The sequence below is a fragment of the Muscardinus avellanarius genome, assembly GCF_963383645.1.
Source record: "Muscardinus avellanarius genome assembly, chromosome: 15".
Lineage (NCBI taxonomy): Eukaryota > Metazoa > Chordata > Mammalia > Rodentia > Gliridae > Muscardinus > Muscardinus avellanarius.
In genome coordinates, this window is record NC_137801.1 from 6,979,874 (window position 1) to 7,121,636 (window position 141,763).

At 52.7% G+C, this 141,763-nt stretch overlaps 2 protein-coding genes across 2 annotated transcripts; one reads left to right on the top strand and one right to left on the bottom strand.

The window, feature by feature from the left end:
* Positions 1 to 19,974: 19,974 nt before the first annotated feature.
* HPCAL1 (hippocalcin like 1) lies at positions 19,975 to 120,836 on the top strand (the record flags this gene model as incomplete). The annotated part of the gene is made up of 5 exons (XM_080711171.1): positions 19,975 to 20,096; positions 96,578 to 96,666; positions 115,223 to 115,621; positions 116,810 to 116,915; positions 120,739 to 120,836. The coding sequence occupies exons 3-5, from the start codon at positions 115,244 to 115,246 to the stop codon at positions 120,834 to 120,836; spliced, it is 582 nt and encodes a 193-aa protein (XP_080567297.1). The 5' UTR covers positions 19,975 to 20,096; positions 96,578 to 96,666; positions 115,223 to 115,243.
* Positions 120,837 to 131,008: 10,172 nt separating this feature from the next.
* ODC1 (ornithine decarboxylase 1) lies at positions 131,009 to 136,553 on the bottom strand (the record flags this gene model as incomplete). Its single annotated transcript, XM_080711743.1, has 10 exons — positions 131,009 to 131,253; positions 132,590 to 132,804; positions 132,878 to 132,990; positions 133,075 to 133,237; positions 134,463 to 134,546; positions 134,700 to 134,781; positions 135,120 to 135,254; positions 135,516 to 135,688; positions 136,012 to 136,185; positions 136,452 to 136,553. 10 exons carry the CDS (start codon positions 136,551 to 136,553, stop codon positions 131,109 to 131,111), a joined length of 1,386 nt encoding a protein of 461 aa, XP_080567869.1. The 3' UTR covers positions 131,009 to 131,108.
* Between the last annotated feature and the right edge of the window lie 5,210 nt (positions 136,554 to 141,763).

Sequence of the window (141,763 nt, forward strand, 5' to 3'; positions counted from 1 at the left end):
AGGTACCATTGCAAGCCGGGCGTGGTGGCGCACGCTTGTAAACCCCCCGCCCCTTCGTGCTTGGGAGGCAGAGACAGGAGGATGGCGCAGGTTCGAAGCCAGCCTCAGCTGGTTTAAGAGACCCTGTTTCCAAATAAAAATATAAAATAGGTCTGGGAGTGTAGCCCGGAGGTAGAAGGGCTTTCGGGAACCCCAGTACCATAAAAAAAAAAAAGGTACAATCGCAGCCTTGTAGACCAGAGCATGAGGTTCCCTGCCGAGACGTGTTTCCCATCGATGTGGTCCCTGGCTTTGCGCCTGGGGAGCACCTGTGCTTCTTTACATTTTCATGAACCATCAGAGGCCGAGGAAGGACTGAGGCCCCACCAGCTGCTGCCATCGGGCATGGCCTTAAGACTCAGTCTTCGTTCTTCCTGTCCACCCTTGGACACGATCCTCTTCCTCTCAACCCTCCAGTGACGCTGCCCAGCCCCCGGGCCAGGACTTTGGTTCCTCCTCCCCCAAACCCTTGCTCTCCTCACCTCTACTCAGGGACAGCGCCCTTCAGACCCCCTGGATCATGCTTCTCTCCCTCTCTGCTCCTGAGGGCTCAGTCCAGGCCCTCTGGTCCCGAGAGGCAGCTGTGTCTGTCCCACCAACACTGATGAGACACCTGCTGTGCTGGGCATGGCCTCTGACTCCCTCCCCACCAGAGGATGCTCACACCTGCTACAGGTGTGAACACTAACCAGACCATCACACACCTGGTTCATCGATCACGATCGCATGAGGCGCTATTGGCACCTAAAAGACAGGGTCTTTCCCAATGGACTGAAGTACCAGGCAAGCCACGTGACCAGGGGACGTTTAAGGAGGGATCTGAAGAAGAGGCAGATGAGGAGTGGGAGGGAAGTGAAGCCCAGAGAGTTTCCCGCTGAGGCTGTGGTACGTGTGGAGCCCCTGAACCTGAGCGGGGGCACTGGAGGGGAGGGGCAGGCCACGGGCTCCAGACAGAGCCTTGAAGGCCGAGGCCCTGGGAGCAGGGAGGCTCTGGGGGCTTTAGGCAGGAGCAGCGTGGTGATCAGGGGAGGCTCTGCCCCTAGGCCAAGTGCAAGAGGCCAGCAGGGGCCACTGACTCCCAACTCCAGGCATGAGGCCTCCGGGAGACCAGTTGCCAAGACAGGAAGCTCCGGGGAGAGGCTTTGGAAAGAAGAGCTTGGGGCATAGTCAGCTCTCAAGCTGGGGGGCACCGAGTCTAGAGGGAGATGAGAAGTTGAGGCCAGAGATACAGTGAGGAGTGTGCTGCCCTCGAGAGGCCGCCGGAGCCAAGGGTGGTGGGCAGTGCCGCTGCAGACCTGGGCGAGAAGACATTCGCAGCTGCTGAACTCAAACCTCTGGAAGTAAAGCCAGAAACTCTGTTTTAGTAAGCGGGCCTCTCAACCCTGCTGATGGTTCTGATAACTGCCCAAGCTTGGGAAGAGCGGCCCCTGGAGATGGCGTCTGATGAGCAGACGCTGGACCACACCTGTGGGCTCCAGTCTTGGACGTAGTTGGAGGAGGAGCCAGCAGAGGGTGTGAGCAAAGCTCTGGGCATGGAGGGGCAGGAAAAGGTTCTGTCTGTGCCGCAAATGCCAAAGGAAGAGGGTGCTTCAGGGCAGAGGCAGGGTGGGACCAGGGGAGGAGAGAAGGGACCCGATGGCTTGGCAACACGGAGCTCGGCGATGGTTTGGGGAAAGCAGTTTTTCTGCAGTGCAGCTGGATGCCAGATTGCACCAGAAGCTCACGGAAGGTGCACATGCAAAAACTGAGCTTTTCTCATTTTAAAGGTGTGCACAAAAGAAAAAGATAGGCAGTAAATGAAAAGAAGCCAGAATTCTGGGAGGATTGGACCTCATTGTTTTTCCAGGTGGGAGGGAAAATGAAACATGCATGTCTATTTTAATCCACTTTTCCCATTGCCGTGACCAAAATAACAGACACAAATAGCATACAGGAGGAAAGGTCGATTTTGGCTCACCATTTCAGAGGTATGGTGCACAGTTGGCTGACTCCAAGGCAGACATTGTGGTGGCGTGGGGTGAGGCAGGGGACAGCACATCATCTCATGGCAGGGAGCCAGCAGGGATGTATATAATTCCCATGGCAACACCCCCCGGGATCTCCCTCCTCCAGCTGTACCCCACCTGCCTAAGTTACCATCTAGTAAAAACACTCAAATTACTCATTCTTCAGTGGATTTGTCCACTGATGAGATCAGAGCCTGGTTTAACTATTTCACCTCTGAATAGTTTTGCATTGCCAACACTTGAGCCTTTGGGGGACGCCCATACCTAAACCCTAACGGTGTTCCTTATGATTGGGCTTAGCTGTGAGACACCTTGGCAGAGGGTGTGCAGGCAAGAGAGCGGTTCAGAGGGCTGTGGCCACAGTGGAAATGGCGGTAACTATGTCACCAAGCACCCAAGCTCCTCTCTTCCTCCCCGCCATCCTAGCAACCGCTACCTCTACCTCATTGGTTAGATCTTCTCCCAGCCTCTCCTGCTGTCCAGGTTTCTGTCACTGAGAAGGAATAGACACTGCTGGGCTCCTCATAGCCTCTGACATGTTCTGCCTAAATATGAGAGAGAAATGACGATATTACGGAGAAAGGAAGATGGTTTTGGTCTCAGATTCCTGAGACCATGGAGTGGGAGCCGAGGTACCCTCAGGTACAGGTGGAGCCCAACCTTCGGCAGGACTGAAGGGCCTCCGGGCTCCTCCTGAGGGTGGCAAGGATGGGCTTGGGTTAGGAAACGAGGCAGCAGGAAATGAAGGTGCCTTTTGTCTGATGGCTCCTATGTCCCCAAGAGAGTTCATCTGCGGAGGAATGAGGTCAGGGGTTTCAGAGTCAAGAGTTAAGGGAACTGGAAAAGTGGGTCAAAGAGAGAAGGGTGTGGGGGTGGTAGGTCAGTCAAGAGGGAGTATCGACACTTAGATGTGGAGTCTGGGTGCTCTGGGAGGTGGGGATGGAAGGTCACACAGGTAGTACAGAAGGACAACCCACAGCCCAGGGTCCCAGCCAGGGGTCCTCAAAGGGGACACTTGGGAGGGGAGACTCGGGCAAGGTATTCTTGAGCTGGGATACAGGAATGGGACACTCAGAGGAGATGCCCAGGCCCGTACTGACCTCAGGGGGAGCCAGAGGCTGGTGGACAGAGGTGGCATGGCCAAGAAGAGGCGGTGGGAGACTGGAGATGCCTGGGCCCAGAACGGGCTGTCCTTGCAGATGTGACCCATACAGGAAGAGACAGAACATGGGTTCGGGCAGGAATCTAATAAGGTCTCCGCAGCTTTGTCCACCCCACAGGTGGTTGCAAAGCAGAAACGAAAGCCGCAAATTTGCTGTTCAGCTCCCAAGGCCCTCCCCTCTATGGGGTCCCAGAGGGTCTCCTTGCCTCATCTCCCCAGGGCCACCTGCCTCCATCACCGCCCCTGCTCAGATCTCCTGCCCTCAGCTAGATCAACACCCAGCTCCCAGCCTGGCATCCAGGAGACCCTTGGATCTGAGTCCCTGGTTCCATTCTCGGCGCTGACATTTACTAGGTGCGTGGCCTTGCCGTGCCTCAGTTTCCCGATCTCCACACAAAGATGACAGGAAGTCTCTCTCAGGGCTGTAAGGGCGGCATGGGTTAGCCTGGGCAAAGGTCTCACATCAGCTGCTGTTGCTACAGCTGCTGCTCAGGACCTCCCACACTCCCTGCGCTCTTGACCTTACATCCATGCCTGCACCCTGCCCTTCTCCCGTCTGGAAAGCTCCGGGCACCTTGGCTCCTCTCCCCTCGGTGCCAGGCACCAAACCCCATGAGCTCCGCTAGGCTGGCCTTGCGAGGTCTGTCCCCACCCTCTACTCCCAGGTCACCTTGCCTCATTCTTGGACTCTCATGGGACCGGTCCGGCAGATCCATGTCCCTCAGCCTTGCCCATTCCGTTCACGTCCTCCAAAGAGCCGCGGTGGCCCCTCGCCCTCATGGAGGAGGGGCCTGTGAGCACCAGGACCCTTACGAGCATTGTATTTGGCTGTGCAATGACATGGCCGTCATCCGGTGTCCGTCCACACCTCTTCTCCCTCACCTTCTAGAACCCTCCCTCTAAAACCTCTTCCACACTTCTGGGTCTGGTCTGTTCAATGAAGGCAGCCTCTAAGCTCCCATCTCTGAGGGACTTCTGGCTCTGGTTTTCGTACCTTGTCTCCAAACTCCATACAAATCCCGTCTTCCCAACCTTCAGGCCCCGCGCCAGCCACCCAGGCTCCCCACAGCGAAGCCAGCTGGCATTCCCATGCCCATGCAAGTCCCCAGGGCCCCTGACTCGTGTCCCACGCGCACACAGCACCTGCCGCCCCCTCCTGCTTGATTGCAACAGCAGGTGCTCTGGCCACCGCAGCCATTTGGAAATCAGGCAAGGACGATGCAGCCCAGCCTTGATTTGGGGAGTGAAAGCCCCGGGGGGGTGTGGGGACGAGGAAAAGCCAGGCAATGCCTCCCGATTGTGTGTGACCTCGCTGGCCACTGCTTCCCCAAGGGGACCCAGCCAGCCACACCTGGGCACCCTGAAAGGTGGGGGAGGAGGGAGCCATTGCCACATTTCTCGTCCAGTGCACCCCACAGGGAGCCCCACCTCCTGGCACATCCTTAGGCAGCTCAGGTACCAATGGCCTATCCTGGGGGGGTCAGCCTGGGAGCAGATGCAGACCATGGGAGCCTGGGAGGCGCCCAGGTTTGTGGTGAGGAATAGCACCTCTGATTCCTGCACTGCGTCCATGAGGCCCGGCCACCACGGCTCAGGTTCCTCGGTGCGCAATGGGTGACTGGCCCTGGCTGCCTCCCACGGGGACCCGCAGCGGCAAGGAGGAGGCTGGCCCCTGGGCACAGCCTCAGCTCCCAGGCCTGGCTCCCGGCTCTCTCCTGCCACCCTGGAAGACCTCTTCTCTTCTGTTTCCTCCACAGCCGCTGGATGGAAGAGGAAGCATTTGCATTTTCCCTCCAGGGGGTGAGTTCACCTTACAACTGGTTGCTTCTTTCTTAAGCTGCAAAGAAAATCTTGAAGAGGAAAAAAAAGTAGTTTCTGTATCAAACCAGCCTGTACATTCATTCCCTGTCTCCCTCACCAGCACTTGCTGTCTGAATACTGAGGTGAGATGGCTTCCTGATCTTGGCTCTACTTGGACGGAGTCTCAGCAAACACAGGGATCACGGAGCAGAGGTGAGTGCAGGCTGGGAGGTTGCTCAGGGTCTGAAGTGGCTCCTGCTGGCCCTGGTATAGAGGACTCGGCGGTCCAGTTCCATGACCTGGCTCCAGGCCCCTGGGCCTCTGGGTGGGGGGTGAGGAGAGAGACACAAGATGCCACCTGTGCCTCATTTCGGGGCTCCCACACCCCAGGCTGGGCTCGGGGGGCCTCCCCGTGCTCAGGCCTCTCTGCCCCTGAGTGAGGACAGCTGAGGCCTGTGACAGGTCTTCTTTTCCAGACCTGGTGAGGATGCCAGGTGAGTACAAAGCCACATTGTGCTTCTTGGCAGGCGATGATGTGCCCGCGCAGCCAGCTGCAAACCTGCTCTGCTCCATATGGACCTGCACCCTCGGATGCCTCTGAGGCTCTCGGGGCTGTGCAGCCCTGGCTATCTGAGCTTCCTGCGTGGCCGACACACCTGGGGTCACTCGCTCTCCAGGAGGAGCCCAGGGTCAGAATCTGCTTCCCCAGCTCAGACCTAGTGTCCTGATTTGGGGTGTGAGAAATAAGGTCACGAAATGCTAGAAATAAGGACAAAATGCTAGTTTCCCCAAACATCACAAGAAACAGGTTCCTTCACTTTTGTGACCTTTGCTCCCTGGCTTTACTAAGCTTCCATCTTTGGGGCACCCAGGGGTGGGGCTCATGAACTCCCAGTAGGTGTGTGATTTAAGCCTACATAACTAAACCTGCTGGGGGAGGCTACGGGAACGAGGCCCATCCTGCAGACAGAAGCTTCCGGGCTGGGGCATTCTCCAGGGCCGTTGGACATGGACATAGCAGGTGCAGCTCTGCAGAGGTGTGAGAGAGCCTGAGATTTGCAGACCCGGGGCCAGAAGTCCAGAGAGGGGCTCACTTTTTAATTCTCCAGTCAGCTTTGGGAGGAAGGCTGAGTGCCAATCACCACATCTCAGAGAAGGAAACCCCATATCCAAGGCTACACAGCTGGGAATGATTGCTGGGAGTCAAGTTCCATGCCCTAGTCTTGACCAGCTTCCAGGGCTGGCATCTCAGGACTGCCGATCCCACACCCTGGCCAGGCATGGCCGGAGGTGAAGATGACAGCCACTTTCAGCGGGCAGCCTGTCTCCAGTGCTGAGTCACCCCGGCCCCCGCGGGACAGGGGGAAGGCGGCTGCTCGTCCTTTGCTCCCAAGGGTCCTGCCCAGCTGTGTGTGACCAGTGCAGTGGCCACTGTGAGCCCCCCTCCTGCTGTGTGTTCTGGGTCAGGGGCTCCTTGGTGGCCATGGCTGAGCCCCCATCATGCTTGGCACCTGTTCTCAGGATGGGAGCTGGTGGTGGGCAGTGCAGCCGATCATCTCAAAGCCCAGTGATGAGTGCTGGGGTGAAGGATCTGTGACCGGAAGTCACAGGATTTGTGGGGAGCTGGGGCTGGTGAGAAGTGGGGTTCAGAGGACAGATGAGAGGTGTGTGGTAAGCAGGGAGGGTCGAAGGGCTTGTGCCAGGAGGAAGGGTAGGCAGGGGCAGGGATCGGGCTGCAGAAGAATGTGGGGTTGTGGGGTGGGTGGCAGCGTAGCCTGCGGGGGAGGGGGCCGGAGGCCCAGAGCTTCTCCGGCTTCTGCCCCGGCTCTTTAGCCAGCTGGCACCGCAGCCCTGCCTGATTGCCACTAGCCGCCTCTGACTTGTAGCCCAGTCTGCTTGTCAGGTCCCCGGGTCCCCACAGGAGCCAAAAGCCAGGGATCTCAGAAGCCACCCCCGTGGAGGTCTCCACCTCCACCATCCTCACCCCAGGGTGCAGTCTTAAGGAATTCCCTGAGGGAAGGGGAGAGCCTGCTCCGGGCAGAGGCGGAGAAGACCCTTACCGAGTGGGAACAGGGCCACCCTGCCTGGCACCCGGGCTGGGCCCGGCTTCCTTGGGCCCTCGCGGCCTCCGCCTCGGCCCTGGCTGCCAAGCCCCGCTCTCCTCCAGCAACCTGGTCTCCACACACTCTCCTCTCCCGCTGTCCAGCTGAGGCCTTGGCCCCAGGTGGCAGGATGGGACAGGATGGGGCTGCTCCTGTGGCTTATTCTTTATTTTGAAACAGGGTCTCACTGAGTTGTGAAGGGCCTCACTGAGTAGCTGAGGCTGTCGTTGAACCCTGATCCTCCTGTCTCAGCCTCCCAAATGCTGGGATCACAAGCGTGCGCCACCACGCCCGGCCGTGACCCTGTGTTTTGTGCCGTGGGAACAAGTGTTTGCAGTCAGCGCGTGGTTGCTGGCCCTGTGGCCGTGGAGTCCCCCGGACAGTCCAGTGCTCACACAGAGGGTTGACAGTGACTTGCGCAGACGGGGCAACTCAGAGGTGTGGCTTTTGAACATACAATTTCTGCTCATTTTTTCCACTTGACTCAAATGTGGGAGGCGTTTTGTAAGTGTCTCAAGGGTGCGCAATCCTCCTGCAGGCCGAGGCTCCGTCCAGCGTGGCTCTGCATGGTACCGGCTGCGGAAGAGGAACTAAACGGATTTCGGGTGCAGGAAGGGAGGGAGAGCGAGTCTTGCAGAGGTTACAGTGTGCGTGCGAGGCCTGCAGGCAGGAAGGCCGCCCAGCTGGCCCGCCCAGAGGATACGGGACAAGATGGGAAAACAAGCCTAGAAACAGCTTTATGGAGATATAATTCATGTGCTGCACAATTCACCCATTAAGAGTGGACGGTTCGGTCGTCTTCAGAGTTATATAACCGTCACTTTAATACATTTCAGAGCATTTTTATCACCCCAAAGGAAGCCCTGTGCTTTTTAGAGTCACTCCTCATTTCTCTCCAAGCCTAGCCTCACCCTAAGAAGGTCAAACGACGTTAACCTCAGATGTGGATTTGCAGATCTTGGACCTAACTCCGTAGTGTTGGGGCCGACGATGCTGAAGTCTTGACCCTCCGCCCCTCTGGACAAGACCTCCTCTGGGGAATTCTTGGCACTTTTCCTTTTAAGTACACACACTATATAAGTCCAGTTTCCTTTATCCAACATGCTTGGGGCCAGAAGTATTTCAGATTTTAGATATTTTCAGATTTTGGAATATTTGCATATGCATAAGGAGCTATCTCAGTCTGGCCCTGAGTCGAAACAAGAAATTCATCTATGTTGCCTATCTTACACGTGGAGCCTGAGGGTAATTTCACACAGTATTTTTAGTGTGTCTCTGTTCTGACTGCCACCTGTCACATAAGTTCAGGCGTGGAATTTTCCATTTGTATTATCACACCAGTGGCTCAAAAAGTTTGGATTTGGAGGTATTTTGGATTTTTGGATTAAGGATGTGCCATATACATTTTGTTTCAACCACCTTTTTTCATAGAAATCTTTCTAAGGTATTCTGCAAGTTGCCCCAGAAGTCATTCACCTCCTCTTCCTTAACAACAGGATCCTAAATTTATCTGGAACTGCAAAGTTCCAGGTAAAAGACTACACATTTTACAGCCTTTTTTTTTTTTAAATGCTGCTGGGGATTGAACCCAGGGGCATTCTACCTCTGAGGTATACCCCCAGCCTTATTTTATTTTTGTTTGGAAACAGGGTCTTGCTAGGTTGCTGAGAATCTCACTGTATTTCTGAGGCTGACCTCCAACCTGTGATCCTCCTGTCTCAGTCTCCCAAGTCCTGGGATTCCAGGTGTGCGCCACTATGCCTGACTTCCAACCTTCTTTATAGGAAGGCAAAGCATGTGACTAAGTTCTGGCTACTGAGATGTAAGCAGGTGTTGTACGGCCTTTCCCATCTCTTTAGAAGGGAGAGAAGAGCCGGGCGTGGTGGCGCACGCTTGTCATCCCCACGCTTGGGAGGCTGAGACAGGAGGATCGCACAGGTTCAAAGCCAGCCTCAGCTACTTAGTGAGGCTCTCAGCAACTTAGTGACACCCTGTTTCCAAATAAAATATAAATAAGGTCTGGGAGTATAGCCCAGAGGTAGAAAGCCTCTGGGTTCCACCCCCAGTACCACCAAAAAAAAAAAAAAAAAAAGGGAGAAAAGGGTGCTTTTCCTTCTCTCTAGGATAAGGTTGTAAATGTCAGTACTTTTGCAGCCTTTCTGGGCCACAGAGTGACTTTGGAAATAAAGATCATACTAGTGAGAGAAACAAGAGACAAGAAGACTGGGTCCCTGTCAGCTGGAGCTGGCATTTTAACCTCAGACTTCCTGCCTCTGGATTACTTTTTTTTAAGATTTAAATCAACTTTATTAGAGTCATAGGTTATAGAAACTAAAATGCAATCTTTCTTTTTTGTACTGGGGATTGAATTCAGAGGCATTCTACCCCCAAGCTATATCCCTAGCCCGATTTTATTATTTGGAAACAGGGTCTCACTAGGTTACTGAGAGCCTTGCTAAATTGCTGAGCCTGGCTTTGAACCTGTGATCCCCCAAGTACTGGGATTCCAAGTGAGCGCCTCCATGCCCGGTTTGCACCACTCTTAAAACTCCCTTGTACCCCTTTGCCCTTAGTCTTCACCGCCCAGTCTCATGCATACATCTTCCCAGGCAACCACCCGTCTGCTTTCTCTCTTCCAGATTCCTTTACCCTGAGCTACTTTGACATGAGAAAATGCCAACTGTCTATCTCACTGAAGCCAATATTTTCAGTCCTCTCTACTTGTAGCTGACTCTTACACGGAACTGAACACAGTTGCATTCCACACAGCTCAGCTCCTGAGCATGGTCTAATATTTTCTTGAAAACCCCAGACCATTGTTTGATAGCCATGCTTTAGATCCATTTCCCTGGACACATATTCAGAGATGAGGTATAGTAGGGACACCCACCCCTGCGCATCAAGTTAGTGCATGGGAAGGGACAGCTGGGACAGAGCCTCACCTGGTCCCTCAGGGCGCTCTGAGGCTGGGGCGACCTTCGGAGGTGTCCTGGGCAAGGGGCCTGCGCCTTTGTTCCCCACACTGACCAGGTGTCGGATGTGGGCTGCTCTGGGGTGCAGGTGAGCCTTAGGCAAGGCGGCTTTTCCCACTGGACAGCAGTTCCCAGGGAGGGACTCCACTGTGGCCCTCAACAGTCAACACGCCCAGCAGCTCTGACGGGAATCCAAGAGGCGCATCCTAGCAGCTGCGGTACAGGTGGGCTGGGGAGTCTCCAGGCTATATCCCCAGCCCTATGTTTTATTCTTTATTTTGAAACAAGTTCTCACTAAGTAGCTGAGGCTGGCGAGAACCTCCCAAGTACTGGGATTACAGGCATCCCCACCAGCCCTGATGGAAGTTCTTTTTATATCACAGGCTCTCCCACCACACCCTTTCTCAGAAGCAATCCCCGCCTAAATGTGTGGCCTTCTCTGTGTTTGGGTACGGTTACTACATCAGTATCACTGCAGGTATACACTGTATGGTGTTGTATGGACACATACAACATAGCTGTATACTGTTTCCGTTCTTCACCTTTTGCAGTCAGTGATGTCTGAGGAGCCATCCATGTATAGCTGGCTAACCGATCCCTGCATATTTAGCTAATTGACCCATGGATATGTGGCTAATTGATTTCCGACTGCGGTTTCTAGTCATCTAGGCATGGATATCACATGCTTTCTTTCCATGGTCATGCCTCCGATCTCACACAAGGCTTTTCTTAGGGCAAAGAGCCAGAGGGGACAGTAGCTATGGTAAGGGGAAAGAACCACCCTTCAGCTTCACCAGGGACTGCGATGACTCCCCTAGGTGAGCGGCCCAGCTGAGGCTCCTCTCCTGGGCGCTGAGACACACCCCTGCGCCATGCTCGGCCTCACACCTCTACATATGCGCGGGAGTGCCACCTCTCTGCCTTCCTGGCCCCAGATGAGGTTATACATGTGTGCGTATGTGTGTGTTACTGGGAATGGGACCCAGAGGCATTCTACCTCTGAGCTATTATTTTATTCTTTCATTTTGAAACAGGGTCTGACTAGGTTGTGGAGGGCCTCCCTACCTTGCTGAGGCTGGCCTCAAACCTGAGATCTCCTGTCCAAGCCTTCTAAGTACCTGGATCACAAGCGTGCACCACCAGGCCTGGCTAGGTTGAGCGTTTTTTGCGTGTTTGTTGACTATGTGGAGTTCTTTTTCTCCTTCTGAGAAATTCCTTTTTTCATTTTATAAGAGGACTTTGCCCTTCAGGTTTCTTTTAATGTTGTGTTTTTGCTGCACTTAAGAAAGTGTAGCCCCTTGGGCCAAACAAGGAGCAGAGGGAAAAAAATCCATTTAGGCCTCTGCAGTCCAGGGTCCAGCTCCCACTTGACGTCTATTATTTATGATTCGAGGTAAATGCTTTCTGATTTTTTCAATTTATTTATTTATTACATGTACAGTTCCGGGGATTTGGGTATATTTAGTTGCACAAAGCTATGTGCAGCCACCAGCACTAATTCCAAAGAGAAATGCTGTATACCGCAACAGTCAGCCTCTCCTCACCTCTGTGACAGCCCCGGCGAGCACAAATCTCCTGCCTGTCTTTGTGGGGTTGTCTCGTCTAGACACTTCCTATGGATGGGATCATATAACGCGTGGCCTTTGTGTCTGGCTTCTTTCACTTAGCATAATGTTTTCAAGGTTCAACATTGCACAGCCTGTGGAAGCCTTTTGTTTTCTTTTCTGGATGAAAAAATGTCCCATTCTATGGATATGCCTCGTCTTGTTGATTCATTCATCAGTTGATGGACTTTGGGGTTGTTTCCAAGTTGGTAGGTATTATGAGCAGTGCTGCCATCAACATTAATTTTTAAGTTTTGTGTGGAGATATAATTTCAGTTTTCTAGGGCTTATACCTAGGAGCAAATTGCTGAGTCTGTGGGTAACTCTGTTTAGTTTTTTGAAGAACTACCCATATGTTTGCGTGTGTGTGTGTGTGTGTGTGTGTGTGTGTGTGTGTGTGTGTGTGTATGGCTCAAGGAATTGAATCCAGGGCCCAGGAGCATTCTACCACCAAGGTAGACCACCAGCCTTATTTTATTTTTTATTTGGAACCAGGGTCTTGCTAATTTGCTGAGAGCCTTGCTAAATTGCTAAGGTAGGCTTTGAACCTGCGATCCTCATGTCTCAACCTTCCAAGTACCAGGTGTGCACCACCACACCCAGCTCCATTACACCATTTTATGTTCCTACTAGCAATGATTATGGGTTCCAGTTTTCACATCCTTACTAATACCAGTTATTGTCCTTTCTCTCTCTCTCTTTTCTTTTTTTGTTTTGAGAGCTTTTTGTGTGTGTGTGTGTGTGGGTCCTCCCTATGTTACCTGGGCTGGCCTTGGATTTGTGGTCCTCCTGCCTCAGCCTCCTGAGCACCTGGGGTTACAGTGTGTGCTGCTGTGCCTGGTTCTGTCGTTTTGATTCTAGCCATCCTACTAGGCTTGAAGTGGTATCTCTTTCAGGTTCTGATTTCATCTCCAGATGACTATTGAGCTTAAACTTCTTTCATGGGCTTATTGGCCATTTACATATCTTCCTTGGAGAAATGTCTGCTCAGATCCTTTCCTGCTTTTAATTGGGCTCTTTATTTACTTACTGTGGTACTGGGGATGGAACCCAGGGGCATTCTACCTTCAAGTTATACTCACACCCCTAGTTTTTATTCTTTCTTTAGAAATAGGGTCTCCCTAAGTTGCAGAGGGCCTCACTAAGTAGCTGAGACTGGCCATGAACCTGTGATCTTCCTGTTTTAGTCTCCCAAGTACTGAGATTGCAAGTGTGTGCCACCATGCCCAGCTTATTTATTTGGTACCAGAGATAGAACCCAGAGGCATTCTACCTCTGAGATATACCTCCAGCCTTATTTTAGTCTTTTTTGTTTTTGTTTTTTTGTTATTATTATTATTTTGGTGGTACTGGGGTTCCTGGAAACCCTTCTACCTCCAGGCTAGACTCCCAGACCTATTTTATACTTTTTTCTTTAATGTGGAAAGAGGGTCTCTTAAGCCAACGAGGCTGGCTTCGAACCTGTGCGAGCCTCCTGCCTCCACCTCCCAAACACGCTCGGCTGTTTGTTTGTTTGTTAAAACAGGGTTCTCACTAAGTTGTAGAGAGCCTCACCAACTTACTGAGACTGGCCATGAACACGTGATCCCTCTGTCTCAACCTCCCAAGTATGAGAATTATGTGCATGCACCACCATGCCCGGTTTCTTTTGCCTTTTTTTGAGGTATGATATACCTGTATATATTCTAGATACAAGTCCTTTATGAAACATGTGATTTGCAAATAGTTTCTCCCATTTGGTGTGTCCCCCACTCCATTTTCTTGATAGCGTTCTTTGAAACCCATAACTTTCTCATTCTAATAAGGTCTAATTTGCCAATTTTTTTCTTTGGTTGCATGTGTCTTGGTGTCTTAGCTAAAGAGCCACTTCCTAACCCAAGGTCATGAAGACTTGCTGCTGCGGCTTCTTCTCAGAGTCTTGTAGTTCTAGAGCTTCCACTTAGGTGTCTGATTTCATTTTGAGTTAGTTTTTATATATGGTGTGAGGTAGGGGCCCAAATCCATTCTTTTATTTTTGGACACTCAGCCATCCCAGCAGAATTTGTGTGGAAAAAATATTCTTTCTCCCGTTGAAATGTCTTGGCACCCTGGTCAAAAGTCAGCGGACAATGCACGAAGACTTCTTTCTGGATTTTCAATTTCGTTCCACCAATCCGGGTGTTGCTCTTTATGCCGGTGCCACGCTGTCTTGACTCCTGTTGCTTTGTAGGAATGGATAGTCTGCCCATTGTACGGCACATTCCTTGCTTGCCTCAGAGCACTTTCCAGGCCAGTTGTTCTCAAAGTGTGGTCCCCAGACCAGGAGCATCATTACCTGGGAACTTGCCAGAAATGCAAATTCTCAGGCAATATCCCAGACCTGCTCCATCAGAGACTCCCAGAATGGAGCCTTGCCATCAATCCTTTTTTTTTTTTTCAGTACTGCGGTTGAAACCCAGGGGCAAATTCTACCTCTAAGCTACACCTGCAGCCCTATTTCTTATTCTTTACTTTGAGACAGGGTCTCACTAAGTTGTGGAGGGCCTCACTAAGTAGCTGAGGCTGGACAAGAACCTGTGATTCTCCTGTCTCCGTCTCCCAAGTACTGGGATCACAAGTGTGTGCCACCATGCTCAACTTAGCTAATTCCTTCTGAGATTCTAATGGACACAAAAGCTTGGGGTTCATTGTGCTATATCTGCACTGTCCAATATGGTAACCACTAACATGTAAGGTTATTGACTACTTGAATTGCAGTTAGATCAAACTGAGATGCTCTCTGTGAATAGAAGATAACGTTGAATTTTAAAGAGTTAATATGAAAACTATATCTCATATAATTTTATATTGACTATATACTGAATAATAATATTAGATAAATGCATCATTAAAATTATTTTCACTCTGTGTCTTTTGCACGCCTACAAGGATGTTTTGAACCACGTATGTGGGTTGCGTTTTCTTTCTGCTGGGATTTGGGCAGCGCTGAGCTAGAAGATTAGATGCAGGCTGCAGGGTCTCACTTCCATCCCACAGTAGCTGAAGAACTGTTTCTTCTTTCATGAAGAGACTCCTCTAATGCCGTGCAGAGTGTGTGCCAATTTCTCAGGCACCAGGAGCCCAGGGCTGGAAAGGCAGGCCGCCTTTTCTGGTTCAAACTGGTTTGAAACGGGTCGAAGCTGCAGTTTGTGTTTGGCTTTGGGCCTCTGCTCTAGCATGAGCCATCTGCAGCCGAACAGACCCTGGGCTACTTCTCTTATTTTTCACTGACTGGGGAAAACCATCGACAAGCTGTGCAGAGCCTCGGGCTGGGGCTTCTGTCTCGTGTGTGGGGGGCATGCTGGGCTGCTGACTTGGGGCAGTGAGCAGCTATGGACTCATGCCCTCTTCCACCAGCTGTGCAAACTGGCAAGAACCCTGGCATTCATCCCAACTTGGCAACTCTTTATGATGTGACGCTTCAAGATCAACATTGGCAGTAGCTGCTTGCCTTTCTGCAGCGCTCCTGACCTCCCTCCCTGAGGTCAGCTGACGGCAGTGCCCCCAGGACAGGAGTGAGGTGGAGCGTCTTGTTTAGGAGACTTGGCTAAGATGCATGGGGCTGGGGCCAGCACCCCAGGGCTCCTGACTGACTTGCTGGGATGCCTTTATTTATACGTGCTGAGTGGTCAGCTTCTGATCAGGATGAGGCGGAGGAAGACAATCAGATGAAAGAAAAAAACCTAGTGCTTAGAGATGTCTACCAGGTCACAGGTCCTGCGCATATACTGACTCTGGGTGAGTGAGTGAGTGTGTGTGTGTGTGTGTGTGTGTGTGTTTTATAATGGGGATTGAACTCAGAGGCACTCTACCTCAACTATACTTCCAGCCCTATTTTTGATTCTTTATTTTGAAACAACATCTCGCTGAGTTGCAAAGAGCCTCACTAAGTAGCCGAGGCTGTCTGCAGACCTGGATCCTCTTGTCTCAGCCTCCCAAATGCTGGGATTATAAGCGTGCACCACCACTTCCAGCTTTGTATGTGTGTGTTTTAATGGGGATTGAATTCAGAGGCATTCTACCTCTGAGCTACACTCCCAGCCCTATTTTTTATTTGGAAGTGGTCTCACCAAGTTGCAGAGGGCTCACAGGGTGGCTGAGGCTGGCTGCAAACCTGTGATCCTTCTGTCTCGGCTTCCCAAGTATTGGGGTTACAGGCATGCACCTCTGCGCCCGGTTTCACTCTTGGAATCCAAAAGAGACATTCATAGCCACATTTTACACGCTGGGAAGCCAGACCCTGGGCTGAGGCTCAGTTGAGGATACTATAGAGAATGTTCTGAGCTTGTTAAAGGGGAGAGAGGGAAGGAGAAGTGAATGCAGCAGGAGGGTTTTACTGTGTTGCTTTATTTAAAAGTATGCAAGGTTGGTTCGTTTAGGTCTCTCAAGAGCCCTGTGCAGTCGGTCAGGTCGTCTACTTTACAGCAGAGGCCGGGAGTTCAGGTCTGCCCGACTTGGAATCCTGCTCACCTTCCTGGGCACCTCCAATGTCACTCGTATCGAGGTGACGGCCATGAGAGAAGAGCCCAGCTCTGGAGTCCTGGACAGTAAGTCCCGCTGCCTCTCACATCCCTGCTCCTCAGCAACCCAGGCCAGAGAAGCAGGGCCCAGGGTCAAGGAATGAAAGTAAAACCACACGGGGCATGCCTCATATCTTCTGTTCCGGCTGCCGTGGCTTAAGCAACCACGTGTTTCTCACCGTCCAACGCTCAGGTGCTGGCTGGTGGAGTGTTTGGTGAGGGCGGCGTCCCGGCTGACACCTTCCTGCCGTGTCCCCACATGGCTTCTCTTTGATGCGGATGCCTGTGGCAAGGGAGAGACTTCTCTCTCCTCCCCCTCAAAGACTAGCCATTCTTTTGGGTCAGGACCCAACATCGTTATTAACAATTTAACCTCTTGCTGTCATTTGGATCTTGGGTGTCCCCCAAAGGCTCATGGGATAAAGGCTGGGTCCCGAGTGGGGCCACTGGGAGATGGTGAAATCTTTTAAGATGTGGGCCCTCGAAGAGGATTGTGGGACCCCAGGCCCTTCCTATTTCTCTCTTTTGCTTCCCAACCATGAGGTGAGTGGTTTCCCTCTAGCAGGAGCTTCAGCAACCAAGCCAATTGATCACAAATCAGAACTTCCAAAACTGGGAGTCAATATAAGCCTTTCCTCTTTATAAACTGATTGTCTCTGGCATTTGTGATAGTATCACAAAGATGACTAACACATCTCCTAAAAGCCCTGTCTCCAAACACAGTCACATTAGGGTGTCTTAATACATGAAGGCAGTCCAGCTGTGGACACAACTCAGTCCACAGCTGTAGGAGAGGGGACAGTTCAGTCTATCTTGACCCTCTAGGATTCACAAGGATCACGGAGACAGTCTTACTAAGAGAGCCGGGTGCAATGGAGCACGCCCGTAACCCCAGCTACTCAGGAGGCTGAGGCGGAAGAATAAAACATTCAAGCCCAGACCTGGCAATTTAGGAAGACCCTGTCTTGAAATAATAAATAAAAAGGGCTAGAGTAGTGTAGTTCAGTGGTGAGTGCCCCTCGGTTCAATACCCAGTACCACAGAAGGAAGGGGGAGGGGACCAGAGGTTCCCACTAGAACCTGCCTCTGCGTGCCACTGCTTGGTGAGCCTGGGCCACACAGCATGAGACTTGGTGCTTCAGGGGTAAACAAATGGACCCAATGATCCAATTTCCCCAGCCCTGATCCATCTACTGACCCGGGGCAGGACTAGCGATTCTGCCAGCTGCCAGATCATGACAACCCCTAACTTTCCCCTTCCCAGGCACCTCCTTTGCTTTCTTGCTGCCGATCCTGCTGGGAATTTCTCTGGCCATTTCCTCTGCCTAAGAGTTTCTAGGGTCAGGGCAAGGGTAGGCAGTCAGAGCTGGCGCCTCTGGCCAGGGAGAGCCGCACCCACTCCAATTCTGGCAGCCACAACTCTCCACTCTGTAATTACAAACAAAACCCGGTGAGAGAATCCAAAGAGGACCCGGAGACCAGCTGTCCTCCATTTCCTCAAACATTCTGGAGCGGGACTGTGGGAGCTGAGCCGCATTTATTTGAAAAACCCTCCCTAGCAGAATACATACTCAGGTTTATTAAAGTACTACAAGTAACTTTCTAAAAAATAGTATTTCTCAGTCAGTGGGAGGCGTGGCCCTTCACACCTGTAATCCAGTACTTGGGAGGCTGAGATAGGAGGATGGCAAATTCGAAACCAGCCTCAGCAGCAACTTTGTGAGGCTCTCAGTAACTTAGCAAGACCCTGTTTGCAAACAAACAAACAAAAACGCCGGGTGTGGTGGCACATGCTTGTAATCCCAGTACTTGGGAGGCTGAGACAGGAGAATCACAGGTTAGAGGAGCCTAAGTATGTGTCGAGACTCTCATCAACCTAGTGAGACCCTGCTTCAAAATAAAAAATAGAGTTGAGAGTGTAGCTCAGAAGTTCATTCCCCAGTGCTGTAACACACACACACACACACACACACACACACACACACACACACACGGATGTGGCTTGGAGGTAAAATGTCCCTGGCGCGCACAGGGCTGGGGTGTATCATGTTGGTGGTCACAGCACAGGCCGTGAGGACAGTAATTTTCATGCTTCTGTGGACATCTGGTGCCCTGTGCTTGAGAGAAGGGCACGCAGTTTCTCTGGCAGAAGACTCTAACTTCCAGAGCCTCTTGAACCCTGGTGGGGACCACAGACTGATCTGATCAGTAAACGTGACGGGTGCTACCTCCTGGCCTGGCTCCTGAATGACCCCTTGGGACCCCGCTGGTATGCTCTCTTCTGTAAAGGTGTTGACCTCGGAAGCCTTGAGCAAGGGTGCTGGGACTGCTAGGTACTGCTGGGTAGAAGTGGCAGGTTCCTGGAGGCCTGCGCAGAGGGTCTAACGCAATCCCCAGGGGGTCTAACACAATCCCTGAGCACCCTCTGCTGCACCGCCTACCTGGCTGCCTGGGGCACGGCCTCTCACTGTGACTCCACCTACCTTCTGTATGGCCACGAAGGACCCAGGCTCCTTCTCTGCTAAGGAGAGTGAGGCGTCCCTGGGGACCTGGCCCCGACACCACCACAGCATCCAGCAGCCCCACCCTGCTATTCCCACAGACATTATTTCATTCAATCCCCACTGCAGGGCGGCGAGGAGACTGACCTGCACTGCTGGGTTTTGCCATTCTGCCCACAGAGACGAGGCACAAAGAGAGAAGGTTCTGGAAGGCCCAGGGCCTGCCCGGCCGAAGCCGCTCTGCCCCCCTCTCCACTAGCAGCCGTGTAGTAGGCGCTCACTCGGGGTGGACTTTGTGGAGGAGGACTTGGAGGAGGGATTTGAGTATTTCCCTACAGCCTTCAGAGAGACAGTTTTGTCTCAGCCTAACAGGACCGCCCAGATCCACGTTTGTGGCTGTTTCTGTGGTTACCTGTCTTCTGGGATGTTCGGGTGGGTGGGCACGAGCTCGGTCTGCCCCTCCCCGAGACCCCGGAGGCCGCTGCGTCCTGTCAAGATGCCAGCAAGCCCCTTCCTCAGCAGGGAGGACCGAAGACCCCGGGAACGTCGGGGGGGAAGGACCGCGGGCGCCGCCCATGTCAGAGGTGGGGAGAGCGAGGCCTCGGGAGCCCGGGGACTTGCCAAGGCGGCCAGCTGAGTTGGCCGAGGTGCAGGTGCGAGCTGGCACGCAGGTCTCCCGCCTCCCGGCTGGGCACGGCACAGCACCAGAGGGTGGGCAGCAGCTGCACTCGGCCTGGAGGTGGGAGGGGAGGGGGCCCGGCGGGTGCGGGGGCGCCCCGGCCTCTTCTCCCCAGGCCACCCGGGCCGCACTTCCTGCGGAGGACCCCGGGGCGGGGGCCGGCGCGCAGGGCCCGCCCCTCCCGGGAGCCGCCTCTCCGCCTCTCCCACACCCGCAGGCCAGAGGCCAAGGGGCAGGGGCGGGGCCAGCACTAGGCCCCGCCCCGCGCCCCACCCCCAATTCCTCCTGGGGTGGGACAGTCTCGGTCGCGGTAGATGGCCGGGGCCAGAAGGGTTAGGGCTCGGGCCGGGAGCCGCAGGCCCAGCAGGGGGCGTGGCTTCAGACGGGGGCGTGGCCGCACTGCGGCCGAGTGGGCGGGCCCAAGACGGGGGCGTGGCCACCGGTGGGCGGGCCCGCAGGAAACTTGGGCGCCCGCCCCCGCCGCGCCCCGCCCGCGCGTCCCTTCGTTCGCGGGCTGGCGGCGGCGGCGGGCGGCGGAGCGGCGGCGGCGCCCACACCTCGCTCCCGCGGCCGCGGCTTCCTCTTGTGTCCCGGCGGCGATGAGCGCACCGCGGGCGCTCGGAAGCCCGCGCTCCTAGGCGCCGCCGCGGGCGCGGAACTTGGCCGGGGGCCGGCGGCCGTCCTGCGGAGCGGGTAGGCGGCGCGGGGCTCGCGGCTGGGGCGGCGGGCCGGCGTGCGCGGCCCTGGGCTCCGCGTGCGGCGCCGCCGGGTGTGCGCGGCCGCGGCGTGCGTTCTTGGGCAGCACCTTTCCGGGCTGCGTTTGTGGGTCGCGCGGGCGCCGGGCCGGGTTCGCGGGCGAGCCGGTGGCGGGAGGGGGCGTGGGCGGCCGGCCGGAAGCGCGGGCGCCGGGTCCCCGCGGCCGGGACCCCCGGGAGGCTGGGACCCCCCCGGGGCAGCGCCGGCCCCGCCCGGGGCAGGTCCGTGCGCCCCCGTGGGCTCCGCGAGCCCGAGGGCGGGGTCCCGGCCGTGGGGGATGGGAACGGTGGGAGCCTGGACTTCGCCTTGACCGGCGGCGCCGCGACCTGGGCAGGTGCCCCTCCTTCGCGAGGCGCGGGTTGCTCCTCCGTCAGGGGCTGTCGTGGCGGTTAGATGGAAAGGCACCAAAGATAGGTAGCCCTTGGTCCCGTGCCCGGCACGTAGTAGGTGCCCTGTCCATTGGATTGGCCTCTCCCGCTTCTTAATTTTCTCCTTACCGTGGGCGAGGCGCGAACGTTTTTTCTCCCGCCGTGGTTTGTGCCTCCTTCCCGGCCCTAACTTAACAGCGAAGCGTGGAGATTGGAGAAAGTTAGGCTGCTGGCGCACCGCCTCCTCCGGGTGTGCGGGAGCGCGCCCCGCGCCTGCGGTCTCCAGCCCCGAAGGCTCCAGCGCTCTCGCCGGGGTCCCTCTCCTGGCCAGAAGGCAGCGCGTGCGGCGTGGGAGCCTTAATGCTCAACAAGTGCCCAGTTCCTGGGGGAAGCAGCTCATGGATTAAGTGTGAAGGTGCTGCTCCGGGTAGACGCGGATCTGAGGCTCCCGGGGGATCCCGCTTGGCCTGGTCATGGCGAAGGCCACCTTCTTTCCTTCTGGCCAATACCAAGTTCACCCGGAGGAGGTGTTTGCCACAATGCAGCCCTGCCGTGAGCCTCGGCATTGGACAGCCTCCAGCCCCAGCCCGGAGCCCTCCCTTCCCGTTCCCGTGCAGCCAGCCTGATGCGCTTGGCCCAGGTGGCTGCGGGACCCTTTCTTCTGGTCCCACACCTTAATTTTTAAAACATTTAGTTTTAAACTCTAGCACTCGAAATATTGAACGACACTGAATGGGCAGCACGCTGTCCTTACAGCGTCCATTCCGGGGAACGCCCTCCAGACCTCACCTGGGCGCTTGCTCAGAGCCAGCAAGGCACCTGTGGGCTGCCCTCCCTGCCACCCTCGGCTGGAGCCCGGGCCCCTTCCCTGCAGCGCCCTGGCTGCTTCCTCTCAGGACTCTTCCCTGTCTGAAAGCACCAAAGCAGGGGAGCATCAGACCTTGTCCGTGTCTCAAAATGGAGCCGAGGTTGGAATGGGCCGGGAGGGTGCCAGGCCTGGCTGTCTTTGAGGTGTCTCCCAAATCCCAGATGCTCCTGGCTTGCGCTCCCCAAGGAGCTGAAGTGCTTGCAGCCTTCCACACACCGGGAAAGAAACCTCTGGTTTGAGTCTTTTGGTCTGGGGGGTGGGTGGGTGGCTGTCTCCGGGGACCTCACAGCTGATTTTTGGTCCTGACATGTTGTCAGGGGCTCAGTTAGAGTTCTGCCCCTTTTGCATTTCATCAAATGATTTCTATATATCCTAGAGAGGAGCAAAGGGCTTTTGATCTGAATCCTACTCTTTTTCCCATAATCAGATTCTATAATGATTTAAAAAAAATCAATCTGGCTTCCTCAGCTCAGAAGACCAACTAAAAAGCTGTTTTGTTTTGTTTTTCTAGTTAGAGCCAGCCCTTTGTCTCAAGCAAACCAGTGTTTTGGCCCCAGATCTATTTCTGTTTCACTTTTGAAAGCGTCTGTAATTACTGAGCTCTTGAGGTTTTATTGGATAATGTGCCAGAGGGAAGGCCCAGGGGCTCTGCCTCTCCCAGTCGTGCGGGATGTACTGCTTCTCTCTAGCCTCCCTGCTCCCTTCGGGGCCCTGCCGCTGTTTTTCAGGTTGAATGTAACTGATGATGTGCAAGGTCAGTTTGAGAGTCACGGCTTTTGGAATCAGGTGCCCAGAAAGTTCTTGGATCCACGGAGAAACCAGAACAAGTAAAAACGCAAGAAGAACAGAGATTTGCCCAAACTCTGGCCAAGGACCCATTCATTTCCAACGAGCCCTCCTAGAGAGAGAGAGATTCTAAGAGAAATAAAACCACTTGAATAAATTGCCTCAGAGATGATCTCAGTCCCCTCTTCTGCCCACAGAGTTGTGCGGAAGTAGAAATCCCAGCCATCACAGGAGAAGGAGTGGGCTCACCTAGCTCCATCTCTCCGTGGCACTGTCAGGAGTTTTAAGGCTGGGTGGTGGTACCCACGCCTCCTGCCCTCAGTGTTCTGCGGGCACATTTCCCAGGGTTACCACACAGTCAGTACCAGGCATTTCTGTCTCCAGTACCCTATTGAGTGTCTGCGTGGGGAGTCCTCTATCCCGGTTATTTAATATGTCTTTCTGCCAAAATTATTCTAAGACCACATATTTGTTGCTCATCAGTGCAGAGTTCCAAGCTCGCTCATGAACCAGTGATAATCCAGGTACTAACAGGGAGCTCTGCAGAGTTTATTTGGTACTGAAGATTAAGCTACTTGGCAGCTCAATTTTTATCTGGGTTGGAATCTGGTTTGTATTAGGATTTTGCATTCCCCAAAGCCCTAAACCATGCTTGTTTGCTGCGGGAGAATGCTTCCAGTGTACCGGTGGCCAGCCTAGGCTTGAGGGGGATTATGTGTATTTTGCTAGTTTGACAGCATCTGATGTCGTTGAGCTAGGGGAGGGAGGGAAGGTGTGTGTGGAGTCCGGGTGAGCAGACACTTGAAGACGTTTATCCTGCTCCACTTTGGGGCTCCCCGTTTTCTCAGACTCATCGGGTTTCTTCACCGTTTTCTGGTTTCACGGAAGGCTGTGTGTCTGGGAATCTCATGTGGCTCCTGTTCTGTTCTCTTCGGGTAAAGTTTCTAATCGGAAGAAGACAGAGGGTAATTGTATATGGAGATTTACAGAGATTTCAGGATGGGCTTAGGAACTTCCTTAGTGCTGCTTGGCTCTATGAGGGGAAAAATATATATTTCTTTCAAATCACTTTGGGCTCTAGCGGTGTGAGTAGTAATAGAATTTCTGGTAATCAATACAGTTTGACAGGTGGAACATTTCTTAGGTACCAAAGAGCAAGGCACAAGTCTAAAGACAATATGTATGTATATGTATATATTTACATATGTATATTGTCTAAAGACAATATGTATATAGTTACTCTGCAAAGCATAGTAAATCCTGTAGAGAGCCCTATCTTGGCCTTGTTGTTTCAGTAAAATTGGATTTCAGAGGCAAAACTTTACATCTCTGCATTTATGAGCCATGACTAGCTCTAGGCACAGCTTTCTCTGCCCCCCACCTCGATGGCCACCCTCCCCTCCAGCATCAGAGTGGGAGGAGGGGTCTTGGGCCTCTTTTTCTTAATAAGCCTAGCACACCCCCAGCGCCTGCTCATCCGGCGGCGTGTTTTCTGGACACCATATTTGGGTTTTATTGCTAGAGGTACAACCCAGGTCGGCAGGAAGCTGGGAGTCTGGGGAGGTGCCCACTTAGCCCTACCTGCCCTGTGAGCTGAGGCCTCTTCTCCTGGGAGCCTGCGACAGGCTGTTAAATACTCCCTGTTTAGATTGCCCTGAGCCTGAACCGAGGAGGAGGGCTTTGGGGGTACCCTCTAGAGGTCCACCCTTGGCCCTGGTTGAAATCTCTCCTTGTTCTCAGTCTCCTTCATCCCCGTGCATCTCTGGAGCACAGTGTGCTTCACCCGAGCAGGTGCCGCAGCTAGCTCACCTGCGCTCACGTCTGCGCATGGCACCGCAGCCTACCCTCTCCCCATCCTGGAACCCAACGCTGTCTTCCAGGATGGCGTGACAGGTGCCTGCGGAGCTGCGTATCACACGGACCCAAGACCCTCCTCTCCTGTAGAAATGGCATCGCCTTCCTGTTCTGACGGCAGAGTCTCACTGACCCATGTGTTAGGGCTAGAACGCTCAGGATGTCTGGGCTCTTTCCTCTCCCTCATCACACCCACCTGACCCAGTTAGTGCTCCCTGGCCCCCTGCCCCCTCTTCCCCTGCAGCGGAGCCCCAGCAGCACCAACCTGGAGCTTGGCTTCCAGCCCCCTACTGCAGCCAGGCTGGCAGCAGCCCACAGCTGGAAAACACCAATGCCATCATCAAACCTTTTCCCGCCTTCTCCGGACCACTCCCTGCTTTTTTCTTAGCGAGTGGTGTTTTTGACACTGATGTCTGTGGTGACCTGGACTCCAGGCGGGGCTCTGGGAGAGCTGGGCAGGGGCTTGCCTGCTGCTGGTGCCAGGTTTAAGGTCTTGGGCTGCTGGCCGGGGAGCTAGGTCATCAGCAAGCCCTCAGAGCACAGGAGCCACACAGGGGAGACTGGTCCTGGGCTCAGGGTTTCCTCAAGAGACACCTGAGCGGACCCCTGGTAGAGGGGTGGGCAGTGCAGGGGCTGGGCCTTTCTGTTTTTTCTCCCACCTTGATTTCTTTATCTACAAGACACTTGTTTATCCCCCCTTTCTTAAAATTAGCATTAATATCAAGATATACAGTAATTTATATTGTATCAAGCATACTCATTTTAAGTATTCAGCTAGTGCCTTGCAGTACATTTCCAGAGTTATGCCGCTGTCATCATAATCTTGTTTTAGGACGTTCCCATCATCTGGGGAGGATGCCTCTGTTCCTCTTTGCAGCTGCTTTCTGGCCCCAGGCAGCGCTGGCTGATCAGCCCTCTACTCCTTGGACTTGCCTTCCCGGCCTCCTGCCCCTCCCTGGATGGGGCTCCGGCAGCCCCTGTGAGCCCTTCCTAGAGTCTTTAAGGCAGGACTGATTTCTCACTCAGCGCTGACCAAGGAAGGCGAGCGCTTGTCCATCTCCCCACAGGAATCTGAGCATCCTTGCTGGTCGCCTCTGCCTGCACCCAGCGCAGCATTGGCGCCTACGGTATACCCCAGGCATGCTGGCGGGGACAACTGGAGGTGCTTAGTCTCCCCTTTATTTTGTCCAAGTCCCGAGTACACGAAAGAGTGCTGACATTTGGAGTACAGGGTGTGTAAGGTGTCCGGTGGTGTGCGGTCCTGCTGCGTGGATTATCTTGTTGCTCCAAGAATGTGTGCGGCAGATGGCATAAAACTCATCTTTTTTAAAAATAAAAAACTTGAGGCCCAGAGCAAAGGAAACAGCCTGAGGCTGTCCATCAGCGGAAAGTACTAGAACCAAGAATTAAACCAGGTCACTTTCTCTCTGCCCTATTTTGGCTGTAATGAGCTCTTCTATGGCCAGGACTGGGCCAATACTCAGTTTTTCCTATATAAATACTGTCATTCCTTCCTATGGTGTGGGAGCACCTTTCAGGGCATGAGTGGTACACACCACCTCCTTTATGTCTTTATGTGCCTCCATATCTGTTCTATAATCAAAGAGACAGAATGCCTCCATGTCTCCTGGTAAATGGCTGGGGAGGCCTGGTCCAATGCAGGGACGCGGGACAGAACTCAGGGACTTTTCTACGTCTGGGCTACACTCCTAGACCTATTTTATATTTTATTTGGAAACAGGGTCTCACTAAATTGCTGAGAGCCTCACTAAACTGCTGAGGCTGACTTCGAACCTGAGCGATCCTCCTGTCTCAGACTCCCAAGTACTGGGATTATAAGCGTGCGCCACCTTACCTGGCTCTCCTTGCATTTTGGGCTTGGAGCAAACTAGCAGAGGATGAGGCCCAATTTGACAGGTACCCAAGCTGAGGTGCAGAAATGGCATGCCCGCCACATCCCAAGGAGGTCGGAAGCTTCCCAGGCACGCCTGTGAAGGGCTCAGGCACAGAATGCCTTGTGTGCAGAACACCAGGCCACAGGTGGTTTCTCGCTCCCTGACATTGTGAACTTTCATGGTGAATGGGTGAGAGCTTTTTTTTCCCCCTGCAGGATCAGAGTTGTTATGCCCTCATTTGTAAAATATCTCAGGAAATGGTCTGGGTATCAGGACCAGGCAGCCTGGGTTTGAATCGTAGTCTCTGCTCCGTCACTCATCAGCTGGACGACTCTGTGGCTTTGTGCCCCTGTGCAGGAAGGGCCTCTAGGCCCACCTGAGCATCAAGGGCAGTGTGGCTGGCCACCGGTGTGCATTAAGGGCGGTGCCACGCCACTGCGAAACCTTCTCGGATGGCCGTCTCTCCTCTGAGTATTCCTTTTCAAACTCAGGTTCCAAGCCCCTGACAGGTGTGCATGGGAAGCTTCCGGAAGGCAGCCAGCGAGAGCCACGGCTTGGGCTTTGGAGAGCTGCCATTTTGGATCTCTCCAGAATAAAACCTTCTGGGAAGCATCTCCCAGGGGTCCTGACACAGCCATGGTCACCCTGAACTTGAGGGTAACACAGAGACCTGCAGGTTATTATTCCTGAGACATCGCCAGGCCTGGACCTCTTGACCCTGCCTCTGGGGAGTGCTTGGAAAGCGTTTATTGAGCGTGCTAGCTGGAAGAGGCCGCGGGGGACATTCGCAGTCTCCATCCTGAGCCGAGCACGTACGGATGACAGCGCCTTCATTCCCCTCTGGCAACAAAATGTTCAGCTCTCTGCTTTCTCTCTGTACATTTAACAGACGTTTCCTGAAGACAGAAATGACGCCGGTCCCCACCTTTCCCCATTACTTCCTTGTCTTCCATTTGCTGCCCTGGAATCTGTTTTTGGAGCCGAGTAAGAACCTCTTAAAATCAATCACCGGTGTTACACACACACACACACACACACACACACACCCCTCATATTGCCGGTATTATGAAGTGTTTATTGCGTATGGCTGTTTTTAAGGCATATTTACCACATGTTGCTGGAGAGACACTTCCGGTTGAACATGGGATGCCCGCCTCCCAGCCCTCACCAAGGTGTGCTGTGGCAGTAGTAGGGATGTGCTTCCTTAAAAACCCTTCAGCTGTGCTGTGTGGACCCTGGCGGGACCTTGGCCTCAGTGGCGGGTTGTGAAACATGGCAGCTGCTTTGGCTTCTTCGGATAACCTTTTCCTACTCAGCGAAAGTAGAAGCAGACCTTTGGTAGGTGCCAAGGGGCCAAGGTCTGCTGTCCCTCGTGCCAGAGCTCTGGGTTGTCTGGGGGGAATGACTTCACCCTCATTCTGAAAATAGGGATGGAGAGTTGCCACTGTTAGCGTTTGTTCCTGGTGGTACGCTATGGCTGGCTCTAAAGGCAGTGTGCCTGGCTGATGGTCCCTGGAGTTCACTGTCAGGGGACACTTATGCATTAGGGAATTATTTCCACCAGACACAGTTAGTGAGAGCGAGAGGAAGTGTAGGTCAAAAAAGGAATTCCAGGTTCACTCAGCCAGGGTCCCCCAAGTAACGTGAAGGTCTCACTGAGGCCCATAGCTTCTTCCCCTGTGGCTTTTCTTGGGCCAGGTGCTGACTCCCCAGGACAACATCTTCACAATCACTATCATCAGCACCATCCCCATAATCACCACTATCATCAGCATTACCATGAGATCACTATTAGCATCACCAGCATCACCACCATGACCAGCATCACCACCATCGCCATCATCATCACCACCATCACTACCACCGCCCTCATCACCCAGTCTCAGCATTAATTCCCAACCTTTGGGCCATTGTGTCGCATAGCCCATCTCGGCCAAGTTAAATTCTTTTGCAAGCTTCCTGCTACTTAAGGGATGGTAATGATTGAAGTTAGGACAGGATGACGGTAGGTAGAGAACTCAAAATGGATGGATGGTGGCATGTAATTCTGAAAGTGGCACATGGGAAGTACTGATCTGGAAGCTTCTGGGAAAGTCTCGCCCATTCTTTCAGGGCTGGCAGTCAGCCAGGGTCACTCCCTCTGTGTTGCTCTCCTTTGCCCCTCCAGGGAGGACAAATTATTCTGGGTGGAGCCTGACCTTTCTGCTTGGGCATCCTGCTTGTCCGCGTCTTCCAAACAACGGGCCTCTGCAGGTAGGAGCCTGTGGGTTTCTCCTCAGTGACTCTCCGCTCCTGGTCCACAGTATGGGACACAATGAGCGCCCAGCTGTGTGGCTGAACTACCACATCTGTAGGATGGTGGGTGCATCGAAGGATTTAAACTCTTGACGTTTGTCTAAAGGGCTTCGGGCCTGTGCGGCGAGGTCGATGTACTGGTGGAGGTGTCTACGCACGTCACTGAAGGGCGACTGTTCGATGCATTTGTTAAAATTGTAGCACAGCGATCTGGAAGCCATCGGGCTTCCCGTTATTAATGCCTGGTTTTGACTTGGCATAGGGACTGCTTCCTCTCCAGATTTTAGCTTCCTCATTTATCAAATGGGGCTTAGTGCTTAGCTAACTTCTAAATCCTCTGTCAGCTGTACAACGCTGGAACGAGGTTGAGAAACGTAAATTTGCATGGTAGGGTGCTTCCAAAGCACAGATGATCAGGAGGCGGTGTTGGGGGCGCCGTCTAGGCTGGTAAACTCTGTGTGCTCTTTCTTCTGCTCATCTCACCTCTAGGCCTTTCCTTTCAACTTTCTGTGCCGAAGAGATCTGAGATCAAGAAGGCAGGGGCCCATGGCTGACGGAGATGGAGCTGGAGGCAAATGACTTTGGTGGGACAGTTGCAGTGGGAGCACCGAGGCAGGCTGGCTGGGCTCAGTCCTTAGGGTCCAGACCCTACTTAGAAGCGGTGTACGTCTTACTGTTCCTAGGAGGATGCTCTAGCAAGAAAAGCCACCGCGGAGCTCGTCACCTTCCTGGTTATAGCGATCCTCAGGTTCTTATGTTCTCGAGAAGTTCTAGCGCTGATTATCAGAGACACAGCCTGAGCGCCTTGTTTTGGCTAATTGCAAATCAGAGAAAAGTCAGCACCAGGAAGTATTGTAGAGGGCAAGAATCTTCAGACAAAAGTACATTGAATAATACAAACTACTGGCTAGTTTTTGCCACAAATTGGTCTTTTTAGTGAATTCCTCAGAATTCTTTTGAAATTAGTCTATTAGTGGTAGTAGGCTCATAAGAATTAGTTAAAGGGGTTGGAAAACAGCAGTTTAAGCACTTCTGCTAAGTATAGGGTTGGGAGCATAATATAGAATTACATAGACTGTTTTATTTGACTTATGTTTTGGTGACGAAGGGACAAAAAAAGATGGAAATAAACTGAACTGTTAGTCATGGTTAAATCTAATGGGATCTTGGCGATTTGTCTTTCCTGATTTTTTTTTTTCATACGTCTATACAATTTGAGTTTTCCAATGTATTATTTTTGCAATTAGAAAGAAAAATGGTTTCAGAGGGAACCCCAAATACTGCTCCTTGTTTACCCCGGTCCCTTACTTATCTTAATTTGCTGAGCAGACTTCCTCTGTTATCCTCAGACTGCCTGGAACCCACAGCTTCCACACTTGTGATTATTTGAATTAATGGAAATTTATCACAATGCATCATTAGAATTGGTTAATTGAATCTAAATTCAATACCGAGCCAGTGAATTAACTGGAGATAAAGAGAAATGTTCTGAGTCTTCTGAGAAGTTTCTCGTTTCAGTGTGGGAGCGTGCGGAGCTGGCTCACGATCCAGGCTTCCTTTCTGTTTGCCTGAATTTGGGCACTCGTTTGTTTCTGGAGCTGGAAGGAGGCTTCTGGGCTCTTGCTTCGGGGTCTTTTAATGTGGTGGTCTAATGTCCTGGTCCTGCTAGCCCCTGCCGGCACTTAAATTGCTCCTGCTTTTCTGGACATCAGCTCTTCTCTGTTTCTCTGGCTAATGTGATCCAGCTTCCTTTCTGAAAATAACCTCTCCTGTACCCCTCCCTGACCCCCCTCCACGAACCCCAGAGAACTGTCCTGCTGGTCTCCAGCCCCGTGAGTCGGAGCCTCCTGGTGAGGAGCCTTCCTCCTCTCCCTGTGACTCAGCCATCAGTTGGGGCTGGCTCGACCGTGTTTATTTGCTGGCTGGGAAGCAGGGCCATCGCAGCCCTCATTAGGGCCTTGCCTGACTTTCAGAGGCAGCTCTCTAAAGGATGTTACCCCCATCGTATTTCAGAGGCTTCATCTGCCTCAGTCCAGGAGATTGAGTCAGCAATGGAAAGTTATGAAGACGAGGCCAGCCATCAGAGAAATTGGCTAATATAAAAGATTAATTTCAGGGTGAATGAGGGAGAGAGATGCCAAGGGCTGGGCCTCATCCAGGCAAGTAACACTGTGATCAAATGAGGGAAACCCGAGGTTGCTTTTGCTACCAGCTCTGTGACGGCGTATAGCTTCTTGGATTAGATGTTTAACAGATCATGCCTTTATAGTTCACTATCTGTATTTATGATCTGGAAGAAGAAAATTGCAATCGCCAGTGAAATTCCATCACATCTGGCACATAATTCCAGGCTCTTCACCATCAGGGAACCACATTTAAAAAAATTGATGTGGCTTCCGTATTCAGAAATTGTTCTTTCAAACGCTGGGTCCTTGGGTTATCCCAGGATCCAACACTGAGGCAGGATGCATGTTTGTCTATCACTGAAGACAGGTAGGTTGCCATGGAGACCAGGTGTGTCACCGTGGTTTCCTGGGTATGCGAGGAATGTTGTCCTGGAAAAGGAATAAGCTTCATTTTAAGTGTTAATCTGCCAAAAAAAAAAAAAAAAAAAAAAAAAGAAAGAAAGAAAAAAGAAAGAAAGAAAAGAAAAAAAAATGTGCATGAATCAAGTTTTTCTAAACAGAGGTCAGGTGCATTAGTTGTCTTAGATTGTGATTTCTGAAAGAATTTTGCCCTTGCCGGGCGTGGTGGCACACGCTTGTAATCCCCGCGCTTGGGAGGCGGAGACAGAAGGATCGCGCAGGTTCGAAGCCAGCCACGTGCGCTGGCTTAGGAGACCCTGTTTCCAAATAAAAATGTAAAAAAAAATAGGTCTGGGAGTGTAGCCCAGAGGTAGAAGGGCTTCCAGGAACCCCAGTACCACCAAAAAAAAAAAAAAAAAAAAAAGAATTTTGCCCTCAGTTCTGTTTCCCTTAATTATTAATGCAGCTTAGGTCTTCCTTTCCCTGCCAAAAACAGGGAAGTGCAGGGGGACTATCGATCGAAAACAATAAGATCTTTTAATAAAGCCAGGAATGCTTCTTTAGTGGGAATGATGATTATCCTTTAGAATTCAACAGATTAGTTAACAATTATGTGTTGTATGCTAAGCCTTGATCTGGGCCCTGAGGTACCATTGGAGCTTGACTGCTGGGGCTCGTGTGATAGACACGATCCCTGTGTTAGTCAGCTTTCCGTTGCTAGGACAAAATGCCTGAGGTAAAAGTTACAGGGAGAAGAGGTTTATACTGGCTCATAGTTTCGGAGTGTCACTCCACGGTGGCTTGGCCCTGTGTCTTCGGCCCTGGGACAGCACAGTGTGTCATGGCAGGAGTGCTTGTTAGAGAGGCCTGTTTGCCTCATGATGTTGGGGAGCACAAAGAACGGCAGGAAGAGGCCAGGCTCCCAGTGTCCCCTTGACCTGCCTTCTCTCCATGAGGGCCCATCTCCCAAAGGTTTCACCACCTCCTATTAGCGACACAGACTAAGGGCTGAGCCTTTGCTTATGGGCTTGGGGGACATTTTTTTTTTTTTTTTGGTAGTACTGGGGATAGAACCCAGGGGCCCTCTACCTCTGGGCTATACTCTCAGACCTATTTTAGATTTTATTTGGAGACAGGGTCTCTTAAGCCAGCTGAGGCTGGCTTCGAACCTGCGCGATCCTCCCGTCTCAGCCTCCCAAGTGCGGGGATTACAAGCGTGCGCCACCACGCCTGGCTTGGGGGACATTTAAGACCCAAACCCAGCAATTGCAGACCAAGTGAATGAGGGTGGCCCCTCCTGCGGCGGCAGCCTCTCTTGTCCCTGCCGTGGGGCGACCGGGCCTGGGCCTCCTCGGCGGGTGATACAGCTGCCTGGCTTGGTCTGTTGCTGCTCATAGCCCTTTTCTAACTGTAACTAACAGCTCTCCATTATTTTCCTTCTGATGCTGGTGGCCACGAAAGCGATCTCGCTCAGGCCTCTTCCTGGGTGCACTCCATTCCAGGGTTTCTGAAGGCGGCCCTTGGCAGTCGGCTACAGAGAGCTCTGGGCATTATTGGCTCTGTCCATTCTCCTTTCACTGACCTGGCTCCACATCGTCCAGCCCCCCAGAACTGCATCCTGTGACATCAGCAGTGGAGTGTGAGAGATGTCGACCCTGGGGCCCCACTGGGAACCCCTCTTTGCAGCCCCTTCAGCAGCAAAGGCAGCGAGCGGCACTGCACCCCTGTCCTGCAGCTGGCCTGCTCGGTGTCACCTGCTGAGAAGGCTGCAGAGGGATGTGGAGGGAAGTCAGTGGCTGAGTTGGACGTGGGCATCTGGAGAAGTCTGCGGCCATTGGACAGGTGAGCTGGGTCTCCTAGCAGCAGAGGAGGCTGCATCTAAGGGGAAGAAAGAACAAACCGCAGGCCTCAAGTGCCTCGAGGATTAGAGATGCCCTCCCCTTCCCCAAGCCCACCTTGCAGGAGGACCAGGTGTCTTGCTGGGGGCTGACACCCTCGTGGCCTAATGGGTGGCGAATGGACCTTCTAAAAGAAGGGAAAATGCACCTCCCTGTGGACTCTGTTCCTGAGGCCCACACAGCACCCCATCCCTGCCCCGTGATGGTTCTACTCTCGCTTCTAGGGAATGGTGCTGGGGCTGGAACCCAGAGCTGAGCTGTACCCCAACCTCACTTTATCTATTTTTCTGTGTGGTACTGGGGATGGAACCCAGGTGCATTCTACCTCCAGGTACACCTCCAGCCCTATTTTAATTTTTATTTGGAAACAGGGTCTCGCTCAGTTGCTAAGAGCCTCCTCACTATGTTGCTGAGACTGGCTTTGAACCTGCGCTCCTCCTCTCTCAGCCTCGCAAATACTAGGATTATAGGCAGGCGCCACCATTCCCTGCCTCCCTCTCACTTTTGACAGGTGCTGCCTGCTATCTGTGAAGTGGGAACGATGCCGCAGCGTTGCTGTGACACCTGTTCTTAAGCCATGTCTATATCATCAGGTGCCATATAAACGCGGGGCGTCACCATCCAGTCTCTCTGCCCCCGTGTCCCGCATCTGGACATGACTGTCTTGCCACTTGGCTTGTGGCTCTTCTGTGGAACTTTGCATTCTAAGCCTCCAGCCCTTTCCCTTCTTCCACTCAGGCCTGCAAGATATAATTCCCATGTCGCAAAAGCCACTACTTTAAAATGTACAATTTACTCATTTTTAATATAGTCGTAGCCATACTTCATGCCTTTATGCAACAGAATAATATTCCATCGTAGACACATCCATACTTCATGCCTTTTGCCAAATAATATTCCGTTGCACGGGCGTACCACATTTTGGTTCATTTATGTGTTGACAAACATTTGGGTAGTTTTCACTTTTGAGTCACTGTGAATGGTGCTGTTAGGAACATTCGTGTACAAGTTTTTGTATGGTCACATGTTCACACCTCTCTGGGGTAGGTAGAGAAATACAGCTTTACATAGGTGGTCAGAAGATGCGCAGGGAAGGTGACCTTTGAGCAAAGACTTGAAAGAAATGAAGGTGCTGGCTGCCTGGAGGCCTGCAGAAGGGGTGGCAGGCACAGGGGACGGCCAGTGCAAAGGCCTTTCTCCCAAGAACTGAGAAAATGGGTCTTGACCTCCCAGCCAGGGGAGTTTTGTCCAAGAGAGGTTAGCACAAGGCAGACTGAAAGGGCTTCCCTTTCCAAATGAAGAGCCGAAGGCTTTTGACCTATCCGTCTTCTTTCTATTTGAAAAGCTAATGTAATTTCTGGAAGTGAGGCAGCCTTCTTGTGACCATGAGGCTGAAGACATTGCAGCTGCAGACACCATGCCGGCGCCTTCTTGCCTCACAGCACCAGGCTCCAGAGAGGAAAGGTAAACAAGGAGCTGAAGTGAGCAGCTGCGGATCATTCGGGTGTAATTCAGCAGTTCTTTCAGTTCTGAGGCTGAAATCCACATGCTAAGACAGATGAGCAGAAAAACTTGGGGTGCTTGATGGCCTCTGGAACTGCTGCCTGAGCCCTGGCTCACCACCTCTGTTGTTTTATTTTACGACAAAGAAAACTCTTTCTTGTCTAAGCCCCACTTGTTGGATTTTATGTTATTTGCAGCCAGATGCATTCCTCATGGATGGAATGTCTGGCACGGAACCTGTCATGCCCAAGCTCTCCAGACAGACCACCGCCTGCTCAGCACCCACGTGGGCAGGCCCGGGAGGTGTCCCAACCCCTCTCTGCCCTACTTCTCCCCATCCCCCAGGCTGGCCTCTGCGGTGGTCACCGGGCTAAGGCCTCCCAGGCTGACGTGTTGGACTCTGTTCATGGGCGGGTCCTTATTACCTTTGCACCCCTCTGGTCCCTTCCACTGGGAATCCCTGACTCCCTCTGCACCTGGGGAGCATTCAGTCATCCTTCAGGAAGTAAACAGGGCATCTCAAGTGACTGGTCCCTTTCCCAGGTGTCCTCTGAGCGCTTACAAGTGACATCAGTGTTGGAGCACATCTCAGGGGAAGTGGCATTTTCTAAAAAAAAAAAAAAATAGTATCTTTCTTCCCAGTAGACAGAGTCCTCGGGAGAGCAGGGACAGATCATCCCAGTTGCCTCTGTTCCGCTTTTGGTCTCCCTCGGGCTTGGATGTGGCCCTGGGGGCAGATGGAGCGAAGAGAATTGTGGGTGCCCAAGACAGAGGCACCGAGTGAGAACCCTCCCCCTCCCCCCTTACCCTGGAGCTGCCCCCACCCCGTGCCCTGCCTCAGCCAGGTATGATAAGGATACACCGCCTTATAATGAGAACAGTAAAGCCACGGCCCCACCAGCGCCGTGCTGGGTGCTTACGCACACTAACCTGAGTAGTGGGACTTAGCTTGCATCCGCTCACCCCACAAATACTCCTGGAGTGCCCACTACACCCGGAGATCCTTGCCGGCACTCCCGAGACTTCAGTGGAAAAAAATATCCCTGTTTTCTCGTTAATTCCACTGTGGCCACTTCACAGAGACACCTTGGACGCTCTCATCTTTCTTGTCTTTCACTTTTAAACGTGATACACAAGCACACAGTTTAAAGGACGGACGGCAACATCCTTCTCCAGGAAAAAGAGAAAATCGAGCCCACTGAACCTGGAGAAATGCAGGTGAGGATTTTTGCCATCATGAACATTTAAAAGGGTGAGCTGCGTCTTGCCATTTTCCAGGTCTCCCTGTTGAGAGGAGAACTCGCTGGCCCTGTTGTTATTAAGGGTGAAACCCAGACAGGGTTGTTATGTAAAAGCCAATTAAAATAAATTAAATGCAAATATCCGATTCATTGTAATGTTAATTTTGAGCCCTGGATCAATCAGAGGTTGTGGAAATGCCAGAGTTGTTAAGACTCTGGTTACCATGGCAGCCGCCCTATACTGTCAGTGGCCTGTAGTGCAGCAGTCCTCCTGGGCCTCAGATGCTCGCAGGGCAGGGCGATGGGGCTCTCTGTGGGCAGATGGGGGGTCAGGAGGCCCGGTGAACTCCAGCCCAGGCTCCTCGAGAACTACCTGTTGGTGACACACAGAGAGAAACTACCTTCTGTCTGTTTCTTTGCTTCAGGGACGCCCCCTCCCCCGATAGCTTGCGTGTAACTTGGCCATCTAGCGAGTCTGTGAAATCACTGCACTAGTTTGGGGGTTCTTGATTTGCCCCTGGTTTTCAGCCTACATTTTTGGGGACTGTAAATCATAAAGACAAGTACAGTTGCAGAAACTTCCCAGATCCTGCCTCGCCTGCCCTACCAGCTTTTGATGACAGTGGAGGTCTCTTGCCTAGAGACCAGCTAACGCCTGCTGCGATTGGTTGTTCTTTTGGTGTGTGTGTGTGTGTGTGTGTGTGTGTGTGTGTGTGTGTGTTACTGGGGGTTGAACTCAGGGATATTCTATCTCCAATCTATACCCCCAGCCCTTTTTACTTATTTACTTTTATTTTGGAACAGGGTCTCACTAAGTTGACGCAGGGCTCGCTAAATGGCAGAGGCTGGTTTCGACCCTGCGACTCTCCTATCTCAGCCTCCCAGGCACTGGGATTCCAGGTGGCCTCTGCTGGGTTTTGGACTCTGAGTGCCTCTCACCTATCCACCTGCTGGTTTTCCTGTAGCCTCAGCCTCTGAGGCCCTTATGATGTTATGTTACAGATAAGAGTGCTGGGGTCTGGAAGGTAACTCATCCACAGTCTCTGGGCTCCAAGGTGGCATTGCCAGGGTGGGTGTGGGGTCCCACGTTTTGGGTGGAGGTGGCTCTTCTCCCCACGTTTCTCGGCCTTTCCCAGCTCCTGTTTCTGCAGAGGCTGCTTGGAGAGTCTGTGGTGACCTTTGTCCCGCATCCAGCTGACCTGGGCTTGTAGGAAAGGTCACAGGTCCACAGTTGCCTTGATTTTTTTTTTTTTTTTTTTTTGGTGTGGTACAGCGGATGGAATCCAGGGACAGTCTACCTCTGAGCTACACCCCCAGCCCTATTTTTCATTCCTTTTTTTTTTTTTGGTGGTACTGAGGGTGGAACCCAGGGGCTTTCTACCTCTGGGCTATACTCCCAGACCTATTTTTAAAATATTTTATTTGGAAACAGGGTCTCACTAAGTTGCTGAGAGCCTCACTAAGTAGCTGAGGCTGGCTTTGAACCTGCACGATCCTCCTGTCTCAGCCTCCCAAACACAGGGATTACAAGTGTGTGCCACCATGCCCGGCTATTCTTTATTTTTGAAACAGGGTCTCACTGAGTTGCAAAGGGCCTCGTCACTAAGTACAGAAGCGTCCCTGAAGCATCCTGACACAGCCTGTGGTTTTAAGACACCGGGAGCGCAGCTGCAGGTGCAGATTCAGCCTCTGCCCAGGTGCTACCTGCCTTCTCTGTCTCTACCGGCCTGCTTTCCTGGGCTCACTTGGGGCTCATTAGTATCGCTGCCAGTGGGCCGGGCATCTGTTTCCTTGTGTGAAATCTGACTGGCCTTTCCTCACTCTCTGGGGAACTGTTGGGAAATGAGGGGCAGTTGGAGACTTTTAAAACTGCATAGGAAATAGGTTGCTGGACTGACATCTAACCCACCACAGCTCTGTCTGGGGGCGCTGGCCTGGAAGCGTGGCCCTGGGGAAACGAAGGCTAGAAGCTGGGGATTGCCAGGGGGGATGGCCCTCGTCCTCTGTGGCAGTGACTAGGCGCCATCTCAGGCCTCACAGATGCTTTGAGTACATCTGGGACAGAGCAGCCCAGAAGGCAGCAGGCGACACTAAAGACATACGTGCTTTCAGTCTCATTTGGAGGGTGTAAAAGTTACTGACTTGGTCGCACATCCTTGGGGTTTCTCCTCCAGATCAGTGCAGAGGGGTCTCCCTGCTTCATGGGGCTGGCCAGGCCCGGCAGGGGAGGGCGGGAGGAGGTCCAGTGTGCGTGGAGGCACAGAGCCCGTTCGCCCTTGGTACCCGGTTGCTAGAGCAGATGGTGGGAACTGCGGTTGGTCCTGCTTTCAAAACCTTGGCCAGCCCCCTTTAGATGTTGCAATGGGGGCAGGGAGTGTCCACTGGGGCATGCTGCTGGCCTGCATCTCTGTGCCCTGAGCCGCGCCTCCTCCCCTGCAAGGGTAGGTAAGGCTGTCCTGCCCCTGGCTGGAGCAAGGGGCTAGGAGGGGAATCAAGGGAGGAAAGCGCAGAGGCAGGTCTGAGGCCCGCTGAGCCGGCATGGGCGGAAGGGTCTCGGCAGCCTCTCTGGTGCTGGCCGGCTTCCTTCTCAGCAGCATTAATAAGTAATTGACACATGTGTGATTTTTTCCCTTTGGGCAGCCTCCGGGCAGTGTCCCCCTCCCACCTCCCTGGGCATTTAAAGTTGGCCGGCATGTCCTAGCAGATGCTCCAGGCTCCCAGGCTGGGCGGCCGGCCATCGCAGCCTCCCAGCCCTTCTCTACCCCGTATCCCTGTGAGCTGGACCTCGGCCATCACCAAACACGCCGCCCTGCCCTGCCGTCCTCCATCACTTCGCTGTGGCCGTCTGTTGAGCCTAACCCCAGGCCTCAGCTCCCCCCGCCCTGAGCGAGCTTCTGTGGGGGAGGGCGACACATTGCATTGGGGGCCCCTCCTTCACATCGTGGAAGGAGAAGGAGCAAGCGCCTCTTTGCAGCAGCCTCCCCCGAGGCGGGCTCTCCTGCTCCGAGTCCCCACACACTGTCCGTGCCGCGCGTGGGAGGCTGAGCCTCCGGAGTCTCTTCGGAATCCAGCTTCCCCTTGCCCACCGCTCCTGTGATCTGTAGCCCTGGCTGAGTCAGAGAGGTACTTAGCATCGCGCCAGCTCGTGTTGAACGGAATTTCAAAATGCATTTCATGGAGGATCGTTCTTGCTGCCCCAGAACCTCTAGGGGCGACCTGTAGGGAGGGTGTGCCTGTTACTTCTCCCCAGCCCCACACAGTGGCCAGCCTGGCAGGGCGTTGCTTCTTGGCTGTGTAGCCTGCGCACGGCCGCTTAGCTTCTCTGATCTCGTGTGCTGACTTGTAAGCTACACTGACCTGATAAGGCCATCCTGAGGATTCGGTGAGCTGTTGGCTATCACAGCGCTGAATTCACATTAGTGCCTTTATTTCACTCATATCGGGGATCAGTTGACTTTTTTTTCTGATGGATTTTTATTTTGAGTAGAATAGGAGTCACTATACCCTAGTCAGCTGTGGGTGTCGGTACTGGTACCTTCAGCCAGGACTTAGTTCTGGCCAAGCGCCTTGGCTCCTCTCACAGAACGGAGCTATTTAGAGCCTCACTGTAGGGGGCTTAATTCTCTGGGAAGCTTTTCTGCAGATGGCGTTAAACGTTAATGACTTACTATATGTGTATCCATAAGTGGGTGATTTATGGCTCACACCAGACCCATAACTTTTCATTTCCAGAAGCCTTGTTTATAATGGCCTATTCGATTTAGCAAGTGCGAAGGATTAAAGTTGCGGTCATTTCTGCCCACGAGCTGTTGACAGAGTTGGGGATAGGCACTGGCAGGCGGTTGTGGGAAGAGCCGGGAGCCGTGGGAGCCAGAGGGGCAGCCCTGGGGACAGTGCCACAGGACGCAGCACTTGGCTGCGCGGCTCCTTTGTCTCCGCAGGGCTCTCCTTGGAAGGCAGGTGATGGCTAGGATCCCATTTTGCCGAGGAGGACACTGAGGCCCGGAGGTGTTAGGCAACTCTCCAGGGGTTCACAGTTGCTAGGAGACAGGACCACATTGGGAGTTGGTGCGTCTAACCCTCAGCCTGGAACAGGCGGGTGCAGGTGCTTCAGGACCGTCAGTAGCCAATGTGATGGATCATCGGATGTGCCAGCTTGCCTGGGCTAAGGGATGCCCAGGTAGCTGGTTAAGCATCATTTCTGGGTGTTTCTGGAAGAGATTCGATGAATAAAGGTTAACATTTATCCATCTAATCCATAGACTCACCAGTGAGGGTGACTTCGTCCAATTCTTGAGGTCCTGGATAGACACCAAGGTACAGGGAGGGCAACATTGCTCTCTTGTTTGAGCATAGATAGCCGTCTTCTCTCTTGCTTTTGGACACCAGCTCCTGATTCTCAAGCATTTGGAATTGGACTCGAATCTACCATTGCTGTCCCGAGTTTCCAGCTTATATACGTCAGCTCGTGAGACGTTTTACCCCCATAATCATATACACCAACTCCTGGTAATAAATCTCTTGCTGTATATCTGTATATATCTTATTGGCTCTTTCTCTGGAGAATCTTGATGGATACAGCCAAGCTCTCCCTGAGTTACTCCCTGTCCTGAACATTCTCTGCTCCAATGTTTAGGCATGTGGGGGATCATTGGGGAAGCTAATTACCACTCAGATTCCTGTACTCCCCATACCTTAGAGCATTAAAGTCCCCAGGGGGGAGCCTCAGGGTGTCCTGTAGCTGCCCTGGGGGTCTTATGTCCCCAGGGCTTAGAGACCCAGGACTACATTTTGCTGAATCTTTCTCTTGAGCGATCTTGTGATAAGCAGGATAAGGCTCCCCAAAGGTTTCTGTGTCCTATCCCTGGAACCTACATAAATGTCTCCTTAAATGGTAAAGGGCTTTTCAAGGTGATGCATACCAAGGACCTTGAAATGGGAGAGTATCCTGGATTATTGGGGGAGCTGATGTCATTACAGGAGTCCTTAAAAGTAGAAAACCTAGCCAGGCATGTTGGTACAAGCCTGTAATCCCAGCTAGTCGGGAGGCTGAGGCAGAAAGACCACAAGTTAGAGGCCAGCCTGAACAACTGTTAGGGTTTGGGTTTTGGAATGTCCCTCCAAAAAGCTCCTGTGCTAAAATACGTCCCCCAATGCTGGAGGAGGTGGTCACTGGGGGAAGAGTGGCCTTGAGGGCTCCATCTTCCCTGGCCCCCTCCTCTGCTTCCAGCTGCCATGAGCTGAGCATCTTTTCTCCACAATGCCTTGCTGCCATGTTTCTGCCTTGGAGCCAGCCGTCCATGGACGGAACCTCTGAAACTGTGAACCCAGTAACCCTTTCCTCCTTTAAGTTGTTCTTGTGACCTATTTTGGTCATGGTGATGAAAAATCTAAGCAATACTGCAAGACCCTGTCTTAAAGTAAAATAGCACAAAATAAAAATAAAAGGGAAGCAGTTGAAAGTAGTTGAGTGGCAGAGTGCTTGCCCATCGTGTGCAAGGACCTGGGTACACACACACACGCACACGCACACGCACACAGAACCTGTCTCAGCTGTGATCAGCCTAGTGGAGATGTGACCGTGGAAGAAAGTGCGGAGACCTGCTGGCTCTGCAGACAGGACAAGGCTGCCAGCCAAGGACTGCAGACTGGAAAAGGCCGGGAAACAGGTTCTCCCTGAGAGCGTCCAGAGTGACCGTGAAGCCCAGTCTCCTTCCCAGGGAGACTGTCAGAGTCCTTCTGACTGGCAGACTGTATTAAAACTGTGGAGCCGGGCGTGGTGGGTCATGCTTGTGATCCCAGTACTTGGGAGGCCGAGACGGGAGGATCACAGGTCCGCAGCCAGCCTCAGCTACTTAGTGAGGCCCTCCACAGCTTAGCGAGGCCCTGTTTCAAAATAAAGAATAATAAAAAAAAATAAGGCTAGGGGTGTAGCTCCGAGGTAGAATGCTCCTGGGTTCAATCCCCAGTACTGCCAAAAACAAAGAACAAAAAGCAAAACAAACAAACAAAAAACCAACAACAAAAAACCTATGGTGTTTCAGCCACTAAATGGTAGGAATTTGCCACAGCAGTGATAGCAAACTTAATCCTAGTCTCTGCTTCCTGTCCTTGGGCTCCCCCTTTCTCCAGACTGTGGTCTGTGGATCGCAAACCTGCCATGCCTGGATTCCTGGGCTCCAGGTGGGTGCGTGGTTCCCAACCACAGGACGGTGGTGTTCAGAAGCCCACTGGACACGCACTTGCAGGGGTGCTGGTCTCAGCAACTTTGCCTCGGAGTTGCCTTGGCTTTCGTAGTGATGGCAGCAGGCCCTGGCAGGTGCCCAACCTGGAGGCACAGGCCGCAGCCTGCCTAGCAGGGCGGGGGTCCCCAATTCTGCTTAGGCCGTGTCAAGCCAAGCAGCGAGCCCATGCTGCCGGTGCACCAGTTCACCCTTCAAAACACTTCCTGTTGTTTAGATCTTGGTCCTTTTGATTTTTTTTTTTTTTAAGACTTTGTGCAGTGTGTGTGGCAAACCAGAAGGTTCTCTTTCTCAGCGAGGCCGGGTGATCTCTGAGGGACGACTGAGGGGTCATTCACAGCCGCTCTGGGGAGGGTGGTTGAGGCTGCGGGCCTAGCCTGGAAGGTCCCAGCCCTGACCCTTCCGATGAGGAAGGAGGAGGAGGATGGCTCCTGAGCCTCTGCGTGGCTATTTATAATTTGCTAAATGCTCATCCCTGCTCCATCCCTTGAGGGCACTGGTAGGAGCACTGGCTTTGGAGCAGGCTCTGAAGGATTCAGGCCAGTGCGCTCTCTCGACACACCCCTGAGCGCCTGCCGGGAGAGGACCCCACCAGCCTCAGAGTTTCCTAGCAGTGCGCTCGTCTGCTCGACCGCGACGCAAGAACAGGCTGGGTGCTTTAAGCAAGAGAAACGTATTCCTCTTGGGAAGACTTGGAAGTAGAGTTGAAAAGCTAGCGGAGCCCACGATAGCTGGTTGTTCAGATTAGACCCTAGTTCAACTTTAAACTTACTGAAAGAAACCATAATTCCAGTGTGAATCTGAAAAGGGAAAGCTCTTTAGAAAAAGAAGATAACCCTAAGTAGAGAGTAAAAAGTAATTTGTGTGTGTGTGTGTGTGGGGGGGGTACTGGGGATGGAACCCTTCTACCTCCGAGCTACACTCCCAGACCTATTTTATATTTTTATTTGGAAACAGGGTCTCTTAAGCCAGCGAGGCTGGCTTCAAACCTGCGTGATCCTCCTGTCTCCGCCTCCCAAGTGCAGGGATTACAAGCATGCGCCACCAGGCCCGGCTAAAAATAAAACTTTTTATTGTTTGCTTAGAAACAGCCCTTAATGAAGAAGGTGGTCAAGCTCAACATTTAATGTCAAGTATTTAACCCCCCTTCACTATGTTGAATCGAGCTTCTTATTAATAAAAGTAATATTGTTTATATAAGTAACAAGAAATTTTTCTCACATCAGCTTATATCGGCCTTTGTGATCGATGATAGTTAACAATTTAATAGCATAGCCTGATTAATGAAATCTTTGTTAATAATGTTAATCTTGCTGGTCATGGTGGTGGGTGCCTGTAATCCTAGTACTTGGAAACTTGAATCAGGAGGATCACAGGTTCGAGGCCAGCCACAGCAATTTAGCAAGACCCGCTGCAACTTAATGAGACCTTTTTTCAAAATAATAAATAAAATAGTGGGTGTGTAGCTCTGAGGTAGAATGCCCCTGGGTTTGATCCCTAGTAAAACACACGCGCGCGCGCGCATACACACACACACACACACACACACACACGTGTTAATTCAACACTGGAATTAAAAGAAAGACTAAAAAAGTAAAAGGAGAACCCAGCAAACAAAAACCAGACCTATTTACCAAAAACGTCACCTGTGGCAGTACTAGCCGCAGAGGCCTTGCCTGCCCGGTGACTTGTGGTCGGCGGCCATGGTCTCCCACACTGCAGAGGTAGCTTATGTCTTGTGTAGGGACTTTTAGGACTGGTTAAAGGAGGGCTGAAGTGTCTCCTACTTTCAGTCAGTGAAATTGACTTTCCATGAATAAAATGAGACAAGAAGACCCCACAGATTGTAAATTAATCACTCCACATAATAATGTACATAAACCTCTACTAGAGACAACCACCTGTCTATGGAGTAAAAATTTCAATTGAGCCCAGCAGGGTGGTGCACACTTGTAATCCCAGCATTTGGGAGGCTGAGACAGGAGGATCGTGGTTCGAGGACAGCCTCAGCTACTTAGTGAGGCCCTCCACAACTCAGTGAGACCCTGTTTCAAAATAAAGAGGTGGAACGCCCCTGGCTTCCATCCCTAGTACTGCCAAAAAAAAAAAAAAAAAATTCAGTTGCGTGACCTCGAAACATAAAGCTATCCTCCAAAGGTAGAGACAAGTCAAGGTTAACAGATGATTAACTGAACCCACACAGTCGGTCAGTGGAACACGTTACCTGGGGATAACAGCGTGATCCTGTTTCAGAGTCCGTAGCAGCAATAGGGTTTCCGACCTGTGTTGGAGCAGGGCAGCCTAATGGTGTAACTGCTCTGAATGGCTTATTTGTTAAACGATTAAAGTCCTGTGTGATCTGAGTTCAGACTGGAGTAATCCGGGTCGGCTTCTGTCTGTTTAATATTCCTGCCAGTACGAAAGGACAAGAAAGAAGGCCAGTCCCCCTAAGTGCTCCCTGATTAAGTCGATGGCGTGTACTTCATCTAGTCTTGTCCTCCGTTCCCAGGGGTTGGTAGGGCAGCAGAGCCTGGTAATTGCCTAAGACTTAAGGTGTTATCACCAGAGGCTCAACTCCTGTTTTTAACGATACGTTTAGAGCCAAGTTCACTCCTTGCGATTCTTAACTTACTCTGAGGTTCAGGTGTTGGCAGAGCCTTCACTACCTCTTTAAGGAAGCTGCATCCAAATACAGTGACTTTGCGGGCGTGGTGGCGCACGCTTGTAATCCCCGAGCTTGGGAGGCGGAGACAGGAGGATTGCGCAGGTTCGAAGCCAGCCGCGCTGGCTTAAGAGACCCTGTTTCCAAATAAAAATATAAAATAGGTCTGGAAGTGTAGCCCAGAGGTAGAAGGGTTTCCAGGAACCCTAGTACCAAAATAATAATAATAATAAAAAAAATACAGTGACTCTAAGCCGGGCGTGGCGGCGCATGCTTGTAATCCCAGTACTTGGGAGGCTGAGACAGGAGGATCACAGGTTAGTGGCCAGCCTCAACTGCTTAGTGAGGCCCTCTGCAACTTAGTGAGACCCTATTTCAAAAATAAAGAATAAAAAGTAGAGCTGGGGTTGTAGCTTGGAGGTAGAATGCCTCTGGGTTCGCTCTCCAGCAAAACACACACACACACACACACACACACACACACACACACACACATGAAAAAAACCAAATACTTCATGGTACTGGGGCCTTGCCGTGTGGATTGGAGGTCCATAGTTTCTCCCATGATAGGAATGATCCTGTTCACCTAAGAAGGTCGGGAGGAGTGCTAGTGTAGATAGGTGCTTGGTATGTTCAGGAGATGGCGGCCAGCGCTGGCCTTGGTGAAGGAAAAGCGACTTTTCTTGAGCTTCTTTTATATGCCAATCTGCCCCCCAATCAGTGCCCACACCTGTCACCCTTGGAGCCAGTGTTTCTGTAAGTGTGGACCTTGCCGGCTGTGTGGGAACGCCCACAGATTCCCGGGCCCACTCCAGGTTTGGCAGGTCAGCCAGTGACCTTGGGTACTGTGGATCGAACCCAGGGGCTTTCTACTGCCAAGCTGCTCCCCCACTCCTTTCTGTTTTAGAAACAGAGCTGGCTAGGTTGCTGAGAGTCTTAAGTGGCTGAGGCTGACCTCAAACCTTCGATCCTCCTCTCTCAGCCTCCCAAGTTCTGGGATTACAGATATGTGCCACCACGCCGGCCATGTTTGTGGTTCTTTCCTTTCCTTTCTTTTTTTTTTTTTTGCAGTACCAGATATTGAATCCAGGGCCATTCTACCCCCAAGCTACAACACAGCCCTATTTTTTTATTCTTTATTTTGAAACAGGGTCTCACTAAGTTGCACAGTGTCTCACTAAGTAGCTGAGGCTGGCCATGAGCCTGTGGTCCTCCTGTCTCAGCCTCCCAAGCACTGGGATCACAAGTGTGCACCACCACGCCCAGCTCCTGTTTGTATTTTTAACATGTGTTCTGAGCACGCTGACTGCGGTTTGAGAGGCTCTCCCGCCTAGTAGCGACTGTCCGCGGCCCTCCTCTGCCCTCTTGCTGGCCCCCACACTCCTCCTGTCTTTTCTCTCTTGTTGCCTCTCAAGCCTTTTCTCCGAGCGCGCCTGGCACTTGCCCTCCGCTGCCGAGCACAGTCCAGCTCTGGGGCTGCCTGGGCCCCGGTTTTGCCGCAGGGCTCCTGGCTCCCAGATGCTTGAATACCTGCATGTGTGCGTGCTGCGGCCCCTGGAGCCTCACGGGCCTCCTGTGGCCACCCAGGGACACTCCCTCCTCTCTCGCCTGCTGGTCACCTCTCCTCCCTTCACTGTTCCCTGGCCTCCCACAGGAAACCACTGAGCTGAACCCCTTCTTGGGCACAATTCTAAACCAGAAGACGCCAGGAAACCCTTGCTGTGTTATGTGTTAGCAAGGGTAGAAGCCAGTTGCAGGTTCTCCGAGGCAGGACACACACACAGAGACCCTGCGGTGGACCTGCGCCTCCTCTGCGCCTCCCCTGTTCGGGCACTGCTGAGTTCTGCTGCTCCACTCCCCTGCTGTGGGGGCGCTTCTAGACTTCAGCGGACACAGATGTGAATGAGCCACCATCGGTAGCCCTGGTCTGGAGCTTCTCCTCCCTGCAGCTGGTGGACGAGGCCACAATGAGAGGGGATGGCCGGGCGTGGTGGCGCACGCTTGTAATCTCAGTACTTGGGGGACTGAGCCAGGAGGATCGCCATTCGCAGACAGCCTCAGCTCCTTAGCGAGGCCCTTTGCAACTCAGTGAGACCCTGTTTCAAAAAAATAAAGCTAAAAAATAAGGCTGGGGTGTAGCTCAGAGGTATAATGCCCCAGGGTTCCATCCCCAGCACCACACACAAGCACAGACAAACATACACACAGGATATGCAGCTTGGGGTGGGGTGGCACATGGGGATCCACACTTAGCTGGGTGGGTGGTGATGGGCCCTGAGACCCTGTGGGCCATGTGGTCACGGGCAGGGGTTCTTGCAGGAGAAACAAGGCAACACCGGTCCTGATGACTGAACCAAGGAACACTGCCATTGCTGGTGAGCCGCAACCCAGGCTCCAGAAAGTGAGTCTAGGAAAGGCCCCAGGTTGGTTTTGAAGGTTGATTCCTACCCCCATTGGCAGAGCCCAGCCCTTGGCTTGTGGCTTTTCCTTGTGGTGAATTAGCATTCGACAGGAGTGTGTCCCAGTTGGGGACAGGTGCAGGGCCCTGGGCCCGGGGGTGGGAGCGGAACTGCTGCCTTGGGTCCTGCGGGACCACTGTCCCGCAGCCTGGGTGTGCCGGTCTCATCTCCCCTCCCCTTCCTGCTTCCGTGAAGATAAGACTGGTTCAGAGAGGGGAAGTGACTCGGCCTGGTCGGCGAATTGGGGCAGAGCAGGGACCTTGGCACTTGTGGCCCGCCCTCCTCAGCATCAGCTTCCTGTTTCCTCCTCCTGCTCCCGATCGCTGGGCTTTGCCATTTCATTTGGCTTACACTTCTCTAGAGTCCTGTGCTCCAACTTGTGTCCATCTACCCAGTGGGCTTCTATTTTCTCTTCAAATGTGCTTTGATCTGGCACCAGCCTGCACACAGACCCCAGCAGTCCCTGCCGGGGCCCACCCCCTTCCTTGGGCCAGCTTCTACCCAGCATGAGCAAGCGTGGGAGGCGGTGCACGGTGAGGCCAGTGGAGCCGGCTCTTAGGATCCTTAGCCAGGCTTCAGGCTTTAAAGCAAAATAATCGTCCATTGCCTGTTAAAATGGTGAGGGAGATTACTCAAGACTATGGCAAGCCAGGCATGAGGCGCACACTTGTAATCCCAGCATTCGGGAGGCTGAGACAGGAGGATCGCGGTTCTTGGCCAGCCTCAGCTACTTAGTGAGGCCCTTTGCAACTCAGTGAGACCCTGTTTCAAAATAAAGAATAAAAAATAGGACTGGAGGTGTGTCGCTCCGAGATAGACTGCCCCCTGGGTTCCATCCCCATTACTGCAAAAAAAAAAAAAAGACTACGGAAGCTGGGCATCTGGACACACACACCTGTAATCGTGGCACCTGAGACAGGAGGATCACAGGTTCAAGGGCAGCCTGAACAACTTAGTGAGACCTTGTTTCAAAATTAAAATAGGCCCGAGGGGGGGTGTGGTTTAGAGGGAGAACACCCCTGGGTTCAATCCCTGGTACCACACACACAGAAAGACCACTGCAGTGGGGGTGGACCTGTTCCGGCACATGGGGCTTCAGCATGGGGCAGAGTGTGGGAGGGCCAGTGGGTGGAAAATGACAGAGACATCATGGGGCATGGGCTTCTTGCTCAAGGCAGGTCAGGGTTTTTGACCTCGAGGCTAAGAAAGAGGAACTTGATCAGGGTGGTCAGACAGGAAGTGGGGGAAGGTCTGGCTACATCGATTCAGGATTCACTTTTTTAATTGGTGCATTGTAATTCCTCATAGCGAGGTCCAAATTCATCCAAGCAGACGTGCACACAGGTCTTGGTATGATTCCCTTCAGCTCCCACCCTGCTACCTGCGCCACCCATACGGAGCAGCCAGGCTGGGGGCGCTGCCGCCATACAGAGACACAGCACCCTTTGCAGGGATCTTCCTGAGGTCTGCCTCCCCTCCCCCCACCCCCTTCCGCTGTCCTGCGGATCCCTCTCCTCCATTATCCACTGGCCTTTCTGTGTCCTATTTCTCGCTGGCTTCCACACATAAGAGAAAACATTCAACCCTTGGCTTTCTGCAACGGGCTGATCTCACTTAGCATAATAATCTCTAGTTCCATCCATTTTCCTGCAAAGGACACAAATTTGTTGTTCTTTATGGCTGAGTAAAATTTCATTGTGTGTGTGTGTGTGTGTGTGTGTGTGTGTGTGTGTGTATATATATATATACACTTTCATTATCCACTCATCTGTTGATGGACGCCTAGGTTGGGCCCATAATTTGGCTATTGTGAATTGTGTTGCTGTAAACATGGGTATGCGTGCTTTACTATAGTATTCTGACTTGAATTCTTCTGGAAAGATATTGAGGGATGATATAGCTGGGTAAGGTGGGTCTAGCCCTCGTCTTCTGAGGGACCTCCATCTTGAGCTCCACAGTAGTTGTACTAATTTGCAGTCCCAACAACATTGTATAAGAGTTCCTCTTGCCCCACATCCTGGCCAGAATTCATTATTTTTGATGACTTTTATTTGTATTTTGATAATTGTCACTGTAACTGGAGTTAGATGACATCTCAGTGTGGTTTGGACTTGCATTTCCCCCGACTGCTGATTATGTTGAGCATTTTTTTGTGTGTATTTATTGGCCTTTTTTGTACTCTTTTGAGAAGCGTCTGTTCAAACTGAGAATTAATAAATGAGATGGTATCAAGTTGAAAAGCCCACGTGCAACAAAGGGAAGAATCGAGTCTGAAGGGAGCTTACAGGATTATTTTGTTCCAGCTACTCCTCTGATAGAGGACTAATATCTAGAATATATAAAGAACATAAAAAACAAATACTAAACAAACAACAACAAAAAAAAAAACCCAGTCAGAAAATGGGCAGTTGAACTGATTTAGGGTTCTTCTAGCGTCTGGCTAGACAGGCCGCAGACAGGAAGAGCCAGGTGTGGTATAAGCCTCACTGCCAGGAGTCCTGGGGAGCCTGCCCGGAGGGTGGCCCGGGAGGGCGTCCTTGTTGGGGCTCTGTGGGAGGACTGTGAGGTCACTGTCTGTGGGGGACAGGGGCTCCTATCCGGGCCAAGTCACCACTAAGCCCTGCTGCCTGTCCTCACGATCGCTGGGCTTGGGCTTCAGTCAGTCCCTTGATCACTGAATTGTGGACAAGGATATATTTTAAGATTGATCAATTCCCCGATCAACAGGTCTTCGCTCTAGAGACTTGGACCAGAAATCAGGTGGCCACAATTCATGGTCGATGCTTGTGCTGGGAACCTGGCCCAGCGTCTTTTTGACCTCTGCTTTCTGTGCACCCTCCAGGGGAAGATGTGACCTGTGTTGGAGGTCTGGGGGGCTGCACTCTGTTCTCCCAGCCTCCTTCCTTTCGCACAGGCAGCAGAAGGAAGGAAGCCTTTCCTCCAGGGAGGTCCTGGATGCAGCCTCCCGGCTCCTTCCGGCTCCTCCTGGGTCCCCTGGATCTTGACACCGGTGCACCCTCCTCACCCTGGTTGCAGGATGAGGTGGGAGCCGCCCAATGAGGTGGGAGCCGCCCGTGGCTGCGTCCTCCCCACGTCTTCTCTCGCTGCTCTGTTACTGCTGTCAAAGCTGCGGGGTCCTGAGGTTCACCTGTGGCCATTTTGATTTTGAGATTGACTTGAGTTTTGTGGACATTTTAAATTTATTGTTTATACAACAATTCTATGTCACTTTGGTAAGACTGGAAAATTCAGAAAAGCAGAGAGGGAAAAAAAAGCTCTCGCCCCTCCTCACCGCAGTACACCTCTTCTTCACATGCTGACGTGTGTCCCTTCAGGCTCTTTTGTGTCCCTTATGAAGCGTCCTCAAGCCTGAAACAGCAAATAGAGCCAGTGTCATCCAGAGCATCTTCAGCCTGTGAGGGAGTGAGGTGACATTTGTGTCCAGACTTGTGGGACACCTTGTAGATACAATAACAGAAATGTGTATATATATTTAGCAAAAAAAATAAAATGGTGCTTTTGTTTTATTTTGATGAATTATACTATAAATTATACTATAAATTATACCAGTAAAACATTCTAGTCTAGCCAGGGCCCACCTTCCCTCTTCCTTCTCCTTCCCCAGCAAATCCTCCTCTCCAGGGAGTGGGGTTGAGCCATGTATGTGCAAACCCTTGAATGAAATGTTAATGTTTATTTGTTTAATTTATTTACTTATTGTGGTACTGAGGATAGAACTCAAGGGTGTTCTATCTCTAAGCTGTACCTCCAGCCCTATTTTATTTTATTTTTTAATTTTGAAACAGGGCTTTGCTAGGTTGCTAAGAGTCTTGCTGTGTTGCTAAGGCTGTCCTTGAATCCGCGATCTTCCTGTCCCAGCCTCCCAAGTATTGGGATTACAGGCCTGTGCCACCATGCTTGGCAACGTTAGTGTTTATGGGTTAGGAATACGCATAGATGGTGTAGTTAACATTCGTACCATTTGTAACTTGCCCTCGACCATGTGTGCCGCCTGTTTTGAAGTGTTCTTGGTGTTGACACATGTGTGGCTCCTCTCGTTCCACCTTCCCGGGCTCTGCTGTGTAGGGCTCCATGGACGTAGTATCACTTCTTCATCTTCCTGGGTACATGCAGTTGAGCTCAGCTCTGCTTCCCACCAACGTCAGGATTGCGGTGAATGCTTGGTCCTCCCTGGTGTCATGAAGCCACTTCTGCGTCCATATGGGTGCTCACTCCTGTGTGCCCCTCTCCTTCTATGTGGACTGGACTTCTTGGCTTGGCTCTAGAGAATAGAGTACATCACAAAATGGGATATCACGCTGACATTGGAGTTATAGGACTGTGGCTCGCCCATTTGGTGTTATCTTGTTTTCACAGTGCCGAGGATGGAACCCAGGGCCTCACACATGCTAAGCCAACTCTCTACCCCTGATCACATGCCTAGCTGCTCTTCCCTTCTCTTAGATTGCTTGCCCTGGAAGAGGCCAGACACCACACGATGGGGCGGCTCCATGGAGCAACTCATGTGGCAAGGAACCAAGGCCTGCCAGCAAGCATGCCAGTAAGCTTAGAAGCAGATCGCCACCTCCCCTGTCCCCACGTCCCAGCCCAGCCTGCCAATGAGATTAGGGGCCCAGACAGCAGCCTAGCTGGAACCTCATGAGAGTCCTGGAGCTAGTCACACCTCACACCTAGATTCTTGACCCAAAGAAACTGCGAGACAAAATATGTGTGTGGTTTTAAGCTGCTAAGTTTTGGGGGGCAATTTGTTACTCAGTGGTAGATGGCTAATACAAGCACACCTAGAGAACACCTGGACTGTTGAGCAGTAGAATTGCTGATTGTACAGTATCCTCGTGTTCAACCATACCACTTGTCACCAAGTTGACATCCAATGTGTCTGTGGCATTTTTATCCCCTTCTACAAGGTTAAATATGTTCCTTTCCCCCTTCCCCAGTACTTGAATGAGCAGGCTTTTTAATTTGGAAACTGATGGGTGTAAAATAATATCTCATGTGTCTCAGTCAGCATTCTCACTGCTATGACCCAAAAAGCCAGACCACACAGAACTTGGAAAAGGAATATTTATTTGCTCACAGGTTTTGGAGATTTCAGAGGTTCAGTTCATGTCAGGTTGGGTCTGCAGAGCTCAGGGTATGGCATTGGAAAGCAGAGAGGGGGGGGAGGGAGGGGGAGAGAGAGAGAGAGAGGGAGGGGGGAGAGAGAGAGAGAGACAGAGAGAGAGAGAGAGAGAGAGAGAGAGAGAGAGAGAGAGAGAGAGAGAGAGAGAGAGAGAACACGAACGAACTGAGTTCTCCCATTGCAGAGGCTGGAAGCAAGACCAAAAGATCAATAGGAGGAAGGACTATATAATCTCACACTCCAGGGAGCCCCTCCTTAGCAACCAAGCTCTGCTTCCAACATTACTACCTTGTTTCTATGAGGGATGGGGGACATTCTAAATCCAACCCATTACACTCTGTTGCCGACCCCCTAGACCTCATGGCCATCTTCCCCATGCAAAATGCATTTAGTCCATCTCCAAGAGTTCCATGATCTTAACAGTTTTTAGCATTGCTCAAAAGTCCAAAGTGAAAAATACAATTTGCCCATGTCCTGAAGCTTTGTGTGAGGCCACATTTAAAAATGACGGACTGACTAAGCTGGGGAAGGAAATCTCACAACAGCAAAGTATCCAGAGTGCATGATGAATATTGATGTCCACATTCAGCCAACTGTATTTCAGGAGCAGAAAGCAAAGCAGAGAGGTTTTATAGAGTTGCAGTTTAGCCAGAAAGGCACGTGTAAAATCGGGGCCCAGAGAGAGTTGTTGAAGAAAGTAAGCCAACTGAAAGAAAGGAGGAAGCAGCGGCCATGACATAGGTGGGTCCAGCGGCTGTGATTGAAAAAGGCCTAGATAAACAGTGATTTCAGAGGGTGTGACTACCTTTCCTGCTGGCAGGGGATCTCAGTGCTCATGGAATGCTGTCTTTACTGGAAAAAAGGTTCATGGAGTCTTACCTTCTTCCAAGAAAGGCCTGGGAAACCAGGTAATGTGTGGCAGGGTTGGAACCCTTGCAAGAGGCCCAGATGGGGCAATCTGTGAATCTATGAGAGTGAAGCCAAGGTTGCAAGGAAAACTCCTGAGATTTAGAAGTGCCAGAAATGTTGGAATGACCACATTGGCAGCCATGGAGACAGGCTAGAAGAGCCGGTATGCTGCCGACTGCAGTCAACCAGGCCATAGGGGTGGGGCTGCCGAGGCCCCTTGGAGGTCACATCTCACCACCATGTGCGCCAGATGCCAGAAAGGGAACTGCAGGACTAAATTCTTGCCTGCTGTTTTTTGATCCTGTTTTGGTGCCATTCCTTCTTTGTATGGCCCTTTTCCTCCTCTTGGAATGGAAATGTTTACTCTGTGCCATTATTGTGCAGTAGATGTATGTAACTTACATAATGATTGTCTAAATTTGTACTTCCCTGAGTTCCAGGGAGGTCGGACATCTTTCCAACATATTTATTGTTCATTCTAGTTTCCTCTACTATAAATTATGTGTTCATTTCCTTTGCCTAGTTTCCTTTTACATGGATTATCTTTTTCAAATTCTTGATTTGTAGATTATTTTTATTCCAGTAATACTATTTTATACTCAGCTTTGTTCAATTAACAGCGTACTGAGAATATTTTTCCTATGCCGATGCATACATCATTTTAATGGCATTTTCATTCTGGATGCATGCAGTTGTTTGCAGGACGTTTAGATTGTTTGCAGCTTCAGATTGATAAGAACGTGGCCATGCACCGGCCAGCTCAGTTATGCTGTAGTTACAAATCACCTTTCCTATCTCAAAGGTTTACGACGACAGTGGATTCTTTCTTGCTCAGAATCACCTGTTGCCTGTGTCTCTGTGGCTCTGCTCTGTCTACTGTCCCTCTGGGAGCCAGGCTGACAGCAGCCCTTTCAGAGGCTTTGCTGCTCCTGGTGGAACAACATGATGACTCTTAAAACATGGACTCAGGAGTGGAATTTGACAAGTGCCACTTGTCAGTTTCCTCACACGTCACCGGCTGAAGCAAACCATGCGGCGGAGTCTGGTGTCGCTGTCGGGGTAGGAAGCATAATCCTTCCACGGGGAGGGACAGAGAATGTTTTGCGCAAATGCAACTTACTGCATGCTGCGAGGGGCTGCCCTCCATCTCCACTTTGTGGGATCATGCCTCATCACGGGTTTTTACACGTCGAATTTCCAGGTTAGAAACGCACTTATGCACTTTTCTGAAATGTTTGCTATTGATCCCATCAGCTGCTACTGCATGTACTTGTGAATCACAAATAGTCACTAGTCCTGATGACCATTTCCAAAGGAAAATACGTGCTATTATGTGGACATACTGCCTCTCATGAATCATGACCACAGCTTGATAGCTTTTTTAAATTTTGTTTTGTTTGTATTGGTTCGAACCCAGGAGTATTCTACCTCTGAGGTACAACCCCCCCCCTTTATTTCTTTTCTTTTCTTTTCTTTTCTCTTCTTTTCTTTTCTCTTTTCTTTTTTGGTACTAGGGATTGAACCCAGGGGCATTCTATCTCCAAGCTACCCCTAGCTTTATTATTATTATTATTATTATTTATTTTTATTATTATTATTGTTATTATTTGGTGGTACTGGGAGTGGAACCCTTCTACCTCCCGGCTATACTCCCAGACCTATTTTTTATATTTTATTTGGAAACAGGGTCTCTTAAGCCAGCAAGGCTAGCTTCGAACCTGTGCGATCCTCCTGTCTCCACCTCCCAAGCGCGGGGATTACAAGCGTGCGCCACCACGCCCGGCCCCAACGTTATTTTTTAGTCTTTATTTTGAAACAGGATCTCACTAAGTTGTGAAGGGCCTCACAAGTTGCTGAGGCTGGCCACGAACCTGCAGCCCTCCTGTCTCTGCCTCCCAGGTACTGGGATTACAAGCGTGCGCCGCCACATCTGGCTCCTTTTTATTTCTTGTTTTGAAACAAAGCCTCACTAGGTTGCTGAGAGGCTCACTAATTTGCTGAGGCCGGTCTTGAACCCGTGCTTCTCCTTCCTCTCAGCCTCCCAAGTGCTGGGATCATAGGCATGTGCTACTACGCCTAGCTTGAGAGTTTTAAAATTGCTTCCATATTTTATTTACTCCTCACAGCCGCCCTGTCTGTGCCCCCGCAGCACCTTGCAGCCTGCCCTCCGAGGATGAGCCTCTCCCGCCTGCAGTGGCTTAATCTGTATTAAGGTATCGCTGACCATCACTGGGCTTGGGGCGGGGATTTACTATTTTTAGCAGAAGTCAGGGGAGCATCATAAATCCTGTTAGTCATCAGAACGGAAGAGATGAAGCAGTTTATTAAGGGGCGTGACTTTTTTAAGTAGTGGCACTTTTGTGTGTGTGTGGCACTGGGGATTGAACCCAGGGAAGTTCTACCTCTGAGCCACATCCTCAGCCCTGTTTTATTTTTTAGTTTGAAACAGGGTCTCGCTAGGTTGCTGAGAGTCTTGTGATGTTGTCCAGGCTGTCCTTGAACCTGTGATCCTTCTGTCTCAGCCTCCGAAGTTGGGATTACAAGCATGTGCCACCATGCCCGGCATAGTGGCACATTTAGAACCCCCCCCATTGTGACATTTCATTTACATAAAAACTTCACAGTAGACAAGCCAGTTTGGTTTAAGTGGTATTTGTCCAGGTGCTGAGATCTAAGTTAGCCACAAGGCAAAATAGTTGATCGGACTCATTTCTCAGGCCCCTGTAGAGTTTCAAGTGTCCAGTCTAGACCACAGGCAAAACTGAGCTGGAGATGATGGTTCTTTGGGCTTTCATGTCCAAGGTGTTGGTTTGCTTGTTTTCCGTGAGCCTCGTCTTCTTCCCTGCCTGCTACTTGCCTGGTTGCACAAGAACTCGGGAAAGTTCGAGAGGCGCAGTGCAAACTGTAAATGCCCACGGTGTGAGGGGCATGCTCGAGAATGGTGGACAAAGACAGACAGTGACAAGGGTTGGTGAAGATGTGCGGAAATTAGAGCCTTGTGCATTGTGGGTAGGAACCAAAACGGAGGCTGCTGTTTCGGGGAAGCGGCTGGAACGCTCCTCAAGGGATTGGAATAGAACTGCCAGATGACCCAGCAGTTCCACTTCCAGGTACATACCCCGAAGGATAAGAGACGTACTGTGTGCCTGGATGGTGGTACTTACCTCACTTCCAGTACTTGAGGAGCTGAGACAGGAGGGTCACAGATTCAAGGCCAGCCTCAGCAACTCAGTGAGGCCCTCAGCAACTCGATGAGACCTTGTTTCAAAATTAAAAAGTAAGAAGCTGAGAGTGTAGCTTGGATAACAGCCCAGGGTTTAATCCCCAGTACACCCCGCCAAAAAAAAAGAAAAAAAGAAAACATACGATGTTCATCAGTTTTCCATTATTGTGACCAAAAAAAAAAAAAAAAAAGAAAGAAAAAAGAAAATAACTTACAAGAAGAAAGATTCATCTGGGCATGGTGGCGCACACTTGTAATCCCAGTACTTGGGAAGCTGAGACAGGAGGATCGCGGTTCCCAGACATCCTCAGCTACTTAGTGAGGCCCTCTGCAACTCAGTGAGACCCTGTTTCAAAATAAAGAATAAAAAAATAGAGCTGGGGGTGTAGCTTAGAGGTAGAATGCCCCTGGGTTCCATCCCCAGTACCCAAAAAAATAAAAAAAAAAGAAAGAAAAGATTCATTTTGACTCTTGGCTTGCTGTGAGACAATACATCATGGTAAAAGGTGTGGCCAAGCAAAGATTCTCGCCCTTGAAATCCAGGAAGCCGCAGGGGGGGGGGAGGAAGAAGAAGAAGGAGGAGGAGGGAAGAGAGAAAGGGAGGGAGGGAGGGAGGGAGGGAGGGAGATGAGGGATGCATGGGCAAAAACACCTTTCAAGGGAAGGCCTCCAGGGACCCACCTGTTCCCAGGAGGCCCCACCTCACACAAATCTCAGCACCTCCCCACAGCGCCGCCACCTGGGGACCAAGCCTCCAGCACTTTGGGGGACACCCAGAGCCAAGCGATCACACCTGCAGGTTCACACTAAGACGTGGGGGTGCGTGTTTATAGCAGCGTTATTCCTAATAGCCCCAAACTGGAAAAGGCCCATCTGATGGACAGATAAAGTGGAACCGCCAGGCAGCGAGTATGACTCAGCCCTAGAAAGGAGCGGAGCGCTGGTGCGTGCCTCGACACGACCGGCCCCAGAGACATTTTGCTGAGTGAAAAGAGCTGGACACAGGAGAGCACATACGGTGTCCCTTATGGGAAATTCCCAGAAGAGGCACATCTAAAAAATAAAGAGCCGGGTGTGGTGGCCATGCTTGTAAACCCCGTGCTTGGGAGGCGGAGACAGGAGGATCGCGCAGATTCGAAGCCAGCTGCCCTGGCTTAAGAGACCCTGTTTACAAATAAAATATAAAATAGGTCTGGGAGTGTAGCCCGGAGGTAGAAAGGTTCCATCCCCAGTACCATCAAAAAAAAAAAAAAAAAAAAAAAAAAGAAAGGAAGGAAGGAAGGAGGAAGGAAGGAAGGAAGAAAATACGCTAGTGATTGCCAGGGGGAGGGGGAGAGTGAGAGGGAGTGACCGGGAGAAGGACTGGGTGAGATGAGAAGCTCCTGGAGTTAGTGGTGATGGCAGACAACCTTGTGCATCAACTAAACTCCATGCACTTGTGCACTTAGAAACAGACAAAGCAAATAGGAACAGGCGCTATTCTGACAGTGCCGAGAGGCCACCTAAGGGCGTGGACCGTGAACGTTGGGGGCGGGCGGGTGTGGATATGAGCTGTGCAGTGTTTTGAAGCGGCTTGCCTCAGTTTCCCTGTCTGTCAAGCAGAGATCATCCCCACCTAGGGTTGGCGTGAAGACCCAGTGAGGTGATGTTTGCGTCGGCCAGCCTGGCAGGGGCTCATGGGGGGCGGCTGTGCGGCGAGCCGCCCTCTCTGCCCAGCACTGGGTTGGGCACCAGGTTGCGTGGTGGTTAGCGCTGACCTGCGGGGCGAGACCCCTTGAACCTGGTGCTTGGAGGGTCTTCCCACGTTCCGTAGAACTTCAAGCATACCCGCAGTTGGACAGCATGGTCCCCACTTGGTAGAGGAGGAGACAGCGATAATCCATGCAGAGTCGGGCGGGGAGCACGGCGGCAGAGGCGCGGTGATAACGCTGATGGACTTGATGATGGCCAGGAGTGCCCGCCATTGCTGATGGAGGTGTTGCACACCGGCCTCCAAGGGCTCGGTGCGTATCATTTCATTTTATTCTCAGAGAAGCGTTGGGCATACTGACGTAGTTAAATATGGGATGGTGCGATCCCTGGGGTAAGTTCTCCAGAAGCAGGCAGAGGGGAAATTTGTTTACAATAAAACGTTTAAAACCAGCCAGACGTGGTGGTGCATGCTTGTAATCCCAGTACTTGGGAGGCTGAGACCGGAGGATTGCAGGTTCCTGGCTAGCCTCGGCTACTTAGTGAGGCCCTCTGCGACTTAGTGAGACCCTGTTTCAAAATAAAGAATAAAAAATGAGGCTGAAGGGAGCAGCTCAGAGGTAAAACGCCCCTGGGTCCCATCCTTAGTACCGCAAAAAAAAAAAAAAAGTTTAAAACAACTCTCTGAGGGAGGTGTTCTTTATTACAACTGGGGACACCGAGGAACGGTTCAAACAAGGTCACCCTGTGGGATCAGAGACAGCCGGCCTGCTCACGCCATGTGGGGCTCAGCCGCAGGGCTGGCAAGCAGGTTCTGGCTCCCGGGCTTCCTGGGGTAATCTGACTGCTGGTTCTCCTACCGCCAGAACCACAGGGAGCCGGAGGCTTCCCCCATCCTCCTGAGCCCCGCTTCCCCTGTATGTGCATGAAGGGTGTGGGGTTAACGAGAGAGCGCGTCTTCCTCGCCCCTGGATGCGGGCGTCCCTGCTCAGTCTGGGCTTCATGACTGGGATGGAGGTCTAGCCCACCTAATTTTTCCTATTGTGACCTTCAACAACTTGGGAATCAAATGGAGGGGGGGTGCCTGTGCTGCCCTCTTCCCCAACCAGAGATATAAGACGTAGAGCTAAGGGTGTGGTTGAGCCCCTTACCCAGCTGTGTGGCTTTGGAGAATTGGCTTAACCTCTCTGAGCCCAGTCCCCTCACAGGAACAGGAAGGCTCCCTGCTTCCTTCACTGATGCTCCTCTGTGTGGGGGACCAGACCACGTAAGGTGCATTCATGATAATTGGGGGGGGGCGCTGCTGCTAAACGCTGCAGCCCAGTCTTGATAAACACAGTGTTTTCCAGGGACTGCCAGGGGAATGTTCCAGTTATTAATGCATCTTTATTGCTGGATGACTCAGAATATCCTTACTGTCATGGGAGAAGCAGCTTTGGGAGGTCACCTGTAGCAGGCGAGGCCGGCCCCAGGAGGTGAGGCCCAGGGGCTGAGCTGGTGGGACCGGGGTCTGCAAGGGGCTGGCGAGGCCCCCCTTTTACATACACACCTCAGGTGCTGGGGACAGTGTCTTTCGGGTTCTGAGGGCTGAGCTGGGACTCCCAGCCCTGCGGGCCACCTGGAGCGCTGGCGTCCCTTCTCCTAGTCTCCAGGCCCGCACTACTCTGTCCCCTGTGGATGGAAGAGCCCTCCCGCTCAGCTCCACTGCAGTCAGTGAAGCCCCAGACTTCTCTGGGTTAAATCATTGTGGTCTTTCCTCCCTCACAGAACATCTGTTACAAACTCCAGATTCGGCAGTGGATGCGCAATGGAATAAATCACACGCGACGGCCCCCTGAAACAAGCTCTGTGTAATGTGCCTGAGGCAGTTTTCCAGTGGAGCCATGCACTAAATCTTCTTTCCTGGGCAGCATCTCCTGCAGCCCCGCTCAGGTCTAGATTTATACCTGAGCACAAGGCACCGTGGCCCTTCCCGGTGGTCAGGCCCGGCCATGTGGGCCCTTAAGCAGAAACTCTCCCGACACGTGTCAGAGGATTCAGAACCAAGTGGGAGCCGTCGGCTTTTGTAAAGTAGGCGATTCCATCTCTGCCTAGTTATGTTGCAAGTCTGCGAGGAGAGAGAGCGAGCGAGCAGAGAGAGGCGATGTGGGCTAGCCCAGCACTTCCTCAAGAAGTCTCTTCCTGAGACTGTTTTGGTGGCAATACTCTGATTACCTGGGGAAATTCTAAGCAGTTTTGAAGACACACAAGTTGAATGCAGTTGAATGGGACTTTTTTTTTTTTTTAAGTTTCCCTGCCTGTTTAATTTAGATGGGTGACAGATTTTTTGTTACTGAGGAATAATCAATAGCTTGGCATGGGATGCGGGCCAGGCGGGGATGGGCCCGCGTGCTCTGAGAGGGTGCCCTGGAATGCCTCGCCCAGCAGCGGCACAGGCTCCTGGGACTCAGCCATAACAAGATGCAGTTCTTGGCCCACAGCATCCAGCCTGGTCGGGGAGGAGGTGCCAGAATGACACAGCTCCAGGCTGGGGCCACCGGCCTGGGGGAAGCCTCGAGGCGGGTGGGGAGGGCTGGCGCTGACCTCACGAGGATGCTGGGCTTCTGGCTCTGCAGGGAATCGGGCAAGTGCTTTTCAGACCCAAGTAACTACAAGTCAGAGGCGCCTGGGCCGCAGAAGCCAGGGGTGTTGAAGGCTGGGCCGAGCCCTTCTGGCGCTCCCCTTCTCTCTCTGGCCCAGTTTTGACTTGTCACCCAGCCTCACTCCTGGGTAATAGAGGGACAGCGTGTTCCCGGGCAGGGCAGGGCCGGCCACCCTCCAGAGACTGGCCCAGACATTCCTGCTGCCTGGGGAACATTCTCTTTGTCTGTCTTTCCTGTGGCGGGCGTCCAAGGCAGTGGCCTGTAAGTGACCGTCGGCATCTCCCCCAGGGTCCCCCTGTCCTCTTATGGACTGGCCAGGCAGTGGAGTGTAGGCTTTGGAGATGGGCTGCCCAGAGTCTGCACCCTGGTCCGAGGTTCGGCCGCTGCCCGGAGTGCGTGAGGTCAGCACCCCAGGGGCCAATGGGAAGAGGCATTTGAGGTGCCTGTGGACATTGTGTGTGTGAGTCAGCTTCCTCCCATGCCCCGAGGCCTCTGGCCCTTCTCTCTAAGTGGAGACTGACCTCTGTGACCACATGCCCCTGGGAGCAGCAGCCCTGGTGTCTGGCTGGCATGGACCACACCGTCACAGGATCCACATGACTGGTAACTGAAGCAGCGCGTGGCAGGCTGGCTTGTTCAGCGTTGTGCCGCCCGCCTGTGTTAAACTCCCCGCCCTGGAGCGCCAGGCCACCAGGCAGGCACCAAGGGACTTCTGCTTCGTCACCGACCGTTAGAGTGTCACCTGTCTGTTGAGTGGGCAGGCTGCTGAGGTTTACAGCTGCTGGTGGGAGCACCCATTTATAAGTGGGTTCCAGAAGCTGAGGACATGGGCTTCAGCTGAAGGCAGTTTGGAACCCGGAGACCAAGTGTTATTTGGGGACCCTAGACAGTGCTCCGTCGCTGCAAGGATTCTGTGAGGCCTGGCCCCTGGTCAGAGCAGGAATGGAGACCAGGAAGGAGGAGGAGGGAGAGAGCATGGCTGGGCTGTGGCAGCAGGGTTTGAAGAGAAGGAAAACATGTATTCCTTTGTCCTCCCTCCCCCTAGTGTTCATCGTGTTGCTTCCCCAAGCTGCCCACTCTAGCACCCCGCAGAAGCCTGCGCCACCCCTGAAACATACCCTACGCCTCTTCTCCTGCTCCGCCTCTAAGAAAGCCCATTCTTCTTGTAGTAGGTCTCTTCTAGGGCACGCAAATACAATCTGGTGGTAATCCATGCTAGTGTGTGAAGGGCTGATGCCCCCTCCATGTGGGAGCTTAGTGTTTGCATGGTGGCCACCAGGTGGGTGGCTGAGCCAGCTTAGGCATCTGCAGACTTCCATGGAAGCTCTTCCCGCTGTTGCAGGGCCTCCCCCCTCCTCCTCTCCTCCTCCTCCTCCTCCTCCTCCCCCCCTCCTCCCCCCCTCCTCCTCGCTTGGAGCTTTCTCAAAGTCTGTAGCATCTTCAGGTAGCCTGGTTTCAGGTGAGCCTCTAGTGGGTGGCTTTCTGAGCTGTCACTGCCTTTGACTGAAGACACTAGGTTGCCCATGGTCAATGCTGGGTCTCAGTGATTGGATTAAAATCGGACTGAGCTAAACTCGAAGCTGGAGACACCACCTGTCCTTGCGCGGGGGCTTTTTGATGGACAGGCGACGTCCTAAGAAGTCTCTTGCTGTTCTCTTTGGTGGAGGGACCCAGAGGGCAAGGACAGAGGAGGGTTAAGTGTCAGGCAGACCACACACTGGGCCACGCTCTTTCCAGGCAATTCCAGACCAGGGCCTCCTGAAGCCATGTGCTGTTCTGATGGTCTAGAACCCAGCGGAGCAGGTTGTCAGAGGCACAGCTGTGCGGTGTGTCCTGCTCAGCGCCTGGTGCTTTCTAACCAGCTTCTGGGGCTGTCAAATAACCAGGAATAAAGAGCCCCCCCCCTTTTTGGGTGATACTGGGGTTCTTGGAAGCCCTTCTACCTCTGGGCTACAGTCCCAGACCTATTTTTACATTTTTATTTGGAAACAGGGTCTCCTAAGCCAGCGTGCGCGGCTGGCTTCGAACCTGCGCGATCCTCCTGTCTCTGCCTCCCAAGCACGGGTATTACAAGCGTGCGCCACCATGCCCGGCTGAAGAGCCCCTTTTTAAAAGACTAAACCAAACCCGGGGAAGGCAGAACACGCTGCATAGCTGACCCAGTGCGCGGTGAGCCGTCCGCCCTCGGCTTTGATCTCTGGTGCTCAGAGGCTCCTGCTCAGAGGATGAGGGGACCGGGTCTTTGATGCTCACTCTTGCATGGCCTGCCGTCATGGGACAGGCGAGTTTGGTGAGCGTGTGCGGTGGCTCTGAGCCAAGGATTGATTCTGCAGCGGAGCCCAGACATGGGCCTTGCACCAGCCAGGGGAGCCCGAGTGCTGCGGGCTTAGCCCGGGATAAGCGGGTTCTGAGGGTGTGCATTGTCTTTGTGCCACTGCAGAATCGCTTCTTGGGTTTCACTCTCCAAGCCCTGAAATGGAGCCCGCGCAAAGAAATTAGGAAAAGCGATCAGGGCACCTGCAGCTGCTATCATACCATCTGGCGGCTCAGAAATATTTTATAATCAAATGAGTAAGACAGTGAGCTGCACACTGGGCCCCCCCCCTTCTCTCTCCTCCCAGCCTGTGTGCGCCCTCCCCTCCCCGAAACGCCAGGGACACCTTTTTCCCACGAGTGATCATACCAGACTCTCCCTTTGCTAGTCGGCAGACAGGTGACCTTGGTCAGCATCCGTGGCTGAGCCCTACGGGGCGCTGCCTCGTGGCTCCAGAGGAGACTAGTGCCAAGCCCTGTCCTCCTAGGATACTGTTGATGATCTTGGAAAGGCTCACTTTAGCTTCTCTGAATGTGAGTGCAGTCATATGTGTGTGTTCACCACGGACTACTTAGAAAAAAACAAAGAAGCTAGAAAACAACAGTTGATAGCATTCCTTCTCCCTCCCCATCAAAGGGGCAGCCCGAGAAGGACCTCTTCTCATACTTTGGAAAACTTCCTAAGCAGCCCGCACACACAGGCGTCTGTTTATCCAAAACATAAGGAAAAGCTGTGGGAATAAATGGAAGTTTGAGTCTGTGGGCGTGTCTGGATGTGTGCATGAGTGTGTGCACATGTGTGCATGGATGTGTGAGGCTTTGGGGTTCTCAGACATCTCTGGTTGGAGCAGGGCCAGCGGCTTCCTGCCAGGCACCAGGCTGTGGGGGCTCCCAAGTGAGTCTTTTCTGCAGTGCTATGGACGCAGAGGCCAGCTCACAGCAGACGCCAGGCCAGGAGGCTCTGGGGATGTGATGGGAGGTCCTTGTCCCAGGACCGGGAAGAGCTGGAAGAGGACAGACCCAGCCCACCATTAGCCCCCACAGTCCAGTGCCTGCTCAGAAGAGGGGCTCTCTCATACCCGTAGGTTAACCTCATCTGCCTCGCCCCATCCCTGCCTGCCCTTTGTGGAGGTAATGGTGCCTTCTTCAGCCATTTAACTAAAACCTGTGACGTGATGGAATTTTGTTCCTGGAAGGCGTAAGGTTGGAGGTATCAGGAATCCGCAAGAATGTAAATGATCCCAGCCCAGCTGGGATAACTGGTTAACCAGGCTGAGCGCCACGAACCTGGGCCTGGTGTTGATTTCTGTGTGTGGGAGTGTTCAGAGCGCGGGCACCAATGCCATCAGACAGAACCATTCCCAGGGCGCTCGCGCCTCAGACTCCATGCTTTCTTTTTTTTGTGTGTGTGGTACTGGGGTTCCTGGAAGCCCTTCTACCTCCAGGCTACACTCCCAGACCTATTTTTACATTTTTATTTGGAAACAGGGTCTCCTAGGCCAGCGCGCACAGCTGGCTTCGAACCTGCACGATCCTCCTGTCTCTGCCTCCCAAGCGCGGGGATTACAGCGTGCGCCACCACGCCCAGCAGACTCCATGCCCTCCTCACCCTCCCTGGGGAGTCACTGTCTTCCTCCCACCCTCTTTCTCTCATCTCTGCATGGGCTCAGGACCTCCTCGAGGTGTTAGGTTTTAGACCTTTGTTCCCTCCACACTCGCCCACCCTCCTGGGCTGGCTCCTGTGGGGTTTAAACCCCTTTGCAGAGACTGTGTGCTGTTTCACACACAGAGGTGCTCTTAGCTAAGCCTGAAGTTGTGTTACTAGAATTCAGAAACAGCCACAGCTAGCCCCCACGCAGGTCAACACACAGGCTGACCTCAGTGACGGGAGTGTGGCCAGTCCCTGGGCTCTGGGACTGGGAGTGGAGGGCATCGTGTCTCGTGGACTCAGACAGGGTCAGGTTTACCTAACAATGTTTCAAAAATAGAAAAAAACCTGGGCTGGGGAGGGGTGCAGTGGCAAGACCGTCTCAGGGCCCTGTTTACGGTGGGACCAGTGCCCTGAGGAGTCACCTACAAGCGTGCGTTCACTTTGTGAGCCAAGCCTGTGCCCAGGGTGTAGAAGCAAGGCCAGGGATTAAGGGGTGGGCAAGAAGACCTCAGATCCACAGACGTGGCACACTCAGAGCAGTAATGTTGTTTGTTTTCCTCCTTGTCTCCTTTTTGAGTGTTACTAGGGATTGAACCCAGCAACATTCTACCTCCAAGTCACACCCCCAACCCAATTTGATTTTTTATTTGGAAACAGAGTCTTACTAAGTTGCGAGAGCCTTGCCACATTGCTGAGGCTGGCCTCGAACCGTGATCCTCCTGTTTTAGCCTCTCAAGTACTGAGATAATAGGTGTGCACCACCATGCCCAGCTAGTTATAATTATAGGGTGTGTGTGTGTGTGTGTGTGTGTGTGTGTGTGTGTGTGATGTTGTGATGTTGCTAGGGCCTTTTTGGTCCAGCAACCCAGTCTCCTTTTCAAAACATGTCTTAAAGAACCCAGCTGCTGGCCCACAGGGATCTATAAAGGTGCCCATCTAAATTTCCACGCAGTGAAAGACTCTATTTCAACGCTGGTTAACTCTCAGCGAGAGCAGCCGCACGCCTGACTCCTGCCCACGGTGTCGATTTTGTGGCTCCACCTGCATATTTTTCTTCCTATTTAGTTTTGTCACATTGGGCCACTTTCTTGGCTCCAGTCATGCCACTGGCCCCGGCAGTAGAGCATTTTCTGAATTTCTTCCCATCATTACTAGGCAGGAATGGAATGTACAACTTAAAAAAGAAAGAATCTATCATACTTTTTCTCTACTATAAAAACAATTTATATGTATCAGAAAGTCTAGAAAATCGTAAACTGTAAAAAGACACGGTGTGTAGGGGGTATTTTGTTATATCTGCCCAGGTAACTCTGTTACATCCGAGTGTTCAGAGGAATCTGACTTTTCTGGTACCACCAGCCTGGGCAGGAAGTTGAGTAATTGAAACAGATTATTAAGCCGGGTGTGGTGGCCCAGGACTGTACTCCCAGTCCTTGGCAGGCTGAGACAGGGGAATCACAGACAGGTTCGAGGACAGCCGTAGCAATTTAGGGAGACCTTAAGCAATTCAGTAAGACCCTGGCTTAAAATATAAAATAGGGCTGGGGTTGTAGCTCAGAGGTAGAATGCCTCTGGGTTCAATCCCCAGTAACACACACACACACACACACACACACACACACACACACGAAAGAAAGAAAAAGATTACTAAAGAGAGTCTAAAATTCTATAGGCATATTTAGGATTTTTGAAATAAAACATTTCTTTTTCTATGAAACATGCCTTTATTCTCTGTTTATTTAGGGTCAGGACCTTTCTGGGACTACAGGCCCATCCGGCAGGATACCAGCCTGCGTGCTGTTTTTGCGTTATCCACACCTTTATTGCATTTTCTGAGACCCTCAGTTTTGGTTTCTATCAAGTGAAGTGGAAACTACACACCGTAGACTTGGAGATTGTCATACACCTTGGATGTTATACGATGGCGTTATTTGGACCATGCCTAATAGAACAGCCGTCTTCCCCAAACATTCAATTCTGTTTCATTAAACAGCTCCTTTTGACTCATGTTCCAGAGAGGTTGGAGACATACAACTGAGTCGCGGCCTCCTGACTACAGCCTGCCCGTGCTCTCAGCAGGGCCTAGGACAGCGGAGGGCGTGGTGAAGTCGACTTCCCCTGTGGACGCCTGTTCTATGTACAGAGCTTTCTGTGTGATTCCTTCTCCCTCTTAACATTGAGTTCACTCCTCCAGGCTGAAGGGTTTTTTTTTGCTTGTTTTGTTTTTTTTCAGTACTGGGAATGGAACCCAGAGGCATTCTACTTCCTACCTACACCCCCAGCCCTGTTTTTTGTTTTTTTTTTAATTCTTTATTTTGAAACAAGGTCTCACTGCGTTGCAGAGGGCCTCACTCAGTAGCTGAGGCTGTCCTCCAATAGCGATCCTCCTGTCTCAGCCTCCCGAATGCTGGGATTACAAGCGTGAGCCACCACACCGAGCTCAGGCTGAAGTTTTAAAACCTCTATATAAATGGTGCTAGGGACCGAATTCCGGACCTCGAACATGCTAAGCAAGTGCTCTACCGAGTTAGATCCCAGCCCCAAATATTGACTTTCTAGCCCTTCGTGGAAGGTCTGCTGTCCCTGGTCTGGAATATGGAATGATGGATGGATCCCTAGGTGGAGGGACTCTTTGAGAGGGTATTTATACCCAGCACCCACACTTGCATCCTTTTTACTGCAGTCTTGTGGCCCCCCTCTGCTCTCGGCTTGCATTCCTCCAGTGACGGGGTGCTCTCTCCCCAGCGGCAGCTCATTCCAGCACCGCGCAGTTTCTGTTGCCTTAACTGCTCCTGGCTCGGTCTCCTTAGGCATCAGCCCAGGCCCTCCTCCCCAACCTTCAGAGGAAGTTACCTCCCCCCCTTCTTCCTCCCCCAACCGCCTTAGCCTTGCGGTCACCCATTCCCCCTTCATTCCGCAGGTCCTTTCTCTGCCAGGTACTTCTGAGGCCTCCCCTTGACCTAGGGAGACAGTTTGCTTTTCTTTTCCTACCTCTCTGGGCAATCTGGGCAGAAGCAAAGACTGTGTGGCCAAGGTGAGGCCAGGGCCAGGGTCGGCCACCTTCTAGACTTGCTTGCCAGGTGCCCTGGAGGGACCGTCTCTTGTTACAGAGCAGTAAACTGAGGTCCCGGGGCTCGGTGCAGAGCAGAGGGCTCAAAGCTACGAGTCTCACATTCTCTCTGTTGTCCAGACACCAAGGCCGAGACAGGAGTTTCAGCTCCTCGGAAACCGCTTGTTGGAGTAGGGCTGTAGCTCAGTGGCAAAGCGCTTGCCTGGCAGGTGGGTTTAATCCCCAGTTCCAAAAAGACAAAGAGAAAGACCCTCAAAAAAAAAAAAATAAGCTTAGAAAACCACTTGTTGCGTCTCTCTGGTCCTTGCCTGGGCTTCGGGGCTGGAGAACACGATGGGGCTTGGAGTTCAAATGTTGCAGGTTTTCCAAGATCGTCTCATCCTAAATACACAGCCCTGCAGGCTGATCTTGTGTTGGACCTGGCGATGTGGCTTTTGCTTTACACACTGTGGTCCCCGCCTCACCTGCCCCCGTCCTACCGGCCCACTGAAATCCGCCCGGTGCCAGCGTGGCGGTAGGGCTGCGGAGCTGAAGGCAAGGAGGACGGTGCCCGAGGCCCAGCAGCTTCCAGAACCTGTGCCTGAAAAGGCCGCAGGAGACAACTGCGCGATCTTCCTGGGTCAGGAGAGAGGGCATTGGAATTGGCCTTGGAAGGGTGCATAGGAGTTTGCCAGGATGGTCATGTACTTAACTGATCATTAAAAAGCAAGCAGGGAGCAAGCCCTGGGGTTTAAGGATGGCAGCCTTTCAGATCGTAAAGGCATCAGTGCCTGGTCCTGTCCCCTTTCCTTCAGGGTGGGAGCCCTGGCAGAGTCTCAGGCAGGGCGGCATCCTGGGGACGTCTCGTCTCAGAGAGCACGTTCCCTTCCTCAGGGACATGAGTCATGGCTCGGTGCTGCCTGAGAGTTACATAGAGTGGGGCGGTGGTATTGATTTGTGAGCCTCCAGGCAAAACAACTGAGCTTAGCGGGCCAGGGAGCGGCCTGGAGTCAGCCTGCAAGCCGGACTGTGCTGTAGATCAGGGCTTGCTCTGCTGTCCTGGGGTGGCGGGGAGAGGAGCTGGCATGGGGAGGCTGAGAAGCACACACACACACACACACACACACACACACAGAGAGAGAGAGAGAGAGAGAGAGAGAGAGAGAGAGAGAGAGGGAGGGAGGAGGGGGGAGAGAGGAAGAGATGGAGGGGAAAGGAGAGACAGAAGAGGAGAGAGATGGGGAGAGAGAGGGAGAGAGAAGAGAAGAGAGGGGCAAAGAGGAGAGAGGAGGCCTGTCCGGGAAGTTCCCCACGGCGCGGCCTTTCTCGGCCCTTGGGAAGCTGCTGTTTCTGGGGGTCACAGGTGGGATGCTGACTGCCCTGGGTTTCTTTAGTCCGCTGAGCCCTGCTTTCGTGTCTGGGGAGGGCCGAGGTGCGTGCTTCCTGGGCAGCTGTAACTTGCCTCTCCCCATCCTGGTGCACAGTGGGCCCGCCTCCCCCGCTCCAGTGCAGGGAGCCCCCACCCCCACCCCCACCCCCAGGAGCATCCGGAATTGAGAAGTGAGGGTCAGGACTGGAAGCCCTGGGTCCTGTTCAGCCCTGACAGTCTGGTTTCTATTTTGTGGCAGCGCTTGCTAATCCCGTGGGGGATGGTCCCTTCCCTCTGCCCACCTCCCAGGAAGAAGGCACATAGTGGGCGAGCACTTCTTGTGCCCGTGGCCACTGGCCTGCCAACCCACCGGCAGTAGGCTCGGAGCTAATCATTACCGGCACCTGTAAACCCTCACTCGGGGCCAGTTCATGGATTCATTTCATATTCACTCATTCGATTCCTCTTTGGTTCTGGCAACAACCCTGTGACACAGGTATTTTCTCTGTTTTATCCATAATCTGATGCCCAGCAAGGCTCGGGCAAGTTGCCTAAGGACACACAGCTCCTAAACCATTAAGCCTTAGCAGGGCGTGGTGGTGCACGCTTGTAATCCCAGCATTCCTTGTAATCCCAGCATTCCGGAGGCTGAGACAGGAGGATCGAGGTTCAAGGACAGCCTCAGCTACTTAGTGAAGCCCTTTGCAACTCAGTGAGACCCTGTTTCAATAGAAAGAATAAAAAATAGGGCTGGGGGGTGTCGCTCGGAGGTAGAATGTCACTGGGTTCCACCCCCAGACCTGCAATAAATAAATAAATAAATAAATAAATAAATAAATAAATAAAAATAAACCACTAAGCCTTACACCCACCTGGAAGGGAAGAAAGGACCAGTCTAGAGTGACTTGTGATCCTGGTGTGGGAGTATCAAGGGCCTCGAGGAGGCCAGCCTTGTAGTGCCAGAGGAGGCCCTTTGTGCCACCAAAAAACAAAACAAAAACTGGTTCCAGGTTTGAAGGCAGATTTAGACCAGGTCTGTCTGTCTGCATAGCCAACAACCCCACATGCTACATCTTCTTGGAGCAGAGCCCATAGCACCAGCCTCCACCACTGAGGTGGAGTATGGAGAGACGCTGCCCTCCACCTGCCTCCAGACCGCTTCTGTCCGGGCTCCCGAGTGGCCCTTGCATTGTGGCCTTATTACCCTGCAGAAGGGGTTTCTCTTTCTCTCGTTCCACTCTCCCCCCACCCACCTCTCTGCAATACTGGGGATGGAACCCAGGGGTATTCTATCTCCGAGCTACACCCCCAGCCCTATTTTTTATTCTTTAATTTTGAAACAGGGCCTCACTAAGTTGCTAAGGCTGGCTACGAACCTGCGCTTCTCCTGTCCCAGCCTCCCAGGTCCTGGGTGACAAGCGTGCACTAGCATACCCAGCCAGAAGCTTTTCATATCATTCTGCAGCACCTCAATTCTTGCTTATCTGTATGGAAAGCCTTCATGCAAAAATCACAAGTGGGGGTACAGGAGGTTTATTAGAGATGTCATGGCCCTGGACCAGGAGAAATAAGGGTATATGTTCCAGAGAAAAGTGCCTGGAACCTGCTGTTTCCAAGGGTCAAAAAAGACCTGGAGGCCGGGCGTAGAGGCATATGCCTCTGATCCCAGTATTTGGGAGGCTGAGACAGGAGGATCACAGGTTCAAAACCAGCCTCAGCAACTTGGTGAGGCCCTCAGCAACTTAGTGAAACCTTGGGTTTGGTTTTTTGTTTTTGTTTTTGCGGTCCTGGGGATGGAACCCAGGGGCATTCTACCTCCGAGCTACACCCTCAGCCCTATTTTTTATTCTTTACTTTGAAACAGGGTCTCACTGAGTTGCAAAGGACCTCACTAAGTGGCTGAGGCTGTCCACGAACTGTGATCCACCGGTCTCAGCCTCCCAAATGCTGGGATTACAAGCGTGTGCTACCATGTTCGGCTGTGGACCTTGCTTTTCTTTTTTTTTTTTTTTTCTTTTTTTTTTAAAATAAAATAAAGCTGAGGGTGTAACTCAGAGGCAGAATGCCCTGGGTTCAATCCCCAGTATCACACAAAAAAGCGTGCCCTGGATCGGAGCCCTCCACAGGGCAAGCTTACTGGCCTGGAAACCTTCCCTCCTAGTGCGTGTATACTTGGCGATCACGATCTCTGTCCTGCCACACGTTAGTGAGTCCCACAGGGGAGGGTCTTGGTGAGGCTTTGCAGGTGGGCTGAGGCTCGCTTAGCACTGCCTGGTGGGTCCCGGCTGACGCTCTCTGCTGATGTCTAACTAGCTACCTAACGGGATCACATGTCACCAACCGCCCATCCCCAAGTCCGGCCTGCCTGCATCTGTAACACCTTTTCTTTTTGGAGAGGAGGTGCTAAGGATGGAACCCAGGGGCATTCTACCTCTGAGCTCTACCCCTAGCACTTTTTATTTTTTACATTTTGAAACAGGGTCTCACCAAATTGCTGAGGGGCTTGCTAGGTTGATGAGACCGGCCTTGAACCTGAAATCCTTCTGTCTCAGCCTCTCAAGTACTGAGATTACAGACATCACCACGCCTGGCTTTGTAGGGCATTTGAAAGCAGTGACGCGCTCCTACCTGGAGCCTGCCTGCACTGTGTATTAGGGAACAGTCTCCTCTTGTCAGGGTCAGGGGCTGAGATGGAGACGTGTGCAGCCCACCCGAGGCCCTGCCTGCAGCCTAGGGCTCAGCCACATCTCCAAGTTTACCGACTGGTGCCTCCCAGACCGCCACCTCTCCTAGATCTCATTCTCCTCCACGTGCATTTTTTAAATTATTTCGCCACGTCTCCTATCGCACTTCTTCATCTGCAGTGTGAGCTGTGTGATGCCTGGCCCGAGTCCATACCTGGCTGATAAACCGTCCCAGGTAGCGGCTGACAGGGGTGGTGCTGGCAGAACACGCCTCGAGGACCGCGCTGGGGAGAGCGGCGCTGCCTCGCGCATCTCCATGAGAGCCTGTAAATTGAGAACCGCACGAGCCGAGTGTTCCTCTAAGCTCACGACGCTGCCTTCCCACGAGGTGTTTGCCAAACAAGATTATTTACCCTTGTTGTTTTCCCCACCTGCAGCTTAGAGAAGAAAATCAAGAAATCGTGTCTTTCCTCCATTAATCTCATCCTGACTGTAATAACAACAGAACTTTGTCTTCCTGTTATGAAGTAGCAGCAGCTTCTTCAGGCGGAAATGGGTGTGATGTTCCGGGAAGGAGAAACTGTTCTGCACTGCAGGAAGGGCTGGGCGGGCCCGGCCTGAGCCCCCAAGGTCCACTTTCCCCTAAGACAAGCAAAGGGGAGCCCCTCGCTGTCACCCTGGACCTGGTCTTCACTCGGGAGAAGGATGCTGAAGCGTAGCCTGCCTGAAGGTTCACGGTCAAACCCGCCCCCCCTGCTGTGTAGCAGCCCCCCCCACACACACACACAATGGAAGAGGCCTCTCTTCTGCACCCCAGGAATGGCTGGAAGAAGGAAGGATGTGTGCCTCTGGCTTCTGGCTAAAAACACAGCCCCAAAATTGCTCTCTGAGCCTGGCCCCACTTTAATAATCAGGAGCCAGACGCAGGGTGGTGTCAGGTTGCTGAGACGGCTGGATGGAGCCCCGTGTGTTCATACAGAACACGAGGAGGAAAGCAGACGAAATCCATGGCGAACCAGCCTGGATGTTTGGCAGCCGTGATCGGTGCTGCAGGGTGGGCAGGTGTGCAGGGATGGGTGACATGGTGCCCAGCTGCGAGGTTCTGCGTCGTGGCTACATGGCGCATGCGCAGTAATTGGTGGGTCCCCGGACCCTGGCTCCTTTCCCCTTTCCTCCCTTGTGGGCCCTGGAGGTGAGCTATTCCCAAGCAGAGCCTGAGAGGTTAAAACAAGGCGTGCTTGTTCCCCAAAATGCACCCTAGGCCCCCTCCCTCCCTCCCTCTTTTCCTGTATACCTTTGGACCTCATCAGTTGCACTTTGCTGACCCACCAGCAGCATTTGGTCAGTAGACGCCTGCTGGCAGCCTGGGTGCACCGGGCGTTGGCATGTGCCGGCTTACGTGGGGAAGATGTAGGCAGGTGTGGACGCTGCTGTCACCAGAGTGACTCTACGTGCAGCAGTCAGGACTGCAGGGCTGCCTGGGAAAGCCTGGGGTGTGCGGGCACCCGGGGCACGCCTCCGTCACACGGCAGTCGTCCGTGCTCCCCCGGGCTGGCAGTGGGTGGCCGGGCTCGTGGCAGCTCTGTCTGTGGCTCTAGAGGGGTGAGTGGGGAGGGGGTGAGCGGGTCCAAGATGAGAACAAGCTTGATTTTGCTTTGGGCCCCTCATCTAATGAGTAAAATGTAAAAGAAGTCACATTCTGTTCTGTGCCTGCAACTCAGTCATTTCACCTAATTACCTTCAAGTGATCGGAGGGAAGGAATCTCAGCGAGGCATCTTGAGGACCCCTCCCCACTGTCTGGGTGAAGCCAGCCATGTTTGGGGACTCAGATTCGTGCTCTAGTGTTCCGAGGAACCAGCCACCGTTAGGTGGGGACCGCAGCTGCTAGGTCCAAGCTCTGTGGGAGGCTGGGCCCGAGGGCCTTGTGTCCTGCTTCTGTGGACACAGGTTGTCCCAGGGAGCCTGGTGGACCAGGCTTGCTTGCAAGTGGAGGAGAGAACAGGGATGGGGCCCCCTGCCCTGGATGCCTGGGTTTAGGGGAATCTTTTTCATACCATCAGAAAGGATGAGCCTGTTCTATGTGTGTTCTGCCAGTTGGCAGCCCCAGGTGTTTATCAGCAGATAGGGGGTCCCATGGTGCTGCCTGGCTAGGGGAGGCTAGGCCCCGAGGCCTTGCAAGAGGCCGGTGTGTCTGCAGGAGGATATGCCTGGCCCCTTCCCCAGTCTGGACACAGGAGATTGGTTTTTTTGTTTTTGTTTTTGTTTTTGTTTGCAGGTCTAGGGATGGAACCCAGGGGCATTTGACCTCCAAGCTATATCCCCTGCTCTATTTTTTATTCTTTATTTTGAAACAGGGCCTCATGGAGTTGCAAAGGGTCTCACTAAGTAGCTGAGGCTGTCTTCAAACTGCGATCCTCCAGTCTCAGCCTCCCAAATGCTGGGATTACAAGCATGCGCCACCATGCTGGGCTAGGAGGCAGGTTTAAAAGGCCACTTTCACGCACTGTGGCCCATATCATGACAGAGGAGGAGGTCATGCGATTCCTGAGCAGAGAAGGCCCCAAGACAGATGCCTGGGGAATCTCAGGCCCAGAGACGGAACGTGGTCTCCCTGAGTCCCACAGGTTCTAAAACTTTCCTTCCTCCTGACCCAGACGGCGATTTTGTCTTTTCCGAAGCGCGTTTTGAGCTGGGAGTGCTTTTATTTTGACAAACGCAGTAGAGAACAGAGAAGTGGAGTGATTCTCCTGAGCCCTTCTCCTGAGGTCACTGTGACACCAGGGCAAAGAAAGTATTTCTGGCTCCAGAGAGCTCCGCAGAGAGGCGGCAGGGCAGGAGCCCGGGGTGGTGGATGGAGGCTTAACCCCAGGAAACCACCTTGATGCCCCACACCTCTTGGCTGTTTGTAGAGCCATGGACCGCTCAGGATGTGCCTAACATCCCCACCTAGAGCCGGTATCTGAGGCGGTTTGGTCCTGTAGGAGGTGATGGGCAGAGCTGTTTCTGAAAGGTGGGGCCCCCAGAGAGCTGGAGGGCATGGTGCAGCTGCCCGGCTCCTGCAGACCTGGTAAGTTAAATCTCCAGGTGTGGCTGAGAGTGTACATTTGAGACAGGCTCCGCCATGAGCTCCCAGCTCAGTGTTTGGGCTCCTCTGGCAGGCGGGGCTGGAAGGGAGCCAGGGCTCGGTCAGCTCTCCAGTCTGTCTTTCTGGGGCTGTGACTTGGGCAAGTTGTTTCTTGCCACTGAGCCTTGGTCCTCCTGTGTGTTAAGCGGAGCCGTTACCTCTGCTTGCCGACTGTCAGGGTCACCTGGAGTGTCGGGCGTGTTCAGAATCCTTATTGGGCTTGTTAAGCGACAGGCAGGGCAGGATGATTCGGGCTCACCAGGGGTGTGGGCCTCCTGGAGGGGCACCAGTCTTGGCATGAGGCCTGTCCCGTGGCCCATCTGCCTGGCTTCAGGAGAACCCTCTCCACCTGAGCTCAAGTTCACGATGCTACCCTGCCCCCTCCCGGTGCGTCCTGTGTCCCAGCCCTTCCTGCCCCTCAGCAGCTGAAGCTGAGTGGAAACCTCAGGTGCCAGCCTTGGGCACCCTCGGCCCCAGGCGTTCCATAGCCACCCTCTGCTGGCGCCCTCTCCCGCCTGGTCCACCAGGCTAAGCTCGCCGTGACTCTGCTACTTCTGTATCTGAGCCTCTCGCCATAGGAACGGGGACACACCCGCAGCTGGCTGCTGGATCCGGGATGCTGGGCCTTCAGGGCAGCCCTGAGTGGGGCCCTGGGGGTTCCCTGGGGTGGGGGCAGCCAGCCTCGTGAATGCCAGGTCCCTTGGTGTGTGAGGACGAGACATTGGGTGCGGTGAGGGTAGGGGACAGAGAGCTGCACGGCGACTCTGGCATGGATAGGAAGACCCTGGCAAAAAGCCTGGAAGTGGCCCCAGGGACATGCTGTGGAGTCCTAAGGAGGTCTTCTGCGGGACATTCTGATTATGTCACCCGCTTGTCATCTGAGGATGGCTGTCTATGAATAGGCTGATACTGCCGACAGATACATGATACACAGATGGTGAGCAGACGGGGGTGTTTAAAGGGGTTTGTTGACTGTGTGTGTGCGTGCGTGCGTGCGTGTGTGTGCGTGTGTGCTTGTGTGTGTGTGCATGCGTGCGCTTTTGGGGATGGACCTCAGGGCCTTGTGAATTCTACGCAAATGCTCTGCCACTGAGCAACACCCCCAGCCCATTTTATTTTGAGACAGGGTCTCAGTACGTTTCATGGTGGGTTCCCTCCCAGCCCCATCCGGTGATCCTCCCCCTCTTCCCTGTACATGCTAGCGATGTTAGTGACACCTGCGTCTCTGGACATGATACAGTTTGTGGCCTCTTGTGGCCTAGAACTTGCGTTCCTCCTGCCTTAGCTTCCCACATCACTAGAATTACAGGTATGCGCCACCACACCTGGCTTGACAACTTTTTTTTTTAATAGTACTAGAGATTGAACCCAGAAGCATTCTGTCTCTGAACTTTACTTCCCAGCCCTATTTTACTTTTTATTTTGAAACGGGGTCTCACCAAGCTGTGGAGGACCTCATGAGGTTGCTGAGGCTGGCCTCAAGCATGCGATTCTCCTGTCTCAGCCTCCCAAGTACTGGCATTACAGGCTACCACACCCAGGTTGTTAACATTTTTTAAACTAGAATTTAAATATCCTTATGTGGAAACTTCATCAGCATTAGAAAATAACCTGCAAGGCAGAATAATAAGAATCACCACAATCTTGGGGGCTGGCTGGGTGATGTGTGCATTTATGTCTACACAAGTTTTTTTACCCCATTATGATGTATAAATACAGTGCACCAAAAAAAAAAAAAAATCACCGCAATCCCTTACAGCATATGGCATTTAGATGTAAATTTCAGGCTTCCCGGCAAAAATTGGTCCCAAAAATTGTCAGAAAAGCTTTTGTCCCATACCACAGAGCCCTGACTCAGCCTCCACAGAAGCCCCTGGAGCTGCTGTCTCAGTGCGCCCGCGTTGGAGGGGGCTACAGGGGAAAGCTGTCTTCTGCTACCCACCTGCTGCTGGGAGCTCCCCGTGTCCTGGCCCCATGTGCACCGGGTTCTTACTCCTCCTTGATCCTTAACCTCTCTGCCTCGGGGCTGCATCCCTGTGTGTACACATTCCTGCTGCACACTTGTGTATGTGTGTGTCCACACGTGTATTGGTATTCACTAGCCTGGGCTCCCTGGGGCAGGCGGTTCACACCTCGGTGTGTGCCTGGCGCCTCGTGCTAGCTGGGCTTTGAACCGCATAGTAAGCCAAGCTTTGACATCATAGTGAGATTGAAAGCCATACATTCAGACGTGCACAACCCCATCCGCTCTCCTCCTCCTCGTACACACTAGCGATGTTAGCGATACCTGCATCTCTGGACATGGTACAATTTGTGGCCTGTGGGAGCCCCCAGCTTCCCTGAAGTTCTGCGGTTGGTCTGCATTTTCCAGCTTCCTAAGGTGTGGCTGTTTTTACCCAGTCTCTTAGCTGCCTCCCTCCTGCCGCTGGGTTCTGGATCGTGCCTGGCTGGCTTCCAGCACCACCCCAGCCTGGGGTTCAAGGTCAGCGCAGGCTTGTGGGCCCAAACAGGGAATTGTGTTTACTGAGCTTTCTCCAGCCGCACCCGCAGCTCTGAAATGACATTTCAGGAATTGAATTACAGGCATTTCAGTACTTGCAGAATCCAGGAATAGATTATTTGATTATATCTGTTGGAAGTCATCGCTACAACCGGCTTCGTTTTCTTAGCCGACAGCTAAACTGAGTGGAGAGAGACAGCAGGGGAATGCCATAATTACTTGATTTTTCCAAAAGCACATCTCCCAAGCTGGCAGCCGCCGGTCCTGTTCTCTGGATCTGGGAGAGCCGGGGACGCGTGGCTGCCCCCGGCCAGCCCCAGGCGGGTGCTGAACCTGCCAGGCATAGTCATCTCGCCCGTGACCATCACGCGGTCACGCCATCGGCCCCACTGAGACTGCAAATGTCATTTTGGCGGCGGCAGTGGCAGCCTGAGGCTCCTCCCTCTCGCCCTTTGGTGCGGGGGAGAGCAGGCCAAGCGGGCCACTTCGTTCTGTGTAGAGTCACACACTGCCTATGGCCTGATTGACTTCTGTGTCCCATCTTGCCTTTCAGGGGATGTCGTCCTTGGAGGCACACACATCCAGGGCTCTTGTTGTTTTCCCTGTAAGGGAATCTCTGGATTTTCTCTGATCCCATGGTATCTGCAACCATGGAGGTATCAGGATGCTCTTCCAGGCCCTGCAGGGGCTTCGGCCTTGGGGCTGATAGCAGTCACAGGCCAGTAGGCTGGGGTGAGGTGATGGTAGACGTTTGATTTGCTGAGCTGGGGCCCTGGCTCCCTGGTTGCTTTATAGCTCAGGACTATAGGATAAGCATTCAGATATACCTGACCTGTGCCGAGATCAAGTTCCAGAACAGCCAAAAAGCACTGCTGCCTCCCAAGGGCTCTCAGCGCAGAGGGTCGTGAGCACAGGCCTGGGCTCTGTTAGGCCCGGCGCAGCCCAGGCGCAGAGGACGGGGGCATCCCTGAGGACTTCTCCATGCCATCCTGAGCCGGCCGACTTTGTCCTTTGCAAACGGTTACCAATTCCCTATTAATCAGATGATAATGAATAGGCTGTTTTGGGATCCCCTGGGAAAGCAGGAGGCGAGCTTGAAGGGAGGCGTGAATCCAACCAGACCAGAACCAGTTGCACTTCAAGTTCAGCTGATAATTTTGAAGACAGAAAAGGCTCTGGCCTCATTAAGCCCATGTGTCCTTGAAGCCTCCTCCCTCCTTGAAATGTACCTCTTGACATCTTGGAAAAAACAACTTTCCCCGGCTATATATAGCCCTTATCTGAGTGTGCAGGCGCCTACCTGGGCCATTTGTCTTCCTGTGCTGGGTTGCGCCCCCGGGGTGGGGGACTCGGGTATGGGGTTTGGCGTCCTGCCCGCGGGGTGTCCTGGGTGGAGTCCATTGGCGATCCCTGATCCAGGAGGCCCTTCCCGGCTCCCATTCCTAAATTTCCCTTCCCTTCAGCAGTGGGTGGCTGCCCATCCATTCCCAAATCCCTCTGTTCTTATCTTCTGATAGGATTCCTGTCCATCCCGGGGTCAGTGGGCCATCTGTCTGGGGGAAGAGGAGGGTCGAGAAGCAGCCGGTGTTCACCGACCCGTGTCTACAGGTGTCCCACAGGTTAGGCCCCTGTGCAGAAGGTGGCCCGGGGAGGCTTTGGTCTCCAGATCCGACAGCCTGGCTGACCCGGGTCTGCTTTGAATTTGTTTCCATTTGCAAGAGACCAAATCCTCACAAAACTGACGGCTCGCTGAGTAATTCTTAACTGGGTACCGGTGGAAAGACACCCCCAGGACAGAGAAGGTGCTGGGGTTGGGTGAGTTGCACCTAGTGCAGAACCCAACACCTGGGAGCTGAGTGGCACCAGTGAGCCGGCTCTCGTTGGGGAGGGGGCTTCCTGTGATGCCTGGACACCCCCAACAGGCTCAGGACCATGAGCTGACCGTTAGCATGGCCTTTTGCAGGGCACAGGAGCCATCCCAGGGACTGTGATTCAGGGTCCCCTAAAGAGGCACACCTGAAACCCCCACTTGGAAAAGCTGCAGGGATGTTACCTCCTGGCTGGAGGGGGTCCATCTTGAATTATCATAGACCTGGACATGTTGCAGGCTGCTGCCGTAGCTAGCGGGACTCGAAGCAGAGCCAGCACCTTGGGCTGCAGGGCCATGGGAGAGGCCGGTGGGTGGGCAGGGGTGTTCCCAAGGGCCCTGGATGGCAGAGGCAAAGCGGAGGGAAGTGGGAGGGGCCTGGGTGGCACGGGGTTGCTGCAGCCCTGTTGTGTGCCCTGGGGGCTTGTGAGTTCAGCCAGCCCTGGGGCCAGGGGACAGCAGTCTGAATGTGCACCCGCTTCTTTAGAGTGACTGCAGCGTGGTGCCAGGCGGACAGGCCGCTCACATCACATGGGCAGGTCCGCCGCCCCGTGTCCTTGGCCCCCTTTTCAGGCCTCCCGAGAAGAGCTTTTCTTAGCAAATCGTTCGGCTTGTTCGCGTTGTGGATCTTGGTATCCTCTGAGGACGGTCCCATCTAGGCACCGAGGTGCCAGGGAGCTTATCAGCTTCTGGTGTGGGTGAGGGGGTGGCGTCTGGGCTGGGCACCCACCTCCCAGGGTGCGGCCCCACTTGTCACAGTCGCACAGAACTGTGTGCCTTCTTGGAGCGAGGGGCCAGCGTGGTGTGCGTGCAGTTTGGAGAAAACACTCTCTCACGCAGGCTGGGGCCTGGGAGCCCATTTCCATGTCTTTCCAAACCCCATTTCTGTTTCCCACTCGAGGCCTCTTCCTCTCCTGAAGGAGACCACTGGAGCCGACCAAGCGCGGCCTGTTTGGGCACGATGGGTCCTCGGTGGCCCGGCCTCTCCTGCAGTTCCTCTGCTACTAGACTGGCTCTTGTGGCTTTGATTCTGCGACTTTCAGGAGAATGAGGTCGGCAGGTCGGCCGCCTCGCCGTGTAGGCAGGCTGTCTGCACATTTGCCTCATTTTACAACTTTGGTTTTCTGCCCTGATGGTTTTGAACGTGAAGGAACACACGCATGCATGCACACGCGTGCGCGCACACACACACGTACACGCACTGCCTTGCCTTGTTTAGAAGCCTGGGAGCCCACACTTCCCACGGGCTGTACAGTGAGGGCATATCCATCCAATCTCTCAGCTGCTCTGCTTTTAGACTTGCTTTATCTGTGTGTCTCATCATTCTTAACTGGGGGCTAGAGAGCAGAAAAGTAATTTCTGAGGCCTGCGCCACCGCAGTGCAGGGCGCGTTGGGCCATGCAGGCTGAGGTTGGGAGGAGGAAGTTTGGTGAGAGGGGCTTCATCAGGGGACCACGGTGCCCGCCACACATCAGTCCTCCTGCCATTGCTAAGCACCTGTTACGCCCTGGACACTGCGTTCAGTACAGTGGCTCAACGTTGGGTAAAACTTGATCCCCTTGGGGGCTCCCTGGGTGGGAGGTGGGCAGCTGAGCACGTGGTCAGTACCTAGAGGGACAAGTCTGCTTTCAAGGTGGGGCACTGCAGCAGGAACCGCGCTCTGCCCGGGCCCCATGCCAGGAGATGTCCTTCCCACAGCCTTCTGCCGCGACCCAAGCACCCTGGGCTACCCCTCGGACAACTGCCATGTGTGGCCGCAGTGACAGCGGCTCCTGTTGCTCGTCCTCACGACGGAAGCAGGAGCCTGTGGGAGTAGAAGGAGCCAGTTGTCGTCATTCCCAGCCATGGTCACTCTAAGGAAGATGGCCTCTTCTGGTTCCATCAGTGCCCAGCCAAGAGGGTGCCCGTCACACGGCCCGCCTGCCCTCCTCCAAGCTGGTCTAACCCTGGGACAGGGGCAGCCTCATGGCCGACAGGTGCGGGTGGCAGGCCTGGCACTGGGACAGAAGATGGAGAGGAAGAAGAAGGAATGTAGGCAGGACACGCTCCCCTGCCGGGGAGGAGACGTTGATGGGGAAACTGAGGCCCAGAGTGCAGGCAGTGGCAGAACCTGGCTGGCGCCCGGCGGGTTCTTTGTTCAGGCCGCCACGCCATTGCACCATGAATAGGCACGAGGGGAGGGCTGCGCAGTGCATCATTACCGCTGACTCTGTAATAGAAAAATTAAAATTTAAAGTGAGCTAAAGTGATGAGTGACAGAAATATTCCTAGAAACCGGAGATTGGGTGCCGAATGACTCTCGGTATAGATGGTATCAGACGCGACATTGCTGGAAGTGGATTTTTTTAATGTTTTATCCTTCTAAGCCAAGGACAGAAGGAACTTTTGTTCCTGGGGGTACTGGGAGGCGCGGGGCTGGGTCCTCATTCCCAGCCCTGAGATGTGGCCCTCCTCTCTGCTGGCTACAGCCTGGGAGCACACGGGCCCTGGGGACCCTCCTGAGCCCCCAGCACCTCACCACACACCAGGACTTATGCCACCCTCACTCATGAAAAGCAAGGGTTCAGACAAAAGTTCAGATTGCAATGAATTATGGGTGAGGATGTTTTCCTTAATCCTCAGCAAAAACAGAATAAAAAGTTTTATTCATTTATTTATTTGTTTGTTTATTTATTTGTTTATTTATTTATTTATTTTCCAGTACTGGGGATGGAACCCAGGGGCATTCTACCTCCGAGCTATACACCCCCTGCCCTATTTTTTTTCCTTTCGGTACTAGGTAGAACCCAGGGGCATTCTACCTCTGAGCTACATGCCCAGCCTTATTTTTATTCTTTATTTTGAAACAGGGTCTCACTGAGTTTCAAAGGGCCTCACTAAGTAGCTGAGGCTATTCTCAAACTGTGACCCTCCTGTGCTAGGATTACAAGCATGTGCCACCACGCCTGGCTTTCTTTCTTTTTTTAAACGGGGTCTCACTGAGTTGCAAAGGGCCTCACTAAGTAGCTGAGGCTGTCCGCAAACCGCTATCCTCCTGCCTTAGCCTCCCAAATGTTGGGATTACAAGCGTGCGCCACCATGCCCAGCGAATAAAAGGTTTTAGTGGGGAAAAAGTTTTTTTTAAAGCCCAGGCCTCACACTTGGGGCCTCTGCATCTGTCCCCAGGGATCTTACCTACCTGCATTCAATTTTTGAACCCCAGGACCCTTGGGAACTTGTCTCTAGACCCACCCAGTCACCAGGGCTGCTACAGTTACCGTTGTAACACAATGTGACCTTGTGGTCCGTTCCAGCCTGGCCACAGGAGCTCAGAGCTACCTGGCGAGGCTGACCCAGTTCCCAATAGCAGCTCCTGTCTCCTGCTCACCTGCTGGGTTTCAAGTGCTACAGGCCCCTCCTTCCTTTAGAGCATTCTAGATCTGAGTCCTCGAGGTCAGTGGGGCAGAGTGCCAGGGCTCCAGGGACAGACAACAGACCATGCAAAGCACCTACTTTAATTATGTTATGTAACCACACCATGGAACAGCGGCGAGGTGCGGGCCGGAGTCGGCTGCGCCCTTTGGGTCTGTTGGTTTGCGCTGCAGTGCGGCACACGCATCCTGCGGTTGTGCGTCAGCAGTTCCTCTGCTACTGTTTCTAAGGATGGCCGCCCCTGGGGCGCACAGCCCTGCGGGGCTTGGGGGAGAAATGAGTGGCTCGCTCTACTGTCGGGGTGGAGAAGGCTTCTTGCAATGAATTATGGGTGAAGGAAAAAGGCTTCCAGGATGAGGGAGGATTTAGGTTAGGCCTTTTTTTTTTGGTGGCAGTACTGGGGATGGAACCCTTCTACCTCTGGGCTACACTCCCAGATCTATTTTATATTTTATTTGGAAACAGGGTCTCAAGCCAGCGAGTCTGGCTTCGAACCTGCCCGATCCTCCTGTCTCCGCCTCCCAAGCGTGGGGATTACAAGGGAGTGCCACCATGCCCGGCCCCAGCCCTATTTTTTATTCTTTATTTTGAAACAGAGTCTCACTGAGTTGCAGAGGGCCTCACTAAGTAGCTGAGGCTGTCCGCGAACCGCGATCCTCCTGTCTCAGCCTCCCGAATGCTGAGATTACAAGTGTGTGCCACCACGCCTGGCTAACTTTGCAGTTTAAAAACTCCACTGTCAGCCCGTCAGGTCAGCTCATCTGGAGATGCCCATGCCCACACTCTGAGGCGGTTGTGGGGCAGGCAGGCTGGCAGAGATACTATCGAGTGTCTCGTGGCCCACCTGGCCCGAGGGGTCCCTGCTGGGGCAGGGTGGGTGACTGGACGTTTATCGGTTGTGTCTTCTCACCGACAGCCCTAGGCTTTTCCCGGCCAGGCCAGCCCTCCCGGAACTAACTCAGGGGTTGGCTCTGTGATCTGCTCAGGCCTTGGGAGCTGGGTGCTGCCCACAGCTGCCCACTGACTTCTGGGTGTCTGCTGAGTGCCCGCCTGCCCAGAGGCGAGCTGCCAGCTGTCTGGGTGGAGGAGCTGTTTGGAACGTCCCTGGCAGGGCAGCTCCCTGCACTCCAACCCCCATTTTCTCTCCCCCCCCCCTCTCCATGACTTGCCTTCTCCAGGAAGCCCTCCCTGGTCTCACATGGAGCTGGAATCCCTCTGTAGACTCTCCTGGAATCTGTCACACACCTGCCTCTGGCATGGGTCACCTGGGGCCCGGTCATAAGAGAGCGCCTTGAAGCCAGGAATCGTTCTGCGTGCCGTGGCATCCCTGAGTCTTGGGACCTGCCTGGCACTTAGTAGTAGCCCGATTAACTAGTTCTGAATGAGCGAAAGAAGGCTTGCCTGCGCCTACGTCTCCTGATTACATCCAGATGATGGGATATCACTGAGCTTTGAAAAGAAATGAGCCATCAAGCCAGGAAAAGACACTAGGCGTGGGGGCTTAACAAGCGTTTAAAACAGGGTCTCACTAAGTTGCAGAGGGCCTCACTAAGTAGCTGAGGCTGGCTGCGAACTGCGATCCTCCTGTCTCAGCCTCCCAAGTACCAGGATTACAAGCGTGCGCCACCACGCCCAGCTGAACCTATTAATTTTTAAAAAGCGAATAGCCACAGGCAGGGCCCTGTGTTCTAACACATGGGGGCTGACAGGCTGCCGTGTGCGGTTCTGACCGGAAGCCGCCTGTGCCACCTGCTCCCCGCGTCCGTGTGGGACCAGGTGTGTGCCTGGTCTCCTGCCACGCATGTTCCCAGCAAACCCAAGGCTGCACATCTTCCTGTCACTGCCAGGTCACACGGGACACTCAGCACGTCTCCAGAGCACTCAAAGCCTGGTTTCCTAGAGCCATTTCCTGTTTGAGAGAAGTATGGGGCGTGGCGGGCGTTTCCGTGCACACCCCACACAGGCTCTGACCCTTCCTTAGGGACGGAGGCTGTCACTGCAACGGTTACAAGCCCCAGCCCCAGGAGATTTGAAGACTTGAGTTCCCTCCGGGTGTCCCTGTGCACGCACAGTCACACCACCCCGGTCCACAGGCCACCATGCTTGCTGTCCGGGTGTCAGGCAGGTCCTTGAAGCCAGGAATCATTCTTGTGTGCCATTGTGTCTTTGATACTCAGGACCTGCCTGGCAGTTAGTCGTAGCCCAATTAATTATGGTTTGAGTGAGCAAAAGAAGGCTTCTCTGAGACTGCGACTCCGGGGTCCATCCTGACAATGGAATATCACTCGGCTCTAAAATGTAATGCGCCATCAAGCCAGGCAGACGACGGGATTGGGTGGGTTGATGTCGTGCGTACTGCTAAGTGCAGCAGCTGCCCGAAAAGGCTCCCTGCAGCAACACCTCCCCAAGGAGCTACTGATGCAGCCAGGTGCTGGGGGTGGGGTCTGAAGGAGAGCCCTGCGCTGGGGAGTTGTGGGGCTGGCAAGCCTCCGGGCAGAGGAAATCGCCTGGCTGTGGGCCCAGCTTGGCGCTTGTGATGAAACCTCAAGAAGGCTCTGCATCCCGGCCGTGGAGCGCGTTGAGAGGACCAGACTCCAAGATGGGCGCCAGGGGCCCAGGGTGCGCTAAGACACTCACACCCTTCTTAGCATCTTCCCAATACCCACAAGCCCCTGGAGAGGCCTCGGGTGTCCGGGTGGGCGGCTGGCGGCTGCGACTGCCTCCCGGGGTGACCAGGACCCTGGCACTTCCTCAGCTCCGGGGCACTTGTTGGAAATGCAGGGTCCCAGCCTGACCCCCAAGGTGGTGCTGGGCGGGGCCGCGCCATCCGCATCCTAGCAAGTACCCCACCACTGTGTCCCTGGGGATGAGAGACCACGGGACCTGTGGGCGACCCGGGTCCCTGAGCAAATGCTTTCTGCACAAATGTGTCCCTGCGTCTTCCAGGGGCCAAGCTGGGCCCTGACTCCGCCTGGTGCCTGGGGGGACGTCACTGGCCACACACGGTGGACAGATGCCCAGCAGCTGTCTGCGCGGGTGACGGCGGAATCCGGTGTCCGCTCGGCCTGGCCAGTCGCTAATAGGATTCTGGTGCCTCCCGGGTGTTTGTGGTGCTTCGGCTGCAGCGGGAGCCCAGACACTGGTCATTTGTGGGGAATGAATAATTCATTTCTGCCTTCACACGACTCATTCCTTCACGACAGCCCTCGCGGCCCACCTCCTGCAGTTCCGTAGGCTCCGGATCAAGTCGCTTCGGTGGGAGAGTTTGGCTTAATCCCCTGTTCCAGGCTGCTGGGTTGCAGGCTGTGTTTACGGAGCTCGAGAATTTCTCTGCTGTGGCTGGCTGGCTGGCTGGCTGGCTGGCTGCCTGCCTGCCTGCCTGCCTTCCTTCCTTCCTTCTTTCCTTCCTTCCTTTCTTCCTTTTCCTCTGTTTGTGGGGGATTGCTCTTTCTCTCCCTCTCATCTGTTCAGGAAGCATGGCCCTGGGTTTGAGGGGGGCCCGCACATTAGAACCATAAAACCAATAATAGGTGGGCAGGGTGGCGCACACCTGTGATCTCAGTACTTGGGAGACTAAAACAGGAGGATCACCGGTTTGAGGCCAGTGCACAGAAACATAGTGGGACTCTGTTTCAAAATAAAAAAAAATAAAAAGGGCTGGGGGTGCTCAAAGGTAGACATCCCCCCCACCCCGGTTTAATCTCTAGTACCACAAAACAAGCAAAAGAATACCACAGTAACACAGCGAAGGTCTGTCTCTCAGGCAGTCTCCCTTTCTGATTTCTGTATATGACAAGCTAAAAGCCACATCTGATCACAGTCACCCCTGAAACTCAGAGCTGTCACTTGCAGCAGCCTTACCTTCGACTCAGGTTGCTCACCCACCTCCCCCTTGGTGCCCCTAACATGTGCCATCTTTCCTGTCCAGCTGCCAGGCTGGTCCTCTCCCACCACCACAGCTCAAGAGCTTACCATGTCTCCCTATCGCCAAAGGCAGACTGAGATCCAGTATGCAACATCTCTTACTATTTGGCGTGGTCCTTCCTCCCCAGACTAGCTTGCGTGGCTGCTTGGGCTGAGCTGCCCACCCATTGATCCGTTCACTTACTTATGACCCAGCTAGTATGAACATGACCCTACCCTCCAAGTCAGCCCGCGAGGACAGGAGCAGACAGGGTGCAGATAGGTGCTCACTGATGATGCCCAGGGCCCTGGGAATTGGGAGAGCGCCCCAGGATTTGGGGAGTGTGTGTGTGTTACTGGGGATCGAACCCGGAGTCATTCTGCCTCTGAGCTATACCTCCCAGCCCTATTTTATTATTTAATTTTGAAACAGGCTGTAAGTTGCAGAGGGTCTCACTAAATTTCTGAGGCTGGTTGGGCACCGACTGCTACACTTGGTGGGATCCGAGCCTATGCGAGCTCCGTGTAGTTCCTGGTGCAAGGCTGGTGTGTGTGTGTGGCCTCGGGCGAGTGGCTCCACCTCGCCCAGCCTCATATCCCACCCATAAGTAATGGGGATGACCACGGGTACCTTTTGTTACAGGACAAGCACGCCATGACCCCAGCAGTGGGCATCACGTCCCCTCTGAAGTCGGGAATCTCTGTGTCCAGGGCCCCTGTGACCAGGGACCTGGTGCTGAGTGCTGGTCATAGCTATGGCCTGGCTCAGGTTAGGTCACTGGGCTGTGGGTGGTCTTTCCAGCCCTGCCCCTCTTGCGAGCTAGGTGGCCTGGGTGGCATTATCTGGACTTTGTGGCTTTAACCGCGTGCTCTATGGAACCGCCCGCCTGCAGTGGCATCTGTGGGCCACGTCATCTTCTCTAACCCAATTCCTCGAGTTGAGCAATGGAGGCGAATGTCTCTAGGAAGAGAAGTCACGGTGCGAAATGTCGGTGTGACTGTATTCTGCCGTTGCCTGGGGACCGTGATGGAATTAGTCATGATAACACCCCGGTCACCCCAGAAATCGTCATCGTCCAAAACACATGCACCTTTGGCTTCAGACCCCAGAGTGTTTTTTTTTCCCCTCCCTAAGGGACTTTGCTTGCTAATTAAGTTGGATTGGGGAATATATTAAAACAATTTGTCATCTCTTGAGCGCCCGCTGGGCCTGGAGCGGGTGAGGCCATTTCCGGTCTCCTGCAGGCTGGGGCTCGTGGTGAAGCGGGAGGCGGCGGCAGGTGCTGGAGGAGGAAGCTTTTCCAGCTGCCTCCCCCGAGGGCCGGCCAGCCAGGAAGGTGGTCGCTGACCCAGACGCAGCGTGAGGACCACAGCTTCTTAGGTCGCCACCCGGGGTGCCCAGAGGGGCAGCCCAGGCTCCTTCCAGAAATGAGCAAAGACATCGTCCGATGACATCTCCTTGTAGACCCTGTACATCCTGAGGCCCGGGCTCCCCTGGACCCCCGCTCCCAAGAGCTGGTGTCTGGATCCCACCAGATAGCCAGAGAGTGTCTGAGTGACCCCCACACGGCATGTCTCAGAAGTGTAGATGACACACACACACACACACACACACACACACACACACACACACACACACACGTTGAGCTGTCAGCACCCTAGGCAGCTTAATAGCTCAGCCCAGAGCACCTTCCTTGGGCCATGCCCAGGGGTGATGCTGCCAAGTTCTCAGGGAGGGCTAAGTTGGCACCTGCTCTTCCTTCTCATCTGGGAGGGGTGGCAAATGCCGAGACTCCCCCCCCCCCATCCCCCTGGCTGCAGTGCTGGAAAGCCCTGTGGTTTGTCCTGTGACTCTGCTCCTTGTCCTCAGAAGAGAGAGAGAGATGTCTTAGATTCCTTTTTTTTTTTTTTTTTTTTGGTGGTACTGGGGTTCCTGGAAGCCCTTCTACCTCCGGGCTACACTCCCAGACCTATTTTTACATTTTTATTTGGAAACAGGGTCTCCTAAGCCAGCGCACATGGCTGGCTTCGAACCTGCGCGATCCTCCTGTCTCTGCCTCCCAAGCGCGGGGATTACAAGCGTGCGCCACCACGCCCGGCAGATTCCATCTTTTTAACAGCTCTTTGGAGATGTAATTCACATCCCTACAATCTACCCATCTGATACATACAGTATAAAGTATAGAATCCAGTGGTTTCCCCTGTATTTACACGTATGTACAAACATCACTGTAGTTGATTTTAGGATATTTCCTCATAAGGAAAGTTTATACCCTTTAACTAGAGCCCCTCTTTACTGCCCCTTTCCCCCGGCCTGAGAAACTACTGACTTCCTTTCTGTTTCTATGGACTTCCTGTGGGTTTCCTTTTCTATAGATGGAATCCTAAAACATTTATCCTTTAGTGTCTGGTTTCATACCATTATGGTTTTAAGCTCATATTCATTGTAGCATATATCAGCATTATATTCCACAATATGAACACACCAAATTTTGTTTACTCATCCACTGATGGATACTTAGATATTTTGAATATTAATTCCAGTACTTGGGAAGCTGAGACTGAAGGACCGCAGCTTTGAAGTCAGTCCAGGCAACTTAGCGAGACCCTCGGCAACTTAGACCCTATTTCAAACTAAAAAATAAAACCAGCTGGGAGTGTAGCTTGGGGGTAGCGCGTTCCTGGCTTTAAACCCCAGTACTGTTTTGGATTTTATGAGTAATGCTGCTATAAACGCAAGTTTTTGTGTGGACGTGTTTTTATTTCTCTTGAGTATATTTCTACGAAGGAGACTTGGGATTATAGGATAACTATATATTTAACCAGATTATTTTCCAAAGTGTATGCACAATTTTACATTCCTCCCAGTAGTGTATGACAGCTCTGGATTTCCCATGCCTTGGCAGCACGTTTGACTTTTTTTTTTCCCAGCACTGAGGATGGAACCCAGGGGCATTCTACCTCCGAGCTACACCCCCAGCCCTATTTTTTAATTCTTTATTTTGAAACAGGGTCTCACTGGGTCGCAAAGGGCCTCACTAAGTAGTAGCTGTAGCTGAGGCTGTCCGCAAACCGCGATCCTCCTGTCTCAGCCTCCCAAATGCTGGGATTACAAGCCTGCTCCACCATGCCCGGTTTGCACATTGGACTTTTTAATTCAAGAAGTTGTAGTGAACGTAAAGTGAGATTCCTTGTGGTTCTGATTATTGTTTTCTCATAACCCATCAAGTTGAGCATCTTTTAATGGCCCCTTGTACATTTTTGTTTTGTTTTGTTTTTGTACTGGGGCTTGAACCCATGGGCCCTCTACCTCCAAGCTACATTCCCAGTTATTTTATCTTTTATTTTGAAATAGAGTGTCACTAAGTTGCTGAGGCTGGCCTCAAATCTGTGATCCTCCTAGTTTAGTCTCCCAAGAACTGGGATTAGAGGCATGGCCACCAGCCCGGGACTGGTCTTTTTTGTATGTCTTGGGGAATGTCTCTTCAGATCTTTTCCCCTTCTTAATTAGACTACTCATCTATCTACTGAATTGTAAGGTTGTCTGTTTTTGTAGTACCTGGGATGGAGCACAGGGCCCTGCATGTGTGACGACAGCACTCTCCCAGTTCTTTATTTATTCTAGATAAAAGTCTCTAATATGAGCCGGGCGTGGTGGGCACGCTTGTAATCCCCGCACTTGGGAGGTGGAGGCAGGAGGATCGCGCAGGTTCGAAGCCGGACGCGCTGGCTTAAGAGACCCTGTTTCCAAATAAAAATATAAAAAATAGGTGTCTGGGAGTGTAACCTGTAGGTAGAAGGGTTTCCAGGAACCCCAGTACCACCAAAAGAATAAATAAATAAATAAAATAAAAGTCTCTAATATGCCCAAACTAGGGAGTGTTAGGAATACCAGAGGGACTCCAGATAATGGAGGGGAAACCTGAGCAGAGCTAGAATGGAAGGAGAGGAGAGGAAGAAGGCTGAGGTTGACTAGTGGAGGAGCTCCATCTGAATATGTGTGAGAGGATGAGTGCGGCATGGTCAGCCCGGACACTCAGTGTTGGGAGGGGAGGGGAAGAAGGGAGGGCACCAAGCACAGTCTGAATGTGTGCCATTTTCAGTATGGCCCACATAAAAAGAAAACTATAAAAAGTCGCTCATAGTAAATGATTTGGAAATATTTCCTCCCATTCTGTACGTTCTTTTTGCTTTCTAGATGGTGTCCTTCAAAGCACAGGTTTTTATTTTTGGTGGTCCCCCCCCCCCAATACTAGGGATGGAACCCAGGGGCATTCTACCTCTGAGCTACACCTCCAGCACAAGTTTTTTTTGTTTGAAACAGGGTCTCACAAAGTTGCTGAGGGCCTCACTAAGTAGCTACGGCTGGCCATGAACCTGTGATCCTCCTGTCTCGGCCTCTCAGGTACAGGGATTACAAGCATGTGCCATCATGCCCAGTTCCGATTTAATCTACCTTTTCTTTGCTTGTTTGGGCTTTGGTACCATGTTTAAGAATCCTTTATCAAATTCAAAACCATGGTGATTTATTTTGTTTTTTGTTACTGGGGACCGAACCCAGGGGTATTCTACCCCTGAGCTATACCCTCGTCCCTTTTTATTTTTTAAAATACTATTATTAATATTATTATTATTATTATTATTATTATTATTATTATTTGCAGTATTAGGGATTGAACCCAGGGACATTCTACCTTCAAGATACATCCCCAGCCCTAGTTTTTATTCTTTATTTTGAAACAAGTCTCACTAAGTAGTGAAGGGCCTCACTAAGTATCTGAGGCTGGCTGCAACCCACGATCCTCCTATCAGCTTCCCAAGTATTAGGATTACAAGCCTGGGCCTCCACGCCGGCTATTTTTGTTTTGTTTTGAAACAGATTCTCACTAGGTTGCTGAGAGTCTTACTAAATTGCTGAGGCTGGTCTCTGTCTCAGCCTCCCAAGTACCGGGATTACAGGTGTGTACCACCACGCCCAATTCCTATGTTTTTGTTTAAAGTTCTATAGTTTGAGCTGTTACATTTAGACCTCTGTTCACTTGTGTCGAGTTAACTTCTGTGCATGGTGTGGGGCTGGGGTTCCGTTCTGCTCTTTGGTCTGTGACTTTTCATTGGCCCCAAATCATTTATTGAGAGAAACCATTCTTTCCCATTGGGTGGCCTTGCCACCCTTCCCGAAACCCAGCTCCTCGAGGGCATGGGGGTTTGCTCTGGACTCCTGGTTCGGTTCATGCTCTCTGTGTCTGTCCTTGTCCCAGCACCACACTGTCTTGCTTACTTTTGCTTTGTACGTTTTGAAAGTGGGGGGTATGAGTCCTCCTACTCCTTCTATTTTGGAATTATTTTGGCTATACGGAGCCCTTTGGAATGGCATATAAATTTTAAATTCAGCTTTCTACAAAACTGATTAACTTCTTCCAGTGTGAATTTTCCCCCTGCCTCATTGCTCTGGTTAGACGTTCAGTACAGTTGTGAATAGGAATAGCAATCGCAAACATCCCTGTCTGGTTTCTAATCTTAAGAGGAATCGTCATTAAACATGAGGTTAGCTATAAAATTTTTATAGATGCCCTTTGTCGGATTGAGGAAGTTCCCTTCTGAGCTAGTTTTTAGTGTTTTTTTTTTTTTTTATCATGCAAGTGTTGGATATTGCACAAGGCTTTTTTGTTTTTCTACATCTATTGAGATGACCTGTTTTCTTAATTTATGGATGTGATAGTTGCATTAATTGCTTTAGGATGGTAAACCAACCTTGCATTCCTTGGATAAATCCCTCTGGGTCATGGTGTATGGTTCTCTTTATATGTGGATGCATTTGGTATGCTACTATTTTGTGAAGGATTTCTTTTTTTTTTTTTTGCATCGTGTTTGGGTGAATGTGTGTGACTAAGGATTGAACCTAGGAGCATTTTACCTCTGAGCTACATGCCCAGCCCTATTTTTTATTCTTTATTTTGAAACAGGGTCTCACTGAGTTGCAAAAGGCCTCACTAAGTAGCTGAGGCTATCTGTGATCCTCCTGTCCCAGCCTCCCGAATGCTGGGATTACAAGCGTGCTCCACCACGCCTGGCGGCATCTGTATTCTTTTTGTGTGTGTGTGTGTGTGTGTGTGTGTGTGTGTGTGTGTGTGTGTGTGGTACTGGGGGTGGAACCCAGGGGCTTTCTACCTTTTCTACCTCCGGGCTATACTCCCAGACCTATTTTATATTTTATTTGGAAATGGTCTCACTAAGTTGCTGAGATCCTCACTAAGTAGCGAGGCTGGCTTTGAACCTGTGCGATCCTCCTGTCTCAGCCTCCCAAGTGCGGGGATTACAAGCGTGCTCCACCACGCCCGGCTGCATCTGTATTCTTAAGGGTTCTTGGTAAGCAGTTTTGTTCTCTGGTGAAGTCTCTCTGTGGTTCTTGTATCTGGGTAATACTGACCTCTTAGAACGATTTGAGAAATGTATCTTCCGTTTTCTTTCACTGTTTGGAGAATTCAGCACTGAAGCCATTTGCCTTGGACTTTTCTTTGTGGGTAATTTTCTTATTACTTAATTAACCCTTCACTTGCTGCACATCTTTCAGGTTGTCTCTTGAGTTGGTTTTGGCTTGTGTCTTTCAAGTTGGCTTGGATTCTTCCAAGCCTCAGGCCTTTTGCCGTCGACCTTACTGAGTTCTTCCTAGGTACCAAGCATATTTTGTGCCTTAGCTCATTTAATCCTAAAATAAATGATGAACTAGGTAGTATTCTTATCATCTCTACTTTACAAAAACGTTTAAACAAAAGTCAGCATTTTATAGCAGACAGGGAAGGATAGCAAAGTTCCCACACAGGGCAGGGGTCCTGAAATGTCTGAAGGGATGCAGGGACGCAGTGGATCAAGGTGATGGAAGGAAGTTGATGGAAGGAAGTTGATGGAAGGGATTGGACCAGGCAGAGGATGGCACAGCCCCCTCTGCCCGTCCTGCTTCCTCCAGCTGCCCTGCAGCTCCACCCTGGACCAGCCTGCGCTAGGAGCTGAGAGTCCAAGGGCGGGTCAGGCCTGTTTACACGTGATGTTGTTTTCCAGAGAGTCCAAACTTGAGGGTGGGCGAGAAGGAGGGCGGGCTTTAGGCACGACTGAAGCCAGAGGCAGGGGGTCAAGGTGTCAGGAGGCAAGTGTGGAAAGGCCTTGCGGGAGGAGCTGCGCGGGCCGGTGGGCGTTAGCCTGTGTGCTCTCTGGGGCTTTCCCCTTCTCTCTCCTCTCTCCTCAGTGCCAGCCAGAGCCTGCTCCTCACCGGCAGGAGCTTGGAGCAGAACTGCGTTTGGTCCTTCTGGATGAATCACCAGGCCTCTGCATCTTGCTCTCCTGGAGGGGAAGGGGCATGACAGTTTGTAAGACAATCACTAGACAGAAATCAGGAGCAGCCAGACAGAACTCAACATAATTATTTCTGCGTAATGACTTCTGCTCCTTGATTCCATCTCAAGCCATGACTGTCATCTTCATCTGTCACTGGGAGGCTGGTGGCGAGGGAGCCCCTGTGCCTTAGCGATACAGCCAGGAGGAAATTCGCAGTTCAAGTTAATGGAGTGTCCCCAGGCAGCCTGGGTCAGTGTCTTGAAGGTCTCTGGGACCAAGGACTGGCCTACTAGGGGGCCTGGGCTCAGAGCCGGCCAGGCCTCCTCTGGGATCCACCCAGAGAAACTGCAGATGGAAAGTGACGGCAGAGGGCACGGGGCGTGCCAGATCCCGGATCCCGGGAGCACCTCTCTGTGGGACGGGGATGGCCGAGACAAAAGAGCTGTTACAGATTAGAGGTGTCCCCTGCAGTGAGCTGGGCGGCCCTGTGGGGCCTTTGCAGGACCCAAGGACCAAGGATCCTGCGTGGTGCATTGTGATGGAGGGGTGTCCACCGAGAGGGCCGGTGGGCTAGGGGCTCACCCACCTGCTCTAGCTTAGGGGTCCTGCAGCCCTCCACCCAACCTGAAAGGGGGTGCTTGCTCTTTGTAATTTTATTATACTCTGCTTATTATTTATTTGTTATTTATTTATTTGTAGTACTAGGGATTGAACCACCTCCCCCCTGCCCCCAGACATTATACCTCTGAGCTACACCCCTAGCCCAGTTTTACTTTTTATTTTGAAATAGGATCTCACCAAGTTGTTGCAGCTGGTCTCAAACCTATGATCTTCCTGTCTCAGCCTCCCAAGTACTGGGATTATGGGCTTGTGCCACCATATCCAGCTCCCCATAACCTCTTAAAGGGGTCTAGTTAACAAGAGCTGCTGGGGAGAGTGGAGCCTGGACCACGGGATTTGGGTTTGGGGCACCGTACATCCTGGTTAGCAGAGTGGACCAGGAAATCCGGGTGAGAGTAACTCTCCCCCAGGCAGGGGGCGTGCAGTGAGGTGACAGACACATCACCCGTGCCCTCTGCCACCAGCCCAGTGCTGTTTCCTCGGTGACTGTGCCGAGGGTCTCTGGCCCTGTCTGGACCTGGATCTCCCTGCCAGAGCAGGGCTCACAGAGCTCCTTGGCTTGGAAGCACCTTGCAAAATACAGGACAAGATGGCTCACAGGTCGCATGGGGTGGTGGTACTGGTCTCTATGCCTGTCGTGGTGGAGACGTGTCAGCGTGTGCCATGGAACCCCAGAGTGCCCAGCGCTGCAGTGAACGTGCAGTGAAGTGGACTCAGGCAACAGTGATGCCCTTCCGTTGTTACAAATGCCCTGCTCTGTAGTGGACGCTGACAGCGGGGTGGGCTGGGCGTGTGAGGGGACAGGCTCCATGGCATCTCTGTACCTTCCTCACTGTTTCGCTAGAACCTAGAACTGTCCTACAATTAAAGTCTGTTAAAAATATATATTGTAAGCTGGGCGTGGTGGCGCACGCTTGTAACCCCAGCATTTGGGAGGCTGAGACCGGAGGATCGTAGTTTGCATCCAGCCTCAGCTACTTAGTGAGGCTCTTCGCAACTCAGTGAGCCCCTGTTTCAAAATAAAGAATAAAAAATAGGGCAGGGGGTGTAGCTCAGAGGTCAAATGCCCCTGGGCTCCATCCATAGTACTACAAATATATATCTGAAGCATGGTGAGCTCGCAGGGAGACTTCCTGCTGGCAAGATGTGTGGCTTTTCTATTCCAAGTCTTGACTTTTAGCAGTGAGTCTAAATTTCGGGGTGTTCATTTGTTGAACCCTGATTATTTATTGAGTGCCTGCTGCCTACAGGGCCCAGGCCAGACACCAGAGGCACAGAAACGAAGCCACACATTCCTGGCTGTGGAGCACAGTCGTAGGGTGGCCGGTGGGATGAGGGGAGAGTCCCCATTCTGCCGAGCAAGGGCCTGCTGGTACCCCACGCCGTGAAGGGCTGGATGCTCAGGGCAGACGGGTGGCCTGGTCCAGCGAGTGGGCATCAAGCATGATCACTGCTCCGAGGAGAGGGAACCAGGCCTAGGAGAAGGTAACGGGGGTGTGCTGTTGATCAGGGAGAGAGACGGCTCTCAGGGGCAGTGGCTGGCAGGGCTCCATCCCGCTCTCCCTTTAGAGCGCACATGATGCTGAGCAAGTAGCTTCTCTAAGCCTTGTTCCCCGCCTGCAAGATGGGGGTCTTATGCCTACTTCCAAGGGTGGTCATAACCATGAGACTGGATAATTCAGACCAGTGCAGACAGGGCTCTCAGGAAGGAGCGTCCAGGGACCCTGGCGTAGTGCTGGTTTTAGGAAGGGGTCACATTCTGTCTGGGGAGTGGGCAGAGGAGGAGGAGGCCGCAGGCTGTGTGGAGGGCTTTGGCTTTAGGGTGGAGAGCGTTTGGCATCCAGGGTGCCACAGCGCGCTTGCCCTCCCCGTTGCAGTGTGGTTTCCTGAGCCCTGACCGGCCTTTTGGGGTGCTGTTCGACCTTTCATTCATGCCTGATTTTGAGCACCTGGTGAGCCCCCTGCCCTGAGCTGAGGAGGCGTAGCTGGGCATTGTGGACCCCAAGGAGGAGGCAGAGGTGAAGAGGGGGCCCCATGGGGGCCAGAGAGCAGGGGGCTCCTTGTAGCTGGTGGACCTGCTTTGCAGGATTGCACTGAGCCCCTGATGGCCCCGCGGGGTGTAGGGGGCTATGTCTGTGATGGCCGAAGTGTCTCAGAGGGTTACGATGCCGCCAACATTAGGACCTGGGTTTGTGAAGCCCAGGCCATGCTGGGCGCCTATGTGGCTTTGTGAGAACCGCCCGAGTATGACCTTTGTGTTACCACCTGAGGGTGGCCAGCGAGTCGCCGTGGGCTTCTGAGAGCGCCGGGCTGTGGTCCTACCACGGGCCAAGCAGAAGCATCGGGCTCTGGGCCCGGCCACATCCCGGGTGACCTGTCTGTCTTCTCTTCCAGGGGCATGGTCTAGCAGCCCGGCGCAGCCCGTGGAGCCAGTCCCTGGAGCTTCTGACCCCTGCCCCGTCTCCACCTCCCCTTGGGCTCAGGTAAGTCACCCCCGGAGGAGGGGCCGCGGAGGGCCGAGAGTGGAGGTGTCTTCTGCGTGTCTCCAGGGCCAGGAAACTGAGGCTCGGACTGAGATCCCTCCGCGGGCCCGGCGACCCTTGCTGCTTTGGTCTGGGGACTGGTCCGGGGTGGAGAGTTAGGGACTCGGTAGGAAAGGCGGGCTTTGAGGACACGCTCCGGCAAGGGCAGGGCATGTGGGTCTCTATCTGTTTCTGTAGGCTTCTGCCTTCCGGCAGCCTTCCCGCTTTTAGAATATCGCTGTGACTGGAGGGGCTGAGCAAGGAGGGCGTGAGAGGGGGTCAGGCGAGTGGGGGGTGCGGGACAGGACGCTCGGAGTGCTCACCCTTGAGGAAGACCTGAGGCCCCATCCCCGGTGCAGCCCACAGCGCACCACGCGGGGGATGCTCCGGGTCCTTCAGCTGCGGGCCCTGCTCCGGGTTTACAAGGTCGCTGCTGAGCTCCAGATTCGATTAGGCAACAGTTTTTCTGGAGGGCACAGAGTGGCAGGGGCTGGTGACTTGGGCTCGCAGGAGGGCGTGACTTGGCTCCCTCGCTCTGCGGGCAGGTCACGCCCGATGGCACCACCAGGCCACAGGGCCCGGGCGGCATCTCACACGGCTGCGGTGTGGACACTCGTGGTTATGGGACGACGCGCCAGGCAGGAGAGAAGCCTTCCTGCTTAGGGCCGCCCGATTACTTTGCAGTATCGCTTCCTGTGGGCGTCCCCTTCCAGCCTCCACCAGGGCCCCTCCTGCCTGGCAGGCACTGCGGGCAACATGCACACAGGTGCACACACACACACACACGTGTACACGAACATGCACACACAATGCACACACAGATGTGTGCATGCATGTGTGCATGCATACTGCACACAGATATGCATGTGCATGTATTAGTATTCGTGTACTACATGCACACACATTGTACACATGTATGCATGCATGCACACAGTCATGCATAATGCACACAGATGTATGCACACACCTGCACACATGTGCACGCGTACACACCTGTGCACACCCTGCTGCAGACATTCTCGTCCACTGTGGAATCCGTGGAGGCACAGGAGCCCTAGTCCTGACCCGTCTGGCCAGGAAGGGAAGTGCAGCCTGGCCTCCATCTGGGTGGCCCGGCAGGAGGCTGGACTGGGCAAATGCCAGGCCTCTGTGCCCCCAGCCTGCGGCCTGAGCCTGCCTGACTCCTCCCCTCCGCCCCTTGGCCTCCCCAGGAGTCCATCCCTGAGGCACCCAGCATGCCCTGGGCACGTGACCCAGGGTTCCCCAGCCTACTCAGTCCCACGTTTTCTCTCCAGTGGACGAGTCCTGGGCTTGCCAGGCACCGTGTGCAAATTTTTAACCCAGAAATAGTCCCAGAGGATGCAGGCGGCCTTTCACAGACGTTTTCCCGTTGGCTCTTCCTGGGTGCTTGGAGGGGCTCCGGGGGCCTGGCTCTTTCTCTGCTGTTAGACTCTGGGCCAGAAATGCCCTGCTGGCAAAGTCAAAAGATGTGGATGGGGCAAGGACGGTGACCCCCAGAGGGCACCCCGAAGACACCGTGGGCCAAAGGGCCGCCATCGCCATCGCGGGGTTTGGAGGCTGTCCAGAGGGAGCGCCCAGTGGCCGGGCCGCCCCTCCCTGCTGCCCCCACTTCCTTCCTTCCGCTCATCAAACAATTAATGTGCACTTCCTGTGTTTCGGGCGTGTGCTAATCGGCTGTGGGATTATTCCTAGCTGCACCCTGGGTGAAGGGAGCCCAGCTCTTTGTCCTTGGGGGCAAGATCCGGGAGGGACTGGGCTCAGCCTGGCAGCTCGGGGACACGAGCATGTCGATTCCTCTGTTTCCCCCCTTGGCCTCTCAGCACCCAGACACCGCGACTGGCAGAGCAGGAGCTGAATGCGGTAGAAGGAAAGAGTGGCCCGGGGCCTGGCCTCCCAGCACCCACGAGCCCTTGAAGGGCACCTTATACGCCTGCAGAGCCTCAGCACCCAGCATTGGGGCTGCACATAGTAGGTGTTCAGTTAACAGGTGTTGACCAAAGCTTTCTGGGTGTGGGTTTGCGTGTCGTCCTCCGATGCGCTCCAGTTGGGGAAACGATGCCTTCTGGTGTTATGATCTAAAGAAGAAGAAATGGCAGAGCTCAGCTCCTGACTAAATAAGCTCTAAGGAGACTCTAGACTGTGGTCGCCTGGGCCACCGAGGAGCGCGGCCCGGCCCTGCGCCTAGCACGTAACGAGAGCGACTTACTGCTTTTATTTCTGACTAAAGACATTAGACAGGAGTCAGAAAGCACCAGAGATGATTCCCTGGAAGTTTTCCTCCAGGTTTAAAACAGAAATACAGAACTTCTGGACCGGAGTGTGCCCCGGCGCGAGAGCTCTGCGGACAGCAGATCAGCTCAGACTTTGTCCCAAGAGCAGGGCCAAACGTTTGTCACTGCGCTCAGAGCCCCTGGAGGCCGCGCGTGCCTGGAAGACACCTCTCAAATCTAAACATGATGGCAGCATTTCTTTTCGTTGACATCTCAGGATGTTTCCAGGCTCCTTCGTCAGAGCACCTGAATTCACGATTTGGAAATGGTTCCTGGGGCCCTGAGTGGAGAATTTAGTCATCACTCCAGCAAGGATCAGGCAGAAATGTAGTTTCTTCTATGGCCTGGGAAAGGCGCCACGTGCGCTATGGATCTGCCAGACGTGACCCCGGAGAGAGGACGCTCATTCCTCGTGGGGAGAGCGCACGTCTAGGGACTTTACAAGCCTCCGCTGGGACAGACTCCAGGACATTTGAGAGCTGGAATGTGCTCCAGGGATCGCGCTTTCAAGACCCGTGGTTTACCAAGGAGGAAAGCAACTCTTGTCGAGAAGCAAGACTTAGCTCCAGGGCCCAGCCCCGTTCTGGAGTTGAGAGCCACCACCATGCTAACGAGATGTCCAATCTGTTCAGTATAAAGCGCCACTCGCTCCCAATCCTTCCTGCATTGTTTTGGGTTATTTATATATATATTTGAACTGCCCTTCAAGTAATGAGTCTGAATCCCGAGGGTTTGATGGTATCTTTTCTTCCCCTGCCCAGCCACCCCTCCTCCCCTCGACCTACCTCTGTTAATCTATTAATTTGCTCCACATTGTTCTAGACTATTCTAGACTGTTCTATATCATTCCGTACGCTTCGATACCACAATGCTGTCTCTCCATCGCCCGCGAAGGTGCCTGGAGAGGTAACCGGCCCCAGCTGGGTAGCAGGAGCGAGGAACTTGCTGGTGGGAGTCTCCCCAAAAGGTTGTGCCTACAGATCACTGAGGCCTAATGCTGTGAGCTCCTACACCCCACGACAGAGCCCCAAGGCGCCCCGCCTACCTCTCCAGCTGTCCCTGCGCGCCGCCAGCCTTCTAGCCTCAGACCCTCGTGCTGCCGCACATGCCCGCCTCCAAGTGTGCTGTGGGGTCCCCGGGCATGTCCTCCGGCCCCTTCCTCACCTCTTCCCAGCCCATCTGAGCCCCACGGCAGCTCCAGAGGCCCCCACTGTGCCCTGGGCTGGGCTCCATGGTGCCCGTCTTCATGCAGACCAGGTCGGCTTTGTGCATCTTGGGGTCCTTACTTATTTGGGTTCTTAGTGGCCACATCAACAGCAGTAGATCGAATTATGGCTGGACAACACGGCCTGTACTATTTTCTCCAAAGACAGGAGACCTGTGGGCAAGCAATCCCAGGCTCTCTAGACCTGACACTGGGCAGGCCTCACCTGGCTGGAGTTCCCTCCACGGGACTCAGCTGAGGCCTCTGGACAGCCTGTGTTGGGGACACACGAGTGTCTGTGCATGTGGGATATGGGATATGTGTGTATGTATGTGGGGTGCATGCATATGTGATATGTATGTGCTATGGTGTGTGTGTGTGTGTGTGTGTGTGTGTGTGTGTGTGTGCTGCTTGGGGAAAGGGGGGAATGGAAGTTGGGTGTGTTTGTGTGTGTATGAGTGTGCATGGTCACACCTGTTCAGAGTTCACCCCGAGCAGCTCTGTCCTGTTCACATCTGGCTCCCTGGCCCTCCTTAGAACGCTGGGCAAGTAGCCGGGTGTGGTGGCGCACACTTGTAGTATCAGCATTCGGGAGCCTGAGACCAGAGGATCAGCGGTTTGCAGACAGCCTCAGCTACTTAGTGAAGCCCTCAGCAACTCAGTGAGACCCTGTTTCAAAATAAAGACTAAAAAATAGGACTGGGGTGTAGCTCGGAGGTAGAATGCCCCTGTGTTCCATCCCCAGTATCTCAAAAAAACAAAAAAACAAAAATGCTGGGCAGCCATGAGGTAGTCCCGGCCCTTCAGGTGTCATTTGCCCTGGACCAGCCCCCCCCCCCTTCAGGTGTCATTTGCCCTGGACCAGCCCCCCCCCCCCCCCCCCCCCCGTGGCCAGGACGCGGCCTGTCATGAGGGAAGGCCCTTCCCCTCCTGAGGCCCTGCCTCTGCCCTGCGGCTCAGCCTGCTGTTCCTCCCTCTCCCCTCGTTTCCTCTTTGAAGCACAGGAGTTAGAATTTCACTGACCTGCTCCAGCTGGCTGAGTCTGGGCCACTGTGACCCCAGACTCTCTGCCCGGGAAGGCCTTGAGGACCAGGTTTTATTTATTTATTTATTTATTTATTTATTTATTTATTTTTGGTGGTACTGGGGTTCCTGGAAATCCTTTTACCTCCGGGCTATACTCCCAGACCTATTTTTGTACTTTTTTAAAATCTGGAAACAGGGTCTCTTAAGCCAGTGCGGCTGGCTTCGAATCTGCGCGATCCTCCTGTCTCCGCCTCCCAAGCGCAGGAATTATAAGCGTGCGCCACCACGCCCGGTTGGACCAGGTTTTAATGTGGCTGCACCGGGCATGCCCAACAAGATGCGTCTTGGAGAGAGTGTGCAGGGAACTCCCGGGAGCCCTGGCTGCGTGGCAGCTCCCCACCGGGCTCGGCTTGATACTGTGATTAAGCTCATTACGCGTGCCTGGCATTTCTTTTATCATAAAAGCCGAGGTGATGCCTGGATTTGTCTGGTGCTTCTTCTTTGCCACAGCCCTCTAGAGCCTTCTTCCCTTCGTCCATATTGCTGTGCGGAGCATCAACAGGTAGGGCCCATCGTCCCATTTGGCAGTCAAGGAAACTGGAGCCTGGGGAGGTTCTGAGGCCCCGAGGGCGTGTGGCCAGGGGAGGCTGGGGGAGACTGCGGCCAGCAGCAAGTCTGAACAGAACATGTACTGTGGGCCCACTGCACGCAGAGGCTTGGCTGGGCACTCTGGCACTGCCCTGCCTGACTCCAGGCCCCGCTCAGCACCCTGGGGGGAGCTGCCCAGGTCCTCCTGGGCTCACAGGGTGCTGACCAGGGTGGGCTGAGTCCTGGACCAGCAGAGCCAGGCCTGCAGTAGCCATTTCGCTTCTTTGTCCCCTGGGGAAGGGCTGTTGCTTGCTTACACCCTGGCCTGGAGCGGCAGCCTGGAATTGAGACTTAACTCTGCCATCTTTCTACCCAGGCCTGGCTGAGCCGGCGCGTCGTTCCGCAGCGCCCCTGGGGCTGGCGTGCACCTTGGCGTGCCCTGACTGCCCAGGCTGAGTCTCGGTCCACAGTCTCCAGCCTGCGGTGGCCCCTTGCATTTCAACTTCAGAAATGGGGCTCACGGTGGTACACTCTGGGTCTCTGAGGACACAAAGTTGGGTGATTCCGGTGTCTGATTCTACATGGAGCTTTAGCTATACAGAGGGCACAGTGACTCAGCCCTGTAATTCCAGTACTTGGGAAGCAGAGACAGGAGGATCGCAGGTTCAAGGCCAGCCTCAGCAACCTGTGTAACTGAGTAGCAGCAAGGTTCCTGAGCCCGTGACTAGTTAATTCACTCGGAGTGCGTGTGGAGTGGGCTGTTGGGCCGGGAGGCCGGGGAAGCGGGGCCAGGACGGCGAGCCCCTGCATTCTGGAATCTTCCTGGCTCTCCCAGGGCAGCACCTCGCTGTGATCCTGCTGAGCGCCTTCTCTGACCCGCTCCGTGTAAACGGGCCCGGCCTCTGTTCTTGTGGACCTGCCTCCTCTTTGCGGGGCGAGCCCTAAGTGCTGCAAGACCCCTTGCTGTCCCTGCCTGGCACACGCCGTTCCCTGCACCTGCCCCCTTTGAGAACTCCGGGATCGGATCTCGCCTCTAGCACATGCTGGCTGACCCTGCGTGGAGGCCGAGCTGGCTCTGCCGGCACCCGGCTCCTGGGCTCCAGGGGTCTGCGCACATCATCTGCCCAGTGGCCGCGCAGGGGCGAGGGGACACTGCGGGCTCCGGGAAGAGCCAGGGTCGCGGCGCCCAGCAACAGGGATCGGTGGAGACGTGAAGGGACACATTCAGACCCCGCTGTCCCTCCGACATGGGATTCTGGAGCCTGCCACCAAAGGCCCCAGTTTACCTTAAAGCGGAGCACAGTGGGCAGAAGCGGCCCCAGGCTCCCGCAGGGCTCTGTGCCCGGCCTCACCCAGCGCCTCCTGGCACCAGCCCTTCACCTCTGAAAGACCAGGGGACTTGGCGAGATGGGCACACTCAGAGTTTGCCTTAAGAATCCTCCCAGGGTCTCGTTACAGCCTGGCCTTTGTGTTTTCCTTCCTGGCGTTAGGCTCAGCAAGAAAGTGCCCAGCCTCCCAGGGACCCTGTGGGGAGGCCAGTGATGGCCGGAGCGGAGCAGGAAGGCCCAGCACCAGAGTTGCGTGTCCTCATGGGCAGGACGTGCTGAGCTGGACTCCACCTTGGCCCCTGCGCCCGCGCCAGCGAGCGGAGCGTTCCAAAACACTAAGGCTGAATGAGCAACAGGGCACTTTGCCATCCTAATCCTGGAAGAGTCACAAAGTGCTAGAGCCAGGGATCCTGGGAGAAGCCGGTCAGTGCACTCACGGTGCAGGCACTTTGCTTGGCCCGTGGGATCACACACGGCCCTTGATTCAGATAGTTAGCACACACCGAGTGTGTGCCAGGCCCTGTTTGGGGTGCCATGGGGTCCACCATGATGAGCAAGGGCTGCAAGGCCTGTCCGCAGACATGAGTGCTCAGGGAGGGGGCCTCTCAGATCCCGAGGGGAAAGGGAGCAGAGCGGTGGAGGGGGCTGCAGGTGCAAAGGTCCTGAGGCTGGAATGCTTCTCAGACCCTCCTTCTGGGACAAATGAGGTATTCCTTCCCTTGAGGAGCTCCATCAAATGAGGGGAAAAGACAAGTAAACGATGTCATAAAAACGACGGTCATAGGCCAGGCATGGTGGCACACGCCTGTAATCCCAGTTACTTGGGAGGCTAAAACAGGAGGATTGCAGGTTCAAGACAAGCCTCAACAATTTAGCAAAACTCTCGGAACTTAGCAAGACCCTGTTTCAAAATCAAAATCAAAAGGCTGGGGCTGTAGCATAAAGGTAGAACACCCCGGGTTTCATACAGGGGTCTAAAAAAAAGTCCCTCTCTCCCACTGAAGGAGTGGCATCTGCTTTGGGTTTTGGAGGACGAGTAGGAGTTCTCTGAGTAGCTGAATCTGTGCTTGCAGAGGCAGGTGTGCAGGAGCGCCACTGCCTCGCTCCTCTTCCTGTGCGGTGGCAGTTTCTGGGAGAAAAATAACATATTATATTATTGAGGATTTCCTTTTCTTTTTCCCACCACTTCCTGTCCCCAGCCTCATTTGGGGAGAGAAGCTGTATGGAGTCAGAGTCTGCGCCTGGCTTGGCCTCCCTCTTTCTTGGATTTCTTTGAGACTTCAGGGAGTCCTGGGGCTTTGAGCCGCTGGGGACGGGCACAGGAGCCGGGGAGGTTTCAGCTGTGTCTCTCAACAGCAAGCTCAGCCTGGAGCCCGTCCAGCTGCCATACAGGAAGACCCACAGATGTGGGCAGATTGGGATATAGGCATGCCCTGTAACCATCCGACCTGGCTTTCCCAAGCCCTAACTCGGGGAGCTTGGCTGCTGTCCCTGTCCGCAGCCTGCGGCACACCTTACCTGGGCGCCGGCTGCGGGTCCTCAGCACACAGACCTCAGCAGAATTCCCAGCCAGCCCTGCAAACAGAAACTTGTGGGAAATTGTGAATGCCAAAAAAAAAAAAAAAATGCAAAGCGTGTTATTTCTCACTCAAGAGCACCGAGGACTGAAATAAAGGCCGCGCCACGGGGGCTACTGAACTTGCAAAGAGCCCTGTTTGGTGGCCCTGATCCCTGCTATCATTCACTTAAGCGGCAGGAGGCACCCCTGTGCCATGCTAGCTTCCCCTGCATCCCCACTGAGAAGGAAATAGGTGAGGCTAGTGTTAATAATTGCTGGACACACTCCCCCCCATGGGACCATATATCCTTTCACATGTAATCAGGATAGTCACATATTTTATGGGTGTTTTTTTCCCCCACATGAAGGCATCAAAATTGGTGTGTATTTTAGCACTTTGAGGACACCCTGTTCAGAATGCCCACTGTAAGTGCTGGGCGGCCACAGGTGGCTGATGGCTGCTGTATTATAAGAAGCAGCCCCAGCTTATAGTCGGAGAAACTGAGGGAGGCAGCAGCCGGGAGGGTGGCCGAGAGTGCCGGCGGCGTGCCTGCCCCGTTGCGCCCTCTAGTGCGCACCACGCGGCACTGCAGCCTGTGTGGCTGCAGGTGCCTCTGTCCCCCTTACCCTGGTTCCTGGCAGACACAGTCCCGGAGAAGAACCAGTCCCTGCTTAGAGCTTTGCTCAAGCTGCAGGCAGCTTGACTCTCGCTTGCTTATTGGAGCAAATAAGAACACAGGTCCAAGATGTTTTGAAAAATGCAATCAAAGCCGGGCGTGGTGGGCACGCTTGTAATCCCCGCGCTTGGGAGGCGGAGACAGGAGGATCGCGCAGGTTTGAAGCCAGCCTCGCTGGCTTAAGAGACCCTGTTTCCAAATTAAAAAAAAAAAAAAAAAAAAATATATATATATATATATATATATATATATATATATATATATATATATATAATAGGTCTGGTAGTGTAGCCCGGAGTTAGAAGGGTTTCCAGGAATCCCAGTACCACAAAAAAAAAAAAAAAAAATGCAATCAGCCCCAAAACAGGGCTGAGCCCCAGGAGGACCTGTGTCGGGGTCACAGACGGAGGAGCTGGGGCCGGGGCTGGCATTGGGTAAGAAGGTGCACAGCCTGCCTGTTTCCCGCCGGCTCCTCCTGCCTCCCACCCACCATTCCATCCCTGGCGGAGAGGCCCTGGTCTCAAACCGAGCTTTATCTCAAATCCAAGCCCAGCTGGAATACAAAGCGTTTTAAGCCTCTGCTGCCTTGAAGTTCAGGTTCACAGCCGACACCGCCCAGCCTCTTCCTGAGCTGGACTTGGCGTCCCCACCTCTCCCGTCGCCTTCCCTCTGCGTGTGTGCCCGTGGGCGCTGGAGATCTGCCTGCCGGGAGCCTTGCCGAGCGGTGGGGTGAAATGCCGCCTGCACCATCAGCCGGCGCTGAGCCGAGCTGCGGCTAATGGGACCTCGGAGCCCTCGGGTCCCAGGGGCCTCTCTGTGCGGCCGATAGAACCATGCCATTAAAAAGGCTTTTATTTGCTAACAGTACTGACTTTGGGTTAAATATTTTCACAGGACTCCCCAGCTACACGTTTACTCCCCCCCCCCTTTACAATTTAGCACATTAAGAACAATAACAGAGTGACTGAGACCCAGAGAGATGGGTGTGAGAGCTGCGTTAACTCCCTCCCGGTCCATTACCGTGAATTCCAGTGCCCTTGTTGATGATCTGGGAAGGCTGTCGCCTGTCTGATCTGAGCCCTACTTGAATATAAAGCATTTTAGGCCGAGCAGGAGATGGCTATAGCCTCGAATAGGTGGCCCTCTCCCAAGAGCCCCGCTCCCTTAGAGATAAAAGCAAGAGTCTGATGAGTGTCGCCCAAGTTTGCCTAAGGACCGGACCCAGGTGGGCGTCTCTGCAGAGGGGGCTTTTCTGCAGAGAGCTGGCTTCTTGTCGGCCATCTTTGCAGACAGCCGAGGCTCAAGGAGCCGGCTTTGTTTGCTTAATTAACGGCAGGGGCCGCCGCACGCAGCGCTCTACCCCTCCCTTGTTCCTTGCTGCCACTGGCCCGAGAGCATCCCGGGGAGCTAAAATGAGGTCCTTTGTATTAAATATTTCATCTGGGCCTTTGATAAGCCACGCACGGCTCTCCCGGGAGCGAGTAGGCGCGTGCGCGAGGCCGTCAGCTTGCTCTGGCGTTCCTGGCCGCTATTCGTGGCTTCATAAAAGTTACAGTAGGGAAGGTGTCATGTGAGACTGTCCTCACGGCGCGTCGGCCCGCGAGGAAGCAGCGGTGGACACCAGCTGCCAGGCCCAGGGCCTCTATCCCCTGGGGATCTCAGCAGGGAAAGCGCCCAGGGAAGGCTTCGACATGGGGAGGCCGCTCTCATCTCAAAGCCTCCGTCCTCGCCCTAAGCTGGAGCTCACGCTGCCCCTTCCCAGCCTTGGAATCTCTGCCGTGTCTCTTCCTTGGACGTGGCCAATTTTATCAGAACTGGGAATTGAACCCAGCGGCATTCTACCTTTGAGCTACACCCCCAGCCCTACTTACTTTTTATTATTTATTTTGAAACAAGGTCTCACTGAATTGCAAAGGGCCTAAGTAGCTGAGGCTGTCCTCGAACCCCGATCCTGTCTCAGCCTCCCAGATGCTGGGATTATAAGCGTGCACCACCACACCCAGTGGATCCTGAGTCTTAACAAAGAATCTTTGTTCGCTTTTTCGATGGAGGGGGAGTCGTGGCGCCAAGCTGAGGGTCACGGCAGGCCAGCTGCGGTGACAACCCTGACTCTCAGCACGTTGCCCATGACGGTGCGTTTTTGGATTGAGATACAACAGGTGTGACAGGGGAGGGCTCGGTGCCCTACGCCCTTCCAGGACTTGGACATCTTTCTCTCAGCAGGTCTACTGTCCAGTGGCGCTGCCTCCACTGGGGTTTCAGGAAAGAGTTAAGTTTGGTTCCCTGAGACACCTGGGTCTGACTGAGAAAGGCCGCAGGGTCTGGTCCCTGTGGAACACCCTCGGCCTCCCCTGGGTACCTGATGTCCAGCCCAGGCAGGAGGGAGTGTGAAGCAGGGCAGCACTGGGGGTTGCCCAGGGCCACGCAGAAGCGCTGGGCTTCAGGATCCATATCCCATTGGTTCTGCTTAGCTGCAAGGGAGGCTGGGCAATGTAGTCCAGCTGTGTGGCCAGGAGGTAGAGGAATCAGGGTAATAAGGAAGAGCAGGTGGTCACCAAACAGCCCTGTTTCAGGCACATGTAGGTAGTCCCATCTTAATGACGGTTCAGCCTGAGAGTTTTTCAATTTTACAGTGGTGTTAAAGCAATACCTATTTAAATTTAAAATACTTCACATTTTAAATTTTTTATCTTAGCCGGGCGTGGTGGCGCACACTTGTAATCCCAGCATTCGGGAGGCTGAGACAGGAGGATCGTGGTTCGTGGGAAGCCTCAGCTACTTAGTGAGGCTCTCTGCAACTCAGTGAGACCCTGTTTCAAAATAAAGAAGAAAAAAGTTGGGCTGAGGGTGTAGTTCGGAGGTAGAATGGCCCTGGGCTCCATCCCCAGTACCGCAAAAAAAAAAAAAAAAAAAAAGTTTTTGATCTTTTCCTTGGCTAGTACTCTGTGGTATGATCCTCTCTCATGATGCTGGGCAGTCATAGCAGCCACAGCTCCCTGTCAGCCTGTAATAATGAGAAGCCACCAAGACTGCCCAGTGGTCTGTGGCTGAGCTGCAGTCTTTTGTGGGTTAGGGGAATACAGTGCATTTTATTTTTTTTGATACAAGGGAAATGAACCTCCGGGGACATTCTACCTCTGAGAGACACCCTCAGCCCTTTTTAATTTTTATGGGTCTTGCTAAGTTGATGAGGATTCCACTAAGTTGCTGAGGCTGGCCTCGAACCTTCGATCCTCCTGTCCTAGGCTACCAAATATCGGAGTATAGGTATGCACCACCACGGCCGGCTTCAGCACATTTCCAGCTTAGGATGGGGTTATGACATAGCCTCACTGAAAGTCCAGGAGCATCTGTACTTTCAGGGTATGCTACGCACCTCCGGAGGCTCTGGCCCAGGCCTTCTAGAACCGGGCACCACTCGGCCGGCTCTCCTTCCTCACTGGCTCCCTGCAGGCGGCCAGGTTTGACCTCTGGGCTGGGCTCGGCCATTTCCCTCTCCCTGCCCACTTTCCACTGGTGTGTGTTGGGGCCTGGGGTCATAGGCATTGCTTTGTGGACATGGCCAAGGTCATCAGCAAGAACATAGGTGTGGCCTTGGTTTCGTTCATTGTTCCCCTTATCACTGGTGGCGGGGAATTTATCCAAGAGAGAGAGGTAAAAATGGCTCTCGGATGGTGACCGAGAAAAGCGGGGCTTATGAGCCCCACTAACAACCAATCTCTATTACCACAAAATCAGCGCCTTTCATAGCCAGAAAACACCATCACCAGAGAAACAAAAAAATGTAATTACAAGGGACAGAGAAAAAGAGGACTGGAAAAACGGGACACCAGAAAGAAACCAGACTGCAGTGCTGCGGCCGGAGCCATGGCGTGGAGCGGCGGGCGCCATCTTTTCTTGCAGCACCAGGCCCCAGAGAGGAGGGGGACTCAGAACGGAGCTCAGAGCCACAGAGGAGGTACGCCGGCCGCATGGCCGAGGACGTGGCAGCAGCGTCTTACTGCCGGTGGCAGCGGCGAACTCACCAGACAGCACCAGACCAACGCACTCAACAGCCCACCAAGCTCCAGAGAGGAGCGGCAGACAGCGAGCCGAGGTGAGCCGCTGCAGAAGAGCCCAGACAGTGAGCCGAGGTGAGCCGCTGCGGATCAGCTGGGTGGGATTCAGCAGATTTTTCCGCACAGGGAACATCTAAAGCTCCCAGGGGCTGGGCTCAGCACACCCTGCAGGGACTCAGAGCGGAGCTCAAAAACAGAAAAGAAATACGCCAGCCTCATGGCCGAGGGCGTGACAGCGCCGCCATATTGCCACCGGCGGCGGCAGCAGCGAATTCACCAAGTCCACGACAGCTCCATCTGCGCACTCAACAACAGTGAGTCAAATTGCGGGCCCCAGAGGAGAAATCCCAGTACTGTACTCCCAGGGACTTGACCCAGTGGGGGAGTGGCGGTAGCAGAGATATCACACCATAGGAGAACGCACAATCTGGCACCCCCCATAGTCTAAAGCAGCCTCTATTGACTCCCTGGGTCTGAGACTCTGTGATACAACCCAGTAAAGGAGTAGTGGGGTCTGAGATACCACAGACTCGAGATCCAGAGCACCTTAAGTGAAGTCATAGTGACCCAAGGGAAGAACCCAGAGAAGGCACAAACTTCCTAAATCATGGGAAAGAGGAATAACAATGGAGCAATGAATGCCCACAACCCCACAACATCAGAACCCGATAAAACAGAAATTCAGAGATTTCTAGAAGATCAAATGAGGAAAATAACTGTAGAAATAATAGAGGTGTTTCGAAAAGAATTCAGAGAGAGCCAAAAAGAGATAAAGGATGCAATTAATGAAGTAAAGGCCTCAATTCAAAGTACAAACAACCGATTAGACCACATGGAGAATAGAATCTCTCTCTTAGAAGATGAGCAATTCAAAAATGAACGCATAGTTTCTAATCTAGAAAAAAATATCCGACAGCAGGAATCTGACATTGAAGAAATATGGGTCCATTTTAAGAGAGCTAACCTAAGAATAATTGGAATAGAGGAGGGAAAAGAAGGTGAAACCAAAGGGATCAACAATCTCTTCAAGGAAGTAATAGCAGAAAAATTTCCAAAAATAGAGCAAGAGGTCAATACACAGGTCCAGGAAACTTATAGAACTCCCTTTGGACAGGATCGGAGAAGAGGATCCCCACGCCACATAACTGTCAAAATGACCAATGTGGAAGCCAAGCAGAGAATCTTAAGGCAACAAAAACAAAGGGCCAAGTGACATTCAGAGGCAAACCAATTAGAATCACTCCAGACTTCCCAAACCAAGTCATGAGAGCCAGAAGGGCTTGGAGTAACATATTCCAAACTCTGAAAGAAAACAACTTCCAGCCAAAAATTTCCTACCCAGCAAAACTTTCTATCAAATTAGATGGGGAAATAAGAAGTTTTCATGACAAACAGAAACTGAAGGAATTTATGTCTTCAAAACCAGTGCTAGAGAAAATACTCAAAGAGATTAACTACAAAGAAGAAATAGGTAACACACACCAGAACCAGAGAAACAAGATTTTCCATCCAACAGACAACTAAGATTGGTTATCTGTGGAGATTCATTATTTATGTTAGTCTTTTACCTATCTCTAAATGGTATTGTTTGCTTTTATTGTTGTTAATTTTTAGGATTTCTAGTTGGAATATTAATATACCTTCAGATATAGCATTTGGAAATATTTTATCCCATTCTATCAGTAACTTTTAACTCTGTTTACATTGTCTTTAGATATACAATATTTTTTTTATTTTTTAGGGAGTTTATTTACCCTTTTGTTGCCTGTGCCATTGAAATCATATCCAAGAAATCACTGCCAATTTCAATGTTGTGAGGTTTTATGACCCAGATTTTCTCCTAAAAGTTTATAGTCTTAAGATTTATATTTAGGTCTTTTATCTATTTTGAGTTAATATTTGTATATGGTATTAGGTAAGGGTCCAATTTTATTCCGTTTCATGTAATTTTTATTTTTCAACAATATTTAGTTAAAAGATTATTATTTCCTCCACCAAATGTTCATGGAAACCTTGTCAAAAATAACTTGACAATATAGGGAAGAATTTAGCTCTAGGCTTTTATTTAACTCCAATGGTTTATATATCTGCTTTTAGAACAGTACTACACTGTTTCAATTATTGTAGCTTTATATGGTTTGAAATCAGAAAATATATATCTTCTAGCTTTGTTCTTTTTCGAGATCGTTTTGGGTACCTAGAGTCCATATTAGGATAGATTTTTTCTGAAAAATAAAGATATAAATATATGATAGTTTCACCTAAAAAAAAGAAAAAAATTTTCTGGTAAGAAAGAAAGCAAAAAGAAATATTGAAATGTTATCTTTAAGTCATCAAAAGCTTGGTATCAGACAAATGAAACTGTTATGTGAGATTATCATTTTTAATATTGGATAAATTGCTATAATACTAGATGTCAACCACTAAGCCAAGCATGGGAAGGAGGGATGGGGAGGGAATGGGGTGGGGATCGGGTGGGGGCTGACTGGGCGATGTGTGCATGTATGTCTACAAAAGTTTTTTTGTATCCCACTATGATGTATGAATACAGTGCACCAAAAAAAAAATATTTAGAAAAATAAAAAAATAAATAAAATAAAAATGGCTCTCCATCTTGGGACCCCTGCACTCTTCTGCTTCTGCATTCCTCTACTGTGTCTGGTCCTATGACTTCAAATAAGCCAGTCTTGGTGTCACACCTGTTTCGGCAGCAGAAGCCTTCTTTTGAGTGAGACCGGATGCAGAAGCAGGCCTAACGGTCACTGCTCTGATTAGAGCTGGGTCCAGAGGCCTCCATCTCCCCACTTCCTACCCATGCTCCCGCCGCCTTAGGAAGGTGCCCGGGGCTCCGGGGACACAGTTCAGAAGCCCTCACATGGTCTGGCTCCTGTCTCTGACACTTGAGCTCTCTCCCTTGCACCCCCAAAGAGGGTCATCCAGAGTACACTGGAATGCCGGCTTTGTCCCAAGCCTCCCTGGCCCCCAGGCTAGTGAAATCTGATGGTAGGTGTGCGTGTGTGTGTGTGTGTGTGTGTGTGTGTGTGTGTGTGTGTTGTTTGTTTTTCGGTGGTACTTGGGGTGGAACCCAGAGGCTTTTCTACCTCTGGGCTATACTCCCAGACCTATTTTATATATTTTTTGGAAACAGGGTCTCACTAAGTTGCTGAGAGCCTCACTCAGTAGCTGAGGCTGGCTTCGAACCTGTGCAATCCTCCTGTCTCAGCCTCCCAAGCGCAGGGATTACAAGCGTGCACCACCACGCCCGGCTTGTGTGTGTGGTTTTGAAAGATAATGTCAATCTTTCTAATACCCTTTTCTCTGCCCTATGCAGAGGCTATAAAAGGAACATTGAACATAATAGTTAAAGTCATAAAGATAAAAACATGTACATGTGAAACTAATACAACCTGAGACGGAGGCTTAGAAGGAAGAGAAAGTGCTGGGCAGTCTGGGGAAAGGGAATTTCTTCTTACCTTTCTTAACAGGGACCCAGTACCTGCTGTTTATTTATTTTTTATTTATTTACTTTTTTGGTACTGAAGTTTGAACCCAGAGCCATTCTACCTCTGAGCTACACCTCCAGCCCTATTTTTTTCTAATTTTTATTTTGAAACAGGGTCTTGCTAGGCTGATGAGTCTTACTACTTGCTGAGGCTGACCTTGAACCTGCAATCCTCCTGTCTCAGCCTCCCAACTACTGGCGTGACAGGCATGTACCACCACGCCCGGCTCAGTATCTGCTGTTTAGAATCCAGAAATGTAGAAGCAGCTCAAAGTGGTTTCCTCAGGGACTTGAGTAGAAGACATTTTCCGCACTCCCCATTCTGTGTGATTCAGAAAATAGTAAGCCATGTACTTATGTGATGGTTAAAGTCAGAAAATAAAAAGAGAAGGTGAAATGGAAGCTAATAAATGTGTATGGCAGTATCACCCCGGAGCCCACAAAGGCCCATGAGAACCGCTGTGGGCGGGGCTTTCAAATGGCGCGGGACCCCATTCCCACGAGCGCCTCAATCTTTACTATTAAAGTTCAGGGTGGCACTGACCAATTAATGTCATTCTAGATTCTTCTCCACCAGAGCGATTCCTCAAAGGCAAAATAAAGAAGAGGGTCCTCCCTTAATGTTTCTGACACCTCTCCTCTCCTGAGAATAAAAACACATCATGATGCCCAACTAAGAAAAGAAGACCTCAGCTGGGCATGGTAGCACACGCTGGTAATCTCAGTACTTGGGAGGCTGAGACAGGAGGATCGCAGGTTCAAGGCCAGCCTCAGCTACTTAGTGAGGCCCTTTGCAACTCAAAGAGACCCTGATTCAGTATAAAAGAACTTTTAAAAAAATAGGGCTAGGGGTGTTGCTCGGTGGTAGAATGCTTTTGGGTTCTAGTCCCAGAACTGCAAAAAGAAAAAAAAAATTATGTATATATGGCTGGGGGTATAGCTCAGAGGTAGAACACCCTTGGATTCACTCCCTAGTACTGCAAAAGAAAAGGAAGGAAGGCAGGCAGGCAGACAACAGATAGAGAAAAGACAGACAGACAGAAAGAAGCGGGGCATCACTCAGTAGCAGAGGGCCCCACTAAGTAGCTGAGGCTGGCTGAAAACCCAGATCCTCCTGTCTCCCATGTCCTGGGATTATAAGCATGTGCGACCATGCCTGGCTTAAGGAATTATTTTAATCCCTGTATTTTGTACAACCCCCAGGGAGTGCTTGACAGTGCCTCATTCCACTGATATTTATTTTTATTTATTTATTGGTGGTACTTGGAATTGAACCCAGAGGCACTGTACCCCCAAGCTGTATTCCCATCCCTTTCATTTTTTTGCTTTGAAACAGGGTCTTCCTAGGTTGCTGAGGCTGGCCTCGAACCTTTTATCCTTCATCTCAGCTTCCCAAGTACTGGGATCACAAGCATATGCCACCACGCCTGGCTTTCATTGATTTTAAATTGCCTATTTTTTAGCCGGGCATGGTGGCGCGTGCTTGTAATCCCAGCATTTGGGAGGCTGAGATAGGAGGATTGCGGTTCACTTATAGCCTCAGCTACTTAGTGAAGCCCTCTGCAACTCAGTGAGACCCTGTCTCAAAATAAGCAATAAAAACTATGACTGGGCCGGGCGTGGTGGCGCACGCTTGTAATCCCCGCGCTTGGGAGGCTGAGACAGGAGAATCACACAGGTTCGAAGCCAGCCTCAGCTACTTAGTGAGGCTCCCAGCAACTTAGTGAGACCCTGTTCCAAATAAAAATAGAAAATAGGTCTGGGAGTATAGCCCAGAGGTAGAAGGCCTCTGGGTTCCACCCCCAGTACCACCAAAAAAAAAGGGCTGAGGGTGTAGCTCGGAGGTAGAATTCCCCTGGGTTCCATCCCCAGTACCGCAAAGAAAGGAAAAAAACAAACAAACAAAAAAAAAAAAACCTAGGACTGGGGTTATAGCTTGGAGGTAGAAAGCCCCTGGGTTCCATCCCCAGTACCAAAACTTAAAAAATAAAAAAGTAAATTGCCTATTTCCCCCTACATTCTCAAAGTTGGAGCATCTCTGCCTGTGAGGGCGGTCTGTCTTGATTTAACCGGAGCATCCTGGCTCTCTCCATGGTACCTAGCAGGATGACCTGCCTTTGGGCAGGGGAATCTGAGACGGGCTGAAACGTGGTGCTTGGACAGTGATGTTCTTGGGTCCCCCTGGCCCATGGCATGGGACACACACGTTGCTCAGCAAGCTTGCTGCAAGCAGGTGGGGCGCCAGGCCCTGTCCCCCAGGTATCTGCAGCCACCGTGTCTTGCAGGTGTAGTCACCCCCGGCCGCCATGGGCAAACAGAACAGCAAGCTGCGGCCTGAGGTGCTGCAGGATCTGCGTGAGAACACGGAGTTCACCGACCACGAGCTGCAGGAGTGGTACAAGGGCTTCCTCAAGGACTGCCCCACCGGCCACCTGACCGTGGACGAGTTCAAGAAGATCTACGCCAACTTCTTCCCCTACGGCGACGCCTCCAAGTTCGCCGAGCACGTCTTCCGCACCTTCGACACCAACGGCGACGGCACCATCGACTTCCGGGAGTTCATCATCGCGCTCAGCGTGACCTCGAGGGGCAAGCTTGAGCAGAAACTCAAGTGGGCCTTCAGCATGTACGACCTGGACGGCAACGGCTACATCAGCCGCAGCGAGATGCTGGAGATTGTGCAGGTACTGCGCTCACTCGGGAGGGTGGGCTGGGGACACACGCACACAGGGCCCCACCAAGGCCACCAGGCCCCCGCGCCCAGCCTCTGGGCCCCGTGTTCACAATGACGTCAGGTCATTCTCGGCCACGATGCTGCCCGGCGCCTTTAGAAAGCGATCAGTGGTCACCTGACCTGGCCGCTCCTTAGGAGGACCAACCAGAAAAGCCAATGTTTTTGATCCCTTGCCATCTATCAGGGCCCACAGAGCCCAGCTGGTGAGTTTTTGTCTTTACAACCCTAGGAAATGGGTTGTTTTCTGCCTTTCACAAGATTCAAGGCTCAGAGAGGCAATTTCCTAAGAACTAACAGAGCCAGGAATGGCAGTTGAGCCGGGTGTGGTGGCACACGCTTGCAATCCCAGTACTCGGGAGGTTGAGACAGGAGGATCGCAGGTTCATGACCAGTTTCAGCAACTTAGTGAGACCCTGTTACAAAATAAATAAAAAACAGGGCTGGAAGCCGGGCGTGGTGGCTCACACTTGTAATCCCTGCGCTTGGGAGGCAGAGACAGGAGGAGGCGCAGGTTCGAAGCCAGCCACGCACGCTGACTTAGGAGACCCTGTTTGCAAATAAAAATGTAAAAATAGGTCTGGGAGTGTAGCCCAGAGGTAGGGCCTCCAGGAACCCCAGTACCACCAAAAAAAAAAAAAAAAAAAAAACCGGGTTGGAGGTGTAGCTTGGAGGTAGAATGCCCCTGGGTTCCATCTTCAGTACTGCAAATAATAAACAAATAAATAAATAAAAAATAGGGATGGGGTGTAGCTCAGAGGCAGAATGCCCCTGAATTCAATTCTCAGTACCAAAACAAACAACCCTGCAGATATGGATAGAGAATAAAGAGCCAGTTGTATATGCTCCTGTGACCACTGCCCCACTCCGCAGTCCCCGCCCCGCCGAAGGTCCCTCAAGCGCTGTCCTGGCACTATCCCAACCCCGCCCTGGCCCGAGACGCTCCCCCCCAAACCAGTGGAGTTGCTTTTGTGCTCTTGGAGTTTGCTTAAAGGTGGCTGGCTTCCTCTACTTGTCCTCTGCTTCCTGTCTGTGAGTTGTTCCTCCGAGTTGTGGCAGGGACCATCCTCCTAAGGAGGGGAGGGAGAACCCTGACCCGCTCACGGGAGCACCCTGAGCACTCCTGTGTCCTCCCCTGCAGGCCATCTACAAGATGGTGTCCTCTGTAATGAAAATGCCAGAGGACGAGTCCACTCCGGAGAAGCGAACAGACAAGATCTTCCGGCAGATGGACACCAACAATGACGGTGAGTCCACCTATGCTGTGTTGATGCAGCGTCCGGGTGGCGCACATGTGGTGGGGACGCCCCCTCTCCTTTGCAGCGGCTCAGCCTTGCGCAGCCCCCCTGCCCTCGTGCCAGGGACAAGCAGGAGTCAGTGGGGGATGCCCGTCCGGCACCCGGGCTCCCCCTTGTGGCTGTGGGACCCTGAGCATCTCGCTGGCCTCTGAGTTGCCTTACTTGTAGAATGGGGATACTGTGCTGAGCTTGGTAGCGCACGCTTGTAATCCCAGTGCTTGGGAGGCTGAGACAGGAGGATCACAGGTTTGAAGCCAGCCTTGACAATTTAGTGAGGCCCTCTGCAACTTAGACCATTTCCAACTAAGAAATAAAATCGGTCAGGGGGGCGGGGGTTAACTCAGAGGTAAAATGCTTTTGGGATCAATCCCCAGTGCCACAAAAATGAATGGGAGTACTGCTGTTTTTGTGGGTGCATTTGGCCAAAGTAGGGGGAGGCATGCTGGTGTTTCCTGGGCTGGGCCTGAAGGTATTGGACCAAAGGCCCCAGGTCATGGGATCCTGGGAAGCTGGCCAGGCCTCGCTGGCCTTACCTGAGATGTGAATCTCTCCAGATGCCTCAGGAGTCCAAGGGGAGCTCTGTCAGATGGTCCCTCTGTCCGTCTACCTGAACCTGTGACTCCGGGGTTATAACGTTATAACACTTCTGCAGAAAGGTCCGTCTTAGGAGGAGGGAGGAGGCACCAGTGACCATAAGGATGTGCCCCATCTTCTCCTCTGCACCAGCCCGAGGTCCTGGAAGGACCCCGGCGAGGGCCAGCCAGCCGCTGATTTTGCCCATCCGCCGGCTTTGACAAGCCCTGCCCCAGAACCCAGGTCGCATTTGTTTTTGAACCACTAAAGCAAGCACCATTAAGGAAAGGAAATGCTCCCTGGGTTGTGCTGAGATTAAAAGGAAGCTAATGCAGGAGAAAGTGCTTTTTGGAGTCTTAAGTGCACGGGGCAGGTGGGCTGAGGGCCCGGCAGGGAGGCCAGGCTGCAGGAGAGCCCAGGACAGCTAACGCGTCCCAGACGGCAAGGGGCCGGCTTTCAAACACGTTCCCACGGAAAACCAGACAGCCTCTTCCCTGGCGCCCGCTGGAAATGTGTTTTCCACTGTCTACTGTGCGAGCAGCATGGGCTTTGGATTCCAGCAGACCTATACTTGGCTGTGGCTTTCCTGAGCCTTGGTCTACTCCTCGGGGAGGTGGGCATGATGGAGCCAGTCTCCCGGGCTTGCCAGGTTTCAGGGGCATGGCATGGTGCCTGTGGGCTCTGAGCACAGGAATGGGCTCTCCTTGGACGGGGGCTGTGGTTCCTGACTTCACAGTGGCGTCCTGGGCCAGCTGCCTGGGCCACCCCGCTGAGGGCCAGCTGGACCCTGCTCTGTACGCTCTAGGCTTTTGTAAACTTGGACAGTGTATGCTGCTCGTGCCCAGGGGATGGAACACATCCTCCGGGGACTCTGGCAGCGGAGGATCCCAGACAGGCTGGGCGTAGCCGGGCAGGGCAGTGAAGGCGGGGCGGGGTGGGGAGCACAGTCCTCGTGACTTGGGCCTCTCTCAGGGGTCTGCTCAGGAACAGTTGGCACCCACAGTTTTTATTTTATTATTGTGGGGGGATGCTGGGGATAGAACCCCGGGGCAGTCTACCTCAAAACGACACCACCAGCTCTATTCTTTTTTTTTTTTTTTTTTTTTTTTTTTTGTAGTACTGGGAATGGAACCCAGGGGGCATTCTAGCTCCAAGCTACACTCCCAGTCCTATTTTTTTATTCTTTATTTTGAAACAAGTTCTCACTGAGTTGCAGAAGGCCTCACTAAGTTCCTGAGGCTGGCCACAAACCTTGAGCCTCCTGTCTCAGCCTCCCAAAGTACTGAGATTACAAGTGTGTGCCGCCATGCCTGGCTGGCACCAGCAGTGTGCCCCGCCTCCTCTGCCACCCCAGAAGAGGCTGGTTCTCGGAGCTTATGGCTGCCCCAGGGAACCATCCCCCTTTGCTATCTTTCCAGGCCCCACGTACGGGACAGATGGTGCTCAGGGCCTCCAACGCTCTGCCCACCTGTTCTCTGCCAGGAGGAGGGCCAGAGCTTTCAGGAGCTCCCCAGAATCGCTACATGCCCTTAGAGGCTTCCTGGGTCCCTCCATCCGGAGGCCAACCTGGCTGACCCCGCCATCCTTGGCTGCGGGCTGGGAAGGCCCGAGGTGCAGGAAGGGGCCTGGTGCTCCCGCGGGGCCTCCACACAGTCGAGGCAGTGCATCTGCTGCCGAGGGCCCCAAGGCGCTGGGCCGGGAGAGGCTGGTCACAGAGCCTACGGACTGCACTGAGCAACGAGCCGGCAGCCGCTCTCTGCAGGTGGTGGCACACACCTGTAATCCCAGTTCTTGGCAGGCTGAGGCATGAGGATTGCAGGTTCGAAGCCAGCCTCGGCAACTTAGCAGGGCCCTCACCCCTTGGCGTGGCTAGTCCGCTCTTTCTAGTGCTCCTCCCGCTGCGCCAACATGGCAGAGGCAGGAGGCAGCCCGGTGAGCCGGGGCAGGGCGACTCGGTGCCGCCTCAGGACCAGTAGGTCCTACCCTGAGTTATTTATGGGTTAGGGCAATTGCCATATTCTGTCTGGCCTATGCACCTCCTTCTTTTCTTTCTTTCTTTTTCTTGGTTTTTTCTTTTTTTTTTTTGTATTGGGGATTGAACCTGGAGCCTTCTACCTTTGAGCTATACCCCTATACCTTTTTAAAAATCTTGAATCTTGAATAGCTGGGCGTTGTGGCCCGAGCTTGTAATCCCTGCGCTTGGGAGGCTGAGACAGGAGGATCGCACAAGTTCGAAGCCAGCCTCAGCTACTTTGTGAGGCTCTCAGTAACTTAGTGAGATCCTGTTTCCAAATAAAGTATGAAATAAGTCTGGGAGTATAGTGCGGAGGTAGAAATCCCCTGGGTCCCACCCCCAGTGCCACACAAAAAATAAATAACATAAAAATAAATAAATAAATTTTGAGAAAAGGTCTTGCTAACACTGGATTCCAATCTGTGGTCCTCCTATCTCAGCCTCCCAAGTACTGGGACTATAGGTATATGCCACTACGCTTGGCATGTATTTCTCTTTTCTTTTCTTTCTTTCTTTCTTTTTTTTTTTTTTTTCTGTACTGGGAATGGAACCCAGGGGCATTCTACCTCCAAGCTACACCCCCAGCTCTATTTTTTATTCTTTATTTTGAAACAGGATCTCACCGAGTTGCCAAGGGCCTCACTAAGTAGCTGAGGCTGTCTTTGAACCATGATCCTGCTGTCTCAGCCTCCCGAATGCTGGGATTACAAGCGTGCACCACCACGCCCGGCTTATATTTCTTAATAAGTAAAGTGTGAGGTGACCCACACTTGTGATCCCAGTACTGGGAGGCTGAGACAGGAGGATCTCAGGTTTGCAGCCAGCCTCAGCAACTTAGTGAGGTCATCCACAACTTAGTGAGACCCTGTTTCAAAAATAAAATGTAAAATAGGGCTGGGGGTGTAGCTTGGAGGTAGAATGCCCCAGAGTTCAATCCCCAGTACCACAAAAACAAAACAAGAAAAAAGTGTGGGTGATTTCAGCAAGAATCCAAGTCCCCCTCCTCCCCCAGGGCAGTGGTCCTCCTGGGTGTGAACTTGGAGAGTCGGGTGTGTCGCAGAGACTGGACACTGGCCACTTTCTAGAAGGCTCAAGACTTTGACCAGAGGCGACATCCCTGACTTGAGTATTGTTCTCTCCTCTTTGCAGCTGGCTAATCCAGTGTCTCTTGTCTCCATCCCGCAGGCAAACTGTCCCTGGAAGAATTCATCAAAGGTGCCAAGAGCGACCCGTCCATCGTGCGGTTGCTGCAGTGTGACCCCAGCAGCGCCAGTCAGTTCTAAGGGACGGGCCTCCGGACAGTTGCAGAGAAACACAGGCTTGTCTTGTCGTTTTCAGCTTTGCTTGCAAACGTGGATGCCTCCTCAATCACCCCTGCGTTCCCGGGACCGGGGCCAGGCAGCACGTCACTCTCCCACCTCTGCCTGACCCGTGCAGCGTCCTTCCCCTCCTGCCCGGCCCGGTCCCTTCTTCCGGGGTGACCCCCAAGGATGTGATTCCACGCAGGGTCCAGCGTTCTCAGCTCCAGGACCCCTCTGCGCCCGGGGGGAGCCCAGAGCCAGCAGAGGATACCAGGCAGGACTTTCCAGGGTCATGTTGAGGCCAGCTGACTTCTGTTCCGATTCCAGATGACTTTGTGGGACAGGTGGGGACAAAGACAGGCGGAGAGTAGACAGACAGGCCCTTCCCGTGCATGGCTCGACTTCCCTGGTTCATCTTCTCTGACCAAAGCTGCTTGCACGTATATATACTGTGGTCTCCTTTCTTTTACTATATAAGTTATGTGTATGGTGAAGTAAAATGTCCCGTGTAGGTCCCGTATTTAATGCCTCCGATTGCCTTTGACGCATGGTCCCCTCGTGGCCTGTGACCCCTCCGAGCCTGGTTGTTTCGTGGTATTTATGCATTCTCCAGCTGCCCCGTTCCCAAGGGAACGCATGCAGGCCCGGGGCTGCGGAGACCCTGCATCCGTGTCCCGAATGCAGGCGTTTGTGTGTGATCTGTCCTCCCCGTTGATGGGTCTGGCATTTCCGATATTAAAATGATCAAATAAGCAGTCTCCCGAGTTCATTGTCGTGGGGCATGGCCGCCGCGCTCCCCGGGAAGGGCGGATCCGCTGGGCCCCTCCCGCCCCTCCGGCTGGCACCCTCTCTGTGAACCTTGTGTGGCCTGTTCTTCAATCTGCACCTGATGCCAAGACACACTCATGGAAGTCAACGCTGAGTGTTCTTGGCAGGTCTGGCGCTTCTGCCTCCCTCCCTCACCCTCCCTGGTCTCATGAGCAAGGTAGCAGGAAAGCCATAGCCCAGAGGAGAGATGGGGCCCGGGGGCCTTGGTGCAGCTGGCTTCCTGCCCTGGCTCCTCTGCCACTGTCCATTCCTGGTCCCTGCGGCAGGAATCCCACACCAAGACACTTCAGCCATAGGGATGTCTGTTCGTGCCCACAAGTCTGAACACCATGCATCATGGGCTTGACTGAACAACGCCCTGGGGGACCCAGGTTCCTTCCCACCCCACCCTCAGCCGGACTGGACTCTGGGGTCCCTGTGCCCACCACGGTCTGGGGCACCCAGAGGCAGGAAGATAAGCAGCCCTCCGCCCTTCCTTTAAGAGGGAGGAAGACATTCTAGAATTCTCCCTGCTGTCCTCACTTCTCATCAGCTGAGACCATGGTCCCTGTCCACACCCAGGCCGGTGCCAGCCCAGATGACTGCCAGATGCCCAGAACTGGCCTGGGCCAGGCAGGGTGAGTCCTTGGCTGGAAAGTGCCCACCTTCCCCAAAGGGCAGGAGCCTGGAAGAGAAAGAGGATTAAGGTTCTGTTGCAAAGAGGGACGCCTGCAATATGTCCCGCCTGCCCATGGCCATGGCTCCTCTGTGCCTCCGAGGCATGGAGGGTAAGGGACAGCTCAAGGTCGGGGTGTAGAGCGCGTGCTGGGAGCTTCCTCTGCAGGCTCCAGTGATGGTGGCCATCTTGTTGATTGTCATTTTAACACCTCTTGAGATTCCGCGTCTCTTAATAGAAAGGGTGAGTCTGTCTACAGATTGCCTTCTTATGGGACTGTGAGGTTCTTTCTTGGTAAAACTCCTCTCTGACCCACAGGCCCTGAGCCTTGCAGGAACCAGGCAGGTGCAAAGGGCAAGGCGAGGGGACTGGGTCGATTCCGCTCGCTACAAGGCAAGAAGATACCTTTGGCAGCTCTGTCTGGCCTGGAGGAATCTAGTGAGAGGCTGGAATTTTACAGAATGTAACCGGGACTGGCAAAGGTCACATCGGAGGTGCCGGTGGGGAGGGCTGTGGTTACCATGACAACAGAGTCCAGGGGAAGTGAATTGGAACCAGCACCATGTGAACCAGGGCTCTCCAGAGGAACAGAGACCACAGGAAGGAAGGAAGGATGGATGGATGGATGGATGGATGGATGGATGGATGGATGGGCAGATGGATGGATGGATAGGCAGATGGATGGATGGATGGATGGATGGATGGATGGATGGATGGATGGATGGGCAGATGGATGGATGGATGGGCAGATGGATGGATGGATAGGCAGATGGATGGATGGAGGGACAGAGAGAAGGATGGAAGCCAGGCATGGTGGCATACACCTGTAATCCCAGTGCTTGGGAGGCTGAAACAGGAGGATAACAAGTTCCAGGCCAGGCTCAGTAACAGCAAGACTCTCTGCACTCTAGTGAGACTCTTTTTCAAAACAAAAAAATAAAAAGGACCATGGGAGGTATAGCTCAGAGATAGATTGCCCCTGGGTTCAATCTCCAGTACCACACACACACAAAATGGGCGGGTAGATGGATGAATTGATTGATCATAAGAAACTGGATTTAGTGAATGCAATTACCGAGGCTGAAAGGTCCCAGGATCTGCAGTCGGCAGGCTGGAGACCCGAGATTCAGCTGACAGAGTAGCTTCGGTCCACAGCTGGAGGTAGGCGAGGGGTCCGTGTCCATGCGCCACTGTGGGACAGAGGGCAAGCTCTCCTGCTCAGCGTCTTCTCTGCTCAGATGGACTGGGGGAGGCCCTCCCACATGGGCGGGCCATCTGCTTCACTCACTACAGATTGTAAGGTTAATGCCAACCAGCAACACCCTCACAGACACCCACATCAAAGTGCCACCTAAGGTCTGGTGCCCTGCGACCGTCAGCAGATGAACCGTCATGACTGCTTCTGCCCAAATGTGGAAGACTCGATCTGGGGGTCCCAGTGGACTCTGGCCCAGCAGGAGCTCACTGGAGCCAGTGTGGTTCCTCGGGGAATTTACTGCCATTTGGGAAAGCGCAGAGCCCCCAATGGTGGCTATCCACCGAGAATTCAGATCATCAGAGAGGAAGGAACCCGGAACGAACCCCAAACTTTCCTCCCAAAACTGTCCATGCCAGCAACCCGGCAGGAATGGTCTCGGGCCCTTTGTCAGGGAGAAGTCTCTACCGGAGTGAGGTGTTAGAGCGCCCCCTCCAGGCCCGGTCCCTCCTTGGTAATCTGCAAGTGGACTTGGGCCGGCCGCTGGCCTTCACGCCCCTCCTCCCGTGGCCTCTCTGCTCTCCGTGTCCCTGATACCCTGGCTCTCTGCTGTCCTGCACACCTCCAGCTGGTTCAAGTTCTTGGGAGTTGCGCTGTATTTCTTACGCTGCTGACAGAAGACCTTATAGCCTACACGCCCGACCAGGCTGTGAGCGTGGATGCGGCAGAAAGAACCTCAAGAAGATGGCTCTGGTTCCAGCCTGCACCCCTCAAAGCTTTCTTGGAAATCTGTGTGTGTGGTCCCTCCCTGGAAACAAGATCTGAAGGTGGCTCTTCCTCCTTCCTATGTCTGGACTGACCTCCCCAGCCCCGCTCCTTGCTCCATCCTGCCAATGGCGGGAGCTGTGCCCATGTGGCCTGGACAGAGACCTGGAGACCCAGGAGCAATCCCAGCTTGGCTGTGAATGACCCACGTGCCCCTGGATAAGGCGTCTGCCTGTGCCTGTGAGTCGCCAGTCCTGAGAGCTGGGGTGCCTGCCCAGACGGTTATACCAGCCCGCAAAGAGAGGGACAGCAGGGGCAGGACTTTGGGCTCCAGCGGGCGCTGAGCCTGGCTCCCCCAGACCCTGGTGTGGGGCGTGAGGCAGGGGCCAGTACTTTGGGTGGATTAGAGAGAGCATGGATTGGGTGTGGGGGCAGGTCATTCAGATCTGTGGTTACAAACCATGAACGGGGCCCCCCGGGGAGGGAGAGGCCAGGCAAGGCCATCAGGTGCTGCATGGGCATGGGGAGGGACTGGGGTTGCCTCCGGTAACCATGACTCAGGACCCACTGCAGGGACAAGCAGAGCGAGAGGAAAGCGGAGGGGCGGGTTAGGGACACAGTGGGGGCCGGGCCTGGCTCAGTGGGGAGCTCTGGGTCAGGGGGCCGCAGTCCCCAACCCTCAGCTCCCTGCTAGTCCATCAGTGTTTGCCAATGCGCACTTGATCATGCCTTAAACACGAAGCGCTGCTGCCCCCTGGTGGCTGTAGCCAGGAGGGCCGTCCAGGCTCAGGTGTGCCCATCTCTAAGGCCTGGTCTTAGAGCTTTGAGCCTGCTGGAGGTAGAAACTTCCGTAGACCCCGTTTCAAAATAAAGAATAAAAAATAGAGCTGGGGGTGTAGCCCGGAGATTGAATGTCCCTGGGTTCCATCCCTGTATTGCAAAAAATAAAACAAGTGCCAGTTACACATGGATTGCAGAGAAGCAACAAATAATTTTTTCAGTTTATGTGCATCCTAGGCAGTATCTCCTATTTTGATTTGATAATCTGGTTGGGAATTTGCCATTCTAGTTGGAAAGCTACAAAGCTAAGCTTAGACAGCCCCAGGGCTGCTTAGAAAGTGGGGAGTCCTGTGAGCCTCTTGCCCAGAGACTGATTCCCAGCTCCGCGGCGCCTCCCTGTGGCTCCCCCTGTGCAGAGCAGCTCTTGGGCAAGGCCTGGCATGGGGGGCTCTTCAGACTCCACCTCCGTCACCCCTTTGGCCTTTGATCACCAGCGCTCCAGCGCCCTGCCCTAAAGCCAGCAGAGGAGGCAGATAAAAGCTCCCGACTCCCACCAACAGCAAGAATCTCCCAGCTATTGGCACTCAGCGAGCTAAATTCTGGGTGCCATTGACTCGCCCTTGAAACAGGGGATCAGGTTCATCTGGGACTGTCAGTTCCGGGCTCAGTCTACAGCAGAAATGGCTCCAGGTGTCAACCTGGGCCTGGGCGGAGCTCCAGAGCCAGGTCCTCTGGGCTGCCCCTGCCTGCTGCCACCAGCAGGGGTTGCAGTTGGGAGTGAGAAAGAGGACTCATTCAGTGACTGTCCTTCTTCAGAAGTGGCCAGTGAGCAGGGACCCTTAGTTATCCGGTCCTTCTCTCGATTCACTAGCTAACCTTGCAAGAGCCGCTCGGCCTCTCTGGGCACCTCCCATCTATAAGAGAAGAGGCTGGGCCAACTCCGCAAAGGCTTTTCTCCAAATGGCACCCTATCTTGTACAAAACTGGAGTGAACTGGGTGTGGAGGCGCACGCTTGTAATCTCAGCATTCGGAGGCTGAGAGAGGAGGATCGTGGTTCTCTGCCAGCCTCAGCTACTTAGAGAGGCCCTCTGCAATTCAGTGAGACCCTGTTTATTTTATTTCAAAATAAAGAATAAAAAATATAGGGCTAGGGTATAGCTTGGAGGTAAAATGCCCCCTGGGTTCCATCCCCAATACTGAAAAAAAAAAAAAAAAAAAAAAAAAAACCTGGACAAGGCAGGGAGGGGAGGGCCCTCTGCCCTGTGCCCCTCGCCCTCAGGGAGAGGCTACTTGGCCTTGGTCTGATCTGTGGAGAGCCTGGTTTGGAAAGGGTTGACTCACACCACCAGGGGGCCGGTGGGTCAGCCAGGAGCTGGAGACGCTGTAAAGGCATGGTTGCTGCGGGCTGACCACAAAGACAGTACCATTCTCGAGCTCCTGATCAACACGGCGCAGGGCAGGCAGCCCCTGGGGAGGAGGGAGGAGTCGACCAATCGCTGAATTCCAGTGGGCAGAGCATTGTCGATGGCTCGCAGTGGGTCTGCAGCTCCCGCTGGCCTCGAGAGCTGGGCTGGCATGGGCCAGTCCTCTAGACCTCTGTAAAGGAGAGGCCCAGAACTCTCCAGCTCCCTCCGGAGCCAGCCTGCCTGCCCAAACACTATCTCCAGCCGCCTACAGCAGTGTGCGGGTTTGAATGTTGTTGGGCCATGGAGTCTTGGAGCCTGTCCCGTGTCACCCGGAAGGCCTGTTTTACAATTCTGTGCGGTCAGTAGCCTATCTGTGCACCCAAAGTACGGTGTGGAGAACGCCCCTACTCTTTCCCAGGCCCAGAAGATACCGCTGCTGACGGTTTAAGTTCTCCCAGAAACGTCCTGGGCATTTTAAGGACATACACGCACACATAGCTTGGTGGGGTTTGATCTGCTGTTGCTGTTTGTGTAAATGGTAGCACACTTCCGTGTTCCTCGCCCGCTGTTAGTGCTTAGTGTAGCTTGAAGACTTTTCCAATCAGTGCACACAGATCTGCCTCACTGCTTCACAGCTAGTACCTAGGGTATATTTCTTTTTTTAAACACACATTGTTGCTGGGTGTGGTGGCGCATGCTTGTAATCCCTGCGCTTGGGAGGCGGAGACAGGAAGCCAGCCTCAGCTGGCTTAAGAGACCCTGTTTCCAAATAAAAATATAAAAATAGGTCTGGAAGTGTAGCCCGGAGGTAGAAGGGCTTCTAGGAACCCCAGTATCCCCTCCCAAAAAAACCCCACATTGTTAATAACAGTGCCACAGAGTCCTAAGAATATTTCATCAGAGATTTTTGTGTGTGTGGTACTGGGGATTGAACCCAGGAGCAGTCTACCTCCAAGCTCTATACCCCACTCCTTTTATAACAAAAATATTTATTTTTATAAATGTTAATAAAATATTAATAAATAATAATGAAAACATTTTATTTTTTAAAAAAAGAGGGCCCCAAAAGTTGTTGAGGTTAGTCTTGAACCTGTGATCTTTCTATCTCAGTCTCCCAAGTACTGGGATGACAGGCATGCACCATACTGGCTTTATCAGAGAAATTCTTAAAATTGATAAGTCAAAGATAACATGAAGCTGGGCTCAGTGGCAAGGCCAACTTCAGGGACTTAGTAACTGTTTAAAAAAAAACAAAAACAAGCCGGGCGTGGTGGCGCACGCTTGTAATCCCCGCGCTTGGGAGGCAGAGACAGGAGGATCGCGCAGGTTCGAAGCCAGCCGCGCGCGCTGGCTTAGGAGACCCTGTTTCCAAATAAAAATGTAAAAATAGGTCTGGGAGTGTAGCCCGGAGGTAGAAGGGCTTCCAGGAACCCCAGTACCACCAAAAAAAAAAAACAAAAACAAAAACAAAAACCCAATAGGGGTATAGATTAGAGGTAGAATACCCTGGGCTCAATCCTCAGTAATAAGTATATAAATAATCTTTGAGCCTGTTCCTCTAACTTCCCTTCCAGGGTGTGGTCAGCAGGCCCGCCCATCCAGTATAGTAGGCGCTTATCTTTGCCAATGAGATTAAGTAGAAAAATAAGCATTTCTTTTGAGGTTAAAAAAATCTCAAGTTCAAAATAGGTGTGGAGACACACACACACACACACTGATCCCAGTACTTGGGAAGCTGAGACAGGAGGATTATAGGTTGAGACTCAGCAACCTAGCAGGACCCTATTTCAAAAATAAATAAATAGATAGGCTGGGCGTGGTGGCGCATGCTTGTAATACCCGCGCTTGGGAGGCGGAGACAGGAGGATCACACAGGTTCGAAGCCAGCCGCGCTGGCTTAAGAGACCCTGTTTCCAAATAAAAAGTGTAAAATAGGTCTGGGAGTGTAGCCTGGAGGTAGAAGGGTTTCCAGGAACCCCAGTACCACCTAAATAAATAAAATTAAATAAATTAATAAATAAAGACTGGGGGCATGGCTCAGAGGTAGAATGCCACTTGGTTCAATCCCCAGTAACATTAAAAACAAAAAAAACCCTCTTATGTTTAAAGTTTTATTTTATTGTGAACTGTATGCTTATGCCTGACTCCTTTCAACTGAGTTTTTCCTTTCTGGGTTTATAGAAGTTTAGTGTACAGAAAACTAGTCCTATTCATGTGTGCGGTCATTTGCCGTTTATCCCTTACACCTCTGACTTCAAATGCTTCCACAGTTCTTTGGTCTAACCCGTTATATTTGAACTGTCATTTATCAAGAATGTACATATTTTATTTTTCCCAGTTGCCCCAACACTATCCCATCACCAGAGTCTGGGACGGGACTCAACAATCCTATTTTTTCGTGCTGGGGATTGTACCCAGGGGCATTCTACTTCTGAGCAATACCCCCGGACCCGTTTTTTATTTTGAAACAGGGTCTTACTATAGGCATGGGCCACCACACCCAACCCAACAACCCCCTCCCCTTTTGTAGTATTGGAGATAAAATGCAGGGGCGGGCGGGCATTCTACCTCCAAGCTACGCCCCCGGCCCTATTTTTTTTATTCATTTTGCAACAGGGCCTCACTAAGCAGCTGAGGCTGAGGCTGACCTGAAACCCCCCAGGTGATCCTCAGGCAGATGTTGGCTCAGACACCACAGCCTTTGCCCTTGACCAACAGGTCCGCTTCCCAGGCTCCCTCCCTCATGACATTTAGACATGTAAATGCAAAGTGGGGCTCCAGAGCTGTCAGAACAGTGCCTGGTGTTCGCTTCCCAGGCTCCCTCCCATGAGGGAGGTGCAAGGAGACTCCAGCACCGTGTGTGTGTGTGTGTGTGTGTGTGTGTGTGTGTGTGTGTGTGTGTGTGTCTGTCTCATCCCCAGCGGGCGGTGCCATCCTGAATGACATTTAGACATGTAAATGCAAAGTGGGGCTCCAGAGCTGTCAGAACAGTGCCTGGTGTTCGCTAGCCAGCGGGCCACAGTTCCACCCCTCCTCCCAGCCCGCTAGCCTGGGAGTTCTGGGGCCAGGGAAGGCCCTGGCCTCAACAGGGGCTGGGCACGCTGGCCGTGCCAGGCTGTGGTCAGGGTGGGGGAGCTGCAGGGTGAGGGCCCGGGATCACCTGCACTCCGAGGCCTGCACTGGACTTTTACCTGACTGACTACAGGTGGCGTTTCCAAACCTTTAGTATCCTTTCCAAACCCCCTCCTCTTTTTGGTGTTAAGCGCAATGCTGCTGCTGAGTGATCTGCAGAGCTTGCAGTTTCTTTTAAGGCCCCCAAATTCTAGGCTTGGTGTCTAGCACATGGAACATACTCCACACCCATTCCTGTTGACTTTAAAGGAGCCCCAATCCCGAGCACCTGCCCTAGACTTGCAGGAGGCAGGTGGGCTATCACTAGGCTGTGTCTTCCCCATTACCTGGGTCCAGGGGAGACCAGAACCGGCGGCAAGCCCAACATGAGCCAGGGGAGGCTCTCTAGAGGAAGGCACCAGGTCCCTCTCCCTAACTGGGGCAGCATTCCCGGCACAGCTGGAGGCTCCTTCCTAGCAGCTGCGACAGCTTCCACCTCAGGAGAGCAGGCCCCCGCGCCTCCCCGGGAGCCCCTTGCCCTCCTTCCCTGCCCCTCTGAGGAGGATGGCGGGACACTCAGTGATTCTTAACTGCCTGCTGACTTTCACTAGAGCAACGTTTTACATGACCTTCACCCCTGCAGCTATGGCAGAGTTTTCAAAACACCCATTTTGGGAGTTATACAGTATGAAAACCTAGCTTTTGGGGGGGAACAGGGGAACATAAAGGCCCAGTGGTCAGTCAGACAAGAAGGTAAACATCTACACCAAGTAATTGCCGTTGTTAATTTAGCACAGCAAGTTGACTGCCAGATCCTGTGCTGTATGGATCTGATCTCATAGAGCAGGTGTTATAAGCCTAAGTCAAGGGTGGAAAGGCGCACACCTGTGGTTTCTGCAGGCAAGGTTCAAATGGCTCATGTCCCTTCTGAGTGCTGGCCAGGGCAGGACAGGTCAGTGAGGCTTGTGGCACCCCTCAACCAGGGGCACCGGGCACCCGAGCTCACAGCCAACTGCAGGCCTCAGGGTGGCGACCGCGCTGCCCAGCAGAGGACATGCCCGTCCACCCATCTGTGCCCCTACCGAGGTATAGGCTGGACCCACTGAGAGTCCACAACACAGGACCTGTAAACCACCCGGAATGAGCGCACTGGAAAAAACCCCTCCATGCCTAATTATTTCAAGATACTTTATTTTCAAAACAGGTCACAACACTAAGCTGTTGGCCCGTTCTGCCATTGTACAAGCTACAAATGCTTGCTCAGCAGCTGAGGGACGCTCTTTAGAGTAGCGTATTTGAAAAGTGAATAAAAATCCATATAAAACAAATATTCAAAGTTTCCATAGGAACACAGATAAGTGTGACCCCCAAGCTTCTAGTTTTCCATATTGCTGCATCTGTGCCAGCCCTACTCTTACAAAGACATTTCAAACTAGCAGTAATTAAGTTAAACGGTCCCCCCAGATCCCTTACTTCAAGCTAAACTCGCAGTTAAGAGCTACAAGAACGGCATCTACACATTGATGCTCGTGGAAGCGCAGGCTGCCGGGTGGCGCTTCATTCCGCTCTCCTGAGCACAGGACACGGGCAGAGCGCCCACGTCCTGCTCCTCCACTTCGGGCGGGAAGCCGTGGTTCTGGATCTGCTGCATGAGCTGCCTGAGAGACAAAGAAATGGTGATTCAAACCCCAAGTCGTTTCTATTTCCTCGGACGCTACTCCTCAAGAAGCAATTCAGGGCCAGGCACGGCGGCGCACACCGTGACCGCAGTACTTGGGAGGCTGAGGCAGGAAGATCGATCACAAGACCTACAGCCAGCCGCAGCAACTTACTGAGGCCTTCTGCAACTTACTGAGTGAGACCCCATTTCAAAATTAAAAAATAGGGTGTGGCGGCACACGCTTCTAATCCCAGTACTTGGAGGGCTGAGACAGGAGAATTGTACGTTTGAGGACAGTCTCAGCAAGTAATGAGACTCAACTAGTAAGACTCTGTTTCCAAATAAAAATAAAATAGAATTGTGGGCATAGCTCACAGGAAGAATGGACTTAATCCCCAATACACCCCTATTACTATTATTATTACTATTATTATTTTTGCAGTACTGGGTATTGAACCCAGGACCTCACACAAAGGAAGTGCCCTACCACTGAGTTAGAGCCTCAGCCATTTTGAGTTTAACATAAGGTCTTGCACTAGGTTGCCCAGGCTGGCCCTGAGCCTGCCATCCTGCCTCAGCCTCCCTGGAATTGGAGGCAGCACCGCCTACCTCTGACAAGGCTGAGCCTTGTAGTACTGGGGATGGAACCCAGGGGCTTTCTACCTCTGAGCTACACCCCCTGCCCTATATTTTAAATTCTTTATTTTGAAACAGGGTCTAATTGCAAAGGGCCTCACTGAGTAGCTGAGGCTGCCCTCGAACCGCAATCCTCCTGTCTCAGCCTCCCAAAAGCTGGGATTACATGCGTGCGCCACCACGCCTGGCTACAATGCCTTTTTTTTTTTTTTGGTGGTACTGGGGATGGAACCCTTCTACCTCCGAGCTGTACTCCCAGACCTATTTCATATTTTTTTTATTTGGAAACAGGGTCTCTTAAGCCAGCAAGGCTGGCTTTTAACCTGCGCAATCCTCCTGTCTCCGCCTCCCAAGTGCGGGGACTACAAGCGTGCGCCACCATGCCTGGCTACAATGCCTTTTGAAAGAAGCCATAAAGCCACATACATTATTAAAACTTGACTATTCCACTTACAAACCCATCTCTTAATTGGTCTTTTAGTTCTAAAATGTAGAAATACTAATTGATATTGTTGGGAAGACATTTCCTTCGATCTGTGACACAACTCAACTCGACAGAAGAACGCACACATCCTAAAGAGTCCGTTTCCTTGGCAGTGTGGGTGCCTGAGCCTGGGGCTCCGTGCATGCCAGGCAGGAGCCCTCACCGGAGCGCACGGCCAGCGCGCGCCTGTCCTTCCATGCACGTCTTCACTCACCACGTCGGCCCTGACATCACGTAATAGATGGTCGGCCTCTGGAATCCATTGAAAGTAGAAGCAGCAGCAACAGTGTATGCGCCCATGTTCTCAAAGAGCATCCAGTCACCCACGTGCATCTCGGGCAGGCCACAGCGCTCGACGATCCTGTCAAGGCCATCACACGTTGGTCCCCAGATGCTGGATGAGTAATACTTCTCATCTGGCTTTGGTCTCTGGAAAGAAACTGCACTTAGTTATATTTGTTGTGATCAGCTCTCTTCGCCGTGTCAGGGCAGTTCACAATACCTTCTGCAGCAGGGGCTTCACGTGTGCGTGGTCATACAGGATGCAATTGAACGACCCATACACACCGTCATTCACGTAATACATAAAGGTCTGTTCGCTTGCTTCGTCTTCATCTAGAAAGGCAGATTGACTAATTAATCACCCTCTGAAACCACCTGTCAGCTGGACGTGCAAAGCACCCTCAGCACCACACATACCATCAGAACCCGACTGCTCCTTCAAGACCCGCTTTTTCGCAATGATGTTAACTGCGAGCGTGAAAGCCGAAGCAACGTAGTATCTTCCAGGCTCGGCTATGATTCTCACTCCAGAGTCTGATGGAAAGTACTTGTCCAGTGCTGGGTTGATCACACTGGTGATCTGAGAACGACAGAAGAGAGCAGCCATTCATCACGGGGATCTCACACCGAGGAGAAAGATCACAGCGCCTTGAGTAACAGAACAGGAGAGTGGGCACCAGCAGGTCTGTCGTCAAGTAAGACGCACAAAAATAAACGTCTCCCTGGAAACCAGTCTGCATATCCCTGTTGTTTTACTTTGACTCTCCCCTGGATAGTTTCCATCCTTTAAGATGTTACTGACTGGGCTGGGGATGTTGCTCGGTGGTAGAGCACTAGCCCAGCATGCATGAGACCCTGGGCTCAATGCCCAAAACCACAAAAAGTTATGAGTATGATTTTTATCAAAGAATAGTACAAATTACTATGTAGTGAGGTGTCAAGATGCCAACAGTTTCACTCAGTAAACACAAGTCAACAAAATAAAAATTCTTCATTCTGCCTAACTCACATAACTTTAACAATATGATTCTATTTTATAAACTCAAGCACTGTACAATGGCTTAATTTCTTAAAGATTAGTTTTTCCAGTGTTTTGTTTGATCTGGTGGTACTGGGGTTTGAACCCAGGGAGAGCACTCTAACCTTGCTGATATACCTCCAGTCCTTTCAAACCTGTAATCCTCCCGTCTCAACCTCCCCAGTACTGGGGGGTTATGGGGGGGCTAGAGGTATGTGCCACCATGCCAGACTTCACCAGGAGCAATTCTTAATGTAGTAATGAATAACCCAAGATTTCTGGGAAAGGTGACTATTTCAGTTTACGAAAGAGTAACATAAAATATTAAAAATAGTATATAAATATATAAAAATATATAATATAAAATAGTATATAAATATATACTATAAGTATATATACTATAAAAATAGTATATAAAAAGTTTTACTTTTTTGATACTGGGGCTTAAAACTACAGGCATTCATTCTAGCTCCAAGCTACACCCTAGCCTGATTTTATTTCTTATTTGGAAACAGAGTCTCACTAAGTTGCTGAAAGCCTTGCTAAGTTGCCAAGGCAGGCTTCTAGCCTGCAATCCTCCTGTCTCAGCCTCCCAAGTACTGGGATTGCAAGCCTTCTTCACCACACCCAGCTGATTAGTTTTAAAAAGCAGATGTCAAAATATCACACACTGACTTTCATGTCTGTTTGGTCCCTTTTGGTACTGGTTAAAACATTTAGGTTCTGAACTATTCCATAAAGAAACTTGCTACAATAGTTTCTATACATTAGAGTTATTGCAAGTTACCTCTTCAAATTTAAGCTTCACATCCTCAGATCCAGGAAAGCCTCCACCAATATCAAGCAGATACATGCTGAAACCAACCTCAGCCTAGAGCCAAGAAAATTAAGAAGTCAAACAGCCAGATTCCTCACAAAACACACGCAGCACATGGCTTAAGTCTCTAATAGAAAATGGATGTCTACAAAGGCTGAGACTGGTTGTAATGGCCACTTCGCCCCGACTTCCCTCATGGATACTCACTCCCATGTCGAAGACGCAGCGGGCATCAGTGACCGCCTGCACGAAGGTCTCGGGGTCGGTGCAGCCACTCCCCACGTGGAAGCTGTAAAAAAGAAATGGCTGCTTCTGACCAGCTCCTAAGTGACAGTGGGTTAAACCTCAGGTATTTTGTTTGCTGTTACTAGGGACTGAACCTAGCAGTATTCTACATCCAAGCTACACTCCAGCCCTAGTTTATTTTTATTTTAAAACAGTCTCGCTAGCTAAGTTGCTAAGGACCTGCCTAAATAGTGCAGGCTGGCCTTGAATCCGCGATCCTCCTGCCTCAGCTTCCCAAGTACTGGAACCACAGATGCACACCACTGTCCCTGGCTGGGTAAAAAGACTATAAAACTGGACTGTTTAATGTCTCAGCCTCTGACCATGACACCAAGAGCTCACCTGACACCAATGACATCAATGTTTAGTTCCTTTGCCCGTTCCAAAAGAAGCCTGCTGGTTTTGAGTGTGGCACCAAATTTAACACTGAGGCGACATACTGCTTTGGAATCATCAGTGGCAATCCGCAAAACCAACCTAGAAACGAGAAAGGTACATCAAATATCTCACGACAGAAGATCACCTGCACAGCACAGTCAAAATAAAGAAAATCCCGTCCTAAATGCAGGCCCTGATCCTTCATGGTTTGAATACAATGGTTTTACTACCCAACTGAGGAGTTGGCCTTTTTTCTCTGATAGTACAGATGTCTACTAAAGTACAGGAATACGACTGGAAACTAGTTTTGCTCCTAAGAACCTACAGCGCCTGCCCTTGCTCGTCCAGTGGACAACTCACTTTGCCTTTGGATGTGCTCTGGCAACTTTCATCAGTTCAACTTCACTGTCAAAGGTCATCATCTGGACTCCCATACTGGCAGCATATTTAATTTGAGACACTTGTTTACAAGGATTTGCATAGATGATCCTCTCTGGAGGCACTCCAAGACTCTGCACCAACTGTATTTCAGTCTGAAAAAGAAGAGTGGTGGTATGTGCTATACATACGTAGCTATCAGTATGATAAAACAGGAAAGCATGGGAGTTTGTTCTGTGACCCCTCATTAGCATTTACTGCCCAAGGAAAACTGTCCCATAGGCAACAGCAGGACCATTTTATTTTGAAAAAGGGTCTCAATAAGTTATGGAGGGCCTCACTAAGTAGTTGAGGCTATCCTCAAACTGTGATCCTCTGGTCTCAGCCTCCTGAGTACTGGGATCACACGCGTGAGCCAACACGCATGGCTAGGACCGTTTTATATAATAATTTTCACACCCTGCTGGCCTTTGCTTACCTTGCTAGCACAGTCAAAACCTGTCCCAACAGCAGCTAAGGTCTTCACTATGGCTCTGCTATCGTTACATTTGACTGCATAAAAGGGAGTCACACGAGGAAGAGCTTTTAACCATCTTAGATGTTTCTTTAGAATGTCTCCAAGGTCTGCAACATAAAAGGCATCCTTATCGTCCTGAAACGAGAGTGGATACAGGTGACTCCTTCGTTGGTTCGCAGCGCCGCCCCAGCAGGCAGCCTCCTCCTCTTTCCCTGCATCCCTGAATCCTCTTCCCATTGGTCCCGTCACTGACATGCCGCCACTGCACAATCCACAGCCAATTAAGCCTCAAAGCCCCTGTCCAGATCTGCTGCTCCCCTGTTTCCTTCCTGAGACCCCACAACTTTCCCAATTGGTTGGCCTTTTCAGACGCAGTGCCAGCACGGGCTTTGCATACTTACAGAAGATGATACTTCGTTAATCTTTTGGTCCAAGATGTCCTTGGCAGTAAAGCCTTCGTCAAGCAAGTGGCAGTCAAACTCTCCATTACTAAAGTTGTTCATGGTTTCCTGATGTGCCTCTAAAATACAGTAAGCAGCAAACAGTATGAACAAATCATCCCAGAAGCCTTGGCGATTCTCAAGATGGACTTGAAGCAAAAGCAAACGTTGAATACTTACATGAAAACTGAGGTGGAACGTAAAACAATTCTTTTCAGTTTTCTACGAATTCCAAATCCTGTGTCTTTGGACCAGCAGCAGAAATGTTCTGATAAAGAGAAACATGGATTTGCTGTCTACCTTAGGATCTAACCAAGTTGAAAGGTCCTTGCAACCGACCAGGCCAGAGGAAGCAGGGAGAAATTAAGCACCCAGTGTAATGAGACCCAATGGCGTAAATCCTAACTATCCCAAGAAGTGACACAATCCCATAATCTGAGGGCACCAGATTCCAGACTGGGTTTTTTCAAAGCAGCATGCTAAAATTCCACATATAATACAGCACAGAACTACTTCAAATATCCCCCCCAACGTAGAACATAGGCTTCAGAAGCTTGTCTGTACTTAGTTCTCTGATAGGAATAACAGCTTTTCTCCTCAGTCTACTTTATTTCAGAGCTGTTTCAGCTCTTCTATTGCATTACAATTTCAGGCAGCCATATAAACATCCTGCTTTTGCTACTTCCGCTAGATTTTACCTAGAATGGCACCTGACTTAGGAAGCATGGAAATATCTAGGGCATGCACTTCTGGAGTACTCACAAGTTTCCTAATATCATGAGGTAATTTGCACACTGTGTTAGCTGAGATGTATTTATGTAAACAACCTTCAAATCAATATAATATATTGTATTATAGTTGCAGTTATTTAATAAAAAATCTTAGTTCTTGAGTCAGTGTTGCTTACCAAAACAACAGATTCTAGAAATCCAAACTGGCCTCACATACCAAAGATTAATTTGCTTAGCTATGAATGGTGACCATATGGGAGGAATTTTTGGCTATTATAAAAAGTCCCTGTCCTTGGCCTTTTCAAAAGGTCCTGGTGAACTATCTTAAAATTATTGATTGTAACCTTTATACGTCTCTGCCAGGCCGGTCTTTCTCTTTTTCACTGTGCAACCCGCTTCAGTGCCAGCAGCCCACAGGCAGGGGCCGGGCAATGGTTCGGGGCCAGTTTGCTCTGGCATGGGACACTATGAGAGGCCCAGGGGGACGGGCCTGCCATAAATCCAAACCCATGCGTGGCAGCACTTGGTTCAAGCCTCTATCTAATGTGACTTTTTGGCCCCGCCGACCTCCTGAGTATATCACCCCTAGAAGGGAGGACTTTTGCCTATATAAATAGCATGTATAGTCTACTAATAGGCTCAAGCAGTAACAGACTTTTGAGGCAACCTTCAGGTTAAACTTGGGAAGCTTTATTTTCTAAAATAAACCACTCTTTAGTATTTTGCTTTTCTGTTTCTTTTTCTTTGGAGGGAGTTACTGGGGACTGAACCCAGAGGAGGCATTCTACCTCCAAACCTGCGATCCTCCTGTCTTGGCCTCCAACAAGTACTGGGGCTACAGGCTTGCTTGCGCCGTCACACTCTGCTGCTTTTCTGTATTTTTAAAGCTCTATTTGACTAATTTATCAGAACATCCTGACTTAAGACCGCTTTTTGGTACCTGCGTTGCTAAGTTATTTTAAACGGTGACCCAATTAGCACAAGACGGTAATGCTTCCTTCCGTCCAAACGGAAACTTTTAAAAAACCTCCAAGTCAAATTCTGCCCCATTTTAGCTTTGAAGAGAGTTAAGCCAACACATTCTTTGTCTCCCCCGGACACTTTGGAAAGGCTCTGCTCCTCGCACTTCCCACCCATTTAATTTAGGGTTCTCGAAAGAAACAACCAGCCGTTTCTGGAAACCCAAGGGGCCGGTCCCCAGGTGCTGGCCTCCTGGGCTATCCTCAACACGGCGAAGTCATTCCAAAGAGCCCTTAAATAAACACTCCTAAGTCATGGCCGGCCCCGGCTTTATCATCAGTCACTCCCAAGGCAGCTCTCGAGGGTTCCCCCATCGGTGGAAACTGCTCTGTACCCTGGGTAAAGATAACAATAATACCACCAATAACAATAAGGAGGCGGCCCCGGGCGCGCGGCCCCTGCACCTGCCGGGCTCCGCGGAGGGCGAGCGCGGCGGCGGAGCGAGGAGCCTCCCCCGGCCCCCGGCTCCTCGAAGGCTCGGTGTCCGCCATGCCGCACCGCTCCCGGGCCCCGGCCCGAGCCGACGCTCACCGAGGTCGCCGCCGGCCGGCCCCGCGACCACGTGTCCCCGGAGGCCGCGGACGGGCGCGGGCCGGCTCCGGGCCGGACACGTGGCCCAGCCTCCCTCCCCGCCGCCGCGCGTCCTCACCTCACCGGGCGCCGCGGGCCGGCCCCATGGAGATGCCGCCGCCGGAGCCTCGCTGGGCTGGGGCGCGCCCGACCGCCCGCCGCCGCCGTCAGCCGCCTGGCTCCCGCCCGCCGGAGTCGCCGGCCCGAGGTGGCGCCGAGCTGCTGGCTGAGGGCGGCCGGCGGCGGCGGCTGCTGCAAGGACTGACAAAGCTCGACGCGCGCCGCGCCGCTACTTATAGCGCCGCGCGCGTCGTCATGGAGACGCACCAGCTCAAACCAGCCGCGATCGGTTCCGGCCGGGAGGCCTCGGGGGAGGGGCGGGGGCTCCGCGACGGCCAACCCGGGCCGCGGCGCCGGGGGCGGGGGCGCGGGAGGTTCAACGTCAGCGCCGCGAGGGCCGCCCGCCCGCCACGCCCCGCCCCGCGGCACGCCTGCGCACGCGCACCACGCCGCCGGCGCTGCGGCCTGCCCCGCCCCCTGCGGGCCCGCGCACGCGCACCAGGCCGACGCCTAACTTGGGGCTGACTGGCGGCCGCCCACCCTCGCTGGGTTTCCGCAGCTCTGCCACGCAAAGCTGGCCTCCAGTTGCTGTTCAACACCTCGTGCTCTAGGGCAGAAAAAGGGAATCGCGGGTGTAAGCTGAGATCGAGGAGCGGACCATGTCGACCTGGCCGGGCTGCAGCCAGACGCCTCCACGCCATTGCGAGGGACCCAGGCGATTCTGGTGCAGCTCTGTACCCACTGCCCGCCGTGGAGCCCGGGAGCGCCCGCCGTGGTACCAGCCAGCCTGGTGGCTGACGGGCTGGCGGGCCACTGCGGCCGTGTAATGTGCAGGTGTCTTCCTCGCAGATGGTGAAGATGCCGGTTCTACGTTAGCTAGAGGCGTGAGGGCGAGGTAGGAGGTTTCAGGGGCCAGAGCCCTCTGTTGGATGAGGCTCAACCATAACTTGATCTTCAGGGCAACTCCACCACGTTCCGAGAGTTATGGAAGTCCCAACGCCAAAAGTATCTGGGCAGTGAATGCATAAGGCAAAAGCCACGAGGCAGATTTGGAGCCCCTAAGAGTGCCTGGAGGGCGCCTGCGGGGCGCACCTTGTCCCCCGAGGTCCCCCAGGCCGGCTGCCTGCCCCGGGCAGAGACTGGACCTGGAATTTGGAGAACTTTTTTTTTCTTTCATTTTTTTTTGCCATTCATTCCCTCGGAGACAAAGTCCAACAGATCGGGATATGGCCCAGCCCAGTCTAAACCAGCCTAAGCAGTTTCTCTTGCAGGAAGACGTTGGAGGGCTCAGAGATCTACCTCAGCTGCCCCTGACTTGCTCTGTGGTCTTAGGCAAGTCACCTCCCTTCTTTGGCCTCAGATAATCAAAGGGAGGAGACTTGTCTCTTCTTCCTCCTATAGACTCCCATCATAATGTAGTTCATGATGATAATGGTCCACGTGCATACAGCACGTGGTGGGCTTTCCTCCAGATCCAAGGAGCTTTACAGTCTCAAAATATGGTACGGCTTAGAAAAACCTCCTTAGGAGCCGGGTGTGGTGGCACACACTTGAAATCCCAGTACTTGGGAGGCCAACCAGCCTTGGCTGTGAACTACAAGGAAAAAAACCTAAGGAGGCCCCCCCCCCCCGCCAATACTGGGGATGGAACCCAGGGCCATTCCACCTCCGAGCTACACCCCCAGCCATATTTTTTATTCTTTAGTTTGAAACAGGGTCTCACTGAGTTGCAGAGGGCCTCACTAAGTAGCTGAGGCTGTCTGCGAACCCCATCCTCCTGTCTCAGCCTCCCGAATGCTGGGATGACAAGCGTGCACCACCACGCCCGGCTCTTGGGTTTTTTCTAACCCACAGGTCTGGGGCATTCTCAGTAAATACTGATGTAAGGAATGCATGCATGAATAAAAGACTGATGCACCCCTCCTGAAGCCGACACGCTCCTACAGATACGAGAACAGCAAGGGCTGGGATCCGAGAGGGGGGTTGTCTCCCCTGTGCCTTTCAGCTTAATTCTTCCCCAAGCTATGAGACGAACTGTGTGAACCCTTTGGCGAACAATACATCCTAAAGCCCACGGGGAACATCTTTGGTTCTGTGTGAGGAGGTATTTGTTCCCCTCTCTGAAGAAACGCTTGTTCCGCTGACAGTTTTCCTGGCACCGGAGAAGTCTGCAGTGCCCTCCCCGCAGCCTGCACCTCCATTGACCAGTCATTCTGAGCACTGATGGGGGTTTCCAGCCTCCTCCCAGAGGAGGGAGCCAGGCTCTCTGCGTGGCCTGCCGGGAAAGCCTGCTTGGAAGAAGGACAGCGTGCTGAGATGGAGATTCTATTTTAGAGTTAGAAGCACTAACTAGAAGGTAGGGGCAGGCGGCTGGTCAGGGGTCCAAGTGGCCTGCCTGTCCACGGCACACCAGAAATGCTCCCGCCCCGTCACCCTTGCCTCCCGAGCCGCCAAGACACCCTCCAGCTCCTGCTCACGTGCTGCGCTTTCGTTGGTTGGCGAGGCCTGGCCAGCGACCCATCAGAGCCAGGGAAGGAGCCACACGCTTCCTGGGCTCAGGCTCTGGTTCCGGGAAGCCCTACAGCAGGTCCAGGCGGCAGGCCTGAGTCACGAAGATACTAACCTGGGTGCCAGAAGATAAGCGAGTGGTGGCCAAACCTGGTCTTAGTCAAAGCCCATGACTTTATTGCCTTTTAGCGTGTTTTCAGTGGCGTCACCCTCTTCCTATTTTTAGAAGAGCCAGGCGTGGTGGGGCACACTTGTAATCTCCAGTACTTGGGAGGCTGAGACAGGAGGTTCACAGGTTCAAAGCCAGCCTCAGCTACTTAGTTAGACCCTCTGCAACTTAGTGAGATCCTGTTTCAAAATAAAGAATAAAAAATAGAGCTGGGG